At 50.3% G+C, this 141044-nt stretch overlaps 4 protein-coding genes and 2 long non-coding RNA genes across 9 annotated transcripts; 3 read left to right on the top strand and 3 right to left on the bottom strand.

Moving 5' to 3' along the window:
* Window positions 1-21078: 21078 nt before the first annotated feature.
* On the bottom strand, window positions 21079-30900 carry LOC119718312 (uncharacterized). Its single transcript, XR_005269274.2, has 3 exons — window positions 30694-30900; window positions 29487-29600; window positions 21079-22930 (listed from the first exon to the last, which is right to left on the bottom strand). It is a non-coding gene; the product is annotated as an uncharacterized lncRNA (long non-coding RNA).
* Window positions 30901-40841: 9941 nt separating this feature from the next.
* On the top strand, window positions 40842-68289 carry LMCD1 (LIM and cysteine rich domains 1). Of its 2 annotated transcripts, none has more exons than XM_027467415.3 (6): window positions 40842-41103; window positions 54698-54786; window positions 55525-55780; window positions 59697-60032; window positions 65656-65871; window positions 66091-68289. In XM_027467415.3, the coding sequence occupies exons 1-6, from the start codon at window positions 40846-40848 to the stop codon at window positions 66247-66249; spliced, it is 1314 nt and encodes a 437-aa protein (XP_027323216.3). In that variant the 5' UTR covers window positions 40842-40845; the 3' UTR covers window positions 66250-68289. The 2 variants fall into 2 exon arrangements, with proteins under 2 accessions (XP_027323216.3, XP_071900585.1); XM_072044484.1 differs by lacking the exon at window positions 40842-41103 and adding an exon at window positions 41116-41222.
* Window positions 41229-53486, top strand: LOC119718295 (uncharacterized). The gene is made up of 2 exons (XR_011812589.1): window positions 41229-43506; window positions 44953-53486. It is a non-coding gene; the product is annotated as an uncharacterized lncRNA (long non-coding RNA).
* A 16915-nt stretch (window positions 68290-85204) lies between the features above and the next one.
* Window positions 85205-114372, bottom strand: SSUH2 (ssu-2 homolog). 3 transcript variants are annotated; one of them, XM_038186163.2, is made up of 12 exons: window positions 113895-114369; window positions 113746-113806; window positions 94605-94686; window positions 93477-93657; window positions 92597-92657; window positions 92234-92358; window positions 91601-91663; window positions 90691-90776; window positions 89404-89496; window positions 88606-88711; window positions 87813-87920; window positions 85205-86110 (listed from the first exon to the last, which is right to left on the bottom strand). In XM_038186163.2, the coding sequence occupies exons 1-12, from the start codon at window positions 113997-113999 to the stop codon at window positions 85964-85966; spliced, it is 1218 nt and encodes a 405-aa protein (XP_038042091.2). In that variant the 5' UTR covers window positions 114000-114369; the 3' UTR covers window positions 85205-85963. The 3 variants fall into 3 exon arrangements, with proteins under 3 accessions (XP_038042091.2, XP_038042092.2, XP_038042093.2); XM_038186164.2 differs by lacking the exon at window positions 89404-89496 and having other exon boundaries at window positions 113895-114372; XM_038186165.2 differs by lacking the exons at window positions 113746-113806; window positions 113895-114369 and adding an exon at window positions 97649-98179.
* Window positions 114373-114596: 224 nt separating this feature from the next.
* CAV3 (caveolin 3) lies at window positions 114597-118705 on the top strand. Its single transcript, NM_001310829.1, is given in 2 exon segments — window positions 114597-114751; window positions 117812-118705. Coding segments are annotated over 2 exon segments (456 nt in total). The 5' UTR covers window positions 114597-114637; the 3' UTR covers window positions 118154-118705.
* Window positions 118697-126498, bottom strand: OXTR (oxytocin receptor). Its single transcript, XM_005012067.5, has 2 exons — window positions 125243-126498; window positions 118697-121851 (listed from the first exon to the last, which is right to left on the bottom strand). Exons 1-2 carry the CDS (start codon window positions 126171-126173, stop codon window positions 121604-121606), a joined length of 1179 nt encoding a protein of 392 aa, XP_005012124.3. The 5' UTR covers window positions 126174-126498; the 3' UTR covers window positions 118697-121603.
* Between the last annotated feature and the right edge of the window lie 14546 nt (window positions 126499-141044).

Raw genomic sequence — 141044 nt, 5'->3', positions numbered from 1 at the left:
CATTTTGCTTCTAATTTAGGCCTTCTGTAGTGGGAATATCTTTTGAATGCTAGAGAGCTACAGTGACCAAAAGCTATTAATCTGCAGAGCATGCATCACCCTTACCACATTACTACTTTCCTGGAGAGGAAAAAAGAAAAATTATTTCTGGCATGCTCTTTGAAATGCTTGAACAAATAACTGAAGGCCAAGAGAGAGCAGAAAGGCCACAGAAGTACCAGGAAACATCTCTCTCTGACCTCTTCGTAAGGCACTTTTTCTATGAACCTCATCGGTTGAACAGCTTTTTGAGATCAAATGAAAGCATAAGTCAGTCATGTAAATCTGAGACGGAAAGCAACTACCATTTGAAGCAGCAGGGCTCAAAGCCAACAAATCAGCAGAATGGACTTCATGATTTCAGCCTTACTTCCAGTCTGCTTCTCAGCTTCTTTCTCCTTCTAGAACTCTCACCACCCCCAAAGGAAAGAAGAATGAACCAAAAACGCCACGCAGGATTTCACCACTGACAGGGAGCTTTTGTGGAAGGATCTCAGGTGCCAGAGTGATGGGAGAGGGGATGTGGCAGGCACAGGAGCTTTCTGAACCCATCTGCCATGAGCAAAGCCCCTCGGCTGCAGCCACTGCTCTGCCCCCAGCTCTGGGGGAAGCAGGGCTGCAGACCTCCTGCAGCTTCCACCACATACGTGCCATGGGCAAAGCCTCTTTGTACTTCTATAAGGGATAAGCAATTTGAGGGATTTGCATACATAGCTTTACAAATAAAAGTATGCAGTGTATTTATTTTGTTCTTCTTATATTACCATAAAATAATAATCTGCATTTTAACAGATGGGGAAATTGACACAATATGAATTAGGCAATTTTCTTACTATCAGCGAGTAATAGAATAAGGAATGACCTAACTTCTCCGCATGCACTAACTGCTCCATCACGTTGCTTTCCAGCACACTAGATTTCTTTCCGCCCACTGCATCAGCGCTCCACAACGCGGCTTGTTTGCCCAGCACAGAGAGTATGCAAAATCCAATCTGCACAATGCAGTCATAATAACTGATTATTCTGGAAGACAAAAATCCCAACAGACAAAAAAGCGTTTTCTAATACTTTCACTGAAAAATTATAGCTCGGATATAAAGCATGTTTCCCCAAAGCTGCCGTGTAACGTCCCAGGTGGGCAGCGGCTGCAGGGCACTCCCATGTCCCCAGCTCGGGCTCCTTCCATGGCCCCACTGAGGCTGGACTTCACGAAGCTCGCAGAAACACCATTACCGCAGCGGGGTGTGCACTGAAGTCACCCATCATCCCATGTTGCCCACAGTGAGCAGATACCTGACCCCTCAGTGCTGGCTCAGGACAGGGACAGTACCTGGACGAGGAAGGCCGGGCCGATGCAATGGGACCCCCAGGCCTCCTCACGGCCACCCTCCAGCAGTGGGGCACCCCAGGGGCACAGCCAGATTTACCAGCCATCTGCGGGCCGGCAGTGATCGTCTGCTTTGGTCCAGTTCTTTGGGTGCTTTGTCGTGTCCTCCCCAGGAGAGGCCATGCAGGGCTGGGACAGTGGCCGGGCTCCCCACACCGCCAGCCCTGCCACAGGGCAGCGGGGATGCTGCAGCAGCACGAGGGATAGCAGGCCACGGGGCAGAGTGCCCCCATTTGCAGGCATGCAGCACCTGGCCACACCAGGGATGGCTTCAGGGCTCTGTCAGGGCAGCTGGTCCCCAGCACGGCGGGCAGTGGAGGGCTCCCTGCCCCACTGCTACCTGCATGGCAGGTCGCCAGTGCTGTCCGTGGCGCCAGAGGTAATAATTTGGCCTTGAACGATGTGCAAACACCTGCCAGGGACCGGGGAGGATGACTACAAGGCATTAATTTAATTCCTTTCCCAGGTTGAGGCATTGCCTGAACTGTATTCGGTTCGTCAAGGTAGCAGACATCATCTGAAAGTGCGTCACTTAAAATAGCGGGGATAAAACCCTGCCTCGACACGGGGCTGAGCGTTAAGGAAAGCGGTTCAGACAGGCGCAGGTGTCCCTGACAAGCATCTGAAATGTATTTAACTTTTGTGGAAATGACCCTTTCCATGACAGGCATATTTTGCTGCATAATACAATAGCTCACATTTGAGCTATTTTTCTGAGACACAGCTAGATTTTCTCTTTCTTAAATGTAGAACGGGACTTTGTGCCGTTACACAATCTCATTTTACCATCAAACATTTCATAAAAGTACTTTTGATTCTTTAGAAACATGAGGTGCCGACAGACAAAGCTAAAAAAAAAAAAAGTGCCTTTTTACAGGGTTGACTCTATAGAATCACTGCTCATGATTATACTTGAAAACCCAACGCTGTCTGGAGAGGAGGAGTGCACTGCTGCTCTGTTCCTGTCTCACATCTGAGCAGTGTTTGGAGAGCAAAGGGATAAAATGGTTCAGTGAATTAATTGAAGTAAGTGTTGTAAGCCATAAATTTAATAAATAAATAAATAAAAGCCATTGTTGCAAATATTGAAGGTTTTTAAAAACAATGTTGCAGGAAATCTGATTTGCTACTAGATAATGCTTAATTCCTTTGGTCTTGATTTGCAAAGGGTAAGTTGAAGCTAAATTATCAAGGAATACAGTAAGTAAGCAAGTTGATATGTTTTAATCTTCTAATGTGATAGCAGCCATTGCATGACATGTTTTTCCCATGATGTGAGGTACAGTAATTTATGACTGCATGGGAGAACTTGAGGCTCTGTTTTAGATCATCAGTTCTTCCTAGGTGGTTGATTCAAGCAAAAGGCCTATACTTCAGACATTTCCAATTTACATGAAATATCAAAGAATTTGGGTTGTAATCTGGTGAGTTAGAGCTAAAATTTCCAAAGTATTGCTGCCAAAGCTTCCCTAGCAGGATGGGAAGTTTCTTTCTGCTGCATGCTTCCATGCACAGGATGATTTGTCATCATGGAGGCTCATTAAGCCTAAGGTAAACACAGATCTTCATATGTATGTATTATCAAACAGTCTTACAGGCTATACCACTAAATCACCAAGACAATTATACTTCAGTATGCAAATGCACCACTGTGTTGATACAAGGAATCTCCAAACTGAGATAGTCTTGGCTAATGTTCTAATTTTGAGTAAGCCGGTATGTTCACAGTACTCCTTTTGAGAATAATCTATGGTTGTACAAAAAGAAAAGAATATGGTTTAAAAGTTCATGTACCCTTTAGTGTCAACACATACTGCAGATACAAATTACCCCAGATTTTCCCTGAGTTGTATATCTACGTTATATTTCATGCATATATGTTTGAATGTTAGTGAACTGAAAGGAAATGAATAGATGTAGTAAGCCAGAGCAAGCATTCTCAAAGAGTTCTTTGAGATGTAAGCCTGGGTTTCCCACATGTGAAGGACAGAGTACAGAGAATTTAGAGTTCAAGCACCTTCTTTTAAAAGACAACATTCCTTCCCCCATTCCCCTGAAGGGCTAGCTTGTGGCATGCTTCATGCTAGTTAAACTTTGAGTTGATAAATACAGGGACTGTATTTTGACTGAATGCAAAGTCTGATTCTTCAATTAATAAAATTTCATATTTAGGATATAAGTAGAGGAGAGAAATATCTCCAAAATATGTTGGTCCTGATACATTGGGAATTCAGAGGAGAAGAATGTTAAAAAGAAGAAGCTGAAATATTTGATGTTTTCCATTTAGTGACAGCTACCCAGGCAGATTTTTGTTACGGCTCTGGGTTCAAAAGTGATACAGAGAGGCATTGAAGCATCCTCATTTCCGTTCTTGCTGAAATGGTTAGGCACCTGTCAGGCACAAAAATCTGTGAAGGGACAAAAATATGAAATAGACATAAGAAGAGCTATTGTACAGCACACAGCAAGTGATTAAGCAGCATTTCACAGGCCCTGAACAACTCAGAACAACAGAATACCTTTTTTTTCAGGATTTCATCTGTTTCATACTGAATATGCCAGTATGCAATACCTTACATGTATGTGGAGTAGTAGTCAAACTGCAGTATATCTTGAACGTGGTACAAGCAGCTCAACACACCAGTGATCACCAGTCTAAGAAAACCAAAATTATTCCAGAAACTGTTCTGGATTGTGGGTCTCTCTCTCTCTCGTTTAAAAGTAAAAAGGTATTATGGCACTGAGAAATCTGAAATCTAGGAACTCTGAATTAGTAGGAAAGTCGTGAAAATATTTGTAGAAGAGTAGAATCATCATACTTCCTAGGGAAGAAGCATTCACTCTTCAATTCATGCATAGTATAACCTTGAGGGCAGTGCTGTCAGTATGACTCGGGTCTTACCCAAAGGAACTGAATCACACAGGTGAAGAAGCACTTCGTTTTCTATGCCAATCCATTCTTTACCTTCCACTGTGAGACTGCCAGTGAGAGTTAATTGGTGGCAACTGTGATAGTAACTGCTGTAGTGTAGAAAATGTATTCTGGGGACTCCACAAACACCATCTAGTCATTGTTTTATACGTATAGGCTGCCCAGGAGAAGATGGCTGACAGTGCTCTGTGAGTACTGATGTAGATCAGATTGTGGACAGTGCCCTGCACGTGAAGTGTTATGTATTTTATCACCTAACGACTCAAATAAAAAATATGTTATAGAGAAAGAATATCATTTCCAATATTTATGTCAAATACCTATTCATCTCCCTTTGGAAAAAAAAAAAAATAGGTGATTATTGCAAGCAGGACAGTTGTAAAGTAAATAAATAAATAAATCCTAAGTTATCTGCAGCAAATAAAGCAATTTCATTGTATTTTACAGCCTGGTAACAGCGAACCTGCCAGAATGTGCTGCCAACACACTCTATTTGTGCTGAGGAACTGCCCAGTTACAAGGCTCCAGAGTTCTCTTGAAGTAACAGATTTGCATGCAAAAAGCCTGTTTTTATCGAAAACTGATTCTGCCCTTGCACAGTATCTGCCACCAGTTGTAATAAGCATTGAATTGAATGTGAGCTGGTTATTTTCCATCTGGTTCTAAATTACAAAGAGCAGATACTATGAATAACATAACTGAATAATTTATTGAGGTAACTAAAATTAAAATTAATTTAATAAAGTTTATTTTTCTTTCATAGTCTGGCCTCATCAGAAAAGCACACCATATGCACCATAAGAGAAGAACATTCCTATTTTCTTCTAAACACACAACCTGACAATTAGAGAATTTAAATGGCGTTAGTAGAAGGCTTTTCCAGATGGCTGTGATGAAGTATGAGATGTATTTATTCATATCTTTACCATGTAAAAGTGAAACAGATAAGCCACTGTAGTTGAAAACTACAGAACATCCATGAATTACATAAAGAGACATGAATAATGCTGAATAATACAAATGACAGGAGAACTTGGATAAAACAGTTCCCTGTTGCCAGTAGGTTATGATGTAAAGTGCTGGAGTATTAAAAATATGTGGTTTGTTTAGAATTTCTAGCTATAATTCCTGAACTCTGTTGTATGGGTTTGGGTTTTTTTTGCTTGTAAGATAGAGGGATGAAGGTTTGTCTTCTAAGACTTACTAATTTTGTTTAGTTTTGTATAATTCAAACCACTGGAAAAGATAGTATTCCCAATTCCTACATATACATTTAGAAATCCTTTCTGTCGTTAGAGAAGTCTTTCTGCTAACAGCGTCCATAAATACGTCTAGTCACAGAAAGCATTCTCCAAATCTGGAAAGCAGATGTGTTTGGAGTTTTTATCACGAGAGAATTCTTTGAGCAGAAATGAATGGAGAGAGAACCAAAGCTCTTTTCTCTGGATTCATTTTAACTTGCAGTTTTGGAACATAAAATAGCACTCTTGGTATTTGACAGAATCTAGTGATCAGTACTGCAGAAAATGTTCCAGATCATGTTATCTTTTGGACAAAATTCCAGATCAGCTGTCCTCAACAAGAAGGCAAGGTGTTTCATGGGTTTCAGCTAAGCTAGAAACTCACTTGGTACCTAATGAATTGTGACATCCCGCGTTGGTTTGGTTCTTCCAGTCATGTGGAAACTATCTGTGAAAGGCATTGGCCATTAATAAAACAGAAAATGACACAAGCAGCACAGACAGCATTGTCTGATGATTCATTGAACTGAGAATCAGAACACGCAGGCTCTGTGACTGCAGATAATAGCAGCAGTGTGAAGGGAAGTTGCATGCTTTTCCAGGTGCTGTCACACCACTGGCAAGAAAATACAGCACAGGGCTGCCAGAACAGGGTCACTGCTGAACTACAAAACCTATACTGTAATAACAAAGACTACCCTGTGCTAAGCACCTCGCTCTAGCTATGAATGTAGCTTTTATTAAATAGTTATGCCTTTTCACAGTTAAAACCAGTAAAAATAAAGACTTTTTGCTGATGAGAAGAAAATGTCCACTAGATTAAGGAACCAGTTATGTTCTTCACCTTTCAGGGGAAGAAAGAAAATTCCTTTAGTGAAATCCACCAGGCTTGCAGTAGTGATATTGTTAGAAAAAACAGATTCCTGGATATCAGTTAGACAAATTTATTCTAATAGGATATCCTAACGTATTGTCCCTGTGCGTTTTTTTGTGGTTTTTTTTTGTTCTGTTTTAATAGCAAGATAAAAGAACCGTAGATTTTTAAAATTGAGTTTACAATTCAATGTTGGTTTTGAAGTAATTAGGAAGTCTTATGGGAAGGGATAATGGCTTCATGCTTTTGCTCAAAACATCTGCATGCATGATGCATAAAGGCCATTGCTCTACTTAGGTCTCTTGGAGACTTATTTCTCCAGAACAAGCTTTTGGATTTTTTTCCTCTGGACATACATGTACTTCCCAACTGTCAAGGTCACAGTCTCTACTTATAAATTCCTAAACAGAAAAAAAAGTAAGTCCTTCAAGAAGGGAAGTTATGTAACTGAGTATCTATAATTAAACCAAGCAATGACACCCATAATCATACTTCATGAAACAAGAGCTGAAACTATAAACTTGGCTAGAAAAGTGTGGCTCAGGGGACAGGGTAGAAATCAGAACTTCTTCCCTCTCTGTGTCTCAGTCAGAAACAGCTAAAAGTTATTTTTGTTTCTGGCTTATTTGATAAATCTTTGCAAGTAATCACTTTGTCCAAATCTCACTGAGATCAGAGAGAGCCTTTCCATTTACTTCATGGGTCTTTGAATGAAAGCACTCACGGGTAGTAGGATTCACGTGCAGCTATTTATACCCCATACCCATTATCTTTCTTCCTGACTGTATGAGCTGAAAGGTTACAAAGGCTGCCCCTCGCACGTACAGAATTACTCATACAGCTGTAGTTCACTTGTTAAGGTACATTGAAACTTAGCACATGAACCATTTGTACGCTTGTTTCATGAATAAATGCTTCAGACTACAGTCTAAATAAAGCTGCAGCCCATTCTTGTGTTCATCAAACACCTGCTTCGTATTTGTGAGCTCTGCACTTTGCAGAGTTGGAGTCTAAACAGGTGGGTGCTCTAGTAATAAAGGAAACCCCTTCCTATATGGGAATCCCAACAGTTGTATGAATCACAGCTGCACCTCTGAGATTTGGAGATCTCTTTGAAATCCTAATCTTTAATTAAACTTGTAAAGGAAAACCAGTATAGCAGAAGACAAAATAACGGTGGTATTTGGAAAGAGGTAAGTGAGGCAGGATGTGAGTACATGATTTCCTCCATTTTAGATGCACCTGCTGTAAAGGCATTTGCAAGGGAAGAGGTGTTAGGAGCTGGTTAGGAGCTCACGATGCCAGTGAGGTTATTGCAGCAGTAGTGAATTACAGAGGTGCAGGATCAGTGTGACTTCTGCTCCTCCTCTGCAGCAACAGCTGCTTCTAGGTGAAAGCATGGGATAAGCAAAATTTCTTCTGTGCAACAGACTAAACCTGACTTATTTCTGGGTCCAAACATCAAAGGGTCAAATTGCTAAAATCCTCCCCCAGCACTGAGAGCTGTGTCCACTAATTGCTTCTGTGGAGCCACACCAAATTTCTTCTGTCTTCACCACCCTCAGCTACAGGATTGCTGCTCAACCAGCTGCAAATACCTGACAGGCAGACGGCACCTCAGGGACGGAAGGCTTTAAAGCAAAGTACAGCCATGTGTCACTGACATGTTCATGTGAAAATTCACAATGTGCTGACAATCCAGCTCTCCTAGTAGCATCACGTAGTCCAGATAAAGTAAAAGCCCCAAATAAAAGGTGCCCCTGGGATATGTAAAAGTTGCTTTGGAGCAAGAGATGAAAATATTGCTGGTACAAACTTCACGGAGTCCAGCAAACAGACCAAGTTCAGAAACAGGCAGTAACAGACGTGCCACACAACCTCATCCACCCAACAGGGTTTATTATCCATGAGGTCAAATGCAGCAGGTATATTTTAAATAGAAAAGTAGATGAAAGGTAAAAGCAAGTTCAAACTGTCTGAATTCAAACAGAAGCATCCAACAGCTACTGAATTTCAATGGGATTTATGTGGCTGCTGCCTTCAGACTCCTTTGAAAGCTTTATGAATAACTACCACCCCAAAACGTGCTCATATACAAGTAATTTTCTTAACTAATTATCTTTAAATCATGTCCGTTCAGCACTGTTAAGCCAGCTATGACCACATATCTGGTGGCAGAAAATTTCAGAACACAACTCAAGTATGCAGCTACAGATATGTCTTAACTAGAAGCAGTATAACACATCATACGGATGTTTTCTTTAACTACTTCCAGAAAGTTTCTCAACAATATTTCCCATAGCTATAGCAGCTCCGGGGCTGGCGTGCTTATTTTAAATGCTTGTTCATATAAGGCTGGTAGAGATTTGGCAAGTGAGAGATTAAAACAGATTAAGAATTGTAGAACAAAACCAAACATGTTGCATGATTCTCTGTCCTTTGAATCTGAAAGCACTGTTAATGTTTTGATCTAAAAGGATCTTTGGGAGAAGTTCTCTGGTCCTGCACTCTCAGCTGTACCCTACCTGTGGTTAAACAGCAGATATCAGCCACCTGCAAGGAAGCTGCTGGAACCCATCCACGGGCTGCCCCTGCAGGCACATCTCCTTACACAGCAAAAGTTCCCAGTGCTAATTGTGCATAAGGATACACAAGTATTTTAACATAAACAGCTTCCAGAAGAAATGCTGCTACCAATGAAATAACAGAAGAACTGAGCCCTGCCATTTGCAGCAGGGCTCCTCCCGTGCCTTTAGCACCTCTCCGTACCTGCGTGTTCCTGTATGTTATTGCTGCAATGCAATCCTCTATTGTATTCCCTGATCTTCACGTAACAGCTTTCTGAAAAGCGTTCTGTCTATAGACATTTCATCTAAATCTCAAAACGTGTTTGATAGAAATTCATAGGAAGACGTTTTAGACCATTTGAAGATACTGGCGTTTGTTAATTTATTCCTACAAATATTATGCTAAAATTTTCTTCCCTTCCCGAATCCACAAATTTGTAAGGAGTTAAACCTGACGTCTGATACAGGCATGATTTGAATGGCCCTGCCAAGGAACCTGTTGTATATGCTTTATATAAGATTAGAAGCAATTTTAAATATGATTTCATGATAGTCACTTAATAACTACTAAGATTTTAACATAATTAAGGGAAGTTTGATCCTTTATGTGCTATTACTTGGGATTTGAATGAGTTAGTATTTTGCCATTGCAGTGGTCCTCCCTCTGACTTGCCTTGCACACTGGGGCTGTTGCTGGAGTGGTTTGCAGGAACAAGAGTAGGAATATCTCCCTCGAGAGTCACCTAGCAAAATCCCCTGAAGCAGAGTGAGGCGGCTCATCATTGACAACAGAAAGGCAAAGAATACACTGCTCTCCAAATCATCACTCTGTGGAGATTCACAATCTAGAAGATGTAAAAGGACACGAGGAAGATGACTTTTGTATTGCTTTAAAATCATTGATAGCAAAGGCAATGCAATTGAAGCAGCACTTGCCCTCAGCAAATTCTTAAATGGCCTTTAGTATTTTAAGAACAGGGCAGCAAAGGAAAATGTCCAGAAAAGCAAAATTCATTCAATATACTGTCTGTAGGGATGTAGCATCACTGCTTGAGGTATTAACGGCAATCTCAAAAATCCTGAAGTACGATACAGATGGTATCATTGAAAGTCACGCACTGTCTGCCCCAGTTAGCTGCCTTGTCCATTTGCATGACTGGAAACAGCTTTGGAAGGCATAAGAGGTCACACTCATTTCCGTGGGACAGATTTCCAGTTCCAGCAGTCAGGTTCCACTAGATTTGTGCGTTGTGGTTCATAAGTGACCGACACAGAGAGGACTGAAGGACTTTGGGTGCATTTCAGCTTTCACTTCTGTGAATCACCAGGAATAAAAGTAAATTTAAACAAGTACTTTACAGCTGTAACAAAGTTTGCTAGCTTATTCCTTTGTTCATTATTTTCATTTTCTGCCGCTTGAGTAAATAATTCATGTTCCATCTTGCTTTTCACAGTCAAGCTTCCTTTCTTCCTATTCCCATTCCTTCCTACACAACTCTTTCCCTTATCCTCCATTCTCCCATATAAAATGACTTGCAGCACAAAGCAGTAGGTAAGTTTTCCTCAAAGACTTCAGATTTCTGTGTCTCCAAAGTTATTTTCTACCTTTGTACTATCAAAAAAAAAAAAAAAAAAAAAAAAAGCTGTTGCCATATTTTGATTCTAGGAAAAATAGGAAGGCTTTCTTGACACTTCTTAAGAAAACACCTAAGTGTTGTTAAATAAAGTAAATAAGCCTTAAGTATCTTGTGGTGATGAGGCAAAAATATATATCAACATTCCTGTGTGAGTCCAGTGTGACTGCCAAGGTCCCAGTTCCTCACTCAGCACATCAAAATAAGCTGCCTGAAAGCAGAACTATCCTTGCCGGAATTTGCACCACCGTATTGAACAGGAGGACAAAAGCAGGAGTGATGTAAGAATATCTATCCATCCGTCCATCTTCCTGCTGACAAATGCTTCGGGCTGGACGTCTGAGAGGATGACACAGACACAGCGTAAGAAAACTTTCCTTGGCAGGACTCCAGCCAGCTGATATTTCTGATTTTGAGAAACCGCACCAAAGGTAACAGAGCAACCTTTCCATTTCAATTTTTCATGCTCCCATGCGTGCATTTTTTTCATCTTGTTGAAGTCTCACCCACCCAGCCCAGCCATAACGCCGGCTGTAAGCCTGGAACAAAGCATTCTCATCGGCTTCTCCTGCTGGAACAGAGTGAGAAGCGGTGGAAATGTGAAGCAGGCATCGGTCACAGGCACGGCACCTCTCGACAGCCCCAGCTGGCCCTGCTGACCCTCCATCAGCCAGCCTCAGACAGTTCCCCACCCCGCTGCTATCAAAATCAGCTTTGCCAGGGTGCTGCTCATGGCCAGCTGCTGGGGAGCTCTCAGCACCACCCCGGTGCTCCCAGCCAGCTGCGATGGCACCCAGCCCCTCTCAGGCTCCAGCTCCTGCAGAAACAAGCGCAGGACACAACAAAGCACACAAGATCCAGTGCTCAAAAAACTTCTGGGTTAAAAGCAGCCTGATAAATCACATTCCTTCTATGCACACATTTATTCCCAGCACTCCTTCTCTGGTGGTGCCCTTTGTGGTTGAGGCAGTACTGACAAATTCTGGGTTTTTAGTTCACTAACCTGATAAAGTTTGTGAGACTGAAATGATTTTGTGGTTATACAGTGAACAGGCAGTTTGGGGCAGTTGTTTTCTCTTGTCCCTGACAGAGCTACAGCATAAGGTTACTAAATACCTTTAGGGTTCTTTTTTTTGCTCAAGTCTCTGTCAAGGTTATGAAGCCTTGTAACACTTATCTGGAATTTCCAGATGTCCCTCTGTACCCTGAAACGCTCTTTCAGATCAGGTTTTATGTCATCTGGAAATCCCAACCACATTCACTGCAGGTGCCAGCAAGCTATCTGAGAGGGGCACCCGCAATTAAAACTTGGTCTCTAGGAGGTGCTGAACAAAACCACCGTAATTCATTTCTCTTAGCTTCAAGGACCAAATGAAAACAAAGGGCTTAATTCAACTCTGGAAGGCAAAATAGTCCATTGACTTCAGGGGGAAGCAGAGTTGAAATTAAAATGGGATTTTTAAACTGCTATGGACCAGATGTTTTGTATTATGGCTACAATAGCTTCTGCAGGATATTATCCGCAAAGTCCTTTTGGGATCTTGTGCAGTGAGAGATACTATATAAACACTGATATTAATTATCCTGCTATTGTGAATGCTTATCAGTGTTCTGAAATTTCAGATGTCTCATGTTAACATTATGGCTTTTAAAATGTGGTTTACATTAAAAACAAGTGGTTTTGCTTTCAGTCCCAGGAAGTACAGAACAATGATCTAAGTAAAAAGGGGACCTACTTCGACTGGAGCATCGGTTCAAGGAAACAAAGCAGCTTGGGGTAACCTTTGCACCAAGCCTCACAAACCACCCCTTCCCTTGGGGCTGTGAACATGAAAGGCTTACATAGCTCTACCTGTACATAATTCCTGGCAATGCTGTGAGTTCACATCCCAAGACTTAAAAATAATAATAATAATAGTATTTTATTCATACATACTCTAGTCAGCTACAGATTTTCTTCATTACTTCTAATTCTTCAGCTATATCAAACAGATGCCAGTTAGCACTAAATGCACTTTGAGCTGTAGTAACCAGCAAATTCTCTAAAATATCATTTACAACACTCAGTTCCGTTAGAGATCAATACTTTTCCCATAAATCCCACCTATTTTCTTAACTCTGTAGATCCCTTAAAATTCGGCAGTTGTGCAGCCGCTTGGTGAGCAGTTCAACAGCTGCCTCACATTAAGTGTTTTACCAGAGTGCCACCTGGTGGGGCTCTGGAAGCGAAATCTTTCCTCGGTGGTTGGTTGGGCATTAACAGGCATTTTGGAGAAAGCAGTAATGCGAGCCCTGCCTTCCAGACAAGAAGAAAATGGAGAAATAGGATTTTTGTTCTTGAGCATTGCCTACAGTCTCAGCACATGGGAAGAGTAAGCGTTGTTTCCACGCAGTGCAGTGGCAGCACTGGGCGTACTGGAAAACCATTGGGCTGCAATCATGGCAGGGTAGAGATGCACAAGATACATACAAATATTTGCAAGTGTTACTGCCTAACATGTTAACGCTATTCAAGATGTGCTTACACAGTGTGCTAACAAACAGAAGCCAAGCTTGCAGGTTTATTACTGCTTGTGGTGCTCTGCACTCACCTCCAGGTTTTGGTGGTGGGGCAGTCCCGAGGTACCCTGCCTGTGGCACTGCAAGCTGGGGAGCAGCTTGGCCATTCCTGGTTCAGAACTAGAGCCTAGAAGCACTACTGCAATCTGAACAGTGATGGGAGTCAAGTCTTCTATTCGTCTTGGTGTTTGGGTGCTAAACCTGCAGAGGGGCTGATTAGTTCAACTTTCAGCCCTTCAGTGGTTCTTTCTAACCACTGTTTTAAGCACGCTTGTGTCTGCATTTTCTTCAAATCAGATCACTTCAGAAATGAATCTCCTTGTCATTTTCACTTAATCCTTTTAAATTCATGTTGCAGAGCTGTTTTTGAAGGGCTGTGTCAATTACTTTCAGGTAAAACCAAACCAGATGCATCCAGCAGCATCCTTTGTGCACTCCAGCTGCTGCTGTGAGTCCACAGTCAAAGACGAAAAGTCTTTCCTGAGCACCAGCTGCTTCAATCTGCAGTTCCACCCTTTCTGCATTTCACAGAATTTTTACTTCATACAGTAGAAAAAATCTAGATAACATTTCCTTATTATTATAATATTGGTGGTAGGTAGACTGTTGGACGAGATGGTCTTGGAGGTCTTTTCCAACCTTGATTCTATGATTTCTCCTTTCATACTTCTGAAAGTTCTGAACTCCAGCATTGCAGTTGCTCATTTTGATGCATCATTTGTTCTCATAAATCACAAAAGATAGTTCATTACACCTATATTTGAATCATGGCAGTGCCACTGCCTACATTTTCTAAGCTATAAGTTCAAGGGAAAAAAAATAGTGATTTTATCACATACTCAGTAATGGAATCTCTACGCATCTGTCCCACCTCACTCAACATTATTGTTCCTCTCATCATTGCTATGAAAAATCATCTATCCAACAGACACATTCAAGTCTTTTGTGTAGCACTGGGCCACAAAAACAACAAAAGTCAGTTCATAGAGGGGTTTGTCCCAGTTACTATTATTCCTTTCTGTAGGCAATTCTTCTCAGCACAACTTCTAACAATGAGAGCGTCAGCCTAGTATTGAGAATATCGTGTTTCACTGTACAACCACTGCAGATGTCTTGCACAACCTTCCCCAAATATGTCAGCATCTGACTCAAATCAGTATGCATGGGGTAGCAACACTACTTCCAAACCTCACAAAAATTAATTTATTTGTGACTGGAACATTAGAAGCTGTAGCTAACCTGGGAGATCAGTGGCATCCTTCCAAAGACCTTTCCAGTAAAAGGAAAAAGGCAAGTTCATGCATTAAACTGGAGTGCTTCTTGGTTTTGTGGATTGGTACGATTTTTGTTTCGGTGGAGCTCAAGACTTACCCGAAAGTGCATCTAAGCACTGGAGTGGTGCATTTACCTGATTTCCTCTACTACACAGAAAACCTCATCTTAAATACAGATTCAGAGATTAATGTAGATTAACTGAATTAACTGAACCTATATTCAAGTGGTTCAGTAGGAGCCACTCTCACCACAGCTCCATCCTAGGAGCTGCCTACAGAAGCATGTTTCAGTGCTAAAAAGGCCTGTACACCATCTAATTTTGTGGGAACAACTCCTTGAACTTAAATGCCAGCTCATTTTTCAGTACCATTCTTTACTGTCAAAGAGAGAAGCCAGGATCAGCTGTCCTGTTACCTGTGACAGCATTAACACTTGTGGTCAAGACAGCAGTCATTCTGGACTTAAATTGCTGCAGTCTAACAAATATCATCCCACAGCTGATTACTTATCTGAATAGGGCAAAGCAAAGGCCATTAAAGGCATATTGAATTTGGCATGACCAGATCCACATATCACAATACAGTAATAAAAGTTTGAACACACAAATGCTCAGATTTTAACTAAATTGCACCAGTACAATCTATTTGTGAAATATACAAGCAAGCAATAACTATAAAAGAGAATAGCCTAATTGTATAAATATTGATTTTAAAAAAAAAAAAAATCATGCTGTATCTCCATCAGGCACTCATCTAAGGAGAAAGGAGGCATTCTGAGTACCACTCTAATAGGTGAAATCTCAGCCTTCAGGCTATAAATCAACTTCTAATTGTTGCAGACTAAGGAGGGAGTTTATGTAGAGATTACTTTATGCTCAATTCTCTGAGTTTTCTATTGATTTAAAAGGAAGGTCAAGCTCTAGCTGCCTGCTCCAGGGTTTCCTCTATGAAACATCTGTGTTTGATCATTGCTAGGTAAAGAACAGAGAATTAAGAGAATGCCTAAGAGAAGGCATTGAATCAGGAGCAAGAAATAGGAACCAATAAAGTCTGTCCTTAAGATACCTGTTGTCATGATTTAACATGTAGTGAGAATAAGTAAATACAAAATATAATATCATACATGCAAGTCTTTCCTATAAAGGGATTCAGTCTAATTAAGAGCAGCAATTAGTAAAATGCTGTATGGCAGGGCCAGGCTGAAATCCCAATGAAGTCAGCTTGTTCGCTACCAACAGCACAAGCAGGACTGCAGTTCCTTCCCTGTAGGATGTGAATCTGCCCCATAGCGTGCTGCAGGGGTTCGTCTGTCCCCTGCACTCCTTTTCAAGTTACAGTCCTGATGTAAAAATGGCAGTTATAAAGGATGGAAGGCAGGAGCTCCCTGAAGTAGCTCATCTCAGGGCTGCCCTGGAGATCATACTGCAGTTTAGCGGTGCCCTGAAGGTAAGACAAGACCAAGCAACACCAAGCCTTTGATCTGAATGCTCATCCTGGGCTTCTGCAGTCTCCTTTTGGAACATGCAAATTGTGACTCCTGGCTAAGCCCAGGATCAGTGTGGCATTTCCAGAATGGCTGGTATAGGGATGAGTGGCACCTTCCTAGTGACTTTTGCTGTCAAAACCTATACCCCAACATCTTACTGCATACCAGCAAGATTTATTGATACCAAAACACTCCTCTGCCAATACATTAGCCTTTAATTGGTCAACACTGCTCAAATAGGGACACCCTTTGCTAGCCTTTAGTTATAATGGGTTACAGGATAAAGAGCTGAAGTACTTTGGTGTCCCAGGCCTCATTTTATGGACTTGCCATACCCTAGGGTGAAAAATGGCTCCACATAATTCAGTTACTTTATATTGCACTACTTAAAATCAAGCCCAAAATACTACAGTTACAAATCCTTAAGAAATGGGTGAAAAAAAAGACATTCTACTCACAATGTTGTTGCAGCAGAGATCACTTCTTTATCCTGTTGACATCCTAGCTCACTCCCGATGTGGTACCAGTGAGGGTCTGACTTCATGCACCCTGCCTTTCCAGGTCTATCCCCACAGAGCAGCACACAGCAGCTTTCACACTGAGCTGCCCTTGGAGCCTGCGGGAGGTGATGCCCAGACCCCTGACCAAGCACAGGCAGTAGTGACAAGGCCATGCTGACTGCACATAAAAGTAGCAGATGGAGCAAAGAGCAATTGCTGTAGGTACAGATGTCTGCCTAATGTTGGAACAGGCATAGATAAATTCAGAAGGAAGCAGACACTCACCTCAGATCCATTAGATTAGCACAGTGCTGGATTGCCCAGCATCGATACCCAGCAGCACCACAAAGAGCACAACTCATCACCACGTGTATAAAAGTGCTTATGCCAGTGATACAGACCTTTTGTCCATAAAGCAGACTAATGTCTGACTGGTATGAAAAATGAAGCACTCAAACCCATTGCAGAAAACAAGTAATCTGTCATATATGCTCAGGGCCCAGGACTAAATACTTCTCTGCTAGAAAAGAGATTTGCTGAATCTAGAATATATACATTATGCCTGTCTTTTACAGCCCTGTGACAGAGCGATTGCTGTTGTAGTAGAGATGAACCTCAGACTTGTTCTGCTCCCTCTTGAAGTTAGGGACTACCTGAAAACCTCCATAATTCCCTGAGGAATTATAGTTCATTATACTATGAGCCTTCTGCAACTCTTCACATCAATTAAGTGTAGAGTTCTGCTCCCTAGCTTTAGTGGCTAGTTGGCATTCTTCAGAAAGAAATGTAGCTTTCCCAAGAGTTTACATCCTGCCTGTATCCATTAAAACTGTGTGCAATGCATGCATCTAAATGGCTCCGCTGTATATAGGTTGCTGTTGCCTGTCAACCAAGATTGGATGGGATTAGTATTTAATCAGCATAGTTAAATGGCCCTCTTCTTAGGCATCCAGCAGCAGTACATGCACACAACATACAACAGGATTGGAATGGAAATGCTTGCACTATGACAGCTGAATTCCCCAAATTCAGGCCTGGTTACAGCGTGTAAGAACAGATGCAGCACCAGAGCACTGAGCACTCACAGCCTGGCAGGAGCTGGCTCCGATCTCCCTATTCACACCCCTTAATGAGTATCACATTAACCAGAACCTACTCATGCAGAAAGATGTCTCTCATCAAGAGTTAATTATTAATAGATAAATTCAATAGAGAGATTTAAAAAAAAGATAGGATTAATTTAACAAAAGGTAAGATCAACCCAATTCATGCATTTCAAACGCAGATCCTCACATTAGTCTGTCTGGCTCCTTAAGCATTTCTTTCATGTCTACTGCTACACATCTGAGTACTCCATCATAACTTGGATGCTGCATTCCTCCTCCTATTATCTGGACGTTAACTTCTTTAGGAAGTCTTAGCTTTGGGGCACACTAACACTTTGCTATATTGCTGGTTTTAAAACTGTAAGCTCCTCCGAGGAGCAAGAAATAGCAAGTTGCAGCATCAGGATGCAGCCCGTGTGCCTGGTATGGGAGATTTATACCAGCAGAACTTACACTGCTGATCCAGAGGAATAAAGCCAGATCCCCAGGAAGGCAAGCAGGGCAGACCAGGGATGGGACCAGCTCCGACCAGGAGCGGATGGTATCAGTCAGGGAATCAAGTCAAAAGCCAAGCCATGAAGTCCACCCAAAGGTCAGGGTCAGGATGGGGTCCGGCAATCTCCAGGCAGGTTCACACCGGTGATACAGGCACGGGGTCCAGGGGGGAAGGTAAATGCACAGGGTCTGCCTGTGGCCAGGCACTGTAGGGCCAAACCCAACACACCCCAGGACAGCCCAGGAAGGGGCTGAGCCCCCTCACTGGGCATAAATGGGCTCTGGGCCACCAGGTGCAGGGAGCAGGTGAGGCTGCTCAGGGCTGTTAAGGCTTATTAATGCCCTCAGGGCCCTAGCATGTGGGATGCATAAATAAATGGAAAGGTTGCTCCTGTCCTAAAGAGCCTGTGTAGCTGGGGGAGGGCTTAAGGACAGGGTAAGGTATTGGGTTTGGTTTTTTTTTGAGAGCTAAATGTTGATCCAGTTGCATGTGATTGCAGACACTTCCCAGTTTCAATCATTTAACCATTGCTTGTTCCTGTAACAACTTTTCCAGAGCAAATCAGTAGAAGATGCTAGTCAAAGCAAAATGTTATAAATTATCAGGAAGATTTAACTCTACTTTTTTTCTGTAGATGCTGCAGAGCGATGTTAGCCTTTCCATTTCTGTATGGAGAAGTTAAGTTTGTTTGCTGAGAACATAATTGGCTGCTTCTCCTCCTGACTGGCAACATCGTATTTCAAGAATCCATAAATAAATGCTACTAATAAAAATAAAGAGACACAAAGAAGCCATCTCATTAATTTGCAGTGAAAGGCCAAAGAAACCACAAATTGTAGGATGGCTGGTGCCATTTCACTTTTACAGGTGACATATAAAAAGCCTAAAATAAATGTGCTTTCTTTTCAAAGAAATATAAAAAAATGATTCCAGTGTCAGTATCTTCCCTGTTTCTGTCTTTCCTTCCTTCCTTTAAATGTTTCAAGCTCTAAATTTGTTCAGCAACTAGGAAAATACTTGTAAAGCCCATTTAATATTTACAGATATTTAGTGGCAGGAATAGCAACTTCCTTTTACATTTCCCAGCGGACGCTTCATGCTTCATATTTCAGCGAGCCTGTCACAGCGCATTACATCACTCTGGGAAGCCGAAATAAAGATGAATCATTTGTGAGGCTCCTGTATCTCCTCCTGGTCAGCTTTTCCAATCGCATCAGAGTAAACTGATAAAGAAGCAGACGGCTCCCCTCATGATGAACAGATAAGGTTTCAGATGTACTGCTGATGGGCCATTTTTCAGAGAAAAGGGGCTGGCAAGGGAGATGCATCCAGAAACTGTTCCAGCTTTGAGCTCTTTCCCCATCCCCTCCACTTTCCCCATTGCTGCAGCAGTGCTTAGGTGTCCTGCCCACACAAGCACCCCCAGGAGCTGACCACTGCTCACGCTGGGCACCAGAGAGGAGCACCACGTGGCATGTTGGAACGTGGCATGTGGCACATGGCATGGCTAGCCCCAGCCGGGCAGGGCTGCAGGAGGTTTGGATCCCTCCAGCCCCCATGCCCATGGCCCATCGCCGTGCTCCCAGCCAGCTGCCATCCCACTGCCGCCTCTCTCCTGGCAGCAGCCTGTGACGCGCCGTGCTCTGCAGCGTAAGGAGATACTCAGCTTCTCGCCCATGGTGCTGTGGATTTAGATATTGACTTTGGGGATCAAAAGATGGTTTTAGCTGATAATATCAGAGGGCCAGCTGAATAGAAATAAGGAAGAGGGTTAATCCTGAAGGCGAGGCGCAGCAGAAGCAGCTGGGAATACCCGTTTTTCGGACACAGAGAGAACAAAACATTTTGGTGGCACACCACTGGCCACCCTTCTGCCTCCTCACTCCCATGTGTGTCAGCCCCAGCCCTGGTGTGCCCCCAGCACAGAGCTGCCCCTCCAGGGCTGGCTGTGCTGAGAAGCCGGGCTGCTGTGGGAGGTCCACATCTGCTTCTGAGCTGCCACAGATATTCGCAAGATCTGGGGTCCTTAGGTACTTTGGCCCCCTTTAACCAAATTTTTAAATTTGGGTGAGTGTTTCTGGTGGGATGGGAAGCAAATTATCTGTAGTGACTGTGAATATCAATATGAGTTTTGAAAGGAGGAGAACAGAGACATGAAAGTATTACTAGAGGAATTATATGGACAGCAATTTTATATCAGTACAAAGGATCTTGTATAATTATAATTTTGGAGTTGGACTCAATGATCCTTGTGGGTCTCTTCCAGCTTGGGATATTCTCTGATTCTATAATTTTCCTTTACAGATAATTTAGTTTTCACTACAAAATCAAAAGTTCTTTTAATTGCAGAGAAGGGTCTTCTTTAAAAAACTATATAAAGTTCTCTGAATCGGTATTAAAAATGCACTCAGTTTAAAAAAAAAAAAATGCTGTTACATTTTTGTTCTCTGTAACACAAACACAAACAGCTTTTGTATGTGTGTGTGTGTTTTTTGTTTTGTTTTTTGCTTTAAAAGTAGCATGTAATTAATCATGGATAAGCATATGTTGCTGACTTCTATCAAGGCACTTGATTTATTTTTTTGCTTCCTTAAAGGCAAACACTGTTTATGCCAAATTATAGCAAAAGTTTATGTTATAAAGCATGCAAAGTAACTAGATAAATCTGCAAAATTAATAACATATCTGCCCATGTTTTGACATTGCCAACTTACAGCTTGAGCTAATTTCTGCTGAGGTTAGTGGACACTTCACCCACTGAAAACAACAGAAGAATTACTGCTGCCTCCTCTGGAACAAACAAAACCCCAGTCCCAGCATATGTGGTAGCTGCTGTATATCAGGAATATCACAAATCAGCGTGAAATTGAAGCAGTTACACTGAAACTGTAATTTCTTATCCATGGTTTTCCTCGTATATTTGAGTTGCGTGTCAGGGCAGGCGGAATCCTGCTCGCAGCAGCAAAGGAGCAGTGCCGGCTGTGTGTGATGACAAACTGACGACCTCAGCTGAACCATATAGAGGAAAACATCAGTTGTGCAGCCCTGTAGAGACCACGAGTGGGCAGATAAACCCCTTTCACCCACACCTGTGCCTCGGGGACATCCTGGAGTTAAAGTACATGGACTGCTGGCATCGACAATGCACGCAGTCTAAAACAAAGTAGAAATATGCATGTAAAAGTTCAATATATAATGTGAACTTCTGATTTCTTAACATTTTCGTTCTTGAGGTCTCGGCACAGCTCTGCTGGGTACCCGCGGGAGCTCTGCAGAGCGCCATGCCCCAGCAGCCCGAGGGGACACGCAGCTCGGGCCGTTTCCCCTCCGACACGTGGGGCATAAATCAGGAGGGGGACGTCTGCGTCCAGCTGGAACGCCGCTGCGAGAACATTTCTCCTCTCTTCTATTTTTAAGGGACAGAGATTGTTCTCTAAGGAGTGAACAAGAAATATGTAAAGAATCATCCAGGCTCACTTACGGAATATTTTTTCATTACTATCTAAGGCGAGGTCTCTGTATGATGTTGTCAGATAGTCAGATTTTCCATCTTCTGAGCCAGACCTTTCACTACTTTCTCAATCAAAATTCCAATCGATCTGTCATTGCTCATTTTAAGTAAATACAATCAGATTAAGGCCAGGTTTCAAATATGAGTGAAAGCTCTTTGGAGGATGGGTTACCATGTGCAATGCTTGCCCGTGTTTTGCTGGAGAAATGCTCCTGCTGATGGCAAGTCCTGGTTCTGCTTTCAGAACATGACTGCTGCAAAGAAGCACTGAGGGAACATCTCTGGGGCACGCAGTGTGCCAGCCCTGGGGACCCCCCCGTTCACCCCACAGTGTGGCACCCTGTGGAGGGGGCTTGTCACAGCCTTGGCAGTTTACTCGTCTTCTCTGCGTTCTTCAGTTCTTTCAAAAATGAGGGCAATACAAGCTCACACAAGTTCTCCAGACAATGCAATCTGTTTTGACACGCATGGCATGACAGGGTGGTATAAAGCCTTTCCCTTACTGCAGAGCTGTCAGTTCTCTTCTGCAACCTGTGATTATTTTTACGGAGTATATTTTAATATACATGTTATGCACCCCAAATGCTTAGAGATCACCTGCATGCCACTCTGCCGCAGGCATTTCCAGGCTGTGGCACCCAAGCCCCCTGTACCTGGTCACCTGTGATCCTGGTGTGCCCCTACATCTGCCCGGAGGTTTGCGTAACTGGAATTAAAAATGTACGAGGAGCAGCCCTGGCATGAATGTTAATCACCAGTGGTTCATCCTGAGAAACATGCTGCAAATCCCTTTGAGCCCTGCCTGTTTCAAAGAATAAGAGAGGATTAGGGAGAGACTTGCTCAGCTCAGTTTGTTTTTACTGGAGCAAAGTTCCCCACTGGCTGCCGGCAGCCGAGGAAGCGAGCATCACATTTACATACACAGCCTTCCACAGGGAAAAAAAAAAAAAACTGATATCGCAGCACGAAGTCGTAACACGCCAGATGGCATTTGCTGCTGGCTGCACAGCCTGTGCTGCTCGCTGGGGGCTGCCAGTGGTTGGGGCTGAGCCGTGGAGCCCCCAGGCCAGCAGCACAGGTACCAGTGTGGGCAGCTGCCTGGCCCCCAGCTGCTGCAACGGGGGGTGTCGGGTGCCAAAGCCACCGCAGAAACATTCCCACTGAGAAGGAGTAAAGGGCTCGGGTGTTTTCACCTGAAGGATGACTTCTGGTGGCTTTTGAAGAGGTGCAGATGCAACCAGCAGCCCTCATCCCCCAGAAGAAGCACATTGGGTCAGATCTCAATGAGAGTTTTGCTTTTGTCTTCAGGGACATGGGACTTCACCTGCAGGAGATGGTGTGAAAAAGAAAGAAAAAAAAGAAAAAAAAAATGTATTTTAAATACGGCCTTTATTTTCAGACAAGCCCAAGGGTCAGAGAATTTTGCTGAAGGCTCTGACAGAAAGAATCTCACTTTTGTTTTTGGCATCCACACAGAGGACTCCACGTCTCTGACAGAATGGCTTAAAAATCAATGTAGGAAGATTTTTTACAAGAAATTGTAGCCCAGAGCCCCCCAACATCAGGACCATGAGCAACGAGTGCAGGTGCACAGAGACCTTGGTCACCCAACACTCCTCCAAGCTCCCACTCGTGGGGCCAGGTGGTGAGGAAGAAGCCAGAAGAAAGACCCAGACCCAGCTGGTCCCTTCCGTAGCCTACACACCTCTCTTTCCTCCAGAGAACAAAAGAATTAATATTTCTTTTCTTCCTGGTCCACGAGGCTTATAGGCAGCCTGCTTTCTGCTTATGACACCACTGAATTGAAACCAATAATAGAGCAAAGGCCACACGAGGTGAACCAGCGTGATGTGGTCTTGAGCCCTTACGTGCCTGATCCAGTGAACTGCGGCCCTGTTGTAATTGAGATGGAGGAATTTTAACGCCAGCTGTGGAAAGACCTAAAAAATTACAGATACCGGGCTAGATTTAGCTGGGATGCTGACACAGCACCATGGGGTCCTCCTGGGCAGGACAACTGATGGGTGGGCATAGGGTCCCACCAGCTTCCCTCGCCTCCCAGACAGAAATGGCTCCCCAAAATACTTGGCTATGTGATTTCATGTTTGCTCAGAGGTATTTTGTACACACTTCTCATGAATATTTAGCAATTTACTTGGACTTTTTTGTAAATCAATTTTAACCAAGTGGGGAATATTTTCATAAAACTAATTTTGAACTTGCAAATCCAAACGTTCATGCTGGAAGCCTCATTAGAAGAATTACAAGTAATATGCCATTAATGTGTCCAACAAAAAGAAATTAATTCTGCAGATGAACTACAAATGAACTTCAGATCAAGAATTGTCTGCAGAAATCACACTGTGATGAATAGAAGAATTGTGAATACTGGCAACGCAGGGCGAGAAAATGAGGTAGAATTTATTGAATAAATTACTTCTGTTTTTGCTGGAGTTGCGATCAAGAGATTGTTGGGCTGAGTCTGCCATTAGAACTTGTTCTATTACCGTAGGAATAAACAGGTTTTGTTTTCATTTCTTGACCTAGCATTTTCAGCTATGATTAGTTTATTTTTCAAGATAGTAAGGATGGGACAGGGATAGATGGGACTGAGAGCAACATCAGGCTAAAACCAGCTAGCAAAAATTAAGATTATTAAGAAAAAAAAAAAAAAAATGAGATCCAGCAGTGTGTTTTTGATATCCTGATTTGTGCCTCGCTCTGGTGCAGCGGGACAGCCCCTGCCCTTCCACAACTGCCTCCCTGTGGCCCCCCACCCATGGGTTGTGGCTGGTGCCCTTTCTTCACTCAGAGACTTCAAGTGATAGAGCATCTCCTTCATTGCTTCACTCAGAGAGGAGGTGAGGAGTTTCTTGTTGAAATGCTGAAAAGCTGAGACGTGTGTGCGCTGCCCACCAGAGAAGGGAGCCCTCACCAACAGCCAGCCCCAGTGGGTTCCAGCACACAGCTGTGATTTGCCTCAGACACCACCAGGAACGTGGGAGCACAGACCTCTGCACAGGGACTCGCCACAGCACTTCTGTTCCTGTCAGTGGCAAAAGAACAACGTTTGGCTCAGGAGCCCGCTCTGTGCCCCATTGGGGTGTGTTTTCGGTGGGAGGTCGGCACATCCCTTCCTTGGTGGCAGGGCTGCAGCCAGAGCCAGGCAGCCTCACTGCGGGTGCAGGAGCACCAGACAGCTCAAAGTGGGCACAAACCCTCTGCAATCAAGAGGAAGATGTTGTCTACAATTTTAATTGCTATCACGTGTTTCCCTGCATTTCTTGCACAACTCTCTAGATGGCGGGTGCTACCTTGCCTAATGGAGTTATTGCAGAGTATTTCCTTATTACTTGGGTGTGTGCCCCTTGGTTCTAATTTACACCTAAAGGATGAGCATCAACAGATAGATGTTGTCATTTGATCCATACAGAGGAGTACATCGCCATCCATATCTCTTCCTCCTTTGGCCAGACACCCTGAGGAAGGGGTGCTCCCCACCAGCAGCGTGCAGGTGGCGAAGCCAGCCCCGTGTGCAGTGAGCAGCCCGCGGGCTCACGGGGACGCAGCTGAACGGCCCGGCTTTGGGGTTTGTTCGCCTCTTTCTCTTCAGCTGCTGAGGGAGTTCCTGACCATAGTGTTATTCCGCATCGCTGCAAACTTGACTCTTGTGTATCTGGTGATCACCCAACAAATAAGTAACCAGATGTTGTCCTTTCAATTATGCAGTTAAGAAAGAAAAAAAAAAGAAAAAAAAAAAAAAAAGAAGAAAAAAAAAAAACACTGGTGTTCGATAAAGAGACGGGTGAAAAATAGCTCCAGTTGAAGTTAGTGATGATCCTGCTTTGCTCAGAAGACTTTGCTAGCCTACAAACGCTTTCATAGATTCCAGTAAGATGCAATTTGCATACGAACATTAGTCCAATTTCTGATTTCTCAAGATTTATAGAAAACCAGTACTTCTGAAATACAGAAACAAACCTGATAAATGGTTCTTAGCAGACTGGCAAACAAATCACAAATGACATTATCACAGTTCGTATTAAATACCTGCTTGTTTGACCACCTCAGCAGAATTATTCAGGGGTGAAGGAACTGTATGCCCATGACTGGACTCACAGATTTATGGTCAATGTCTTCAAGTGATGAAGGAGATCAGGGGTGTGTGTAGCAGTGCTGATACTTTTCTGAATCCACTGGAATCAGCTGCCTTTTGTTTATTACTGAAGACTACGTCCTTGTATTTCTGCTCTGTACAAAGCGTGTACATACACACAGACGTATCTGTGACCTTCACAGACGTCACATCAACAAAGAGCAAGGTTCAGTGAAAAACAAAAAAAATGAAGATAGTCATTTCAGATCTGGAGTAGATCAGTGTAGGGGCCGCCTGTGTTCCCAAGGGGGGTGAATCCCCTTGTCCTGTCCAGCAAGCATCACTGTGGGGGGTTATGGGCTAGGAGCTCTGTGTGCTTGCACTCATTAAAAAGCAAGGGAAATAATTAGTAATTAAAGAACAGGGAACTCTGAAATGGTCAAGAACATGTTTTTCGATCTTCCCACTTTTCAAAAAAAATAAAAATAAATAAATAAATAAATCACTGCCTGTCCCTTTTTGACTTTGCAAATATAAACTGAGATTCATGGATGAGGAGATTTCAAGCAAAACTTAGTTCACTTGTGAACATTTCACACTGTTCTGACCACAACCTGTGCTTTTGCTCTCTTTGAGGGTTCCAGATATAGTTTGGGAGTGGCTGCAGTTCTTCTTTTAACCTAGAAAATACTTGAAAAATGACAATTTAATACATGGTTTAAGATTTTGGACTGTCTTCATATTTCTCATCTCTGAGTTTACTTAGCACTTAGGCTACCAAAATAAAATCATCCATTATGTTTGAGATTTTTATTACCTCTTAATCTAATGTCCAAGAGCTGTTAAAAGAAACAGTGGATTACTGCAGGCAGCAGGATCTGAGCGCATGCCGAGCAGCACTGGGGTGAGGCTCAGCACGCTGTAAGTCACCAAGAACTCGTGGGGGCATCTCCTGAATACGGCCAGCAGCTCTTAGATTTTGAAATAAAGCAGACAGGTGATACCTTGAAATTAATGTGAAACCTTTACAGCCCAAGAGTCCCTTTCCATATCGCTGTGCAGGGCCTCTTCAGCACAGCAGCGCTGAGATGCCAAAGTCTTTTGCTAAAACTCTCCATTAGTGTGTATTTACTTCCAGAGAGCAAAATACCTCATTATCACATAAGAAAATAAATCCCCATGCCCCAAGTGGTGGAGGGTTGCACAGGTAACAAACTTCCTTTGACAAAATCACCTTCCAGATGCCTGAAAGGCACCTGGGCCATGTTTTATGCCATGCATCATTTCAACTTTAACCTATTAAATCCCCACCAGAAATGATGAAATATCAGATGTATGAATGCATTAGTATGCATTAGTTGCTCTGAAACAGAGCTGGGATGCTTTATAACATACATTTACTGCTGTTATAATCTGTGTCATTCTCAGGGGACAGAGGACTTAAAAACATCAGCCAGTACAATACATGTGATCTTGAGGATAAATGTTAGAGATCACAGCCAGTGTGGCACTTGTCTTTTTCTTTTTGTAGGCCGGTGTTCAGTTCAAATCAGAACTAAACACCAAGGATGCCACTGGAGTAGGAAGGAGTTAGCAGCAGGTGGTGTTGGCAGGTAACTTGCACTCACCATCCAGCGTGTTACCAACCTTCTGGTTTCCTTTCTTTTAATTGTGTAACCAACTTGTTTCCCTTCTCTTGATCATGACTTTTAAACCTCAGCTTCGCAAGTGTGTTTTATAATTTAGGTAATTAGGTAGTGTGTATGTGCATCTCCATATACACGCATGGTTTTATGCTTAGTTTGACTTTAAAAATAAAGACAGAGTTTCCAATGCTGCAAAATTCTACATGCATTTTAACATAGGTAATTAATGCCATGGAGATCACTGGAGGAAAACAAAATGCTTTCCTGAAGAAGACGGGGACAATCCATCTACGTTACCAAGTCAAGATTAGGCAGAGATCTTTGTCATGTAAGTGGTCAGTTGAGAAACTTCCAAGTAAGTCAAAATTACTGTTTTTTCCAGTGTCCACTTTGTTTTCAGTACAGGTTTGTTTATGGGATTTTTCAGAGCCCTTCTGGAATACTCAGAGGTAGGGTGTAGATTAAATGGAGTAAGATAAACACAGGTTCCTTCAGTTCTTGTGTCAAAAACCTTTTTGTGTGGAACTCGGTGAATCTGGAAAGCCTGAGCAAACACACGCGCCAAGGGCCTCTGAGCAGCTGCCTTAGCCTTGCAGTGCTTGTTGCCTGCATTAATACTGCAATGATTTATCTCCTGGAGAAGTTAGGTTCTCGATGGATTGCAGAATGCATCTGGACCGGTCTAATGAGCACATTCTTCACCATCAGAGAGGCTGTGGAGGGCTTACAAATATTTTAGACATGATTCACACAGCCAAAAGGTCTTGTTTACTGATATGCTATTTATACCTAGCTCAATTAAACCTCTTCGGAAAAAAAAATAAAATCAAAGATTCCAACACTGGCAGTGCTGTTGAAAGTGAGTATCACCTCATTTAAAAGGTTAGAAAAACACCATTAATAATTCTGATAGTTTCTCTTGGGCATATTTATGTCCTAGTCTTTGTCTAACTGCACCAGGCATCCCATACGGTGTGGTTCTGACGGCAGACAAGATCAATTAGAGTGTAACCGTGTCCCGGTGGTGCCCAGTCGGCCCAGCCTTCATCCCCGCTCCTGTGGGCTGTATCCAGCACGGAGGGGGGATGTCCATGGTGCGTGGTGAGAGGTGGCCAGCACGCAGACCACGCTGTGCTTGGGGCGGCCACATGAGGCTTACAGATGGACCTCGGCCATCTCCTGCAGGCAGCAGCTGGCAGCAGGGGTCCCGCATCAGGGTACTCCCAGGGCAGGGACCTTTCTGGTGCTGAAAGACAGAAGAGATGGAGGATGCCCACCAGAACATTTGGACCACACTCTTGCCGAGGCAGCATCCTTCCTGGCACCTGCAGCTCCACCGCCACGCTTCTGTTTCCCACCTTGACCAGTACCAAGAAACGATGAAGGGAAAAGCCTCGTGGGGAAATGTTTGGGGCAGTTCGAGTCGTGCCATGTTTTGCCAGCATTCCCTTCGACTTCCTTAATACATCGCATAGATTTGAAATACTGCACGAAGGCTGAGATAGAAATGTTAATCTTAATGATGAATGGGGCAAACGTCAAACTTTTTATTGTCTCACACATGAGACACTCGGGGTGAGCGCACCCGCAGACAACCAGGCGCCTGAAGGCACCGCGGCGCCTGCTGCCCAGGGCTGCCGGGGCTCCTTCGGTGCTCTTGGATTTGGTGCAGTGTAAGTAAGGTTTCTTCCCCATTTCACATTGGTGTATATAGCCTCTTTCTGTAGCATAAACCAAGGTGTCTCCTTGCACGGTGAAGCCATACCTTGTTCAGCCCCGCAATGAAGAGAAAGAAGCCTGTGATATAAGCAGGAACGTTCATGTGGCACGTGCAGCGAGCACTAGCAGTGTTGGCATAAAATATTCAGGAATAAATTAGTGGTGGAAAGTAAGGACACAGCCTTTATGTAACATTTTTAAATGATGCGCCCATTAAATAATAAAGGTTTTGATCCCTTAATACACTATTAATAAATTTCAAACAAACATATCTATAAGAAAATATAATTCAGTCAAGTGGAAAGCAGACTAATGTGGATTTAGAAAGAGTGCAACAAATTATAAATTCTTGCTACTTTATCAGCATTACAGAGTAGTATTAATTTTAAAAATAGCTTTTAAAAACATACATGGCATACCATAATGGAGATGGCTGTGTTTCAATTCATCATCCTGATGACTCTTTCCACAGCAATGAGTTATGCAGACGCGCCAAGCTCTGTTTTGCAAATATGGCATGCACCATACTGCAGCTGAAAGTTAAAAAAAGCAGTTTTGTCTTTTGATTCAGGATTGTGCTCTGCTGGGACTTTAGAATATGAATGGTTACGGACACGCTCTGTATGTGCATCAAAGACCAGGATGCTCCCTCCTGCTGTGTCTCTCCCAAGGAAGCAGCATCCCAGCAAAATTTCCATTGTTCATCATACCCGTAGCAAGTCGGAATCAGACCATTTAATACACATTTTGAGTGATTAAAAATAAAGAGGTTAATGGAAAATGCTAATGTAACAGAGTAGCTCCTTTAAAATACTTTGCCTATAAAAGTTTTCAGTGCTAATTGGCATGAGCGTCCTTAGAACGGTGCATTATGTCTGTCTCAGTGATGAAGGAGGCAGTTGCCATAGCAAGGAGTGTTTTTATTGACTGCTTAAAGGAAAGAAACGCATAAAACCATAGCCGAGGCCAGAAAATGAATTAGAAAAATCCCTGGGTAGCTCTAACTTACACTCGAGCTTTCTTTCATTCTTTTATTATTATTTGACTGCACAGTTCTCTACTTCTCATAAAATGGCAATTATAAATACACCAGAACCCAGTGACCCTCAGAGGCACAGGCCGAGCTCTGCCATCCCCCCGGCTGGGGGGTGCTGGGTCCATGCACCCCCTCAGTCCTCGCCTTGCCCAGGTCAGGGCAGCCCCCAGCCCCGTCCCAGCAGCGTGGAAACAAGCAGGGGGCTTAGGGCTGGCCAGCACGGGCAGCAAACCTGTCCGTGTGTGAGTGTGGGACCGTGCTGTCTCTGCCTGTCCCTTCCTCCTCCCTCCTCCCAGCAACAACTTGTTAATCTGTCTGCCAGTTGCTGCCTTAATGTGTTCCCTGGTCACATTTTATGTTATTTAATAATATAAGAATACCCCTAAATGTAATCACCATTTACTGGGTACCTAATTCAACCAAAAAGACCAGAACTCACTAGAAGGCAGATGTTTTTCTCTATAAATATTAGAATAATGCTCAGACAGTAGATCAAAGTATAATGATAAGGTTAGCAAAACCATTTATTTTATTACCTTATCATTGTAAAAATGAAATTTGTCCAGCTAGAAATGGCAAACTCCATTTACCTGCATACTGGCCTCTTCAGCATCCTTCCTCCAGACTTCTGCTCTTGCCTTCCTTTCTGCCTTCCTACCGGTGTATTATATAGAGCTAATCAGTTGTTGTCACCTGTTGGGAACTACAGCAATTTAATCTGTCTTTATGTTCTTTTATGCCAATATCCATTTACGTGGATTGCACACTGCATTTTCATACTCTTAGTCAAATGAGCATCAGTTGCAAAATCATCTTTCTTCATAATGCTTATGTAGCACTCTGTTTCCTCTGTTGTTTAGGTGATTAATGGATAAATTCTCCTGGAACTGCGCTGTATAAAATCTATATAATGACAAGTTTGGGGAATCTCCTTTGCCCAGATTTATTTCCACATGCTGTTATGCAACTGGGAGCCGTAAATCCGGCTTCCCGTGTGACTGGTAGCCACATTTTGAAATCACACTTTCAACGTGTATGCATGGCAGGTTGTGATTGCTGCACACACCATGGTCACAATCAACCATCACAAGCAATTCATTTTCTTTCATTCTTTATTAAATTTTCCCAGTACTTCATATGCAAGTTCAATATCACTTGCATATCACTCCTCCATATTGCAACTCAGCCATCATTTGATAGTTCCGTAAAAGGATCTTTAGAATTCCTAATCCCTGATAAAGATGCCATGGGCACATGGTGCACCCACTGATTATAAATGCATTCTGCAGGTCCAATTCCATGCCACACCAGCTCTATAACAGCTCAGATATTGTCTGTTATCTCACACCCAGTAGAAAAGCCTGATTCAACATCAATATCATCTTGTGCACGCTGGCTAATACAACAGGAGTTTAACTGTGCATTCACCCTTGCTCTATATCAAATCTATATGCTGGGTCCTGTGACAGGACACAGACTCTGTATTAATGGTCGTGGAGCCGCTGCCTGAGAGCACATTAAGTCTGTTTGCATAGCATCTGATATGCTTCAAGCTGTAACATCGTTCTCTCATTTTTCCTATTATATTATGATCAACTGCTATTATTTGAGAGTATTTCAACTCCATTCATGATGCATACACAGAAAAATGTTCTGCACAATCATTCTGAGGGTAAGCTATCTAGCTTAAATGAAACAAGATCATTGCTGCTTCAAGCAAATGAGAAGAGACTTTCTATTTTGCACATCACTGAGCTCTACATTTTGGCATTGTTTATTTTGCTGAGCCTCCTTTACAGAATTAAAATATTAATATACTGGTGCTATTTAGGTAGTAACCAGAGTATGTCTCTCATTTATATTAATTTCCCAGGAGGGAGATATTTCAAAGACCCAATCAGAGAACAAAAGTAACTTTATCTTTTAAACTCTTGAAACATCCTCTCCCACCCAGACTTATCCACAACTACAGACTTCAGTGCTGTGTTCCTCAGAAGGCACCAACGCTGTGCTCAGCATGCAACCTGCCCACAAAGAAACCACCAGGGAGGTCACTTTGAGATGCCCAAGATGCAGGGAATGGTGTCCCCGTGAGAGAAGTGGGTCAACAGCTCAGCAGAATCCCACACCCGGCCTGGACACTGCTCTGCAGCTGCAAAACCTCAGCGTTAATGTCACCTCCTGCAGCCTTCTGTGCTTTTGTCACCACTGCTGTGGGACCAGGGAAAGAGTCTGTGCCCCTGTTGCCAGCGTGTCACCACAGCAGCTGGCCAAACCTGGCTGAAAATGTGAGGGCTCTCGCTGGGACGTGTCATTTCGGATGTGCTTCTCTTGTCCAGACTCACTTTGGACAGAGATGTGTTTTAACAACCCGTCCATCCTGATGCCGATGCCGACCATGAGCTCCTTACAGCAGCCCTGAGCCAAAAGAAGGCAGATTTTGCAGTGACAGCTCTAAAGAGTTACAGCGCCTTAAATCAAATTAGCAGACAGCATCTGAGTGGGAGCCTCTACAAGACGAATGAGCCGGCATTTTTTAAAGAGTAACAACGAGGCAATAAACAAGATTAACACAGAACTAATGGATGAATGGAGACAAATTCGCAGAATGTCCATGTAATGTCAGAGGGGGTTGCATGCCAGACTTTTGGCGAAGTGTTTGAGACAGGAGTAGGTGGCTCGTACCTACTAAATCACAGGCATAAATCCTACGCTGCGTTAGCGGAACATGAATGATCTACTCCAAAATGAACGGGGAAAAGGAAGGGAATTCACTGTTAGGGATAAAAAGGGCTGCTAACCTAAGCTGCCTTTTTATTTCAGCCAGGTTGTGAAAGGCATTTATCTGCCTAATGAAGCATTTAGGTCCGTGCATGGCGCTCAGTCCCCCAGCTTCATAAAGATGCCCCCCAAAGGTGTCCGTACACTGCAGTTGCCACAACAAGGGCTGACATAGCTGGCTTTGGAAACAAAGGAAGTTCATACCAGCAAGTTGATTCCAAATTTCATACCAAAACCAAGTCAAGGGGAAAAAGGCTTGCTCCTTTCCTTCCACTCAGAGCAGATCTCTGCCTATGCCAGCCTATAAACGATCGTAGCAGGTTTAAGAGGAGTTTCCAGTGTGTCAGATCTCCAGTTATTGCCATGGGCAGTTCTTTGTCATTTTTGGCTAAACATTAGTTAAACAAAAGAAGTTATTGATTAACAGGTAGAATTAGTGCTACCAGAAGTCCAAAAGCCTTTCTGATGGGAAATACTGCTTTGTCGCTATGGCGTGAGACCCAGCCTTTGCAGCCCTGATGCAGAATTTCCCGGTTACTGTAAGCAGGACTTGCTCAGTTCCTTGCCCTTTGAATTAATTTGGACAAAACCTGATACACGTGGAAAAATCAGAGAAACTTTTGAACTCGGAGACTTCAGAGATCATAGCTGAATCAGCCCGGCGTGCTCCAGTTGTGCCACTGGCTCTGGAGGAAGACAAAACCTCTCTGCAAAGCTGGCTGCATGCTGCCCTCAGCTGTCAGATTGCAACCCGAGTATCTGCCTGCTCCTCCGGAGTCACTGAATGTGCCAGTGGAAACATCTGGTTACAGTCCTGCTCTTACAAATAAGTTTCTACTAGCTTCCACACCTGAAGAACGATAAATGAAGAGCCATGAACAGCAAGCGAGGCTCACTTTTTAGACCTGTAACCTCATACTTGAATTGAAATCCTTCTGGGCTGTTTGGTGCTCTTACAGCCATTTGAGTAAATAATGGAAACTCTTACATTTGTGACTTTTTCTGCCATTGCTTGGAAACAACCCATATGGTACAGCGATGCCTTTCATTTTTAAGTGGTGCGTGGAATCAACTTGTAAGTGCATTTGAAAAACTAGCTGGAAATACTTGAAAAACTATATGGAAATAAATGCTTTCTTTTAAATCCGTACTGTTTTTTGAACTTGTAGAATACCAGTTAAGCTAGATGGATTTAGAAAGGCCCTACAGTGTTTTTCTATTGAAATACCAAATGATAAACACCATTTTTCTTGTGTCCCTGCAGAAACAAGACAGCCTAGGGTAACATAAAATTTTCTTTTACTTCTTTCCAACAATGGTATACTTCTTGTTTTAGAGGCTGATTAATATTTATTACTATAGTAAATGGCAACTTAAATATATGCTAGCAGTTGTGCAGCATATCATTAATTTAAGAAAACAGGACACCTACTATCAAACTACAATGGGTCCTTCTGCAATGAATAATGGGGGTGATAAGGGTGGCCTTTTAAAAGGAATTACTGGAACGCTGTGGGACGGATTTAAGTGGCAGCACGTTATCCCGCAGAAGGAAACTTTTCCAAACGGTGCCTGTGATTACACACGTATTCGGTAAGTGAGGCGCCTTGGGTTACACGCTGTGAGGGGCAACCAAAAAAAAAGAAAGTGGGAAAACAGTCATAACTCAGCCATCAAAACCAGCATTCTCCTCACAAATGATACCGAGAGAAGTGCTTCGTCCTTTGCTTGTCTTAGGGTGCAGGGATGCATTCAGCGGGGCTGGCAGGCACTGGTGCATGTTTTGTTAAAAGCCAACCTTAAATCCTTTCAAAAGAGGGTTTGAAGTTGGAGCTGGAAGAGAGACCTGTGGGTTTGTTTTTTGATTGGGAAGGTACCTTGTAGAGGAGAAATCTTTGCTTTGAGGTTTCTTTTTGTTTGTTTGTTTGTTTTCTTTTTGAGATTCCTGAGTTGTCCCATCCTCAGATGTGACTTTTAGAAAGTCAAAATGAAAAAGTATTTATTCCATAAAACTCAATGTCAGCCTGTAAAGACAAGCATCAGATAAGGTTAGTTCTAGTTTTCCAGTGTTTGTATCTTAACTACAGCATTCTTCAAAATTACTTTTGTTAGTTTAATATCCTTGCACTAGTAAGATTTCTCACTCTGATAGCAAAGGCCTACATGACATAACATTTTGGTCTTTAAATAAAAACAGCTCCACAGTCTGATACAGACACTTACACGGAGGATGACATTTGGCACAGGGCTGAAGGAGCAGACCGCTGCTTTATTTACATGGACTCACTGTGCACAACAAGACACCAGGGCTGCTGGATCAGGAGGTCTCTGCCGTTTGAGGGCTAGAAGATTTACAGCCCTGGACCAAACCTCTCCTGCTCCAGGAGGGCCTTGACATGGCTCAGGCACCACCCATGGTCATTTTCGCTAACAACTGGCCTTGTTCTTGCCACCCTCATCCTCTCCAGGCATTTCCCACCACATGAGCAGCCAATGCCCCCTGCGTCCATCCGCTGACCCTCTACAGCCACATGCGTCACTTGAAAACAACTCTTCACCCTGGACTATCTTTTCTAGGACATTTCCTAGCTTCTTTGTGTACGCCCACGGCTTTCTCAAGAGGTTGTGTCCCCTCCAGGCTCATTTTCCTCCTTCCCAGGACTTGTCTTCACACCAGGTGGGATAAAGGCATCCCTTCCCTGGCGGCACAGCCAGCCGGACAAAGGTTGCAGCCACCAGCACCCCGGGCTCAGCCACAGCACTGGCAGGGCAATGGGGATGCAGCGTGGCAGCCCTGTAACGCCTTCAGCCAGAGCTCTGCCCCAGGGATCCCATCCATGGGCACAGCACAGAGCTCGGCCCCAGCAGGCGCAGGAGTCCCTTGGCAAAGACAAAGTCAAAAAAAGTCCTAGAGGATTCAAAGTAAAAAGGCAAAAAGGGTGATTCATTTTCTTTGTAAATGCTACATGTCATTTTCTTATGGATTTTAGTATCGCTGAATTCAGAGACTTTGATACATGATTTTAGGAGCTTTACTCACTACAAATAATCTTTTGATGATGAAACTGACTGCGTAAATCTTTGGAAGAAAAACCTTGCATGAATATAGCCAAATTAGGAAACCCATATCACAACAGCTGTGTCCGTAACCACATGCATTGCCATTTTATTTTTTAATCTGCATTACTGGATCTATTTTTGACTATAAACTAGATGACTCATTTGATCACAACCAGTGAAAAAAACATACTATGTTGCCACAAAATATTTCTTCAAGCTGAAAATGAAGGGTTTTTATTTGCTCTCTGCTGCAATCATGCATCTCTTTACAAATAACCACGGGTAAAATCAATACATACAGGAACAACAGAAAAAGAGCTGCCTGGCTTTAATTGTCATTTGTCTGCCTTCTTGATTAGTCTCTTCCAGTTATTTTTCTGTCTTTCTCCTTTGATCAATTTGTTCCGATTGAGCGTCCAGGAAATGAAAATTTCTTCAAAAATATTTCAACCAGATCTGTATTTTTACTACTATGTTCATGGAAGAGGGGCAAAAACTTAACCAAAACCAGCTGTAGAACAATACTTTCTACCTCATTTATCCCTTTATGTTTGTACAAAAGAGAAAAATTGAAAATTAGCCAAGAATGTAATACCACAAATTCTCTCACTAGAAAACATAGCATAGTTTGAAGTAATCCCTTTAACCATAGCACTGGCTTCTTGGTTTGCAGCACACAAACTGTTCTCTAAGAGGCAAAAGACTCGAGCAGCTCGTGCAGTGCCACGGAAGCTCCAACACCAGCCCATCCCAGTGCGTTCTCTAACTGGAACTAGTTCGTGGCATCCCAAGTATTTATGGTCGTTGTCCATTTCTGTTGTCTCTGGGCCAAATTTTCACTTGCATCAGTCAAGGAGTAAGTCAAGCAGCAACTTTATATTAGCAGTATCACCGTGAATCTGCCCGTGGGACAGCAGCAGTGTTGGCTGCTCTCTGAGGATCGTTTGTCAGGGTCGTCTGGCAGCGCAGTGGCACCAACCTTCTGGTTAACATACAAAAATCCAGCTTCAGCAGCTGCAAGGCTTCTTTCCTCTTTCTGCAGCAACATTTTTTATTTCTTCACCACAAAACAGGTCAGCATAAATTCCGGGCAGAAATTTGGCCCTTTCCTCCATGTGGGATTCCTGAAGAAATTGAGAAATCCTTAAGAAAGGTTTTTCTGCTCCCCCACCACCGCTGTTCTCCTGCAGCCTTTACAGTCTGCTCCGTACGGGTCTGGTCTCTGAAGTCCCCCGCTCCCCTCATGCCAGGGCTGGATCCTACCAAGGTCTGTGCCCATGCTCCCGATGTGCCACAGCGGTGGGTGGCGAGGGAGGGGACACGGGGCAGGCTCCGGGCCATCCCCCGCCTGCAGCAGCCATGGGGACATGCGTCCTGTCCGGGCAGCTCACGGCCACACTTCAGCACCCGATGGGCTCTCTGCTTTTTTCATTCTCCCCACCTCCGGGCAGGTCTCGGCTCCAGGAGACGACGGCTCTCCGAGGTGCCCGTCAGGGTGTGGGAAGGGGCGCTGAGGACCTGGCCTTAATTATCCAGATGCAAAAGTCAGAGGGCAGGAGAGCTGCTGCCTGCTTCAAAGTCACGGCTGAGGCAATATGAGCGGCAGGCACATCAGTGAGGGATAAAAACACACAGTTGGACCTGGCAAAATCCATCTTAGAAAGCACTGATCTGCCCTGAGAGATGTGTACTGCTGAGACATTTTAAATCACGGAGTGAGGCACTAGGAACGACAGCTCTCCGCAGATGGCCCAATACATCTTTCCTCCCCTGTCCTCAGTGATCCCAATAAACTCCTGACCCTACAGACAAATAACGATGAACTCAAAGGAGACAGGAAGTCTGGTTTCATCTGCAGCATCATGTCAAAAGAAGAGAGGAGCTCTGCTTGGTTAAGAAATGATTACTAATTCCTAAATTTTACTGACATTATTTCAGCCAGCAGCTATTTTTGTCGAAGCCATGCTCCAGTGACACCTCTTTGGGGATCGTTTTGTCCTGATACACACTGCTGGTGAGTCAACAGGAAGCCCAAAATCTCTCTTTCTCATAGTTGAGCATCTTTCCCTTTTGTCAATTTGTCGTCAATTTATGGGCCATGACTACCGCAGAGATTTAGCTGTGTTTAGTCATGGGATGATTTTGTCTCTTCCTAGCAAAGAGCTAAGTATAGCACAGACTCATTATTCAGAGGCCGTCAGTGATAACTGGCGTTGGCGTCTGGCCCGGCTCAGTTTGAGCGTTCGGGTCCTCCTCGGTGCTGACTTTAACTTTCCTTTGCCTCTCCCCCTCCGCCCTCATCTCTGCTCCGCAACCTGCCGTGACGCGGAGGCAGCTGGCATCCTGCAAGGCAGCAGTCACGCCTGTGCCTTCCCGATGACAGCCAGCATCATTCAGAAAACTGGAGACTGAAATATGCAAAATCCGGCTCGGTCCAGCTTCCCGTCCCTGAGAGCAGCCACTGCCAGGTGCTTCACCCGGTGTTTCTGAGCACCAGAAATAATCTGCCCTTGATGTTGTATCATGGGCTGCCTAGGATTAGCTGCAGCTTATCGTGTTATTTCTCTGTGTTATCATCAATTACAACAATCCCAGATGTATTTTGTTGTAGATATAAGCATTTTGGGTGTTTCTGAAACCCGTTCAGATCTTAGTTTGATCCTCTTCCAACAGTAAGCCTAATTACACAGGGTGCCAACCCCTGCTCCCACGCTGACGGACAGCCTCCGTTGTGTGGGGGCAGCTCAGCCACCTGGGCACCTGGCACCCTGCAGCTCTTGTGGAAAACCACACCAGGAAGCAAAACTTGTGCTTTTTCACAGAATGCATCCCCACCGCCCGGGTTTGCTGCCCACGAGCAGGCTGCCCCCCTCCACGCGTGCAGGAGGCGCAAACCTCGCCGCGGGGGAGCGGGGACCGGCGGCAGCGTCCCCGAGCGGGGGGGCCTGGCCCGTGACCCCGTGCCTTGCGGGGCTGAGAAATCCCTCTGTAAGTTCTTTCCTACTCCCCAGGTTGCCATGTGCATGTGTGGATTGGGAAAGTGAGTTAATGTCATCCCATTGCCATTTCAAGTGTTTTCTGTGGCTGCCAAGCCCTTGGTGACACGGGCCTGAAAAACAATATCCCCGCGCTGCTCCCGCTGCCGCTCTCCACATGCCTCTGTAAGGTCAGGCTCACGCTGTCCCCGGCAGGACTGCGTCTCTCCACAATTTCTCTTCTGCATTTGCTTCTTAGCCCAGATTGTTCTGAGGATGTTTAAATATCTCCTCCAAAACATGTAAAATCGCTCTGCTATCAGGGCACGTTCCCTCCCCAGGAGGCTTCCCAGCCCCGGTGCCCACGGCCTCTCTGCTGGAGCAGGCTGCTACCACCTCCGTGGCTGCCGCGGGTTTTTCTCAGAGCAGGGAACCCCTCCGCAGGGCGAGGAGCTGCTGGGGGGCGAGCACACGGCCTCAGCAGGGCTGCAGGGACCAGCCCAACGATCACAGCCATTGCGCAAGTGGGACCCCAGCTCCTGGGGCACCGCTTGCAGCCCCCAGTGGCAGCCACACCTGGGTGGAAGCTGCAGGGCGCCCTCCTCTCATACGATCTGTAGAGCCACGTCAGGACCACGCAGAGCACGGCCAGAGCATGGGACAGGAGCATGGACCCCACGCTGCCTTCCCGTCCCCTCGTGGGCACCTTTGCTGCCCTTCGTGCGTTTTCACACGGCCGCTGCAATTTGCAGTCCCTCGTTTTGGGGAGGCGTATCCAGGCACTGGGGACAACAAGCAACGTGAGCTCCGATGGCTCCTGCCGGGGTCACGTGCAGAAGCAGGTGAGCAAAAGGCACTTTGTGCCCTCAGAAACTGAATCCTGGTGAAAATGACCCCCACGCTTCCCTTCTTTGCGTGAATATCTGAAAGGGATCTCAGAAAATGTAACAGCAGGTGAGATACTGAATCAGTATAAGGTCATTTAGATCCTTTTTTATTTTAATTACACCAGTAAAGAAACAGTCCAGCCTGGAGCTGTGCCGGGTGCTGCTGGCAGCTGTGCTTTGCTTGCAGGACGTCAGGAGGCGGTCGGGTGCAGGTTCCTGGTATTTCAGCACGGTCCCGCCGGCGCCAGCAGGAGGAGGGCACAGCGGGGGGACAGGGGACAGGGCCAGCCGCCAGCCCGCGCGTGTGGGCCCTCGCCCTCAGCGGGACAAGGGGGCTTTGTGCTGGGCCTCCCTGCTAAAGCCAGAGCGGGCAGGAATGTCTGTGGGAAACTGCACAGGAGACCCTGCCCTTTTGTGCAAAAAAAAAAAAAAAGAGGAAAACAGAAAAACAACACCCAAAGGCTATAGGTCAGCACTTAGCATACGCTGAATTAGGAAGAGGAACATGGTTCCAGACACTTTCTTCTGCTCAGAACACAACAGAGTGGCTGCTGCAACGAAGTGCCCCAGCCTACTCCTGCTGGTCCCTGCGCTCCGGGTGGGAGCTGTGGTGGCTGGGGGGGATGGCGCAGAGTGGTCAGAGGGGATGGGATGGGGATGGGGATGGGGACGGGGATGGGGATGGGGATGGGATGGGGACGGGGATGGGGACGGGGATGAGGATGGGGATGGGATGGGGACGGGGATGGGATTGGGATTGGGATTGGGATTGGGATTGGGATGGGGACGGGGATGGGGACGGGGATGGGGACGGGGATGGGGACGGGGATGGCATTGGGATGGGGATGGGGACGGGGACGGGGATGGGGACGGGGACGGGGATGGGATTGGGATGGGGACGGGGACGGGGATGGGGACGGGGACGGGGATGGGATTGGGATTGGGATTGGGATTGGGATGGGGACGGGGATGGGGACGGGGACGGGGATGGGATTGGGATTGGGATTGGGATTGGGATGGGGACGGGGATGGGGACGGGATGGGGATGGGTTGCACCCAGCAGCGTTGCGCTGCGCCCCGCACCCTGCGCGCCTCTCCGGCGCACACGTGCGCGCAGCACCCAGCGCGCCCCGCCCGGCCCAGCCCCGCCGCGCGCCCATTGGCCAGGAAAGTTCGTTCCGGCGGCCGATTGGCCGGGGGCCGCCGGGGGCCGCCAATGAAAGGCGCCGGGCGGGAGGCGCGCAGCAGGCGGGCAGCGGGCGCTGCGCGGGACGGAGCCGGGCACGGAGCGCGCAAGGTGCGGGGCGGGGATGCGGGACGGGGATGCGGGACGGGGACGCGGACGCGGACGCGGACGCGGACGCGGAGCGGGACACGGGACGGGACGGGACGCGGCTGGGGGAGCGGGACCGTGCGGTGCGCAGCGGTGCGCGGCTGGGGGAGCGGAGCGGGACGGTGCGCGGTGCGGTGCGGTGCGCGGCTGGGGGTGCGGGCTGCGGGGCGGGATGCTGCGGTTCAGCCCCGCCGGGACGGTGCCGGTGCCGCCCCGGAGCCGGGCGCGGTTCCCCGGTGCTGCCCGTGCCGGGAGGCGCCGCTCGGTTCCGCGCCCTGCGGCTGGGGGCGGCTGAGCCGCGCAGTGCCCGGGGAGCGCCGCTGCCGGCCGGGACGGCTCCGCAGGGCTCCCGGCTCCGCTCCTGGCTGCGGTGACCCGCGGGGGATGGAGCCGCACCGGGATGGAGCCCCCGGGGTGTCCCGGCCCCGCTCCTGCCGCTGCGCCCCGAGCCCCCGTCGGTGCGGCTCTTGGGGAAGCCGCTCGGGGCCGTCGGGGCCAGCTCGTGTCGGGCCGAGTTTGTGCGCTGGGGGGTTCGTCCCAGGCTTTGTAGGGGCTGGGAAGTCCTCGTGCCCCTTGGTCGGGGTGCCAAAGGCTCGCTTTTACCTGGAAAATCCAGGTCTCTGCCACAGATGAGCAAACGAACCAGAATAACTGAAGCCCTCCCTTGGCACGGTGAGGGCTGAGTGGAAGGGGCTTTAATCGCTAAATAAAAACGTGTGGAACGGGTCGGCAGGGAGCAGCTGCTCTTACGGCCTTACTCGATGTACCTTTGTCACCGCATAGTTAGGGGATGAGTTAAATGCCTAATGTCAGCACTTCGAGGCTTCCACTCTGTTGTAATCTCATCTCCCGCTGCCAGATGGCTGTGGTGGGGCAGTGCCAGCACAGGGGCACCGCGGGACCTCCCCAGCCAAGGGATGGCAGCTTCCTGAGCTTTGTGCCAGTGCTGGCCTCGGAAACCCCTCCTGGGACAGGTCAGCCTCGGTCCCAGTGCCTCTGAGCAGTGCTGCTGCTCGAGCTGTTTGCTGGGTTTTGCAGAAGCTGGCTGCTTGGTGCAGGTTGCCCTGGGTGGTGTTGGTGCTCAGCAGCAAGGTGGGATGACCAAGGTGTTTGCTGTTCAGTGACACCTTTGCATGGGCAGGTGCAGCTGAGGATTGTGCTGCTGCTCGTGGAGCTGTGGTCTGTTGGTTTTCCTCAGGCATCACGGTGCTTCCTGCCTTGGCCAGGGCTTTGCTTGCAGGGCTGGAGATGCCCCGGGAGCAGCAGGGTAAGATGTGGGCAGCAAGGAGGGCTGGGCAGACCGCACTGTGGTAAAGCTGCCTCTGCACTGGACCCATTGCCCAGGAGCTTCTGATTGTCATCCCCAAAGGGGCTGGAGCCTGAGGCTGTGCAGCGGTAGGTCAAAGGGCTTAAAACCCTCTGTAAGGTTTCTCTGTGCAGAAACCTGGCAACCTGATGCTTGTCTCCCTTTGGTGGAAGGGTAAGGGACCGTAAAGATCCACCATCACAGAGATGACATCTTTAGCTGCAATTTCACTTAAATCTGTAGAAGGAACAGCAGAAAGTGCCTGCAGTGGAAGGGTGCGCTCCTGCAGGATGTGTTTTCTTGTGGTCACTCGTGACCAGGCAGTGTGGAGCTTAACATCTCCTGCGTGGAGTGAGGGAGGCGAATACCCCATCTCTGTGTACCTCTTCTGACAGGCTGGCTGTCCCAGTTCACCTCAGCTGGCACTGGGCACAACAGCATACAAAGAAAAGTCCCAGCTATTCTGCCCTTTGAAAGGGAAACAAAACGGCATAACAAGAACAAGAAAAATACTGAACCTGGATCAGTCTGGATAATACACGTCCAAAGACAAATGGGCGTCTTTGCGGTAGACGGCTGTTTAATTTCCTGAATCATGAGAAGGGCACTTTTTCTGGGCAGAGGGTGAAATACTGTCAAACTTTAATTTGGCTTGGCAGCGTCGCGCAACCAGTTTGAGCAAGTCGGGGAAGGCGAGTCTGGAACTCATTAGGGCTTGCTGCAAGGCCCTGAAAATTTGATTTTCAATCACTGTTGGGTTTAATTATTGTTGATGTCTTGCCTAGCGTATTATGGGATTCTTTCTGAGGAAATTAAAACAGCATGAGCAGGACGGCATTCTGTTTGGCAAATGGGTTGTTTAGATTAAATTCTAAATGGAGAGTTAAAGCTCGAAACCAAGATAAAGCATGATGGCTGGCATTTTGTGCTTTCCTGGAGCTATTTCAACTGGACTGCGAAGGCAGAAGGCATCAGGATTTGTGTACTGTTCTCACTAAATTCAGTCTTTTTTCAGGAGAAGAAAATAACCCTCTAAGCTAAAAGTGCTGTTAAAAGCCAAGGTAAAGTTTACTCAGTTAATACAACTTTTGGTTCCGTAACTTTTTATTTCTTCAGTTCTCCAGTGTGGATTTTTTGCAAGCATCCAAAGCAGACAAATGGTAGGACAGGAAGAAAGCGCTGCTGTTGCTGTGGTGAGACCTGCAAGGTGCAGAGGTCTGGATGTTGCTGACCCTGGGGAGAGGCAAAACCTCTTTGCCATCAGCAACGTGTCTGAACACCTGAATATTCTGCGCACATATCTGCAGATGTGTGTGGGAATGCTATTAAGGCTTGGGATCTTGCCCCTTAAGTCCAAAATGTAGGGCATTTAAAAGCTAGAGTGTATTGGAGCCTCAGCTTTTTCATTCATTTCTTCATAAACTGCGTCCCTGGATGAAGACAGGATTTTTGGGCTAAGTCCACAACTGTGCTTTCCCTTCAGAACGTCTGCTCTGCAGAGCTTGGGCAGATGGCTGCCTTTGTGGTTAGACACTGAGCTCTCAAACAGTGAAGGTTACGCCTAAAAGTAGTCTTCCACAGAACACATCTGTGAAATCTATAGTCTGTCCAAAGCCACTCCGAAGCAATCTGAGTGTGCAGCAATAAAGATAGTAAACATGAGCTGCAGGGATCATGCATGCGAGGCAATCACATCAGTCACTTAAATGCGTGAGTGCTCTCTTGTGTAAACACTGTCAGGGACTGTACAAGCAACTTCATCCTTGCTGTTGGAAGTTGGACCTCATAATTTTTAACAATTAGACCATAGAAAGTTATTTATCTGTTGGAGACTTCTTGTGCCCGTAGTTCCCAGTCCTGCTCTGTTAATAGAAGTGCAGTGTTTCCCTGTGAAGGGCTGGTCCCTTCTCCGTAAAGCTGCCTTGTCCTGGCGAGGTGTTTTGCCCCAGTGTAGGTACAAGAGGTTACACACGGCCTGGGGAGATGACCATTGCCCTGCATACCCTCTGAAAGGTGGTGTGCTGCTGTGTCTAAATCCCTGCTCAGAGCTGCCAGCGGCATTGTGTTGGAGCCAAAGGGAGGAAATGCTGCTGCAGCTGTCATGGAGAAACAGATGTTGATCTTAATGCAGAAACCTGCTTGGCTCTGTGAACAAGTATTTATAGATATGAAATCATAAAGCACACATGGGTTAAAGAGCTTATTTTGGGACTTGGACTCAGGACTAAACCTAGCCCCATAAAACACAATTTACAAGTTACAAAATCCTTCTCATCCTGCAGGGAGGGAGTGTCTGGAGTGTTTGTTTAGGCTGAGACTTTTCTTTTTTTAAATATATATTAAAAAAATGTGTATTTCAGCCATTCAGGAAAAGCAGTATTTAGCTGTCCTAGCTTGAAGCTATTGCTTCATTTAAAGATGAGGCTGAAAGAAAGGGAAAGGTTTTGGGGAAGCTATTTCCACTCTTGGAAGACAACCTGGAAAGAAAACATCTACTGTCCTCTTAGCAGGAGTGTGTGACTGCAAACCTACCCAAAAGCACGGTGCCCAGGTGCTCAGGCTCTGCCAGTGGGAGGTGGCACAGCTCCTCAGCTTCTGCAGCAGGGCTCTGGGCAGCCCCAGGATGAGCTCTGACTTGCCTTGCTGCCTCTGGACACCTGGAGAAGTTCTGCTGTACTTCATGTGCTCTGCCACAGTTCCTTCGGGCATGCCTTCAGCTTTATGTCTCAATCTCAGCAGCTGTAAAATATGAATGGTCAAGCTGAGAAGGGATTTAGGAGGACTAAATCAAGGATGTTGTACAAAAAACCTGATGGGAGTAGCTCCTGCAATGCAAAATGTCAATGCAGTGATGGAAAGCGCAGCTCCTGATGATGGCTCCGCACCGTTTCCACTGCTGGAAGTGGGAAGGACAAAGCTGGCTTGTGGGAAGGGAATTGATGGCTAAAATGAGACACTTACCTGAGCACTTTGGAACTTATTACAGCTGCTGTTTAATTAAATTTGGGTGGGTTCTTCCCATTCCATACACCTACTCGCAGCTTGTTTTGTTCTTATAGTTGAGACCAAGTGTCTGAAGCACTGTCTTGTTTGTGGAAAAATCTATTCATCGTATTTTTTTAATTTGCCCTTCTCTTATCATTAATTCACACATTGTTAGTGGAGAAAGGAATCCTGCCAACAATGTGCTGTTGGAAGAGCAAGATATTTGCAGAGGCTCTGGTTCTGTTATCTCTGTCATCCTGTAGGTTGAGATCTGGCAGCTCTATTGAAATAGTTTCCTCAGATATCAGTGCCTTTCCCTGGTCTTTATGCTGCTAAAATAAAAGGCAATAAACTTCTTACTTCACAAAGTGTAATATCAATTAGAGCCTCCAGTATTCTAGATAGTACTAACTCATTCACTGACTGACTTCAAATTCTCATTAGGTTTTAAGACAATCTTCATGAATGTCACTTTTTTTTTTCTGTGAGCCTGGTAATTTGGATAGCTGCTCAGAATCTGGTAGGGAAACAAATAGCTTTTAAGTTAAGGCTACAATAGATGTTTTTCATCTATGAAAAGAAAACAAATCAAAGCTATCCTTTGCTGTTCCAAGTCAAAATTATTATAGATAGGAGCATGTGCAGAACTGATGAATGTACTTTGAAGAGCAGTTGCTCGCACTTGCACAAGTTTATTCCATTTGCAGCCACTGTCAAGCAACCCCTTCAAAAATAAATCTTGTCCTGAGCTGCCCATTCCAGAGGCTGTCCCTGCTACCTGGCTCTGGCTGCTCAGAGGTCTGCTTTGGGTGTTTTCTGCTCGGCTCTGATGCTCGTGCCTGCTGTGCCAAGTGGCATTGCTCTGCTTCCCTGGGCTCTGCCTGTGCTCACCAGGGAGCAGTTGGGTGCCCTGCAGGTCCTGCTCAGCGCTGGCTCCTGGAGAACAACTCCACAAGAGCTACTTGCAGTCTTTTTGGGGCACTTTCCCCCAGTTTGAGAGGCAGGCTTAATGAGAAACAGGTGATCCCCTTCCTAAAGGAATTTATTAATAAGGTTTAGACTGGAAAACTATCTAGGAAAATGCTGAGTGAGATGGATTGCCCATCCAAATTACGAATTAAGATGCTTGAGGTCGAGCTTTTGAAAGGGGGCTTCTGCTACCCAAGGGAGGGCTGATTGGGATTCACCTACAATGATGAAAGGATCTTAACTCACTATTTTAGGAGGCAAATTAAATACTTTCAAAATATCTGTGGTTTTGTGGTTATTTTTTCCCCCTTCCGGAGGTATCCAGCCTTCCCTTTTGGGGGCCTTTAAGCCAAGTTTTCAATGCCTCTGTGGTTACCTGAAATTCTGGATCATCGTTTAGGTAACACCAAAAAGTGTTTTTTTGACATTCATTTAAATTCCACTTTGAGCTATCTGCTAAGCAGCATTCACAGCCTTTGGGACTGTCCTGCTGTACTGCTTTGTTGAAAGGCAAACTGCTCAGTACCCTGAGCAGTGGTAACTGCCCTTGCACTTAAATATATGTATACAAAAGCTAATCGAGTGATGCAACTGAAAGGCCCTTATTTAAACAAGCACACACAAGTTCAGATTTGTTAGATTAATGTGATCCTTTTGCCAGCAGTAGGAACCACTGAAGGGAAAAACCTCTCCTGGTAATTGGACCAGGTTACTGACAACCTCATTTATCTGAGTGCTGCTGCTTTTCAGCTTGAATTAAGAAATGAGAATAGAAGTAAGAATATTTGACGTGGGTTTCTTGCTGGCTCGGAGTGCCTATTACCCAGGCTACCTTTACTCTGTACAGCTGTTTGAAGCAGGGATACCTTGAGGACTCCTGGTAGTGTGCAGCAAAGTCTGTGCTCAGCGTTGGAGCAGTGCTGGCTGCTGTACCAGTTGCAGGGAGCAGCAGAGGAGCTGTTTCAGTGGGAGTGCAGCAGTGTCCTGCTTTGCCTCAGATTTAGGGCAGTCTCCCCCTCTGCATGCCCTGGGGTTGGTCTCTGTTGGCTCCATCCCAGCTGCCAGCGTGCTGTGGGTTTGCAGCAGTGCCTGGCTGTGGCTGGGATGTACTTGCAGGGAGCCTGGGGTCTCGGGGGGGCTGCCATGGGCAGCTCACTGCACGTCCCTGGGCATGCCAAGAAGCTTTTCCTAGCCACCACCTGGTGCTGCCGCTTTGGCAGAGGTTGGAGCCTCCAGGCCCGGCCCAGCAGGAGGATTCGGAGCTCACTCTTTTCGGGAGAGGCGGTTACATGTGTGCTGGGGCTGAGGCTGGAGAGGGGACGGTGAGGTGCCTCTTACACCTGGATATAATAGCAATAATAGAACAATCGCTGCAAATCTGCCCTGCTGGACCTGCAGATGGAGGGAAAGTGCAACCGAAGAGGCTTTCTCTATGTACTGAGTCTTAGTTCTTGCCTTTAGCTAAAACCCAGCCCCTTGGACGTGGTAATATTTTGCTGTTGGCTGATTTTCCTCCCCTGGCCCATGCAGGACCTCGTAGCTCTGATTTGGGGTGTTGTACTTTTGCAGAACTTGCAGCATTCCCCTCATTGCCATAGAGCCACCTCTTCTGCTGTGTGTAAATGTTTACACCCTCCAGTTACTGGACTTCCTTTGAGGAAGCTTGACTTAGCTCCCATTATGTGAGCTTAGCTCTGTTATAGTCAAATAATGACACCAAATTAATTGCTACCCATCTGTATCCTTGAGACTCCACAATTGCACTGAGCAAACCAGTCCCACCCATGTGAATACGATCTGCCGTTTCCTTTTCTCTTTGTTCGGGGCTTTCTCAAAGCTACAATTGTTAATCTCTGAAATTTGTTGCAGCTGGAGGAACCCCACCCGGGGGGTTCATGTGGTGCCTGGACTGGGACTTTGGGGGCAGGGTGTCCAATGCCAAGGCTGCGAGGGTCTTTGAGGCTGCACCAGAAGCTTGCCTTGTGTCCTCAGCTCTGCCACAGGGAGAGGTGAAACCAGGACCTCGGCTCTCAGTGCTGTTGTCAACGTGTAGTAACTTTTTGGAAGCCAGCTTTTCCTCCTCTCTCCCTAAAAAGGAGGAGGAAGCATACTTGAGGTAGTTACGTGTCTCCATTGCCGTTTTTAGCCTCCAAATAAGGTGTTGTGTAACGAGTGCTTGCGGGATCCAGAAGGCTCGCTGCAGATGCAGGAGGGCCCCGCTCAGCCAGGCCCTTCTGGAGCTGCCGCAGCCAGCCCCAAAAGCCCTGCCAGAGGCCGGAGGGTGCAGGATGGCTTGTGCAGCAGTGCCAGGGAGTTGTCACGGTGCCAGGGAGCAGTCAGGGTGCCAGGGAGCGGTGCCATGGGTGTCACCCAACAGCCCGTCCCCGTGTCCTCCGCTGGCGTGGAGCTCAGCGAGCTGCCTCCTGTCCGACCGCTGCATGCAACACCCGCTCAGGAAGGCATATGTTCTTGGAAGCTTTCAGGGCCTTTGATTAATAACCATATTAGCCAAATTTGCCATTTGGCTGGAGCTGTCTGGGGCATGGGGCTGGCACTCGCAGCGAGGCCCTGCTGCCCCACGGAGCCTCCTCCTTCCAGGGCGTTTCCCACCTGCTGCAGTTCAGCTTTGTGGTTAGACCGAGGCCCCGTGGGTACACAGGAGGAAAGATGATTAAAGGTCTCCCAGGGGAGCGTGACCTAAGCATCCCTGAGCAGATAAGGATCTCCTCACTTCAGCAATTGTCCTTTTGTTGTGGTGACTGACTTTGCAGCTGGAGCTGGCTCTGCCCTCCCGTTTCCACCTTCCTTGTGGAGTCACTGAGCCAAGTCCCCGTCTGCTGCAGCCCCGTGCAGTAGCACGCTTCTGCTGGAGGAGAAACGAATTTGTCTTGACCCTGTGCTTGTGCATGGCCAAAGAGAGACAGTGCAGCCCAATCTGCACCTGCTCAGCTGGGTTAGACGTCGGTCTGCTCTTACTGTGCTCAGTTCCCTCGTGGCTCAATCTCACAGTCCTTAAAGGAAAGCAAAATACTGCTGTGGGCTTCTCCTGGCGCTTGGTTAATCTGTGTATTAGACATTAAGTGGAGCTTCCTGATCCTGCGGTGACATGAGATAAATCAACCTCTGCAAAAGCAGCTATTAGCTGAGGATGGCAGGGTGTTAGCTTTCCCGTACCGCCCTTCTTGTGAGCGCTGTTTAAAGTTTGTATTAATATTAAATTTCATCCACCCATTAGTCCATAAAGCAGTTGGCTCTCAAGGAATGAGTTTCCTGGGAGCAGTGTGCTAGAGCTGCCCCGTGCTTCTGAGGCTAAACAAAGCGGAGGTGTTAAGTACAGCCCAAGGCATTTTTTCCGCCCTGCAGCCTGTATCAGCCTGTTGGTCACTGTCCGCAGGACCTCGGCAGCCACCCCGACTGCTGATGTTTGTGGTGCTGAGCTGTTTATCACTATGGTGTCAGACTGGATGTGTGCAGACCACAAACCCGTGACAGCTAAAGGGGCTTCGTGTCCGTATGGAGCCAATTACGCCTAAGGATGGAAAGTACTTGTGTTCCCGGGGATGCAGCTAGCAGGGAGGGCTCGTTTCTGAGGGACCATGCTCGCTGTAGCTGCTCTGTCCGCTCGGCCCCTTTGTGGTCCCAAAGTTTGGCTGGTTTCCCTGTGGCAATAGCCCAGGCATGGCAGGGTTTTTACTTGAGGACCATTTGCCGGAAAACTCTTACCCAAGCTTAGTCTGAAGTCTCCTCTTCTTGGATGTACTAAATCTGTGGCACTTAAAGCCAGTGTTGTGAGGAGAGTGGAAAGAAGCTTATTTAAAAGGGCTTTCAAGTCAAGGGGATGTGGAAGCAGTGTTTTTTCCGTGTGTCATTGGGGACGGTCCCCTTGCAACAAGCTCTGTTGTCAAGCTAACTTCAGCAGACCAAATGGCTGATGGCCAAGGTGTGCTGGACCGGTCAGGGGGCGGTGATGCACCCAAACCTTCTGGAATCGCAGCTGAGCCGTGAGCAGAGCAAGCTGGTGGGGCTGGACCTCGACCGGCTCCTAACTTCTAGCCAGGGGTCCATCCTGCCGGGTGGACCTGCTCTGGGAGCTCAGTGCTCCTTTGTCCTCAAGTCTAAATCAAGCAGGAATGAAGTTTTGTTTTGTTCTGTTTTTCCCGAGGCACTTGGCATTGTAGGTTCCCTATTTTCAAAAAACTGAGCAAACTTACCAGTGTCTAGGATGGCCCTGCCTTTGGCCAGTGTAACGAACCACAGCATTACACTGACCAAGAAGCTGGCATATTCCTGAGATTGTTCAGAGATGTTTTTGTGGGTAGAATGGCCTCAGTTTCCTATCATTTCACTGCCTAAGAATTTCCTCTGCCCCGACTTGCTTTCTCTCTCTTAGTAGCAAGAATGCTATCAGACTAAAAGCCAAAACAGAAATCTTAAAGTGCGTTGTATATCTAGTCATGGTGAGCAGAATTTGCTTTTCTTCCAAGCAGTTTGTTGACACAGACATTTTTGTAAAGGCGTTACAAATGTCTTCACTCTTCACGTCTTAAACTCTCGCATCTCTTTTAAAATTGCTGTATCCAGATGGGCTTGGGCATAGGCGGAGTCCAGGACAGTGTTTCACAGTCTTTCTGGGTTTGGTGGTCTTTGCCATCTTATGTCTCTTTTTTCTTTTTTTTTTTTTCCTTTTTCTTTTCTTTTTTTTTTTAATGAGAAATCTCCTTTTATGCATATTTGAGGAGCTAGAGCTGAGCCGCGAGGAGAGGCTCCATATCTGGGCAGGGAGCCCTGCTGACCAGGCAGCCCGAGCAGCCGGCACGGCTCCTGTTGTGGCTGGCCCCTGTGCTGCGATGGGAAAAAGGAGCCCAGAGCTCCCTGCGCTGCTGGGGGAGAGAGAAGCTGTCCCCCAGCTACAGAGACATTGCCGTGCTCCACGTCCTCGCGAGGGCAGAGGCTGCCTGGAGAAGTCAGAGCTCCAGGAGGAAATGTGAGAGGTGGTGGCTGAGTGCCCTGACCCGTGTGGAGGGGGCTCAGGAGCATTTGGCAGGATTTGCCCCCGCCATGGGGATGTCCCCCAGGTTCACAGGGCCACTCACGCTGCCCTGCAGGCAGTGGTGGGGATGAGCTGCTGTCCCAGCCCCTTCCCCTACAGCTGCAGACCTGCACCTCAAAGGGCAGAGGAACCCGAGCCATCCCAGGAGCTGCACGTTGCTTTGAAGAGCTGCTGGATTTTCATATTTTTTCCATACATTTCCTATAGCTCTAGAGTTGCGGCTGCCATGCGTGGTGAGGAGCAGTGAGTCGTGCTATGGACACCTGCAAAAACTTCTGTTTCCACAGAGAACTGAAGCTCCTGATGGTGAAGGCATCGGGGCTTGGCGAGAGCAATTGCACAAATGGGAAGGATGGTGGCTGGGTCTTCTCTGCAGGTCTGAATTTGTGTGTGGTGGAAAATAATGGCTGGGACTTCAGCTCCATCTTAAGGAAACAGATCCCCAACCTTCAGTACCTAGCTCAGAGGTGGGGATTTCCCCTTAATGCCCAGAGCTTTGTTCTGCGGGTGAAACAGTGGCAGTTCCAGATGAGAGCTGAGAGTAAAGTGTATCAAATCCGATCCATTTTGCTGTATGCGTTTCAGCTGAGTAAATGTGTAACCAGTGAGACCGTAGTGAAGGTTCAAAAGCACTTCCCCAGGGTGGTGTTTGCAGAGGAACTGTGCCAAGGTGGCAGGTGGGGAGGTGCAACCTGCATTTCAGCCGGTCTGGTAAGCTTCACCAAGCCAATATCTGCTACAGGGTGGCATCTCAAAGGCCCTCACTCGTGTTCATGTCAGCAGAAGAAGCCGATAGCTGAACAGAAATTTTTAGCCCCTTTTTGTATGAGGTCCTCCAGACTCGTCCTTCCATGGCCGAGCTGGCGGCGGTTCCATACACAGCAGCGTGGGCACCTCGCTCCCCAGCTGGGCTGTTCACAAGGCTTCAGGATGCACTGGGCAGCATTTGGAGCTGAAAGCTTTTGTAACAGGGGCCCATGAACCCTCAGGCAGTAAAAAAATACCAGGTTTGCATACCAGCGTGAAGGCTGCAGGCAGGTGGCCACCCCCTGGACGGCCGAGCTCCCACGCTGTTACCTGGGACGCCAAGGCTTCGGGTTGTCTTGTGGGGTGGCTCCATGTGCTCTTGCTGCTGACAGTGCTTTTCTCTTTGCTCCCCATCTGCATGGGCTATATAATGAGGCTTTTCCAAATTAGTTTATTTAATCCAGATGTTTGCATTTTGAATAAACAAACATTCATAGTCCCTCATCTGTATCACAGTCCCTTGTCTGTACTCAGCTTCTGTCTGGTTCATTAAGATTAGAGTCATTTAAAAAAAAAAAAAAAGATAGATATGTAGCACACGGTTCCAGAACTGAGATTTACAGAGGTCTGTGTGTCGGAAATGTAAATGTGTGTCTGTTCTGGAGAGCTGGGTCAGAGCTGAAGAATCAAAAGCATCCTATTTTCTGCATGCGAGAGGCAGGGGGAATGTGTGTGCATGCACTCAAGTGCATGTTAAGGCTGTTTAGAGATGTATTTTTATGAATTCCCAGGATGAGAGGTCTGGCCTTTCAATGGCTTCAAAATGCCTGGAAAGACTGAAGGTGAAATCTGAAATGAAAAAGAAGGTGAAATCAGAGGCACAACTGAGATAGCAGTCCCTTGGACAAAGGGAGCTGGAATGGGACCGTTTTATACAGATGGGGCTGGGTTTCTCAAGGAAAAAGAAATGGGAAGAGAAAAAAAAAAACAAAGGGGAGCTGGGGCAGGAGGAGCACAGGTCGTGTGGCGGGATGAGCACAGCTCGGAAACACACGTGGGCTGAATTAAGATTGTGCAGGCAGCACCACCCTGCTCAAGCACTGGGAGCCTCTGCAGCCTTCGCTGTGTTGGGAAGGGCTCCGAATGCGCGCACACCAGTGCCTGGCCGATGCCTGGAACGAGCTGCTACGTCTAGAAGAATAAGTGTACATGGACTGCGTGCATGGGAGCAAACAAAATGGGCAGGGTAGTGCAAGATTTGTACGCATTAAGTGTCAAAGGAAAATGAGCTTCAAAGTGGTCAGGAAATTGCAGGAGGCTGGCATTTCACAATGCCTCCCAAGGACTGGGAGTACGGGGTGTGCTGGTGTGGGTGGCAGAGCAGAGAGCTGGCTGCAGCTTTGCTTGCAGACAGTAACCCTCTGGGGCTGCTGGAATTGTTTTCCCTAAGCCCATTTTTACAGGGAACAAAGGTGTCTTTCAGACAGGAGTCTGTAAAAACAGCCAGGCCGACGAGCCCAGCGCCCGCCGCGTCCCTCCCCGATGCTTCCTGCAGCCCTCGCGTCTTGGCTCCCACTGTACCCTCCTGCATTCCTCACATTCACACAGCCATGTTCAATAAGTCTGCGGCACAGACACTCAAATAAGTTTATTCTCGGCGTTATTGGCTCCTGCTGTGACTCCTTGCACTTGCCTGCCTGCTGCTGGGAGGCTGTCAGGGCTGTCTGTGCGGCAGCGAGCACCCATGTATGTAACTGCTGCGAGCACAGCAGTTTTCCCCTCCCGCTGCCTTTCCTCCCGGAGCCCTTCCCTGCTGCATTTCCTCTTCACCATGGAAAGCACCCATAAAGCGCAGCACCCGGGATGAGGGGATGTGTTACGCCCCAGATACATGTGAGTGCCCGCAGGACAGACCGAGGAGGTGCAGGCTGTGCTGCAGCTGGCAGCATCAGATCGCGGCAGCATCAGGTCGCCCCAACCTTGCTGCACAGCGGTGCTCCTCGGCCGGGGCTCTGCTGCTGTGCCATGGGGTGGGCATTCTGGGGCATCACGTCCTCTGGTAGCTTGCACCCAGGTATCTGCTTCTGGCTTTAACAGCGTGCCGTGAAGTCTCTCTGGCTTGCACAGATGCATATGTGCTGTGTGAGTTGACTGCAAATAATATTGTAGTAAGCCCACAAGGGGGGCTGCCCAGCACCATGTGTGTGCTGGATGTGCCAGCTCGAAGCCACCTTCCTCACAGTGTCCCAGGCCAGTTATGACTCTGGCATGTGGCCTTCTCTCAATTTATGGTAAAAAACTTCAACCCAGGCATCCCTGTGGAATCCCATAGCCAGCCTACGTGCACAGGGATCAGACAGCATCTGGGAGCTTTAGGGCATCACGGCGTGTAAGGCATGGCCAAAGAATTCAGCATCTGAAGGACTGAGAGTGGGGCTAGCACTCAAGCCTTGGATGGTCTTTGAGAAGTGAACCTTTCCAACTGTTCTGCTCTTTTCCAGATGTCGGTGGGCCAGCAGCAGTCGGGAAGAGGTGTGCCATGCTTACGCTGCAGAGGGTCGTGCACAGGCTTCGAGCCACATTCTTGGAGGTAATGTCTCTGCTGGGACGGGCCCTACCTCTGAGGCTGTCCTTTCGGGTCCTGTTGGTGTTATATTGGTGGCTTTGAGGGCAAAGAAAAGCTGCAGAGTGCTTGGGCACTGCTGCGATGGTGCAGGAGGTTTGTGCTCCCTGTTCTCCGTCCCCCTTCCTTCTCTGAAACTGTTATTTTATTTTAATTTGGTTCATGACTACTTCTTTAATTGATGCAATTAGAGAATGGTTTGACTCATACTTGTTCCAAGACCCTGCTGAAATACTTCAGGTTGCATCAGAGTTAGTCTGTCCTTTTAAAACTCGATGGAAAAGTTGTCCAGCAGAGAATGGTCTTACAGAGCCAGCTTTGGTTTACAGCCATTGTGATTAGAATACCCTGAGCTGGGAGCGGGATCCCCAAGGATCACCAAGTCCATCACCTTAAAATGCTGGTTGTGTGGCTGTCAGTTCCCCTGCCAGTGGTCACCTATTTAAAGGTGCGTAAAGCCTTGTAGCAGGGGAGGCTGGTGAGGCTGGGGGGGTCTGGTGGTGCCTTCGTGGGACAGTGCCAAGGCTGACAGCTCTGCTCCAGCCCCACGGCTCGTGCCAGGGAAGCCTGCTGGCCTATGTCACCAGCCCAGTTTGCATTTACCCTTTTAGCGTGGCTGGATCTCGGTGGCAGAGCCTTTGAAAAAGCGCGTGCCTCCTGCCACCACGGTCGTATCAAAAGGACGATCTCGCTTGTCGCTCGCAGGAAAATATGCAAGTCATGCAAATGCAGCCAGGAGGATCACAGCCTGAGCTCCGACTTGGAGGATGACCGGAAAATTGGCCGCCTGCTGACGGATTCCAAGTACGCCACGCTCACTGCCCGGGTGAAAGGAGGGGATGGCGTCCGCATTTACAAAAGGAACCGCATGATCATCACCAACCCCATTGTGTCGCGGAAGGACCCCACCTTCGACACCATCACGTATGAGTGGGCTCCACCAGGGCTCACCCAGAAGCTGGTAAGGGAACACGGCTCGGCTTTGGAATAAAGTTACCATGAAAAATAGCAAAGCAGGTGGTTTGCCTCCCAGAGCAAAACTGAACATGACGTTTAGTATTTTGGAAAGCCATGTTAATAACCAAAGCAGGTAGAAGAGAGGGATGGGTTGCCTTTGGGTTCATATAGGCTCGCTTACATTTCTAGGAGAAGCTGGTGCATGTTTTACAAGAAGGCTCACTCCTTTGGTAGCATTCACGTCCAATGAAACACTGCTGAGGAGAGATCCCATCTGGGCTGTCCCGTGGGGAAAAGAAAGAAAGCCTCCAGCCCCGTCCCAGCTTCCTGTGCCTGGTTTGCCTAGGTCAGCAATAACGCTGCTGTGGGAACGCATGGAAGTGGTTTCAGGCGTGTGGAAATCAGTTGCCCAGGAGGGGACTGCTGGAGGGAAAGCACTTAACTGCACTTCAGCTGTGCTGTGGTACTGAAAACATTACACATCACACCGTCATTAGTGGACAGCTTTTGCTCTTCAAATTAAACAAATAGTTTAAAGCTGCTTAAAATTGCAACCAGATTTTTTTAGAAGACGAATTGGGAAACAAATGTGGAAATTGCAGCTGCAGACCCGAGTGACAGACCTGTTCTTTACTCTTAAGCTCAGTAGTCCTCGCCCTGTTGGGAAGGCTGGACGGGAGCTGCCACGAGGTCCGCACTGGAAACGCAGATGGGCACGCAGCTCTAGAACCAGCTTGTGCTGATGGGAGCAGACCCCTGGGCTTCAGCAAGGGACCAAGACTCCCACTTACTTGACTGTCTGGCTGCTTAATCATAGTGCTACTGCTTGTAGTTTCCTTTCCTTTACTTTTTTTTTTTTTCTTTTGGTAGGAGCTAGCAAAGCAGGAATGTTTGTTTAACCAGTGTTTGCCTTCCACGGGTCCCAGGGGGAATTAGGGAACTTGTTGAGGGATGGGGAGAACAATGATGGCACTTCTCCAACGTAGCATGATTTATTAAGCAGCTGCCCAGCCCGGGATTTATCAGAAATTCAATTTTCACTGCTAAAAGCTGGCTGCAGAGAGGTGCTGCTGGCAGCTGGCACCTCGGGACAGGGTCAGCTCCGTACAGCGAAGGAAGCCCAAAGCCTGCTGTTGCCGTGCTGCTTCCTTCTGTGACCCTGAGCCCAGACATGCCTCTTGCAGGCATGCGTCTGTGATTGCAGCACGCAGCACTGAGCAGGAGGGCACAGCAGGGCCGGGTCCTTGCCAGCTCCATGACCCAGAGCATCGCATTCAGTCCCTGCAGAGCCAGCAAGGGGGGAGGCTCAAACTCAGGCATTTCGTGGAGCTTTGGAACTTCTTGCCTTTCGGAGTTGAAGTAGTGCCTGAACAGATTGGAAGTTATCGTAGTTTGAGTAAACAGTGCTCAGGAACTTTAAAGACAACCTTGATAAATTTTGGCTTAATGATCAACTTGACAAACTCAGGAAGAATATTGGATGTCAACAATTCTTGATTAGTTCAAAACGGACTTTGGCCAAAAAGCTTTTAGTGCAGAACTGACTCGCTCCAGTGATTTCCTTCTGAAGGCAAAGTGGAAGCTGGGGATTTTTTTTTTCCCACATTGTCCTGAAGTGGCTGGTCCAATAACAGGGGAAGCTCAGAGTACGTTTTCATTAAGCCATGTCTGGATAAGTTATGAAGTAGATATTCAGGGTCTTTGGGGAAAGTAGAAAGAGCAGGTCTTAAAATATCTCTTTAAAAAAAAAAAAAAGTAGTTAACAGTGCTGAAAACTTAAAATGGTCTTCCTCAAAATGATCTGTGCTAAGGCACCATAATAAAGCATTTGACAACAGTAATACATAATAGTAGCAATAGAAGCAGCTTTTTATTATCGTTTATTTCAGTTTTTGTTGTCAGGCTGAATTATTTTTCCTGGTCTATTCTCCGGACACATTTTAAGACACGTGCAGTTATAACCTTAAGCATTCCCTTGAGCCGGGGAGTGAAGTCACACTGAATGTCTGCACAAATGCTAAGTGCCACTGGCCAGTACGGCTGTCCTTGTAAGAAGGGCTGGAGGCATTGCTCAAAGCCTGGCACTGGAGAAAAACACAATGCTTCAGATGCATGTGCTGGCACTTTGCTGCTCTCGTAGCTCTGGTAAGTGTGCGTTGGTGCTGGCCCATTTGTATTGCATTCCTTCTTCCACTGAGGTTACACCAAGCTACTGCCCGCTAGTGCTCCTGCTGCAGCTGAACCAAGCCAGCAGGCTGCTTTGTGTACTCTGTCTTAAAGTTCATCACCATACAGCAGCGAGATATCTAGTTTGCTTTTCTTTCCAGCTGCCGAGTATTGATGGCAGTATCTTTATTTTTTGAGGCACGCTGTGTGAGGCCTGGGATGAGCTTTAAGTAAATTTTTGTCTTTTGCTTCTGTGGTTCTGCTTTTGTCTTTTGCTTCCTATTAGGCCTCTTGGCTTCTGTAAAAACCATCTTTGTAGCAAATGATTTTTACTGCAACCTCTGGCTTTGTAGCCCATTTTTCCCAAGCAGCACCTTCTCCCGTGAGGCTACCACCGTGCCTCTGCAAACTTCTAGATACCAATCCTACCAGTGCACAGAGGCACAATAGACTGAATTTTGATGTCCAATGCAATGTGCAGCAACATTAGCATATGCTCCAAGACATGGGGAGGGAGGCCCAACTCCATTGAATCATTTGTTTTTTGCTGTCACAAACCTTCAGGGGGGAATATTGCCCTGAATATTGCTGTTTGGCTGCGAGTAGCTGAAGTGGAAACTGCCTTTGAAATTTACACAAGCATGATGAGCTGTTCAGTGTCACGTTTCTGTATTTAAAAGGCTATATTGAGCTAGACTATGCACAGTGAATAGTTAATCACTTCTCCATTCCCTTAAAATTCAATTTTCAAATGCTGACCAAGTAAGAAACAAATCTAATGCAGCTGGATGCTGGTCTTTAAAACTCAGTGGCAACGAGCCAACTGGCTGCCCGTTCCCTCTTCACACTACAATAGGAAAAATGTCTTGAGTGGGAAACTCCCTTCCCTTTAAGCACCAGGCCAGAAAGAAGTTAGCTGCGCAGCCCCCCCTTCCTGCAGATGTTGATCCAGCCTGGGACAGACCTCTCCAGGATCCGTTTACTCTGCTCTTATGGCAGTGGCTGCGGGCCAGCTGAGTAGGAGACTAAACTTCAGAGACAGTTTCTTGGCATCTGCTTCCCACTTTGCAGGGCATCAGTGGCAAAACACCTTCCCTTTACTGCAAAATCTGTAGTCCAGTAGTGTGGGTCTTGGAGGTGCAGGCTCAACAGACATCTGATTACTTTTTTTATTAGGATTTTACATGAATTGTAAAGGGACTTTTCACTGTGTGCATTTAGTGGGGGGCTGTGGGGTGCTGTTCTCAGTTCCTTGCTGTAAGGAACGTGTTCCTCAGGCTCCCAGTCCCTATGGCAGGGTGACGCTGGCTGGTCTCCAGTTTACAGATGAACTTTGATGAGTTTCTGGTCTTTTCAGCAGCCTTGTTTTCTGTCCTGCTGCTGGCAAGGGAGGGTATGGTGGGATCTGGATGCCAACCAGCAAACCCAGCAGGAGCTGGGGGAGCTGTCAGTAGGTCGTTGTCTTTTGGCACTGCCCGAAGTGCACGACATGAGGAGCTTCATGCAAGCGTAGCCTGCAGTGTCTGATGCTGCAGTGATCTGGTTTGGGTGAACACAGCGAGGTGTGCAGCAGAACAAACCCATTTCTGCCTGTGTTTTCTGAGGATGAAAACTGTCACTGATCAGCGATAGCCTGGCTGCTACCTGCATCCGAGTAAATTTGGCCTTTTATTGCTAAATGGCGGGTTGGAAGTTGAGAGGGGGAGGCGGGCAGGGGGTCGGTGATGCTGACTGTCGCCTCTCGCCCCCTCCAGGCCATGCAGTACATGGAGCTGCTCCCCAAGGACATGCAGCCGGTGGCGGGCACGGACGGGGCCTACCAACGCCGGCGGCAGCTGATGAGGCAGCTCCCGGTGTACGACCACGACCCGGCCCAGTGCCGCGGCCTGGCCGAGGGCGAGGTGAAGCTGATGGAAGACTTCGTGAAGAAGTACAAGGCCGAGGCGCTGGGCGTCGGGGAGGTGGCGCTGCCAGGCCAAGGCGGCAGCAGGAAGGAGGAGGGGAAGGCGCAGGACATGGGCTCGGCCGCCAGCAAGACCCCCGAGACCACCAACGGGGCCCTGGAGGGCGCGCCTGCAGCAGAGCTCTATGTAAGTGCTGTGCTCTGAGGTGGGATGGGCTGACAGCATTGCCCTGCGTCTGGGGTGCTTTGGGGGCAGGTACGGTGTCAGCTGAAAGAAAGCAGTAGACAAACGTGCCAGCAGGAATTTCCTTTCCTTGTTTACAATACTGCTCCTGCTCGGCCAAGCCTGCTGTAATGCCTTTCCAAACCGGACGAGCGGTGCCGGGATGCTTGGTGGCGTCACGGCGTGCTGCAGTGCAGTGGTGGGAGAGGCACCAGTGGGGCCCTCGTGTGCTCCTCCATCCCAGCCGGGCACAAGTACCATCCAAGAGCCTCGAGGAAGGGTTATCTTTCCTCCCCATCCTCATCCCTCCACAGCAGCTGCCTGTTGAACCACTAGGGCATGAAAATGCCTTTTGTTTCCTGCTTGCTGTAAGAACCAATGATTTCAACGTTGGATTCTTGGCAGCTCTGAAAGATTGAGCTTGATATGTTCCCAGGTGATTGTGTAAAAATAAGATCGGAAACTGTGTGTAACTGCAAGTTCAAGTATTTTCAGCTAAGCCTCCAGAGCAGTACGAATAGAGAGAATACAAGTGACTGTAGGTGGTGGCTCAGCCTAATTAATGCAGAGCTATGAACATGGAGATCGTACTGCAGGGGCCCTGATTACTCTGGAGGACTTTGAACAGAGCACGCATGCCTCTGGACATAAAAACACATTTCCACAAGGAAGCAATTGAGATTCCCTAGCACCCTTTTAGATTTATGTTCTCCAAGTGCAGTTGAGTGGCCATGGTGACTGCTGAACAAATGCTTATCATAACATATGTTGAGTGAAAATATTTCATACTGGCCCTTGTGAGGGTAACTTGCAGCAGAGGATTTAAAGCTGAAAAAAATGGTATCTGAATGTTTTTAAGACAAGATTTTTCTAGCAACTACTAAACTGAGATTGTAACATGTTAAGAGCAGTTTTCATTTTCATTCCTTATTGGGTAATGTCTCCCCTCTGCTATGTCCTTTTCTATTAACACATATCTGACTTTCAGAGTCCAGTGATGCAGCAGAAGTTTTTCAGTATAATAAAACATTGATTTGGACAAAGAATTTTAAGCTAAAAGAAGCCAAAAAAGGAAGGTTTCCATTAAATTCATTAATAAAAGTCATCTTAGCAATGAGGGTTTATTTAGACTACAAGTTTGTCCTTCCAAATAAATACATAACTGTGATGTTATTCTTCTTAGACTTTAAAACATTATTTTTCTAGAGGCACAAGCTGGAAAATGGAATTGCTGCAAAATCAGTTGTAGGAGATGCTCTCTGACTAGCATGTGATGCAGCTCAGCTCCCAGCAGACAGCAGAGGACTGTGGTTTCCCACCATACCAAAGACAGACCTCCTATTTCCCACTCCTATTTCACCCTCCTATTTCCCACCAAAACACCCATCATTTAGTGTGATCCCCGGTGCAGGAGTTAGAGCAGCTGAGCTAAAGTGGACGGGCTACGTCCCAAAAAGGTGAAATGCGCTGAACTTCCAGAGGATCTGCTGGTTTTCACAAAACTGCGTGGAGAGGAAAGTTCTGCCATAGAAAAATAAGACAGCAAACTTTTCCATAGTACCTTACGTCTGCATTAAATAGCACCAAGTTGGAAGAGGAGGAGGAAGAGAGGGGCACCTGCCCTGCAGAGTGAGGAAGGATGGCAGCCCACCTCGGTGTGGACTGGGCTGGCCCAGCCGGTGTGTTGGGATGTTTCCCATTTCCTCTGTGTGTTCCAGGCCTGCTTCTGCAGGGCACACTTGCATTGTGCAATACTGTACAGTATGTGAAGTCAGTTGTTTCATAGCTATGTGGTAATAATTTTGAGTCCTTGCAGTTCTTGCTAAAATACCATAATTTCCCTTTCTTCTCTGCTATCATATCCATGCGTGTTTCCTTCATTCTGTTCCTGAGATTTCCCATTTCTTGTGCCCCTCTAACAACCTGATTCTGCGTGCTTTAGTGCAGACTGCACAACAGATTTGTCAGTGCTTGAAGAGACAAGATGCAAATGCTCCTATTATGTAGCACTTTGCAGTATGTGTGAGGCTGAAAGTCAAGATGTGAGCAAAAAAGAGCTCTATAAAGATTCAGAATAGATGTTAAGGGGACTGAGAAATGAGGTGCCCAAAGGCAACAGCACTGGAAGTGTTCACGTCTGTGTTCAGAGCTGAAATGCAGATCTGCACACTCCAGATGTGGAGGTTTAGATGCCTCTAAGCTTGTGTGACCACCTTCTATGCCTCTCCCAAAGCCCAGATGTTAAACACAAACCCTGTCCCCAGGGCTCCTGAGGAAGCTTCCCCAGGCTTCCTTCCACTGTTGCTCTGCAGGACACCAGAGGTGACGCCCACGAGTGCCATCAGGCTGCCTGGAGCCCTTTCAGGGCATGGTGTCCTCGACTGAGAGGTGTTTGTGCTTACCCTCAGGGACCTGCAGGACTGCAGCGATGAAGCAGGCTTTTTGAGAAGACCTGACTGCCTTTGGTTCAGGGGTGCGCCTGGGGCAGTGTGGTGCTCAGCTGCACATTTTGCAGATCCTGATTCTGAAGCGCTTTGTCACAATTCTTCATTGAGTCCATTAAAAGTAGGACACGGATTCTGGTCTGTTTGATACCAACCCTTTTAGCCAGCTCCAGCAGCCTGATTTCACCTCCTTCAGTTCAAGGCGCAGCCTGAGCTATAGATTTACGAAGGCTGGGTGTAAAATATCCTGGCTTTAGAAGAGAATGAGCCAAGAAGGCATCAAGTGCTGCACCAAGAAACAGGCAGCAGTGATTTCCTCGTGTTTGTGTGGTCCCTGTGTGAGGGCAGTCAAACCTCCTGTTGCACGCTCTGGCCAGCTGTGTTGAAATGGTGTGTAAAGGAAAGCACCGGGCCAACGTAAATCACCACGGGCAAGGCATCTGAGCTCAGACAGCTTTCTGAACTCTTCTCACCTGCAGAGAGGGGCCCCATCACTGCAATGTCTGTCCTAATAGCTAAATGTTTTCCACCGAGCACAAAATCTTTAACCTTCCCAGAACTGGAAAATCTTTCAGCCTTGTATTGGAATCAAATCAAATCCTTAAGCAGTTGACCAAAGTTAGCCATTGTCCCAGTATGTTTGAGGCCAGCAGTCTCACACGTACTGGGCAGAAGCCTCATGGCATCCAGGGAGCCCCCTCTGTGGGAGCTGCAGTTGCAAAACAGCAGCAAGGGGAGAGAGCAGCCTGAGAAAGCTTAGGGCAGAGAGGGACACTTTCTTGGCTAGCACCTCTGGTAACTGCACTAATAAAGTCTTCACTCATCTTCTACATGATGGAGATGTAAAGTGAGTGCTAAGCTGTAATCCCATCTCAAATTCGAAGAGCCACGTTTTAATTAGTGTGGTACATGACAGGAGAATATGTTATATGATGCTTAGGAAAAGCCTAGTGAAAATTTGCCACAGAAAGAAACAGCAAAATAAGATTTTATTTATTTTTTTTTTCCTAACAGTTCTTATTGGCAAGAAATTTGAGCTCTGACTTGGAAAGCTGCTCATGTTTCTTCTTGCTGCTAGATCTTGCAAGATAAGCGGGGCTGGGGAGGGTGAGTGGAGGCTGCTGGAAGGGTGGAAGTGTAGGGGCAGCTGTGGGGCCGGGTGCCCTGAGACAGGGAGTTGCTGCTCAAGTCTGGTGCCCTTGGGAGTTGTCGGGGATGTGGGGACAGCGGTCCCCTGGGGTCAGCACGGAATTCATCCTGACCACACTGCCCTTGTCGGCACGCCGTGGTGCACAGCGAGTCACGCTCTGCCGGCCACAGTGCTCTGAGCGCTGCCACTCCATGGAGTTGTTTTGTTCTTCTGTCTCCTACAAGAACAGAAATAGCATGGCTTCTGCAGCACGCTGGAAGTTTATCCCTTCACTTGCGTAGTTCTTAGGAGCACTTAGAAATGCTGCCGGAGCCCGTCAGGGTGGAAGCTGTAAGCAGACATAGCCCCCTCCGGGCTCACGGGAAAGCCAAGCCAGAAAACACTGAGTGGCTTCTCTCACGCAGCCTTCCCCAAAACACCAGACTTGCTGGTAAAACAGGAGGTGTCCCTTGGGGTGGCACCACAAAGGCTGCATGCGGCAGTTCCCAAAAGTCTGGGCTGGACAGAGGAGAAGGCAACAGCAAGATGTGTGGCATGCTGGAAATACTTGCCCTGGTGGTGTGGTCAGGGCGTTGCTCCTCTGGGCCCGCGCTGCAGCATCCACACAGCAGCCCCACCTTCTCCAGCCCCAGGGCAAGTTGCTTAACGCTGCTGTATCTTGTTTGTATAAAAGCTTCAGCCAGACTGCTGCAAGTGGCTGGCAGAAGCCTGGCCTGGCAGCCGAGGCTGTGCTGGAAGGGGCTGCAGCCCTGGAGCATCCCCCTTGAGGGCCAACCAAGCGTCACTTGGCCTGACCTGGATTATTCGGATTTAAATGGGAACTCCAGTGGCTGGCCCTGGGCTGGGAGAGGAGAGTTTCAGAGCTCCCTTTAACTAACCACTGGGTCACCCTGCAGGCACAGACAGTAAGCCCCATCAGTCTCATCTACAATATGCACAGAGGCTAATTAACATTCAGATTAGCCAGGTCCAATTCTCTTTGGCCTGTTGTAAATTGAGAGCACTGTGCTGAAATCTGCAGAGTGACATCTGTCATAGATAGGCATGTGTGTTAAAAATCAGCGACAAAAGACCCAAGTTCCTAATCTCTGTACAAAATATCTGTCTTTGACATGCCACGTTTTTCTGTGCTGTCGGATGTCTTAACTTTTTCTCAGAGAGTGTTTTGATTTTAGTGCAGGTTGGTTTTTATTTAGGGGAATACCCAAGGCCACGTATTCAGCTGATGGGGGCAGTGCCAGCCTTATCCGCCTGAGGACCTGGCTGGAAGAGAGTGAGCACTGCTCCAGACGAGGGCTGCCAGATGCATAGTTATAATGACTTTTAATTACGATTTGGTGCTCCATCCATGCTGAGCACTGGTCCAAATGTTTCCAGAGGATGTGGGGCAGTGGATTTGGAGATGTTGCTCATATTGGCCATGAGTACCCTGTGGTACTGTCAGTGTTTGCTGAGTCCTACTGCAGGATTAAGACATTTGTTCCCAGCACCTCTTGAGCTGCAGCCCTGGCTTTCTCTTCAGCTTACTGTTTGCTTCTCTTCCACCTCGCTGCGCTGTTTCTGTGTCCTCACTGCAGACTGTTTTCTGCTTGCCGTGCCTTCAGGCTGATATAGCTGTGAAATTTGGCTTTGCCGTTCTTAAATTTATCTCCACAGAACAAGAGCTAAAACAAAAACAACCTAAGCCGAGCAGGCCTGGAATTACACGCTTTATTTCCCCTGTCCTTCTTGGCGCTATGGGACACCGAGCAGGAACACAGAGGGTCCCTTCAGACCACTTGGAAGCAGGAAGCATTGAGGACACGCTCGGAGATTACAACTGTTGTTCTGTCTTGCTGAGCTTCTTACCAGCTGCCTAATTAAGAAGGATGCATTGAAAAAATGCCATAAATCAGAGCCCAAAAAAAGTCAGCCAGCATGGGCAGCAAGCCCCGTGTGTTGCCTTGTGCCCCATGCCATGCGGTGGGAGCGTCACACGTGCTCTCTCTTGCAGCACTGCGAGGCCTGCAAGGAGGCGATGCCGGCGGACTGCCCCGTGGTGTACGCGGACCGGGCCGGCTACACGCGGCAGTGGCACCCGGCCTGCTTCGTCTGCTGCCAGTGTGCTGAGCCGCTCGTCGACCTCATCTACTTCTGGAAGAACGGGGCCGCATGGTGCGGGCGTCACTACTGCGAGAGCCTGCGGCCACGCTGTGCTGGCTGTGACGAGGTAGGGACGCAGGGCCTTGCCACGGCCTGCTTGGGGCTCATCGGGCGGCACCACAGCGTGCTGGGCCGAGGCAATGCCAACCGTGGTGGGAAGGGTGGTGGTGGTGGCCACACGCATGTCTCAGTGGTGTACAACCCCGCTCCTGGCGTGCTACAGCTCTTTTCGTGCCACTACGGGGCCGGGGTTGCAGAAACGAGCAGCGGTCTGTTTGTCCCGCAGATCATCTTCTCGGAGGACTACCAGCAGGCAGAAGGGATGGCCTGGCACAAGAAGCACTTCACCTGCCTGGAGTGCGAGACGCAGCTGACCGGCAAAGCCTTCAACCTGGACAAGGGCAGCCTGCGGTGCGCGACCTGCAGCAGGAGCAAGCGCCTCTGAGCGGGGTGTGGCTGCGGCAGGCACTCGAGGCTGAGACGGAGTCGGGGTGATTTGACAAGAACGTGAAAAGTGGACAGTAAAACAAAACAAAAAAATTAGAGCCTGGCTATTCACTCTGCAACTAAGTACCCCCTTGCATCCAACACAGTTCAGAAGGAGATTTCCCAGGGGAGGAAACAAAGGAAAGCTGTATGCCTGTGGGGTGGGAGGTCCCGGTGTGCCTTATAGGAGGGGACTGAAAAGGAGGGTCCTGTGTTGGTGTACAAAGTCTCTCAAAGCTTCTCATGACTAAGATCTTGCGATGTTTTAGAAATAACACATCTCAAAAATAATTTTTGGCACACTAAACCTATGGTCATGGTTAAAAATGAGGGTTGCTTTTATTTTTGAAGTCCATGCTGGAAGTTTTACACTAACAGAATGCTGACAACTGTACTAAATCAATGGTTTTGAGCAATTTGATTAACTCGAGTGATTACTTTCTGAAAGCAAATGATACTGAATTGCAGCAACGCATAGCCGTAGCTTTCTCCAATGTGTACAATAATGTAAAAATAGGTAACGAGGTGGTACACAGTGATCAGTTTAACCTTACTGAGAAGGGAACTGTGCAGACCTCCCCAAGGGCAGGGGGTGCTGGGCAGCCAACTAATTCAACCGGTCTGGGTTTTAGCCATGGAGCTGGAATGCAAACATTCCTGGCAGTTCTCGCCCAAACCCTGTTCCCAGTTTTATCTCGCTTGCCTCCTACTGTCTGTTATTTCAAGCGAGTGTTTGCACAGAGAGGCATTGTGCTCCCACCGTTCACTGGAGGTAGTTAAGCATTTAAAGTATGGAACTTTTTCAGCTGCTTTCTGAGCAGGAGTTTTATGGAAAACAGCTTTCCAGCTTAAGCTATCCTAGTTGTTTTTTTTTTTTGTGCCTGAAATGCTGCAATGTCAGTTTTTTTCCCTTTAGTAAGTCAATGACCCTCTCCAAGAAATAGGGACATGCTGTCTCCTTTGGAAGCCTGCAGCATCCGTGTCCTGCATGGTGGCACAACTGCCCCAGACCCTGGTCCTCGTGGTGCAGTTCTCCAGCCCCGAGTGAGGTCAGCATCGTGTGTCAGGTCCCGTGGGAGGACATTGTCCCAAGATCTGCACTGCATCTCTGCTGATGGTGTTTGTCCCCTCCATCATGCAAGGCTTCTGTTAGTCACAGAAAATGTCAGATAGTCCAGGCTGGCAGATGTCTGTGTGCTCAGTCTTTTTTCTTATACTAAATGGCTCCATTACTTGCCAGAAAGAACTGGAATATTTTTTGCAGAGATAAGCGTATAAGGAGCTCACCATTGCTAGGTTTTCATTCCACTGCAGAAATTGCTGGTTTCTCTCCTTAAAACCAACTCCATGCTGTGGATCTTTGCTTGCTTATGTTTGAGTAACTTGCAAATGAGCTTTGGTGGAAGCCGTCCCTGCTGCTGCGAGTCGCGGACTAGACTCTGCCCCTCTGCCATGTGCAGGGGGACGCCCAGCTCCCCAGGTGCGAGGAGCAGGCAGTGTCGGTCACTGTTTCACTGCAGGTGAGGCAGATGTGGTGTAAGATGCATCTGTATGTTTGCTGGGGGTGGTGTCTAACGCTTTTTCCACCCCTGTGCTTTTGTGTGGTTGATTTTCCTGAAAACACTAGGGTGTTTAAGAAGAGTGCGTAAAACCCTACCTCCAGAGCTGGAGCAGAGCATGGAAATCCCAAGGCGGCAGCATCAGCCGTAACTGGGGTGAGGGATGTGTGCTGCGGGGTTCTGCCATGTGTGTGCTCAGGGGATCCCTGCAGCCACCTTGTCCACCCAACGCATCCCAGGCCCTTTGGTGGGCACACCGAGAGTCTGGGGGATCACTGCTGTCCGCTCAGGAGGGTGCCGCAAGCCAACGGGGGACGTGTAGACGAAAAGTTTTGAAGTTGTGCTAGGAATAATAAAGCTCCCTTGGAACAGCCTTAGATACAGGCACTTTGGTTACAAGCAAAATGGGACTGAAAAATAAAACCCAGTGCTTAGCTTTATTGCCTCTTCTTTCTTTTGTTACAATGGGAATGTTCGATCTTTGTAAATTATTTTTAAAGGCACAGCATAGTTCTGAACCCTATGATGTTAAGGCAGCCAAAAATGCATACAGTCAGTGTAAGCAGTGGGAGAAATAGCGTGAATCACTTAGGAAACGTTTCAGCAAAGACCTTAGCATCCAAACAACATTCCTTGATGGGAAGTCATTGGCTATTTGTGCATGCAGCTGGTTACCTCCAGAGTGATTTGCCTGTGAGGTAGGTGCACGGCATTACCCACATTCAAAAAAACGGGAGTGCAAGAAAAATCAATAAAACTTTGAGTGTTTAAAAGTGAAAGACAGTTAACTGGATAACTGTGGCCAACAGGCTGCTGCCGCCTCTTGCCAGGCATTTTGCTCTGTTTTGCCATGGTTGGCCACACTGACCCTGCCAAGTGCTTGTGCTGAAATGAACAGGGAGGAAGACGAGCCCAAGCAGGGTGTTTCTTCAGTGCCAGTATCTGATTGGGCTCAAAGTCCCCGACCAGAGCTGCCTCACCCCTTGTATTGAAGCTAGGGTTGGTGTTGGGGTGTGCGCCAGGCAGGGTGGCCCAGAAGAAGCTGCAGGCGGTGGTTAGGCTGTGTCCCTTGGTTGGGGATGCTTGTCTGGGCCCCACCTGCATGTGGAAGAAGAAGGGCTTTGAGCATCAGTAGCTCAAACCACATGGACGGGACCCTCTGGCTGTGCCCATGTGCAGCAAGGGGTGGCACTGCTCCCAGCTCCCACGGCAGCACACCTGGGACAGGCAGGGTGTGGGTGCTGTGTCCGTGGGGCAGCACCTGCCCTGAATCCCTCAATGCTAGTGCCTTTGGCATGGGTTTGTCCTACTGGGCTCTGGTCAGTCTGCAGCCGGTAGCACCAACTTTGTATGCGGCCTGTCCGCATTAATGCAGACCTCATCACTAATGACTTTATTTGGCTACGTGGAAAAAAGATACCCCTGTAGCGTGTTCTGGTTTGGGGTTTGATTTTGTAATATATGAATTGTAATTCTTCTCCTCTGAAGCCCCTCTTTCAGCATACATATACTTGCTTCAGGCTTTTTGGACTGCTGGCGTCCACCCGAGCCTTTTAGGTATTCCTATAGCTTGTAAAATACTGTCTGCTGAAAAATGTACTGCAGTTAAACAGCTTAGCAAAATCCTGTGCCTCTCAAGTGTCAGGAGCAAAAGCGTGAAATTAATGCATCTAACAGCTCAAACCATATGTGAGTCTTTAGTTTCGATATTAAAATTGAAATTCGGAGTGAGCACGAGAAGACGTTCACCCCAAGTGGAGACGCTGCCTTGTTCCACTGGGGTTTATCGCCTGGAGCGAAGGAGGCTGCTGCAGCGCCTTCTGTGTGTCACGAGCTCCGGCTACCAAGAAAGTCCAATTTGTGTGGGTTTGCTGCTCTGTCTAACCGGGAGCCACCGGTGAGCAACACAGAGAGGATCTTTCCAAAATTAATAGAAGTGGAGGTGTCTCACGGGGTTACTTGGTGTGACGGGAATCACCTGTGGGCAGGCTGTGCTGTGTGACTGCTGCAATGTATCTTGTAGCACAGCTGTTCCCAGCCCTTTGTTTCAAATAAAAGCTCCTCTATCAAGAACGCTGTGCGGCGTTGGCTGCCTGTGTGGCAGGCAGTAGGCACCAGCTCAAAGTGTCACCGCACGGTGCACAAGCCACCGGGCAGCTAATGTTATTTAACCTTGTTGCCTGCCCGGCCTGCAGCAAGTCTCTGACGGAGGGTGCTGTAAGTGAGCCCCTAACGGGGGCTGACGGAGCTCGGCTGCATCTTGCTGAGGCCTGATGTGCCTGCACCCCGATGGGGTGCTGGGTGCCCCTCAGAGGCCTCAGCTCATGGCATTGCCAGCAGTGCCGCGGCTCTGAACAAACGAGAGTCTCTGCTCATCAGACAGAAAGACAAAATAAGAAGCAAGGAAGAAGCAGGCAGCAGGACCGGGCAGGCCACCTCGGGCACCCCCAGGGTGCTGGGACCATGTCAGCGGGAACAGGCCTGCAGCGGGAGGCCGAGCCATGGTTGTGCCGAGCTGAGCTCAGGAAAAGCATCTGGTCTGGCTGCGGGTGGGCACCTGGGAGCACGAACCACGTAAGGGTCCTTTCTCCGTGCCCAGGATGCTGCCTGGGGGTGACTTTCAGAGTGGTTTTGGTCAGAAAGGCATTCCCAGCCCCTGCGGCTCTGCCTACTGCTTCTGTCCCTATGTTTCTCACCATGAAAACATTTCTAAAACTTTATAAAATAAATTGTTTCTCAGTATGAGAGCCTCTGATGTCCTGCTTCGGATCCCTTCCTGCTCTGGGGGTGGTGATGTTACCCCGGGGGCCTGGGGAGCGTGGTGCCCACTGCCGGGCCGCAGCGGGGTGAGGAAGAGGAGGGTGGGAGGAAGGGCCACGTGCTGCTGCTCTGCGACGTCCTGGCCGGAGCACGCCATGAGGCAGTGGTGAAATGGGGCACAACAGAATGAAGGCAGAGCCTGAAACAGCAGAGAGCCTGGGTCAGGGGGCTGGGGAGAAACACAGGTAATGGAAAATCGCACTTTGGGGCAGAAATGCCCACACACGTGTGGCGGCCAGGAGCTGACTGCCAGAAGAGGAGGGTTTGCTGCGAGCCTTCCTGACAATGTCGTGTACCCGGTGTGATCCTGCTGGTGTCTGAATGTTTCTGTGGGCATGAGGCTCACTCGCTGCCTGGCACCTTACTTGGGGTGCACCCCGTTTTTTTATTTTTTTTTAATATTTGGGAAGGGGATGGGGCCCTGTGCATGACTCAGTGGGGTTTCGCTGGCAGAAGGGTGCAGGCTGCTGGAGGACACCTCCTGCCCAGCTGCCTGTGGTGTCTCTGGGGATGGCACTGAGCAAGTGGGTGGCTCTGCCCTGCACCGGGCATCAGTGTGCCCAAAACCAAGCCTCTGGGTGGGAGCACAGCATTTAACCCTGGCTGTGTCCGCATCAATCAAAAACAGCATTGGTTTCTGTGGTCATTTGGGGAGTCTAAGTGAATAATATATCACTTTTCTATTTTTCCTGTTTTGCTTTTAGCCAAACAAGCTGCCTGCAGCAAGGGCAGAGAAGCTGAGCTAAGGATGGGCTTTTCCATCTTATCTGACAACACGGCTGGTGAGGGTGCCCTTCTCATGGCCGAAGTCCTACAGCAAGCCCCGCTCCCACCACGGCTCTGCACAGGCCCCCTCCGACCAGACACATGGGGCAAGGAGCTCTGGAGCTGTTTAACAATTTCCCCCAGAGCTCTGTGGAAAACACCTGGGCCCTGTGATTTATTTATGGGCCCTGAACCCATGAAGGGGAACCTCTGTCATCAGGAGCAAATGGGTGGTGAAAGGGTGAGCGCTGGGGGCTGCCGGGCAGGGATGAAGCGTGGGCTGGGGGCCAGCTCTGCACCCGCTGTGCTCCAGGGGTCGTGCAGAAATCACGGCTGGTGATCCTTCTCTGCTGGGCATGGTTCAGCACATAACAGGAGCTCTGCTCTGCAGGGCTTTGGTTCTTAACCTGAAAGAGGCTGGTTTGCCCTGGCTCCAGAGGTGACGTTTTTGATGGATGGTGCTAGGGCTGCATTTCATCTCATTCTAGGCGAGAAAAGCTAAATGGCATTCTCTGCAATGTATTCCGGGAAGAACTGCCGTTACTTGGGTCTTTTTTCCAGCGAGTTGACTAGGTCCTGATTTGTTGGAATTGGTGGGGGTCTTGTTATTTACCCTGGTGGTAGCAGACAGCCACAGAAAGCTTGTTGATCTCTGTTATAACTCAATAAAAGTCAGATACTTGGTTGCAAGACAATTGCCTGAAACAGAACCTTTGAGTTTTACTATTGCAATCAATTCTTAGAAGAATGTAATTTCAGATGCCTATATCTAAAAACACTCAAAATTCAGTGGCTTCGGGTGAGAAAAACATAAACCAAAGGCAGGCTGAGGTGGCTATATAAACACTACAATAAAACTTGCTTAAAAGCCCCAGAGAGGAAAAATTTAGAGGTGCAAAAACAAGTATTCATGAAGTGTTCGTGTGTTTCAGTGGAAAAGCTCTTCCAGAGCCTTGCAGCAGCTGCTGCTTTCGTCAAGCTAAATAAAGCTCATATGGATATGTGTTATTCGGTAAAAAGTGAGGTTAATTATGCCTATATAAATCTAATTTGAGCTTTTATTTACTTTTTAACTCAACTTCTTCAGCCAAATCACCAGAAAAGTAAATCTCTCCACAGTCAGGTTGTTATGGGCTGTTCCTTACTTCGAGGGCTGCTGCTCAGGCGCCTGCCGATGCCGTGGCCCCGCTGCTCCCCCCTACCTCATGCCCTGCAGCAGTGCTGGATTTATGGCTTCAGATTGCCACGTGCTGCATTGCACTGCTAGCAAAATAAAGCTGCAGAGAAATGGTTTCTGCCTGCCTGGGAAGCAGCACACCTGAGCAAATCACGACATCCAGCATTCAGGGAACCACTCATACCCGTTCACTGCCCTCCAGGTGGAAGCTGTGCTGCAGACAGGTACCCTGACCGAGCACTGAGGGGTGCTGTGGCAAGTCCACCCCTGCTTTCCGCGTTTTGCTTCCAGCAGGGAGGACAGTGCCACGCTGCCTGTACCCACCTGGCTGCAGGCACACCGCTGTGCCGGTCGGACACATTATTTTCAATCAGATTTTTTAAAGCCGGGCAAAGCGCTGAAATATTTCCCTGGGGGCAGCTATAATTCTCCCATTGCTTTCCTACTGCCTTTGCTAGGAATTTTCCCCACTAAATCACCTCTGTGCTTTGCACCCATGCCTCTCGGCTAGGCCAGGAGCCCGCTGCAGGCTCAGCCCCGTGGCTGCCCTGAGGACGTGGTGCTGGCGGGGGGCTCCAAGCAGGGCGCCTGGCGTTACGTGGGTGCAGGGTGTGCAGGCACAGCGCCTGGATGCGGTGCTGAGGAACTGGGCAGCTCATGGGTGGCTCAGCAGATTCCTCTGGAGCCCTGCACCGAGAGCTGAAGCACCGAGACTGTCAGAGACAGACGTTTTCTTTGTGCATGAACTTAAATAGCCTAACAAAACCTAGGCCAACTTAAAGAGCAGTGAATAAAGGTCTCCTTTGTAACACAAACCTATTAATGCTTTGCCAGGGCCTTCCCTTGAGACTGCCTAAATAAATTTCCTCGGATTGACATTGCTGGAAAAGCAGCCCTTTCAGAGAACCGGGACGGGAAGGCTGCTCTGCGGCGGGGCTCCAGCTGTTGGTGTCGCAGCGCTGACTTCACTCAGACAAGAGCTCATTTTTCACACCCAAGGAAAACCTGTAGCGATTTTTCTTTCCTTTTCTGGTGATGGTGCAGGGACTGAGCAAGTGCCTCCTCCAGGAAGCTCTAAATTCAAGTAGCCTTTAATTAACTAATCTGCTAATAGGTCATAGAAATTAAGAGAGCCGGGTTGTGTGCAGATCCCATAAGGTGTTTGCATGGCCCTAAAGGGGCCTGATCCTGGAGCTGTAGCTTCCTTTTGGGGGAAGGCAAACCAAAGCCCTACACGCACTTCCTGCTGCCCTCGCACATTCAGGGCCACAAACCAAAATGAAACGTTTTGTTCCCCAGCCTTTAATTTGCCTGAATTCCCTCCGCACAGAGGGCTGTTGTGCGAGTGGGCACGGCCAGCACAGCGCCGCGCTGTCCCTGCACTGCTTTTTCCAGGGTGTCTCCACGCCCCACGCTGCCAAACCACATCTCCTGGAGAGTGCCAGGAGCAAAAACCCAGAGAGGGCATTGGGAGCATGGCGAGGCCGGGCACGGTGCCCCTGAGCAGGCAGGCACAGGCCGGGCAGAGCCTGGGATCCAGGCTGCCGGGGAGCCTGGGGTCGGGTGGCAGGGGTGCTCCTCAGCTCTCTCTGCTTTGTTCTAGAAAATGTGCTTTTTCTGAATAACTCCCTGTATTTCCACCTGACACAGTATGAGTAATTCCAGCAAATCTGCTTTGTTTGGGGGACAAAGTTTTCGATCTTTGAAGCAGCCATCAAATTGCAGGTTTGCTTTTCACTCTGGGGAGGAACATCCTGCTTCCAGCAGCACGATCTCTGCAGCACCGCCCTGCGCAATGCCACTTCCCTCCCCAAATAACCCGCAGGTAACAGCCCGCGCGGGGCACCGGCACAGAGAAGCAGCTGCACAAGGTGACAACAGGGAGAGCTGCGGGAGGGCCTGGGGGTGCTGGGGGGCAGAGCCCAGGGAGAACAGAACTGTCCCAGGGCTCTGCCCAAACCAAAAGGGCTCAGCAGGACCCGAGTTTAGCTCCATTTCACCAGACACTTACTGGACTGATATGCCATGACTGCCGCTGGATTTTTTCCATAGCGTACTAATGTGAGAAGTGAAGGCTGAATTGCAGAGGTTAATAGTTTGTGCCCTTCCTTATCCTTAATGCAAACAAGCGGTGCCTCAGGACCAGGAGCACGCCATGAATATTCAGAGCACAGCTCCGAGCAGCCTCAGAAGCATTCTTTCTTTCCAAGAGAGGAATGGGGTGTTTGCAGAGGTGCTCTCTGAATATTTTGGCTGATCGCATTAATTGTTTTTCTCCACAGCCCACAATGGTGCCTTGTTCCTGCGGTTACTACTCAGGCGTGACTCCCACAGACATCCATGTGTGTTTTGTTTGAGCTGAGTGCCCGTGTCCGGCCCCAGCCCGGTGCCGCGTAGGGGCAGGCAGGAATCCAGGCAGAGCCGCGCAGGTTGGCAAGGATCAGAGCACAGGGCAGGAGTCTAAACTAAGAAGTGCTGCTTATATATTAACCCTGTCCAAATATTAACACTGCCCGAAGGATGTGGAGGTGCTACCTTGACATATCAGCATGAAAGATGTCATCCTCTGCATCCAGCTGTTACGTTTGTAAAACACCTCTCTGAGTGCAGGATCTGGCCACGAGCAGCCCGGCAGCAGGAAAAGCCCTGGTGGGGATGGATGCGTTCACAGGACACTTGTCATCCTGCGGTCTCCCATGGAGACTTGGCTGAAACCACTGCAGATTTTAGCCTGGGGCTGCAGGAGCAGCTGTGCACAGAAGTGAAATCCCAGGTATCCTCGTGCTGCCTGCAGAACGGGGCTGTAACGCGCAGCTGGGAGCGCAGTGCCCCAAGGCTGGAGGCAGGAGCTGCTCCTGGGCACACCAGCATGTGCAAGCTCCAGGCAGCAGCCAGCAGAACAGCCCTGCCATTTTTCAGTACAAACAAGATGAAAACGTTACAAATATCCTATGCTTTAAGACTTTTTTTTTTTTTTTTTTTCCAAAAAAGGACAAAAGTTTAGGCAAATCAAATCCCGGTGTTTACTTTTTCTCATCAGGAGGAGTAGGGTGCAGCTTGAATACCCCCGTGGCCCAAATTGTTTTGGTTTGGTTTATTTCTATCAACCTGACCCTTACACCTTTCATACTCTGAGGGTAGTTTGAATGTACCTCATCTATCTGAGGCTGCACCTACTCTTAAACCTTCGAGAGCAAACCTTTCTTTCACTGTACGTTATTCTGTTTGTTTGCTTTCTGTCTGGCTTTAGGCACTTCAGCAAGGCACAGTGTTCAGATTTTGCATCAGATCTGTGCTCATCACAGCTCAGTCCCTCAGGTGACTTACGTCTTTGAACGAGCACGAAAGCATCCTTTGATTGAGATCATTGCTTAGATTCTTCATGGGTGTAGGCATTTGCAGCAGCAGGGAAAAACCTGGACACTGGGCTGGGACTGGAAAGTTCTGGCATCAGGTTTTGGAGACTGAGGGCCTGCCTGAAGAGCCCAGGCTGCCAGAGATGGGGCTGGAGGCAACACCTCCCATGGCACAGCACGGCGGATTCGGGGAAGAGTGTTTACTTACAGCAACAGAAAATTTGCCCCTGGACTTTTCACTAAAAGAAAGCCAGGATTATTCAAAGACTTTCCTACAAATGTTGTTGCCTGGGGTAAAAATGTTTTCATTCCTTTTTCAGGATAAATTTTGAAGTGCCAGAAGCTCCTGCAACACTCAACAGCTACGTTGCAGATGATTTCGGTGACAATGCCGTATTGGGAGAAGTGTGTCCTCCCTCAAGTAGCTGCTCTTTACGGTCTCTTATTCATCAAAAAGGTACGGGAAGGCTGCCATGGAAGTGAGCATTCATCTGCTCATCCCCTGGCAGAGGAGTGAGGAGCAAACCCTGTGTGCTGTGGGCTCAGAGGCAGCGCAGGGACCAGTCCTGCTGTGTGCACGTGTCCATCTGTCCGGCGCCTTGTGCCCGGGTGCACGGTGCAGCCACCGTCCTGGGGCCAGGGCGCTCTGTTGGCAGCTGCTGATCCCTAAAATGCCCCGGCCAGCAGGTTGACATTTAGTGCTTTGGGCTGGGTTTGAACCCCATCAGACTTCCAGCCCCTACCATCTGCTTTCAACTGGGAAACAATAGGCTGGCAGAGCATCAGCCCCTCATGGCAGGGATTGAGGGGATAAATTGGAAAACTCAAACCAGATGCATTTTGTTGTAACAGGAAGCAATTGTATTGCTCTGGGCCTCTGATAAAATACATTTTCAAAGGGCTGAAATTGGCCTGAGGCAGCAAGCCTCTCCGTATTCGATCCTCTTTGTGCACCCCGCAGGACCCCAGCTTGCTCCGAGCCCTCTCCCAGCCAGCAGGAAGCGGGGCTGCAGCGTGCGTGCAGCACCAGCGGCCCTGCAGCGGAGCGTGAGGTTCTCACTGCCTTGTCATTCTGGCTGCTTTCAGCACAAATCCACTCGAGACAGATGCGAATGGCTTTTACTGGGAACTGCAGCTTTTTCCTGAGAGGCAGAGAGCTCCGGCTGTGCCAGGGCTGCCCCAGCCCACTCCACGGCCCCATCCCCTGGGAGGTGGCTTTGCCACCGAGGTTGTCACAGCGGGTGTCACAGGAAGCCACCAGGGCCTCGTCTGCCTTTTGCCCTGTCCCTCATGCAAAATGTCAACTCTGGAAGATCTCACCAGAGGCCTTTCCCTTCTCCAGAGGCCGTGGTTGCTCCTACACCCAGTGCTGCTCTCCGCACCCCATGTTTGCTCCCCAGCACCCTGTGTCCTACACCAGCTTTGTGCAGGTGTTTGTAGCACATGCAGTGCGGCTGCACAGCGCTGAAGACCGCCGATGAGTTTACAGGTACCATCAGCTGGCTCCAGGTTACTCTAGGTTTCATTACATCCGATTATTTCATGCAATTTATCTCCAAGCTGGGCTCAAGCATAGCTGGGTGCAGTCGCTGCTCTTGCACTTTCCAGGACAAACCAACACCATGATCGTGCAGCTGCTAACAGCAGTCCCAGGGCTCAGGCTAACTTTCAGATGGATTTCAGCATTTTCAATTCCAGCTGCAATTTTTAATGTCTGCTGAGCAAATGTCTGTAATAGTGATGAAAGGATTTCTTTTTATGATTTACTACAAAGAACAGACTTTGAAACCCACCGAGTCCCGCCGCAGAGGCCAGCTCCTCGTTTTGCCATGGTTTTATGGGAGTACTTTTGCACCGTGTGCCTCTGAGGATGAAAACAATCCCAATATTTTCTTTGTGCTGTTTGCTTTAACACAGAAAAGAGATTTTCCTTCAAGTGGCTTATAATAAAATATATTTTTTATTTTTATTTCATACGGCTCATAAACCTTTCCTTGCTATTGTGAGCAGGTGTACAAGACACATCTGAAAGCAGAGGTGAAATGTAACTGCAATTGCTCTGGACTTTGTAGGAGCTGCAATGGGAGAGCTGGGGCAGGGGAAACACGAAGGCACTGGGAGAGGCCAGCACAGCCCTGAGCAGCATCGGGGCCGGCCCTGCCCGGGGGTCCTCAGCTGCTCGAAGGCTCGCAGGAGCCAGGTTGCAGAGGGGCTGTGCAGGCGCTCGCACCCAGCATCCCAACGCCACTGCACGATGCTGCAGCCACACTGCTGGTGAATCGCAGCTGCTCCTGCCTGCCCTGGGCATCTGGACCCCGTTACTGGTCAATGAATTCAGAACCAGGAATTTCTCTGTCCAGACAGAAGCGCCTCATCCAGGGTGCGCAGGGTGCAGGAGGGCTGTGCGGGGCATGCAGTCTGTGTGGGGCACACAGAGCTGTGTGGGACTCCCCAGGCACCGCTGACAGCAGCGGCCTCAAAAGTGGGTCTTACTTTGCATTTCTGCACTTCCTTCTGTTTGTTTCCCAGAATGGCTTTGGGGAAAAGCCAGTGGAAAAATGGAAAAGCAGAGAAGGAACAGAAAACTCCGGTAAAAAATAAAAAATAAAAAAAAAATAAAAAGAAAAAAGAAAATGATCTGCATATCTTTGGACAGCATTTAACTGCATTTGAAAGCAAAATTCCATTTAGTTTTGAAGTATCAAATATAATCAATGTGTGTGAGCCCAAATCACAGCTCTGATTCTGAGAAAACAAATTTCAAATAGTTAAGGGGAAAAAAAAAAATGTGGTTGAAACACTTCAGTTAACTCCAGCTATCATATTTTCTCAAATTTGTCCTGGAGCCTCCCTAGATTTTCCTCATTAATCCCCAAATGAAATTCAATTCATTTCATATGTTCCTAGTGCCTGAACCAATTAATGTATCTTCTGGTTCGTAAAAACCCACCCCTGTAGGATAGCAAGCCCTGCAATGACCTCGTGGTAATTCTGAACCCAGGAGCTGCACAGGGAGCTAGGGACATTGGCTTGCCTAGGAGAGCAAGGAGCTCCGTGACAGCCACAAAACCTCTCTCTAGATGTTGCCCTATTACTAGCTACTTTTCTATTGCAAGGGCAGCCCTGAAGGAAGAAAAATAGCAGAGAGCAAACGATAAAATTGCTTCTCTTCTATTCTGTGCTTTGACACTGATAAGGCTGTGCAAGCTCCCAGCTACAGCTCATGTAGCTGGGAGCTCAGCCAATAAACATGTCATCCGTCCGGGGAAGCGGAGGAGCATGGCCAGGAGGAAAGAGAAGAGAAGGGGGGAAAAAATAGAAAAGAAAAGCAAGGGGGCTTAAAATGCTGCACTTCGGTTGGTTACAGAACGTGTCTAATTAGTATTTTCCTTGCAAAATATTTGCTCTTACTGCTGCTCCGTCTCACTTAGCAGGTGCGACGAGGAAAGCTTCGTGGTTCACTGCGGCCCTGGGGGTGCTGCCCGTGTCTGCCCGCAGGCACCAAGCCGCCGATAAGGCAGTCTCCGACAGCAGAGCTCTGCGTCAGCTGCAAGCCTAAAACTAATATTTTGCTACAAGGGCTTGAACTGCAAAGCAAAGCAGTAGGGCTCTAGGTATTTGTTTCATAAATAGCGAGCCGTGTCCGGCGCCCTGATCCAACTGCTCCTAGAGGCACCCGGTGCAGCGGCCAGCTGCCGGGGCGCAACGGGAACGCTGCTGCTGGTGGCGTGTGGCCACTTAGGCACAAGTGGATGCTGAGTGTCTTCAGCACATCCTCCAAACCAACACCCCAAGTGAGCTGCATTGCCCTCCCGTAGCCTCTTTACTCTAGAGCCAGCTCCTTTGTGCAGGCACTGCCCCGACCTGGGTCTTGCGCTGCCTCTCGCAGTGACTCCGGACATGGCATGGGAGCAAGCATGAAGGCGTGTGCCTGCGGGCCGATCACTGGGTGGATCCCTGTATTCACTTCTAAGGGCTTTCTTCCTTCCCTTCTGGGCGCGGGGGAGAGGTATTTCCTTGTTCCCATGCACCAGGGCGAGCACGGCCGGCTGATGTCTTCACCATCTGAGCCGCTCCGTGGTAAAAATAGACACGAGAAGTTGAGGGAACTCTAACCCCCACGGAGCTGCCAAAGGGATTGCCACAATTTTTTGCTGCCGTTTCATGAATATTGCCTCAAATATGGATTCCACGATGTTTTTCCAGTCTCTAGTTTCTCATTATAAACAGAGCAGCTTCCACTGGAAAAATGTGCTCCACCTTCCCTGCTGCTCCCCTGGCTGGGACCCCCAGGCGCTGCCTTCTCCCAGGGGCTGCGGGTTCCTCTCGGCTCTGTGTGCATCCCCTCGCTGGCAGCAGCCCCTCTCCCAAAGCTGGCCCAGGGCCCAGGTTTGTCCCTTTCCACCCGGGACACCTCCCTGGGCCATCACCAGTACAAAATAGGGTTTCCTGGGGTGGGTGTGATGGATCCTCTGTGAGCGATGGGCACCAAGTGCCACCACAGCCCCAACCTGCACAGTTGGCAGTGCACCTCCCGGTCCTCACCCTCTTGGTTGCTGGATATACCAGCAGCATGAGCTGGCAAAGCCACTTCTTGTAACAAAGTGAGTCAGATTCATTCTCCAGTGTTGCAAAATGCATGGGTCTATCTCTTAGAAGTCATTAATATGCGAGTTTCATTTTGTTTGGGTTTATGTAATCGGGAAATACCCCTAACCCAGAAATATCCCTCTTCAGCTGATTTTTCAGAATTATTCTCCTTTTTATTTCCAATTAGCTCTTGGCACAGATTTTTTGTAGTGGGGTTTCAGCCAAAAGGAGATTTATAGAGTCGGGCCATGCACTCCCGGCACGGCTGGGAGCAGGGACCAGAGCCGGAGCAGGGCAAGGGACAGCAGTGGGGAAACCTCGGGGTCACCTTCCAACACGGCTGGAAAAGGCCCCTGTGTCTGAGGGCACAATGGCACAATGAGGGCACAATTAGCTGGGAAATAATGGTTTAAGGGGAGAAGGATTCAGAACAAAAACCTTGTGCAAGCTGTAAAACTGGCTCCTTGTTACTGCACGGGCAGAAGGGGCCCGGCTGCACAGCAGGAGGCAGCTCTCCTGTCCTCCTGTCCTCCCGTCCTCCTGTCCCCCTGTCCTCCTGCCCCGCCACCCGCTTCCTCAGCCTGGGTACCAGGAATGTTTCTGCAGGAAGGCCCGGAGGACCAGGGGGACACCAAGGGGACACCGCTGGGCTGTCACCATCCCGGTCCCTGCCATGGGGACACTGCCTGCAGGCTGGCCCCGCGCCCCCCCCCCCCCCCCCCGCAGCCCGTCTGCGGTGCTGGGCAGTGATGAGCTGGGGCAATATTTATTTGAATCGACTGCTTGGCGGGTGATGTAACCGGAATCGGCAAAAGGAAAAAGCCAAATAAGGCAGCATTTTAGTGAAAATATGTCCTAAAATGGGAGTTGGGCTGATGATTAGGGAGAGCAAAACACAGATATGATATTACCATGTTGAGAGCCCCACACAGCCTCAGGCTGCTGGAAAAAAAAAAAAAAAAAAAAAAAAAAAAAAAAAAAAAAAGCCTCCAGGATCCGGAAAGAAGAGAGGAAAAACAACCTAATTCGGGGCAGTTTTCTCCACAAAAACGAGCTGTGTCAGGAGGTCAGTATGTGAAGAATTTCTGTGCTAAGATAGATGGACAGATCAATGCAGTGGAGATTATATTTTTCTGGGAAAATACTGTTTTTTCGAAGAGTTTCTGCAGTATGCTTTTGGCTTTTCAACTTAAATCAGCGAGCTGCTCTAGCAGATAGAAGGAATGGTGATTTAAAGGTGCTGGAAGCAAAAACTCGAGGAGGAAGCTGACGGATGCCCAAGGAGGGGGGAGCAGCACGCAGCCCCTCACATGAGGGCAGGGGACAGAGGCCGGGCAGCAGCGGTGGCCCCGGAGGGCCTGGGGGTCCTGGGCAGGCGCTGGGGAGCGTGAGGGAGCCGGCAGCCTTCGGTGGGAGACCGCGGCCCTGCTGCCTTTGGCAGCTTTGCACTGCTCTGTCACCACGATCACGAGAGCACGAGTCTAAAGGGCAGCTGCTGTGGCCAAGTCTTTGTATTTGTTGGATGAAATGGCATTTAGGATGATTTACCGGCTGTTTAGTCGAAAGGTTGAGCTTTTTTATAAAACTTCAAAGACTGAGGGGTGGGGACGGCAGTGAGAAACCTTGGCCGGCCTCACCGGGCAGAGTTTGCACCTTGTGGAGATGGGCCCACAGCAGACACGTGCTGCAGCAGGGGAAGCTGAGTGCCTTTAGGGAAATGTGCCGCTCTGCCGGGCCTGTGCCCCTCTCACCGGGGAGGCTGTGGGGGCACGTGGGGCTGGCAGGAGCAGATGGCACAAGTTCATGGGCAGCAAGCCCATTAAGAGGTAACGGGGGCTGGATATGGACCAGTAACACCCCTCATGGTGCTGGGAGCACCTTTAGAGTTAAAAGCCTTTCGGCACACAGCCGTACGGGTGGGTGCTGCCGGTGCCAGCAGGCCAGAGGAGAGCTCGGTGGGCAGCCAGCGCTTCCCCTGCCCTCAGGGTTTGCTCATGGCAGGCCCTGGCAGCCCTGGCTGGGCCAAGGCTCCCCAGGGCCGCCCCTCTCACACAGGCTGCCAGGCCAGAGCCAGGGGTCCGGCCTGCGTGAGGCAGCTGGGGTTGGTTTTTAGTCTTTACGTTCAAGTTGCTTTCCTCATTCTCATGCGGCATTAACAACCAGCATAGTGGTGTGGTTACGAACAGCAGCAATAGCCAGGCCTCTCTGCTAGTGAAGACATCTGAGCACAGGCTGGCAGGCGGGGCGGCAGCACGGAGCGCTGTTTGCCTTAGCTCGGGTAGAGGCGAGCTCTCGCCCCGAGGAATTTTATAGTTTCCTGTGAAAGAAGTTCTGGTAATTCATCAGGCATTAAAACTGTCCTCAAGCCAAGAATTTATTTATTTTTGATCTAAATATAGTTGAAGTTCTATTAAAAAAACGCCAGGAATGGCCAAGTTTTCATGACGGGGGCAGGGGAGGCTCGTGCCCCGAGGCTGTCCGCAGGGACCAGGACAGCCCCGGACAGTGGGGACCGTCCTCCGCCAGCAATCCCGCCTGGGGATGCTCCCTGTGGGATGCTCCCTGTGGGATGCTCCTTATGGGATGCTCCCTGTGGGATGCTCCCTCCAGGGATGTTCCCTCTGGGGACAATCTCAGGGCGCAGGAAGGGCTCGGGGCTGCCCAGTGCTGCTACTCCAAGCCCCTCTCTTGGCCAAATAAGACATCAGTGACCACAGCACTTTCCCTGGGCATAGGATGCAGGCAGGTCGGAGTATCTCACAACCACCAGGTGCTGAAGGCCTGGACTGCTTGGAGTGCCTCTGCCTCTCCTGGCAGGGGAACTGCTGCTGGGGGATGTCGGGGCAGCCGTCCCTCTGCCCGCCGGCCATCATGGTGGGATCAGGGCACGGCTCCTTAAGGGACCATGGTTTGCCCTTTTCCACCCTGGCAGCAGCAAAGAGGATGAAGTTTATCTCGTGCTTCAGGAATGACTGCATGAGGACGAAGTGGGTTTTGTATTTGTTTCTGAACAACCATTAGCAACTGCTCAGTCCAGAAGGAATCCGGCCTGATGATTATTTAGGCTATTTGGATTGCTTCTAAAGTTTATGCAAACTGTCTGGTCCATCTCTGTTTGTGAGTCAGAAGAAAAACACCCTCCTTTCTTTCCCCTTTGCCTTACTGGTGCTGTGTGGTCTCCCCAAAGTGCGGGGTCCCCGTTCTGTGCCCTCAGGGACAGGACTGGCTGTGGGGTGGCTGCAAAATGCATTTCACTGCTGGCCCAGCCACCACCCCCCCAGAGGCTCAAGGCTGGAGCGAGCTGCCCCATCCTGTCCTACCTACACGCTCAGGGTCCCTGCAGCCCAGCGAGCCCCAGCTACCTGACCTGCAGGAGCCGTTCCTGGCTCTTTGTGTGCTCACTGTTGTTTTTCCTAACAATTCACATCATGCCCTTGGCAATGTGCAACGCTGCGGGCACCCTTGTCCTGGGTTTGTTGTAGGTAAGCAGCCAGTCCAGAGTTAACACACAAAAGGACCAAAACCCTATTAAATATGTGGTTTAATAACAAGGCTGTTAGAGCCTGCGTTTGCTTTTGCTGCAGAGCAATCAGCGGCAGCAGAGGAGGCCCCTGCAGAGCAGTACCAGCGCTGCGCAGCCCCTTGGAGGGAGGTGTGCAGATGTGGTGCATCTGCCGTGCTTTCGTGCGGCGTGTTTTACGCGAGCACAAGGTCCCATTTGCAGTTAATGGCAGCCATACACAGAGTGCCATGTGCTCAGTTGTACTGCCAGCATGCTCAAGCCCCCTTTCGAAACCTGCCCGAGACTGCACACGCAGCCTACCAACACTTCCCACCCCAGGGGAGCAAAGCAAAACTGAGGGACTGCGGCAAGGCAGGAGGAGTCAGCCAAAGGTGTGCTTTAAAAGGCAGCGCTGTCCCCACAGCTCCTCCGAGCACACCTGCATTGCGCTGCTGCTTGCAAAATCCCATGGTAAAAGTGGGCCTGCAAGGGGCTGGCACCAGCTCTGGGCTGGCTCCCCCCTGCACACAGCCTGGGGCACGGAGCTGCCTGGGTTAGCTCCAGGGCTGGGGACAGTGTGGGGCAGCATCACACCGCTGGCACGGGGCTGGCACGGCTGCATGGGGGGCCACAGCAGGCGAGTATCTGCATGGCTGCCCACGTCTCTCCCCCCATGGCAAAGCCAGGAAAGCTCTTCTCCCCCTCACGCACTCATTTCCTCTGTTTGCACATTACCAGAAACATTTTTTTTTCTTTTCTTTTCTTTTAGAAGCAGCATTAGAAAACACTTCTTTTACAAAGTAATTTTCAACTCACTTGTTTTAAAATCTGTCAGCTGTTAAATGCCTTTCCCCAGTCTTCCTTGCATTCCTCCCCTCCCTCACAGTCCCCATTCAAGCTGACAGTGTGGATCTTTATCTTTTACAAGATTCCCAGAACTTCAGTGTGTTTTTCCCATGCTGATTTGCTGTGATAAGGTTCTAATTCAACTGTCAGCTCAGTGACAGACAACAAGAGTGCCAGGGTGCAGGCAGCACACCCCCATCTGATGCAGCAATCTGTTAGGGTCTGCCAGTGCCACCCACACAAAAACCCTCCATTAGGCCCCCAAACAGCACGAGAACTATGAAAAAATCACGGAGGAGGAGAGGAGGGTTGCTTGCTTTCTTTTTAACTATAAGTGTTGGTGTCTTCCTGTTTCCTTGCACATTTCTGAACTTTTCAAGGGTCTGTTTGCTTTATCTTCTCCAGCTTTACGCTGCAAACAAGTGCTGGATTTAGCCTTAAACCCAGAGAGATCCGCAGTTCTCCTGCAGGCTTTTGTAAGAGGAACATGGCAAGATGGGTGCTAAAACAGAACAAGAAGGATGAGAAGTGCTGGCAGAACTGCCTCCTGCCAGCACCTGAGGCAATGGCATTGCTGGATGAGGCCCCCCGCGGGTGCTGCCCCCGGCACCGCATGCAGCCCAGGCAGCAAGAGCCCTTTGTCCTCACACAGTAACTTCTGTATCGGCAGAACCGTCCCTCAGGTGATGTTAGTGGGTATTTTAAAGTGAAATCCTTTGAAGTTAGATTTGATAATTGGATAGATACTGAAACATATCATTATGGATTATGTAGTAACTCGGGAAATCTGATAAATAAAACAGGGGAAGAAAGGCGACAGTCAGAAATGGTGTGGCTGGACTGAAAATGTCTGTCAATAGGCATGGCTTTAACAATACAGCACTACAGCAAGGAAGGGAAGCATCCAGCGGGGAAATCTCTACCCAAAGGCCTGATCCTGCACCCAGCGGGAGGTCTGGGGCTGTCAGGGCTGGGAGATGCCGGCAGTTTGGGGGTGGCACGGCCTCACTGCGGCTCGCAGCCCTGTGCTGCATGGCAGGGAAGCACCCGCTGGGCCTTCACAGGATGGTGCAGCCACAGCAGCACCTCTCGGGGTAGTCCAGCGCGTACACTTTGTTTTCAAGCCCGTAGATGTAGTAGAGGTAAGGCTTCCCCAAGTACTGGTAGTGCACTTCTGTGATGGGGATTCGCTCGACGGTTTGACGCTAAGAAAAGAAACAGAGAAGCCTCGGTTAGCCAAGTGGTGTTTGGAGCTGGTGCTGTGTCACACTTTAGGCCGATGTGCCCCAAAACCCCCAGCTTTTGGCCACAAGCCTTTTGGGGCAAAGACAGCAGCTACTTAGTGAAGGGGAACCAAAAAGCCATGGAGATGGAAGAGCCCAACACTGCAGCCATCACGGCTGCTCCCGAAAGCTCCCCTAGCAGTAGCACCATTATGTTTTGGCCCATATTGCACCACTTTTATTGCATTTACAGCTCTTTAAGCTAATTCCTTAAATCCAGTAAGCCCTGGTGTGTTAGTGCATCCTCCTGCCTCGTGTGCTTGAGGGCTGCGTGTGGAGGCAATTCCCCCGTCCTTGCCCAGGGCAGGCAGCAGGCAGGGTGCCACCAGCAGGCACTGGATTTTGTGGTGCAAAGTCCCCTCCTTCCACTGGAGGAGGCAGGGCGGGCAGTCACAGGATGGTCTGGCAGTGAAAACACCCCGGTGAGGGCAATGATGCCACCAGATTCTGGGCAAATTTAAAAAAAAAAACGCAAATAAAGGAGCCCCATGAAACCAAATGATGACAGAAGGCACAAAGCCTGCCTTCCCCTCGCAGCAAGCGGGGCCTGGCATGGTCCCTGCCCACGGGGACATTTTCCCTGTGCTGTGCCCCCGAGCCACTTCACGGCCAGTGTTGGGAAAAAGCAGAACAGCACCAGCCAGGCAGGAGGAGACACCTCCTTCCCTCACTTTTTTCCAAAAGATGCTGATTATTAAGCAGAACTTCAGCCAACAGCAAGTGGAAGGGATGAAACATTAACTGGTGGGGAAGCGCCCCGAACGCAGCCCGGATCAACACAGATGCCACGTGGTGCCGGGGACTTGGCACAGAGGGAGGTTTTCGGCACCTGCCTTCCTGTACAGCTAGAGGAGGCTTTGGGTGTGCAGCAAGCTCTGAACAAACTGCTTTTGATGCTGAGAACTGGAAATTACAGGCTAGAATTAAGTTGGAAGACAGAAATTTGCCAAAGAGATGGCTTTGACAGACCACATGGAAGATCAAGCCATCTCCCCCTAAGTTTATTTTGGTCTTTCAATTTACTTGCATTTTTAACATGAAATCTTGTCTTTCCTGTGGGCGAAAAGACAGTATGTTCTAGCTAAACTTGTGCATTTGCATTTATAATGGGAGCAACAGCGATTGCCACATTCTCGCAAGAATCAGATGAGTGGAATCCTAACGTTTATTCAAAAATAGCTTCTAAATATAAATAGTGATAATAACTAACATTTGCCAGGGCTCCGGGAAGGTAAAAGGGAAAATAATAGCCACAACTGCCTACATCTTTGAATATGCTCTTGTAAAATGATTTCCTGGGTATTTCACTTGGTAATTATGATTTCTTTTTCATTCATTAAAGGTCACCTCTAAATAAATAATGAAATCAGTTACTGCTCTCAACGTCCTGCTGTGTTTGGCCACGCTCACTGGCCGACCATAATTAGTTGAACCACACAATTAGCTGAATTTCCAGGGCCGGCTGGTGGGCACCCTCCTCGTGGTGTGTCCCGTGGGATGGGGGGATGCTGAGGGGATGGCAACCCGGCCCCATGCTGTTACCACTCCTCAGGGGCTGGCACCGCTGGGCACGACCTGTGAGCTCCCCGTGGTGCCAGCCTGGCAGCCCCAGGCCCCCCTTTACCTGCCGCAGGATGCGGGACGAGCTGGCAAACGCCGCGCTGTGCTCGGCGATGGCACGCCGCGAGGCCCGGGAGATGGCAGGCTCGGGGAAGTCGACGATGGGGCACACCTGCAGGAAATAAACCCAACAGCGTGCCAGGGAAGGTGCTGCTCCTGGGCTGACAGCCCTGGCTGGAGGCAGGCACTGGGGGACAGGAAAGATGCCCTAAGAGGCCTCACCATCACCTTTTTCCAGTAGCGCAGCACTGTTAAGTCTGAGAGGGTTTTTTAAGCCTCTCTGTTTACCCCACTATGCGGACAGAAGAAATATTTGGCTTATGGGCAAAAGCAGAATTAGTCGGGAATGCAGCTACTTCTCTCACAGCGTGAGTGATAGCCGTCTGCCTTACAGCCCCACAGACCTCAGCACTCACAGAACTTCGGATCTAAAACACTCACAGAAGAATGAGTCAGATGCTAAAGCATCGTTCAGACCCCGAGGGACTCAGCAGCACCAGATGCAAAGTGTTCACTACAGATGCCTGACACTGAGTAACAGCTCTGGGAGAGAGGCAGTCTGTGCCTGGCTCCAGCTCCTGGTACATGGCTGAAATTTCCACCGGTTCCTGCCAGCCTATAATAAATAACTCCCCCAGGCTTTTCAGGTATATGGGCCTGGCTCGGTCCTCTTTTGTCGGGCAGAAAACCCAGCGAGGCCAGGCCCCAGGAGGGAGCCGAGGATGCCCTGCACTACCTGCGGGCCACCCATCCCCGCAGCACCCAGGGAGGGATTGCCTCCCCGCACTCACACTCACCACCACGTTTTCATCTTGGAATATGTTCTCGCCACTGACTTTGCTGAGCAGCTCCCCTGGGAAGTTTGGGTGATGCTCAGAAACAAATTCAAAAACGTTGTTCCTCCTGCAAGAGCGAGGGAAAACCAGCGAGCGATCAGAGGTTGTGTGCAGGGCACCGACCCATCTCCCAAATCCTGAATGCCTGAGAAATGCTCGAGCACTCCCTGGTTCCTGAGGACAGCAACCATCTCTGCCCAACCTTTGTGCCCTCCGGTGTTAGCTCCTTAATAACACTGTATATGCAACAACCATGGGTGACTCTTGGATAAATAATCCCAAAATCAGGGGAGGGAAGGTCTTCACACAGGGTAACTGGAGGCATTTTGTAAAAAGATGGGAAAGTGGTTAGGACGCACCCAAAGCAGCAGGTAGGGCTTTCAACCAAACCTCTCAAGCTAAGATTTGTTTAGCCCCATCTGCTATCTCTGGCACCAAATGGGAAGTACCAGGGCTGCAACACAGCCATCAGCCTCGTGCCACCGCTAAAACCCCAGGAAAAGGAGCTCAGCCACTGCCCCCATCACCTCTGGCATCCTCAGCTGCCTGAGCTTTGGGTCTGGGCTGTGAGAGTTCGGTACCCATGGAGAGAAATGACCAGCACCATTAAAAGCTAAACCTGACCCTCTCAGCCCCCGTTCCTGCCTGACCAGTGCCAATAAATCTTGTCTTGGCTTCCTCCTACAAAGCAAGCCGAGCTTCAAAGCCTTGCAGGAAAACAAGGAATAAAATTAACAGCCATGAACCCGTGCTGCTTACCAGGTTATCACCAGCTGCCTGAAGTGCCGGAGCTTTTTCTCTCCCTGGCACGTTGTGCACGTCTTGCTGCCCCGGCCGGAGCAGGTGCTGCACCTTGGAGGCAACGACAGGGGCTGCAGGGCTGGGGATGGGGCTGCTGGGCACAGGACGAGCCCTGAGCACCACCGGCCACTGCCTGTGGCTCCCCACTGCTCCCCGGGGCTGTGGCCCAAGGACAGGGAAGGCCATCCACACATCTGTCTGTAAATGGGGAGCTTGTCTAAGGATGTATTTGTAACTCTAATTAAGGATAAGCACGATTTCCCCACGCGGTGCTAAGAAGGGAGTGTCCCTGCGAAGGCGCTGCTGCCTGTGCCTCTGCCAGACACGGGAGGCATCTGCTGCTGCGCCGAGCATTTGGATGGCACCGTGCAACGTGATTAGCAGCACTTAGCGACTGATTCATTAAGGCTCTTCCAGCCATCATTAGCCCCGGTGGATTCGTGCTTTAAAATGACTGCCACGATTATGCGCGATACCATCGCTGTTACTTTAAACTTAATGGAGCCACGTAAACAGAACAGCTCCGGCACAGCACCTTCTCTTGTGTCGCTTAAGGATCATTTTTAAGCCTATTAAGTTTCATGTTTGGAAAAACAATAGGGTGGTAATTCTCCAGCTGTAAAACCTGCCAAACCCGGAATGATGTGCTGCCGAAACGGGACCTAAAGCCCAGCCTGCAAAAATCAGCAAAAAGCCTTCTGCTGGCATCCGTGGGCATCGGAGAGCTCTCCCGAGTGCTGGATCCTGCCCTGTACCCGCACCCCTCACCGCCAGCTGTCCTGAGCCTGCCGGGGCTGCGGGCAGCAGGGACACCCCAGTGTCCTCAGAGCCTTGTTTCTGAGAAACCCTGCTCCCTCTGGAAAAGCCAGAGCTTTTTCCAGCATCCCAGAGAAGCTGGGGAATGAGGCAGCCTTGTAACAGAATGGTAACAAAATTGGGAGAATGGAGAGACAAAAAATTAATATTTTCAAAAAGCCTAAGATGTTACCTCATGAGTTTGGGATACCAGCCAGGCTGCTGAATGCTGAGTGGGACGCACAGAGCAAACAGTAGGTGTTCAAACAAAGTCATTTGGAAGTTAGAGGGGAAAAGGGGCTCTTTCTAACCATTTTTCCTGGAGAATAGAGCTATTGCCGCATTGCCATTTCTTTCAGGTGATCCTCGTGGCAGCAGGACAAACAAAGCACCCAGACATCCCCACGTGCCCAGGCAGTGCCACGAGGCGCCTCCCGCAGCAGCCCCTACCTGCTGCGGCCCGTGCCGGAGCAGAGCTGGCACCTCTTCTGCTGCTTCAGCCTCCGCCGGGACCCCCTGCACGTCACACACCTCGCCTGCGAACACACCGAGGCATTAAACAGGAGCTGGCTGCCAGAACAAAACCGTGGCGGGCGCAGCAACAAAAAGCTTTTAGGTACGTTATTGGAATAATCGCTAATTCGGGCTCACGGAGAAATGCATTAAGCCAAGCACGTACCTTGCAGTGAAGAGAGCGTACGAAACAGCTCATATATTGTGCCTCCGGATTAATTAGGTGTTTCGGTCAAATTAACCAGTGATGTAAATTGGACACACGATCTGGGCTGAAATGCCTCCTTTCTTGCAGACGGAATTTTCCGCTGGTATTTATTCATGTTGTTAGCAATGCGTTTTTATTTACTACTATTTAATCTGATTAATTAAGCAGCAATTTTAGTGCAATAACGATACATCTTTGGGCTGTCTTTGCAAATATCTGTGTAGCAGAACAAGCACAGAGGAGGCCAGGTCTGCAGCTGCCCTTGCACCCTGGGTTCAGCCTTCCCTTCCATTCGGGAGCCCCAAACACGGAGCTGAGCGCATCTGAAGGCAGCAAGCAACGCGCTGTACTTCATGCCTGAGATCTGAGCTCATGTCAGCAGTGCAGAAGCAAAACCACCTCCTCTGGTGGCCGGGCAGGGTTAGGATGGTCCCGCTCACATCTCCACAGGGACCTGGTGACACCGCTGGGACACCGCGGAGCCCCATCCCCAGGGGCAGCAAACAGGAGCGAGGCAGGACTGCCCCTCAGGCTCCCCACCTCAGAATAAGTGTTTGCATGTTGCCGTTTCACAAACAAAACCCAAGCAAAGCAGACAGAAAGGCAGAGCTCCTGGTGGGAGCTGCCACAGCTCCTTACCCGGCCCGCACCGTGGCACGCGCCGCACTGCGATCGGCCACGACCGTGGCATCTGTGACACTCCTGAAATCAGAGAGTTACTCATGCACAAAGCTGCCGAGGTTTCAGACATCTCATATTATGCACACGCACTCCTCCTGCATCAAAATTCAGTGATAACATTCTGGTCTTAATGGGACAGAACCCAATACCATAAAATTGTGCCATAAGAGCACTAAAGGAGCCATAAATAATAATTATTTAACAAAGGCAAATGTCTATGTAATGCTGGCAAAAGGAAGTCATTTTTTTCTTTATTCATAGTTTCACTAAAAAGTAAAATAAATTGACCAGCTATAAGCTTGTCAAGAGCTAAATGGGAACTGTCATGGAAACAAACGTTCTGCTAATGTGGGAAAAAATTAACAAAAGGGGAAAAATCATCCAGTGCTGTTTCTTGAAGAGGCTGAAGCAAAATTTGCCCTCAAACTTCTAGAAGAAGAAAACACGAGGAAGAAGGAATCTCTGACTATTTTCCCAGGCATTTAGTGCAGAAAAATTGGGAAGTGGAAAGCTGAAGCCTGGCGCCCACCAGTGTCAGGCGGAGCTGAGGGTGCCGCGGCAGGGATGTGCTCCCCGAGGAGCAGGACTCACCCTGACCAGCGCCGAGCGGGGCATCCGGCAGCGCCGTGTCTGGCCCTGGAAGAGCGGGGGGACCCCCACCTCCACGTCCCAGAGGTCTGGAGGGATGTCCCCAGGGGGTCTGGATGCTCCGGGCTCTGCAGAGGGGACGGCATCTTACCTGGCTGGCTGGAGGCAGTGCTTGGATGCAGGCCAGCTCCCGGCACTGCTGGGGACCGACCGACATCGTCCCTTGTCCCTGTCCCCACTCCCATCTCCAGCCCCACGGTCCGTGCCATGGGCACCCCGAGGTGCTGAGCGTCCTCCTGCCACCATGGCCAGGGGTCATCATTGCCCATTTGGGGTATTCTCGATGGACAGAGGGCAGGCACTTACTGGTGAAGGGCTCAAACGCCCACTCGCTTAACCGTGATTCACTGAACGTCTCCAGTCGATACTAGAAGAGAAAAAATCACGCAGAGGCCACAGGGACACCTTGTATAAAGTAGGTATTGTAACCACGACTTGCGAGTTTGGGAGAGCATCTGCCCCAAAGTGCCTGTCAGAGGGCACTCCCAATGCCCTGCTTCTCACTGCTCATCCATTACCCACTTCTAACACCCCAAAGAGCCAGCGGGGAGGGGACACAGCACCCACACCCCCCCCCCGAGAGCAGCCCAGGCAACGGCAGCACGGCGCCGTGGCACAGGGACCGAAATGCTGCTGGCTGGGCACTGCCCTGGGGGCAGCGACTCGCCCAAAGCAAGGCTGAGCCAAGGCCAGCTGTTACGGGCAGCAGGCACCAAGTCTGCCAGAAATGTTTCCAGTGAGAGGAGTGACAATAGAGAATGAAATGCCGCATGTTTTCTGTGGAATTAAATACTGCAAAGACACATTCACAGCTGGGGGCACGCAGGGCACTGCAGTTCACTCTGTGCTCGCGTGTGGCCAAAGAAACAAGCTGCAGAGCACGTCCCTCCCGTCTAGCCAAGGGCACTGCTGCCTTTTGCAAAGCTGAGCTGTGGAAGCAGGTCTGCAGGGCTCTGCCAAGGTGATGCTGTACTGTGCAGGGATGTGGACCTTTCAGCTAGGAAGCTCGCAGGCAGTTCCTGGGTAGATTCTCCTTGGAAAGCACGGATGTGACTGCCTTCAAAGCAGAGTGAAAGCACTTTTATGTAATGACCAGACAATTCCTCACAGCCCAAAGTCACCAGGTGGTTGGAAACTGCCCCGTGCTCAGACGAGGCGCCCCAAGAGGCCCCCTGGGTGTCCTCACCCGGTAGGTGACGCGCGGGCGCAGCTCCTGGATGTGCAGCTCCGCCGCCGCTCTGCTCCCGTAGCAGTGCCTGGTGGCCACGAAGCGCAGCAGGGCTGTCCTGGCCGCCGCCTCCGTCAGCGGGGGGACACCGCGAGGAACCAACACCGATGGGTTTCTGCTCTGCACTTGCTCTACAGGCCTGGAAAGAGTCGGGGCATTTAGCTTACTGCAAACGTGACCTAAGGAGAGCACCCACACCCTCTGCACAACCACTGCTGGCACCTTTCTTCTTCCAAAAGAGAAAGATTTCTGCTCCTTAAAATACTTTCATGCAATATCACTAAGGCCATTAGGAAAGAGGGGTCCAAAGCAAACACTGTGAGCACAAACCCTGCCCTTCAGCAGGCTGCACTAAGGAGACTGAGTTCAAAGCAACACCGTGGCTCTGCAAGCCGTGAACCCACAGCTCCCCTGCCAGCAGTCACAGCAGCAGCAGGGTGTCACAGCACTGCCCCACGGGGACCCATCTCATTCTGCCTGAGCAATGTAACACCACCAGCTATCCAGTCCCAACCTCTATGCACAAGGACAGCAGCAGGAGCAGACTCCCACCACCCTACGTTACTTTGGATCAAATGCTGCTTTTCATGGTGTCTCTTTTTGCTCTTTTTCTACGTGCAGAAGAAAAGGGTTGGGTTTTGTTTGAAATTCAAGATGAAAATCAGAAGAGGAAAAGAGATAATAAACAGAACATAAAAGCAGAATAGCCAAGCCCCGAGAGAAAGGCTGACCACTGGTGTTCCAAAGAAAACTCGGGGAGTTTTGCCCTGCCTCCTGGGAGCAGCCCTACTCTGCCACACGGGGCAGGGGAAATGCCACCAGCCCGGCCGTGGGGCTGCAGCCACTCAGCCCTCACCCCTGCCACCAGGCTGCCCCGTGCCCAGGGCAGCACCGTGGATTCTCAGCAGCTCCTACCAGAGCTGAGACCCCTGCCCACCAGCTCCCACCCGCTGCAGGGGCAGGGCTGTGTGATGCTGATGGCTCCGGGGGCTCGGGCACCACCAGCCCAGGGGGCTCGGGCAAAGGGCTCAGCCCCTGCTCTGGGGCTGAAGGAATTGTTTAAAATGTGACCTCCCCAGTGCTTACCTGGGCTGTGGGAAGGGGGGACTGATCCTCTGCTGCCCGAGCTCGCCCGGCAGGCCCAGAGGTGGTGGCACTGGCTTGGCTCCTACGGGAAAGGAATATGGAGAAACTCAAACCCAACTGAAACTGAAGGTAATTACTGAGCTCAGTAACGTGCTAAGATTTAGGTGTGGAAGCCAAAGCTGCTCCCAGGACAGCAGCTCACTGCACACCAAGCCCCCTGCACCACTGCCAGGAGCTGTGGCCAGCCCAGTTCATCCCAGTGACATCCTGGCTCATCCCAGTGCTGCCCCAGCCACGCACTGGGATGCTCCGGGTGCCCCCAGCAGGCTGTGCTGGGGGCTGCGCTGGGTCCCAGCCCTGCGCTCAGCAGGGATGGGGGCCTGGGGGCCGGCCCAGCAGACAGCCCCCCACCTCACAGCGGGCAGACTGCTTTCCAAAACCTGCCTGCGGGACAGCAACGAGTCAGGAACAGGCGTCCAGGAGGAGAAAAGCAGCCCGGGGGCCGGAGCTGAGCCCCCCCTGAGGCTGCAGCAGTGCGCACCGGGGGGTCCTGGGGCTGCGCGCACCGATGGCCGCAGAGGAGATGCGGGAGGGATTTCGGCAGGGATTGAGGGAAGGATTTCGGCAGGAATTTCAGCAGGGATTTGCCGTCGTGCCCCCGCGCTGAGGTGGAGCAATGCTGACACCCCGCGGGTGGCTGAGGGCCGGGAGCCGCACGTAGCATCCCTGCCTTCCCCTCGAGCAGTGTCTGCTCCTCCAGCCGCTGCCTTCTCTAAAAGTTTCCAGCTCGCTTCAGTTCTGTTTGCGGGGTTTGTTTCCCTGAGTACCACTCTAAAAATAGCCGCTGCTAACAATCGGTGCTCCTGGTTCCTGATACAGAAACAATTCTTTTTATTGAGCCTTTTTTTCCAGCGGCCCTTCCTATCACAGCAGCTGGTGGTGAAAGTCAGGCTGGGTGAGCAGGGAGCGTGTGGAAGGGCCAGGAAATGCCAGGGCAGCAACAACCAGCGATGGGAGCTGCACAAAGCGGGGCTGAGGGGAGCCTTCCATCAACTTGATTTACTGGGCTCCTCTGAGAGCATTCCCCTTCCTTCCAGGAGGCTAAATTAATCTCCCCATTATTTCTCCTGACAAAAATAAGAAACTACACGCTCCACTTGAAACGCCACGCTGCTCGTGCAGAAGACAAGGCTGCCCCTCAGCTGCAGGAGCACAGGTTTCAGAGATAAGCACTGCAGAGAGGCGCCTTGAAAAAAATCAATCAGTAAGGTGCCTTCAGTGTGACTGTCTTGGCCATGTCTAGATCAAACACAAACATCTTCCTAAGGCATGGATAAAGCATCTCCCAGTGCTGTGGACTCCCCGGCCACCCAACTCACAGCCTGTGCTTCGCAGCAAGCCAAAGCTCCGGCTGTGCTTTGTCCTCCATGCCCCAGGGTGGGAGCGTTCCCAGCAGAGGCACCTCGCCTGACCCTCTGCTCTGGTGCTGCGTTGGTGGTGGCTTGGTACAGCTGCACAGAGTTGTACTCACAAGGAAAAGGAAACGCAAATATTACTGAAAGTCTTGTGAATTTCTCATTCAGAAAATGCAGCTTTTACACACCTTTTTCTCCTGGGCTCATTCAGATGGGCACAGCCCTGCTGTGGGTGAGTGCCGTGCTCAGCGTGCCTGGTGCAGGAGGCACAAGGAAGATGTGTGCTTCCTGGTGTGTTGCAGAGAAACATCCCAGAAGGGTGAACTCCCAGGTTCTTATTTGAACTATCAGAGCAAATCCTTTCTGATAGTTCCAAGATGTACTGGATTTCTATGCACGTTCTGAAGAGAACCTGAACACTTATTTTTAATGCAAAAAGGTTAAATTAAAACCTGTTTATAACAAAAGATGGAGATAAGCACCAAATTCCAGCCCAATGGGAATGGTTTAAATGACCTGGTTAAAAATATCCCAAATCTGGAGCAAATAAGTCAACAGCAGGGTTGTTGCTACGGTGATGATGTTGGAAATCACAATAGTGTATAAACATGAACACATCGCTCCACTTCGAAACAACAATAAGTCTGAGACGGATTTTGACCAAAGCCAGGAGATTCAGCGCTTCGGCTGCTACTCATCAGATACTCCCGGTTTTGCTCTGCATCACGGCGATCCAGCCCTAATGCACCAAACAGCCGGCAGAACGCCTGCAGAAAGGCACAGCACAAGGCCACGCTGCTCTTCCCAGCCTCCAGGCAGCCACAGGGACTGCAAACGCTGCAGCTGGCCAGCAGTGACTGACCCTGAGCCCACTGACATCAGCAGAAAGACTCCCATTTTTGGTGGATTTTGGATAGAACCCACAGCCAAAAAGTCTGGGAGAGTTCAGTCTTTGTCAAAACCTGTCGGTTACCCTGCAGTTTTCGTCGCCATAAATCACTTCACTCGCTTCTGACTAGTTGGCTGTTGGAGCGGGAAGTCAGCCTTGCGTGCAGCACCCCCAGGACCACAGTGAATAATTTTTTTTTCCATCTGATTAAACAGAAACTTCCTGCAGCATTATTATTTCTAAAGCTAATCAAAGCTTTTCTCATTCATAAATTAAGGAGCCTCAGAACTCAATTACTTTTCAGCAGCAACAGTGACAGTGATATTTCACTGGGGCACCACATAATTAGAGTTTCTTCAGGAACCGTATTAACATCTAATGAAGAAGATATAGTCAAGGGCATAAGATCAAAGCACCATCACGAGAGATATTTTGATTAAGCAGCATTCTGTTAAAAGATAACAAGCCTCAGCTTAGGCTTTTCATTGGACTTAAGTGAGCAGCAACACCTGTAGCTCACAGACATGGCACAAGAGATGCGCTGACCCTCTCCACAAGCACTGCCCGGGAGAGCGCACACTGACATTTGGTGGAAGAGGAGTTCCCTTCTCAAAACAGTTAATTTTTAACATATTGCTTGAAAACACATTTTAGGAATATGGTAAGAAGTACAACTGAATACAATTAATAGAGGAACTCATTGGCATGGCATGCAATCTATTTCTTTTAGCTTTACTTACTGTCTGCTTTCACGTCTTGTTCCATTTTCAAAGGTTAGGAACCAAGATGGTCCTGTCCTCTCAATCTCCCCTGCAATACACCGTTTTCTGTGAATTCTGTGCTGGCAGCAACGAAACCCAGCCCCCCTGAGCCACTCCCCTCTAACAAACAACACAGATGTTGGGAAATAATGAATTAATGTCGAAGCTGGACAAAGCAAAATCTTGCCTGGAAGGAAAGTGCCAAGCAGCCCACACAGACCGTGCTGGCTTCCCGAAGTGAAGACCCACTGGAGAGGAAGATGCTGGAAATTGTGGAGACCGCATGTCCTGCAGCCCCTAGAAGCCCAGTGGTGCAAGGCATGGTACCTTCTCCAGAGGAGGAGGCACAACACCGACTGTGGGCTCGAGGCACTGCTTGGCTGCGGAGGGGGAGCTGCCTGCGCACCCACACGGCACCGCCTGAAGCTCCACGTGCCCACAGCTCTTGGTGTTAAATTTCTTCTGGTGTAATTATTAGGTACTTGCTAACCTGAGAGCAGATTCTGGAGACACAAGCAGTGTTTCATGGGTACATCTGTGTCAGCCACATGCACCTGGAAAGCAAGCAGCAGCTCAGAACTGAAGGCCACGTGCAAAGCAATGGACACGCTTGTTACTGCTGCTGCAAGCATGCAGGCTTTCAGTAAATAAAAGTCGGCAGCAGCAGGTGGTACAAAGGGACACCGACACAGCAGCATCTGTCCAAAACCTCTCTGGACACCCTAGTGACATTTCTGGCTTTTTTTTTCTTCTGTGTTTCCTAAAGTTCTTCACTTCCTTGTGCGGTCATGTGAAACACTTACTGCATGAGCAGGTTTTCAATTTCAGATGTTAGTACTTTTGATCCAATTTAGTATAAATTGGATCTTGTTTTCCTCCTGTCAGATGGGGCCTGATGTAGTTCCAGCTGACAGAAAGCTGCCCAGAGGTTTGTAGGCTTTGAAGCAGCCCCGTAATCCTCAATTCTTACCCCATCACACAACTGATGTCTCCTCCCTCACACCTCCCTCTGCTGCCTGAGCAACGCTGCAAGGTGTCACGGATGCTCTCTGCCCCCAGAGCAGAGGGGACGCGCTCCCTCCCTGCCAGGCTCCCAGCACTGCTCGCCCCCCCCAGTGCCACCGCTCACCAGCAGCCACCTCCGTGCCCCTCGCACCCGACAGGAGCCCAGGGATTGTCCCACCGGGAAGGGTCACTGCTGCCCCTGGCTCTGCCCCAAGACCTGCCCCACACAACAGGAGCAGCCGGCCAGGCGCCGTGCCCCAGTGAGCTGCGGTCACCCAAAACCTGTCCGAGATAAGCTTTTCTGCCCCGTCCCATTTTATCCCAGGAGTAAAAATAGCTGGGCTTTGTTCCTTTGGGTGGGTACAAATCCTTTCCAGTGGCAACTTGCCCACTCCAAACGCACACTCCAGACTATTTCAAGCAGTAAAAGCAGGTCTTTGCCAAGCCCAAGTGCTAATCCTTTATCTGCAGCTATTAAAATACTATCATTATTTAAAGCAGAAAAACAATGCTTCTTGCCAGAACCAGAGTTATCTTTTCTTATCATTAAGCCATGAAGGAAAGAAGTAATAAATATAACAGTGCACCAAAAAATGGTTGTTCTAACAAGTAAAAATAACTCTGTCAGAATAGGTACACAGAGCAGATACTTATCCAAAAATACAGACCTGAAGATAACAATTTGGTGGTTTTGAAATGAAGGCGTGCTCTGGTGCGTGCCACCACAACACCAGGATGCTGCAGGGGGCAGCAGGCACAAAGCACCAGTCAAGATTCATCAGCAATTTTCATGCTTCGTTTAAAGTTGTCCATGTGGAGATTTCTTTTATAGGCTAAACCAGTGATTTCCCCTGTGGGCAGAGCCCCCATTTCAGAAAAGATCTGGCTATAGGTTTGCCACTGAGCAGCCACGACTGGGTGCACTGGAAGTCACGTTTGCTTCCATTGCTGCCCTCTGCATGCTCAGGGCTAACCTCTCCACTGGTTTTGAGGAGCAAACAAGCACTGCTGGGAGAAGTCCTGCTGCTCCTCTTGCACAGGGGCCAGTCCCGGATCTCTGCTCCTCTGCCTGAAAAGTTGCAGAGGGTGGCAGGGATGGTGCGGGAAGGAGAGAGGACAGCGGATCACATCTCCGCCTGCCCCACTGGCAGCACTGCTGCTGGGCACCCTGTGTGCTCACCTCAACCTCCCAAAATAGCTCCCCGAGTGGTACACGCTGCATCTAACACAGCACCTAACACTCCCAATAACCGGATCTTTCCCAATGCTTTTGGGGTGGTGACAGCACCGTGGGGTAAGCGTGCTGCCCAGCGCGCCCTGAGCGCACGGGCAGCGAGGGGGTGGGTGTGCAAGCTGCAGCTGCCCCCCCGCAGGCTGCTGGGCCTTGGGAGCTTTGCGTTTGGCCAAAACCCACCCGCAGCCGGATCTGGGAGGGCATGCAGGCAGCAGCGGTGCGGAGGGGCCGCGCTAGGTGGTGCTGCGGGGCCGCGCTCCGGGCCCGCACCGCGCCGGCTGCCGGCACCCGGCCCCCGGGGGCTGCGCTCCGCGCCCTGCGGCATGCACCAAGTACCCGGGGGCGGTACAGAGAGCCGAAATCCCCCGTGTTAGAACAGCCCCAACGCTGCCCGGGAGCGCAGCCAGGCTGTGCCGGAGCTGGGGGGGACGTGGAGGGGCTGCGCGACCCGGGACCAGCGGCGGCAGCAGCCGGGGTGCGAAGCCCCTCGGACCCGCGGGGCTTTCAGTCTCCACGCCCGTTTCGAAACACCCGATGGAAGATAAAAGTTTGGTTTGTCTAAACCAAAACAAGCCCACTCGATACAGAACAAACTTCAGTCAAATATTGAGGCTGTTCGCTTTCCGTGTCTTAGGTGGAAAATCCCTTAGGGAAAGTCACTTCCAAATCAAAGGCTGAGAGATTTTGATAGAATCGAAATTTCCTATGCCCAGATCCTCTCTCCCATACTTCATTGAACCAAAACAAAATTCTAGTTAAATCAATCCAATTTGACAAAATATCTATGGCTAGCAAATCTGTTATCCAACTTTTTTTTTTTTAATCCAAACACCTAGATGTACCTGTTCACCAGTCACCTTCATGAAAGCTTCTCCTTCACTTCCTTTGAAGAGTCTATATAAAAACTTTAAAATAACTATTTTATAGGAATACTACCTAAGCAATGCTTAGACCCATCTTTACAGATTCTCAGCCTATCAAACTTCTCCAGTAGTACTGCAGATTTGAATTCAATACATGAACAGAAGTTTTGAAGTCCCAGCACCACAATTTCAATTCCAACTAAGTACTAAGGGGAACCTTCCCAAAGGTCCCCTAATATTTCATTAGTGACATTTTTAAAGACAGAATAGCCATATCTGTTTAATGGTCACAAGGGAAGGTGAAACATCCCAAAAGCACTGAACACCGCAGCAGCATCAGAACAGGCACAATCACATTTTAAAGCTGGGCCAAAGGATCCCTGAAATCAACAGTGTCCTGCTGACTGCAGTGCATTTCTCTACCAGGACTCGGCTTACTTTGCCCTCTTCCATTTATTCCTTTAGCTTAATCATCAAGATTGATTTTTTTTTTAAACAAGACTTGAACACTACTTGCCACAATTACCAATGGCTGTGTCAGCAAGTCAAACACTGCTCTCCACACTCTGTTTGCAGAGCGGCAGCTACAAACCTGCCTATAATCAATTTTGAAAGATGAAGGCAAGACCTGGTGCACGGTGTCACTTCAGTATTCAGACCTGCAGGGTACAGAGCTGTGAAGGAAGCAAAAGAAAATTTGCAGTCATCTTTATTGGAGCGTGGCCACCTCCTAAGTGGGACCGCATTTGACCCACTGCAAATACCTTAAATCCAAAGCTTTCATTTGCACTGATTCAACCATTTTAGAGACAGCTCAGTCCTGGTACAAGGCCAGGCCAATTCTGGCTCATAAGGTCACATATTTCTTGCACAAGTATTGCTATGGAAGGACAATTTTAGGACCTGTCTCCCCATCTTCCTTCACTCAAATGCTGAAGAAATTGACTCCCGTTAATAAAAGCATTCTGTTACCGGGTACCACCAGTGCTGGGGCTGCCCGAGGTCTCACCGGGATGCAGCAGGGATGCAGCCCAGCCCTGCAAGGTGCAACCCATCCTCACTTCTCCTGACTTTGGTCCAGATTTGATAGCTCAGCAGCTCTGGAAGTCATGCCAACAATGTAGATTGACAAAAAATAAAAGCATTTGGCCCTGAGTCCCTCCAATATTTGTTTTTACTATAAAAGGAGATTGGACTGTAGATGACACATGGGCTAGCTGATTTAGTTACACAAGTAACGGGGAAAACAGTGTTATGTTTTCAAAAGTCCTTTTATGCTTTTGACAGCTCAAATTTTTAAACTTCACCTCAGGCTACTCAGGTTGCCCTGTATCCAGACCTGAAATCACACTATTTAAATGCTAATGAGCAGTCTCACTGCGAGCACTGCTCATCACAGAGGAACTCCATCCCATGGCCACCTTCAAGATCGTGTCAGGAAACCCACTTCTGCGGCCTTCCACACACCCCAAAGCAGTGTTCTTCCTAAAGGACCAGTGGCATTTTGGACAGGGCGATGCAGCAGGTTGGGGCTGGGGATTTCCACGCAGCTCTCACCCACCCCTGTGGCTGCCTCCATCCCATCCCATCCCTCCTGCCTACCCCAGCGAGCCCGGAGCTACTGCCACAGCTGCAGTGCTGCTTCCAGCGGGTGCAGGGCTCGGATCCTCAGCAGGCTGCTGCTGTGTTCATTTTACAGACATTTCACAAAGACTAGCAAAGGATTAAAAAGCAAAGCATCAGAAGCAATAGCATCAAAAGAAGGATGGCTGGGGGTCTAATCCAGAGCAACACGGAGCAATCCGGGAGCTTGGCCTCAGCCCCTGCTACCTTCTGAGCTGGAGACTGAAGCCAAACTGTCACATTTCAAAACCAGGAACCTGGAGCTGCAGGGGGCTTCTGAAACACAAATCATCCTCTTGCCTTTGTACCTGCAGCCCGACAGCAGCACCGGTGGAGCAGACATCACTCCTCATCCCAGACAGGAATTGTCCCTATTGTTGGAGAACAAGGTCTGAGCACACAGTGAGGATGCCCCAGAAGCGCGGTTTCCCCACACGCATTACAGACCTGTTTCACCTCACTCAGCACCACAAGATCAGGTTCAGCTGTACGGAACGAGATGCAGCTCTGGTTGGGCATTACAAACAGCCGTGAGTCTAACAAGAAATCAGCAGCACTGTGTGTGTGTGTAAGGTGTCCCCACTCCCCCAGATGCCCACCCGTGCATTTCACTGCAGTGTGGCAGTGTCACCAAACCAGGAGGCAGAGGCTCACCAAGGACATGGCCATGCCTCCCAAAACACCGTGAAGTCACCACATGGCCATGGCCTGAGGGGCAGCCCAAGCCCCACCATCACCCCGAAGCAGAAGAGGCTCCCCAGGGTGGGGAGGGCAGCCCCCACTCAGTCCTCACCGTGGCACACGGCCCTCCCGACACCCAGCGCCTCCCCAGGGCGTTTAGGCTCATGTTCTGCCCTGCTCCCAACAGACACACAAGCTGACAAAGCCTTCTTGTGCATCGGCCCTCAAAGTACCCATAGAATAGCATTGGAAAAAATCCAGCTGAAAATGTCAAAATGGCATTTTTGATTGCTCTGCCTAGGTGGAGGAGGGGCATTTGCAGCCAACAACATGACAAAACAGGCATGAGCACACAAAATATTCACATGTGTATTTATACTTGCCTGGGAAAGAACCCTTGGAAAATGTTACCCTTCTGCTTATAACCACTGTGTCCTGAAGATGCATAATTTTGGCTTTTTCCAAAAAAGGGCTCCAAACCAACAGTAACAGCAGGGCTTCAGGCTGCTTTTTATCACCAAGGGACGTGGTTTAGCTCGCCATGGACTCCTGCTGGTAGGTCAGGAAGGGCAGCTCATCCCCTGGACTTCTCAGCTCTCCACCCCTGCTGTGAGGACCAGTGACTAAATCTCAATACCTGCTGAGATCGATGCTCACGGTGCTGGCCTTGGCCAGAACAAGGACCCACCTGCCCCTTGGGACCCATGACACTGCACCGGGTCCCACAGCCCAGCCCAGGAGATGTATTTTGGCTCCCCCCTGCCCTGCACATTGCCCCCAGGCTCTCCCTTCCCTTCCCAGGAGAGGACGCACAAACAGATGAGAGGAGACCATGCACAGCAGCTGTCAGACTCGCTCCTTCCCCTGCAAGGACACAGCTGGAGCCAGGCCCTTCCTCTCTGCAAGGACGCACAGCAGCATCTCCCTCTGGCACAGGTAACCTGGCCACAACACCGATCTGTTACCTGTGGCATTACCTTGCCCATCGGTCCAAAGCCCAACCGGCCTCCGCAGGCTCCCTGGGGCTGCTGCACAGCACTGCGGGGGCTCTGGCACGCTTTGCTCACTCGTTTTCTTCAGGGATGTGCAACTTTTCCCTTTCTTCTCCATATCTAAGTAGTAAGGCTTAAATGATGGAAGATGTCAATCTTCGTGGTGATAAAGCTTTCTCACAAAATTTTTTCTTATTATAAAAACAAGGGAAAGAATAACATTTATCCAATCGCACGGCTATTAGAGTATCTATTTTTCTGGTATTCTGGCACTGCTTTCCCTGAAGACTGAGTTTTCTTCATGAAATACCAGCGAGTCTTGGGCATGACTTTAGAGAGCACCAGAAATAGTGTGTGGAAGAAGAAAAGCAGCATCGCTTTCTTCCACATATGGATACTGGTTCCAATGAGGGATTGACACGCACAGACAATCGCTTTTGATTCTCAACACAGCTGGGAGCTTGTTAGACCCTCTTCCACTTTTTCTCCCATCCAGACTGTTGGGGATTCTTCTGTTCTCTTTTTGCCCATCTTTTCACTCAGCTTCAGCGTGGCTCGCTCAGCATTTTTCCTTCAGCACCTGCAAGCACTCCCCTCTCTCCTTGGGCTCAGACAAGGCCACCGGGGCACCACGTCTCCCTGAGGAGCAGACGTCTCCTCATCCTCATCACCCCAACACATCCAGGTGCCCCAGCTGCTCTGGGACCCTGGTGGGCTGGCTGCAGGGTTAGCATGTGCTTGAACACTTTTCTATGGGAAACAGCACAAATGTCCGTATTAGTGTCCTTCAGGCCTAAATGGATTCAGCAAAGCCTCTGTGACAGCTGGAAGGCTGCTCAGGTCCAGGACTGGGGCTGATAGCCCCAAGTCTCCTGTCCATTGACACAGCCCCATAGCCCAGCTGCCCTGTAGCTGTTGGGTCACCCCAGCTACCAGCACGTTCACTGAGGGCTTACGTGGCTGCAGGAGCTTCTGCCCTGCACCAGCACCCAGCCCAGCTTTTCCTACATCATCCTGTGACCACCAGACTTGCTCCTGCACTGCTGAAGGCTATGGCACAGCTCCCATTTGTCCCAGGACTCTGTCAAGAAAGGTTAAATTTGTGCACAAATATCATCCAGCTAAGTCCAAGCAACAGCCATGCCGTGGTTTGAACAAGGGCACACTGTCACAACCATTCACGATTTATATCGTATAGTCAGGGGAAAGTCTATGAATATTAATTCAGTCCTGCTGTCATAAATAGCCCTGGACAGCCACCACCCATAAAAATGCAAATAGCCCTGTGTTAACCCCTGGAAAGCTCCAGCATTAAGCACACTCACGGGTTGGTGGCACCGCCAGTCCCTGCTGGAGCTGCTGACAGCCAGTAGCCTTAGCCGTGGCAGATACAGGGTGCAGCACGTCATGGGATTTGGCTCTCGGATACTTAAAGACAAGAAAAAATCTGACAGCTCTTCCAGCCTTCACCATCTTGTCTTGCAGCTAAAATGTTCCTTTTAATAGAGCACAGCTTGGTTTGTAGAGCAGCTATCCATCACGGAGGCCTAGAAGAGAGTCGTGGGCTTTGAAGCAAAAATTAAAACTCAGACAGAAAAATAAGTCATAGAAGAAGCAACTGCTCCAGTAGCTACGAGCCAGTCAGGTCCCCAGCCACCTCCAGCACCCGCAGTTCAGACCACGAGGACTCCTGCACCAGACCTGGCCCCACCAGGCACCACATGCCCCATCCCAGCTGAGCCCCTCACCACAGCAGGGGGCAACTTGAAAGAATCTGAAATAGGGTAGGTTTAGATTAGATATTCGGAAGAAATTCTTCGCTATAAGGTGAGGCCCTGGCACAGGTTGCCCAGAGAAGCTGTGGGTGCCCCATCCCTGGAGGTGTTCAAGGCCAGGCTTTGGGAAACCTGGTCTGGTGGGAAGGGTCCCTGCCCGTGGCAGGGGTTGGAACTGGGTGGGCTTTAAGGTCCCTTCCAACCCAAACCATCCTATGATTCTCCACTTGAGGATCTGATACACATCTTTCACTGTGCAGCTCTTCTTAAACAGGCACTGGCAAAATCACCTGGTTTCTGTAAGTTCCGAAGGGCCTCGTGTGTCCTGTTTACACTAAAACAATACAAATTAGGTACTAGGTACTGGCTATGCTCCAGTGGACATGAGAGCATCTGCATTCCTACAGAGTTACAGTGCTTCCTCCAAAGACTGAATTTATACCCACATCCAAACTAAATAAATCATGTACCACAGTCCCTAAAACAACTCACTTATCACGCTTAGTGTGAATAATGAAATGTCATAATATTTGTTCAAGACATGTGGATTATTTTGTTTTCAATAACTGAGATTTTGCTGAAAATACAGAGGTAATGCTTCCTCTGTGTGGTTTGGTACCTCCCAGAGGAAACGTGCTTTGTATTGACAGGGGCTGCAGAGGAGGGAGGTGCCTGGTACCCAGCCTGGCCCCACAACCTACCCTCTACTCAGCAGACCGAGATGCAGAGCAGGTCTCCAGGCAATTCTGTGAAATTAAAGCAGAGCTGGAGGAGGCAGCACCAGCAGCATCCCCGCTCTCCCTACAGAAAGCCCCCACAGCGAGGTGCTCACCCCCACAGGCTTTGCCCACTGCCCCACAACCCCAGCAGCACCCACAGGACCACGAGCTCCTGCCTGTCCCCACGCAGCTCCCCTCAGTCTCCAGGCAGGCTGGCACAGCAATGCTGCAAAAGGGTAATTCAACAAATAGCCCATCAGTATTTTTGGCACAGAACCCTCTCCGAGTGCCCACGCTGCACGGCTCCCACGCCAGCCTGTACTGAGGTGTGTGGAGACGAGGAGCTGTCGGCATGGTCAGGGCAGCCACAAGCAGGGCTCGGCTGCTCCCCTGGGATGGGGAGCTCAGCACGGCCAGAGCAGCACCCGCCTCCACCAAACCACCTCTGCCCTCCTCCGGAGCTCCCACCAGGCACCCACCTCCGCTCGCACGGCCCCGAGCACGCCGGCGTTATTGCTTCGACTGCAAGACCACGGGCAGGTTGCAAGGGCACACATCATATGTGGGCTGATGGATGAAACGACAGGCTGGGAAGAAAATACTTACAGTGCTACCATTTATCAAGGGCAGAAATTAGAACATAACTGACATCAGGCTCTAGCAATAACCACCAAGTTTTCATTTCCACTCCAAAACCCATCTTCCCAAGCAGTAAATCAAACTGAGAATCATGAACTATATTGGAACTCTGCGATGTGTCTGCCTTGCACTGGGATGAGGCGTACGCCTGGATCTCTCCTGCTGCAGTCCTGACCATCACCGCATGGCAGAAGATGCTGAGTTTCACAGCGCAAGTGGCAACAACTTAAACCTCACAGGCAGGAGCATGCAGCCATCAGCAACCAGTGCCAAACAGCCAGGGGGGCTCAGGGCCAGACCAGCCCCTGGTCCTCTGCTGCTCAGGAGTCCTCACTTTTTGTTGTGAGCACTGTTCATCCCACCTGCAGTGCCCACCCCAGTCCTGCCATCCACCTACTGCTGCCACAGGAACCCCACTCGTACATGGACCTTGGCCCTAAAATTGCTGTTTTGTGGGAGGATAGGTTAGATGGGAGCCCGCATCCACCCCAGCACTGAGACAGGCACTGCCTGGGGAAGCAGCGACAATGCTGAAATGCTGTGAGGACAAGAACAGAACAGGGAAGAGCAGCTGAAGCCTTTCACGTGCAAAGCTCCCAGTGCTAGAAATAGGCTTCTATATTCTGCACTGTTATTAAGAGACTAACCCCCCTTCCAGGGCTTGAGAGGATGGTTTTATTTGTAGGCATTAAGAGCCTCTCGGACATGCCACAGCCAAGCAATATCGATCAACACCGCCAGCATCGCCCTGCACATCTCTGCACTGACATCATCCAGAGAGCAGCGTCTCTTATTTATGAGAGGTAACGTGCCCTGCTTTTCAGGTTGGCATTTCAGTTTTGGCTGCCTTGTGCACTGCAATTCGTGTAGTGTTTTATTCATACAGAGCCCAACTTAGCCCAGGCTCTGTCAAAGGACTGGGCTTCTGAGCCCTGGTCTTTGGACCACGCTGCCCCTCCATAGCACCCATGTGCACACAAGAGAGCACCATAAAACCTCACGGATTGGGAAGAGGAGATTTCAGCTGTTCCTACTGGAGAAGCAAAGGGTTTTCCAGACACTACAGGCACCAGCATGGCTAGAGCAACACGCCTGGATGACCAGGCCAGACACCCTGCAGCCTGCTCACCTCATCATACTGCTGGAAATTGCCCCAATCTCGCTTGGACAAGGAGGACAAAATGCTTGGTCTCCTCCCTCTCAAATCTGTTCTTTGCTGCCAAAAAATGTCAGCCTGGGAGGAAACTGGAGTCCTAGAATCATCTATGAAACCTTCCTTTGCGAGCAGCAGGTTTGCTACGCCCAGAGGAGGCCACAAGAAGCACTCCAGGTCTGTTCTCCCAGCCTCCCCTCACACCCAAGGGGGTCACTGCGGTCCTCCAGCTATTTAGGGGCTCATACCCATGAAGGAGCAGAGCCTGAGGTGCATTTAGGGTCTGTCCTTCCAGCACAACAGGGCTCTCTGTGCCAAAGAGAATACAGGGCTGCGGAATGAGGAAGGAGCCTGGGGCCACCCCAAACAGGAGCCGGCCACCACCATCACATTGAGCCTGATGAGCCGAGTGGTACCAGCCCCAGCTCCCCGCTGCTCATGGAGGGCTCTTCCCACTCGAACTGGCAGAGCTGGGAACCTGAATTTGACTTGGCCTTGCTGGGGGAAGCGGCCCCTGAGCGCTGCTTCGCGCCAGCTGTCAGCGAGCTCCTGCAGGAACGGCTGCCCCAGTCTGTCAGGGAAGCGTTTGCTTGTTTTAACAATTGCAGCTTTGGTTGAGCTTCACATCGTTTTGGCAATAGGTGCTGCACACAAAGCTAAATGATACAGGAGATCCAGACAGCAAAGTTACCCAGCCCTAAAAATTCAGGGAAAAAGTAGCAGGGCACTGCACGCCGTTGGTGCTGCCCATCTCACCCAGCTGGCCCCCCAGCCCACACTGCATCCCAGCACGTTCACAAATGCTGCAGGTGCCCATGCATTGCCACGGGGGTGTGTGTCCCCACGGAACAGGCTTTGGAGCTCAGACCGAGCCCAAGTGAGCCCCAGTGTGATGGCTCAGCCCAGGCACGCTCGCTTTATTCTCACCTTAAAGCTGTGTTGCAGAGCCCCTGTTTCGGGTCATGTTCTTGGCAGCCAGCTTTAACTGCCCAGTTTCCTGTTGCTTTCATCGCAGCTTGATGCAGAACAGCCGCCTCATCAGTGACTGCAAGCTTCTGCACACCAACACTGTCCTCCCTCATTACCTGACCCCTGAGCTTACAGATTGCAGCAATGCATCTCTTTGCTGGAAGGGCAAGCATTTTTCTACAGCTAACTGCTTTTTGATTAAAGAAAAAAGGAAACAATAAAACCTCATACAGCAGGATAAGTAATAGCCAAAGGCAATTGTGGACCCTAGTTCTAATCGGCAGCACACAAACTGGTTAAATCCGATCATAAGACTACCCAACTGGGTATGTCACAAGTGATAAATCAAGACAAGACTTGCTTGATAAGGCAAAGCCAAGCCAAGCTATTTTAAAATGAAAATCCAAAGGAATTTAGAGTGCTGGTGTGAGAGAGAAAAGAGCTGAGACTAGGACAAGCTGTAAACACAGCCTGGTGGGGCTGCTCCCAGACAGCCCCCGGGCCCGCAGTGGAGAAGGGGGGCACCGTGGGATCTCAAGTTCAGGAGGGAAGGAAGAATCGCTGATAGCAGATCATATTTCTACAGTGCTTTCCCTTCTCTAGCCCCCCATCGCACAGAAATAGGATAGGTGATGGCTTCATTTGAAGCCAAGTGCTCAGGAGTGAAAGGGTTTTGGCAGTCAGGGCACTGGCCCACCTGGCACCCCGGTTCCTGAGGCAGAGCTCCCCCACCAAGGCTGAGCTCTGGACAGGACACACGGGGTCAGGCAGCTCCTTCTCACTTCACAGAGAAGGAACAACACTGTGTGTGTGCCACAGCCGAGCCTTCCTCCCCACCCTGGGCTCCACTATGGGTGACACTGCTCCTCCACCAGGACAGCCCACCCCCACCGCTGTGCCGCCGAGAAGTTTGGTCTGCTGCACGAGCATTTGCAGCACAGACAAGAATGCAGAAAGACTAGGTGTTTGTGTACCCACGAGGGCACGAATTTGATATTCATAGGCTTTTCTCTCTCTTCTAAAGGGCAATCTGCTTTGAATTGAAACAAACTAAGATGACTTGAATGATAAATGAATGTTGCTCTGTACTTCCACCTCAGTGAAATGTAATTGTAATTGATATTAGACGTGACAGAGCTCCTGCTCAAACTTTTGTTTACAAGCTACTTAACTTCAGCTGTCTCTGAAATAATAATACCATCAAGTCCCTACCCAAAGCATCTCACCAGCGTGCTGAGGAGCAGGCAGCAGCCCAACCCACCAGGCCCCCAGCCAGGAGCTGGGCTCCAGAGCAGCCCCAGGTCTCTCACCAGAGGGCTCTGACACCAGCAGCTCCAGCAAGGCTGGATTCCTGCTCCGTGCTAACAGGAGAGGAGATGCAGGCAAGAAGGGACAAGGTGCTGCTTACGATGAAGGGGCGCTGTGCCTCACAGCCCCCCGAAGGGAGACCCAGCAACAGAAGGGAAAGCAAGGCGGACTGAGGTCTGTCCCTATCGTTTTCTCACTTGGAAGGACACACAACTCCCTAAAGTGCTCTCAAGTTGACCACAAAATATGCATTAAATTGTTTCTTACCTGAAGCTTGTGTTCCTCCTGTGCATTTTGATCCAATTTGTTGGCTTCAGTAATAAATTTCTGCACACCAAACAAGGTGCAGCAATCCTCACACGGCAAGGTCATCTCCCACACTTCATTCCGGTGCTCTTCCAAGCCAAGGAAGGAGGATGAAGAGAGGAGCAGGTGTTGGCAGATCCATGGGCCAGGTGTGCAGGCTTTTTGCACCCAAGCAAGAGAAAGGCATCCCCAGTGCAACCCAGACTGCGCTCACGTTCATCTGCCACCGGAGGAAACCCAGCCTCTTGTTTCTGAGTTAAAGCAGCACAGTGGCAACATACAAGAGAAACCAGAGAGGCTCACACATCACTACCACTCTCAGGCTCATGTTTTCAGGGAGAAGCACCACTAAGGAACGAATCACTAAACCTGAGCTTTCAGCTGCAGCAGAGAGGGGCTAAAGGATGCATGTGGGAAGGAGACATGAAAGGTAGTTTTTGTTTTGGTCATTAAAAAAAGATGAAAGGAGAACTCTGCTCCAAGCACTGAAAGCAGGAGCAAGCCCTTATGCTCAGTCCCATCTGGCAATGCTTCCCACTTGCTCAGAACAGATCCATCCATTGGCTTCCCTGCTACACACACAAGGCTGAGCTGAAGGATGAAAAGCCCTAAGGTGAAGACTGATTCACTGAATCTTCCCTCCTGCTTTAACCAAAGGGCTAATTTACCAGCACCACTTTGTATCTGGCTTTCCTCTCTCCTACAACATACCGCATGCTCTCCGAGGACTTGACAGCAAAAGCTCCCAATTTCTTCTTTCACTGCTCACTGAAATTCATCTATTTATTTTCATATGAGCTTTGATTTCATACAAGCCAGCTTTATTTCTGCTTTATTCTTCTCCACTCTAGAGAAATACATTTTACTTGCTGGCTCTAAGCAGCAGATTATTTTTCTGACCTCTAGAAGGCTTCTAAATTCACAGCACCAGTCCCACCAGCCCACAAACCAGCTTAGGCTTTGATAATTTGTTTAGAAAAAGACATACTCTCCTTCAGACCAAGTGCAGGGCTAATCTGGGGGACAATGGTCACTGTTTCTGCAGAGAGAAACCTGTCACAAGGCTTTCTAACAAACATTCCCAAAAGGAAAGGTTTGAATTTCAGTGCGGCTGGGCTGCAGCTCTCCATCAGGTGCCTGCAGACACCCAGCTATAGCACCAGAGGTGCATAGAAAAGCAAAGGGAACCATACCCCAAAGACTCGGAGGTAAACACAGCATTTCACAGCACCCGTGCTGGAGAAGGTTTGTCAAGCAGGGACCAAGAACCAACCCCATAGGTAAGCCCTATTATTCAACTAAGCTCCAACAGTGGAGTCTCACATCCAGACTGATCCCAGGCCACTGTGCTGGGGGCAGCTGTGCCCAGAGCATCCACGAGCACCCAGGCGCAGCAGCACAGACCTTGGCAGGAGCCCGAAGCCCTCCCAGAGCCAGTCAGACGTCCTGCAAGCACTGTGCCCTCAGCTTGCCTGGAGCCTGGGCAGGCTGGTGCAGGAAAACCTTCAAGTTCTTTCAGCACATCTCGTCTACATCCATCCACTAGGGATCAAATATTTGCTAAAACTTACATTGCTTTACTGCCTACACTCAGCAATTAAGTTTGTGGTTCCTGCTAATTAGCAACAAACTGACATTACTGTTAGCCCACTGCAGACTTTGGGCACCAGAAGCTTTTACGTGGTGACCCACTCCCGAAGTACTCAGATTTATTTATAACCTGTGTGGTGAGACGGAGTACTCTCCCATTGCCACCTGAGACAGCTTCCTAGCTGTACACTAACACCGCCCGGGTTCATATGTTCCTCCTCCCACGCCCGAGACACCAGAGCCGCGTGCCTGCGTGCAGGCAGCCGAGGAGCGGCCGGGCCCCAGCCAAAATCAGCCCGTGACTCACGCCGTCGGGCACCCGGGGCACAGGGCAGGACACGGGGCTCAGGGCAGGAGCTGCACCCCACCGCCGGCCCCAGCCCATCCTCGGCGGTGCAGAGCCCCCGGGTGTGCAGGGTAAAGCCCCTCCACCCGCAGCAGCTGCACCTCCTAAATTCGGCACTGGGTCCCGGCCAAGGCAGCATTGCTGTGCCGGGAGATGGCTGCTGCTCAGCTCATCGCCTCCGCACACCCCGGCAGCGTGTTCCTTCAGCCCAGAGAAAGGGGAAAGCAGCTTGTTTTGGGAAAATACCCTCACCGTCTGTCCTGAAGTTCGGCTTTGGTAAAAGCTCAGCCACAGCAGCAGAGGTGGCACAAAACCTCGTCAGAGAGGAATTCAGCTGTGACAGAGCAGTTCTGGCCTAAAAGCCAGTGCCCAAGAGCCTGCTGTGCTCAGGACACTGGAGGTGCCCCCACGCGAGGTTACATCAGGCTGCCTGCACCCAGCACCTTGCTGAGCCGTGAAACAGAAGGTAAAGAAACAGGACTCAATAAAACAGCTCCGAGACTCGCATCTCACAAACATTTAAATCTGTTTTTCAACACAGGAGCAGCTGACATCCAGCCCAAGCTCCGATGAACCTTTACATACCTGCAGCTGCCCTCAGCATCCAGGCCCAGGGCTGTGTTTGGGGGCACCGAGCAGCCCAGGGAGCCCCAGCACAGAGGTGTGCGAGCCCCAGGTCCTGCTGCAGCAGCTTCTCCCATCACATCCTACAGCACACCGCCGTGGTCTGCACAGCGAGATACCCACAGCCCTCCCCAGGCACCGGCCCTGTCCTTGCAGCCCTGCTTCGATCCCAGAGCTGCCAGCACCCTCCCAATGCCCCATGCTCTGCCAGCAGGTCGCCCCCCAGCTTCTCCCCATGGGTGCACCCACCTGCACGGCCACCCGCCACAGCAAAGGGAGCCAAACTCATGGCAGAGGAGCTCGGTGTTCCCTGGAATTAAGGAGTTTACAAACAACTGATTTTGCAGAAGCCGTGTGGGTGTTTTTTTCACAAAGCCGTTAGTTTAAAACAAACCTACAGTCATCAAAGCAGAGCACTGAAGAGATTGATGAGGATTATCAGAATGGCATGAGATAAAAGAAACTTCTTCAGCACGCTGAGTGGCACAGTGCCCGGTGCCCATGCAGATCCCCGACCATTAGAGGTCTGTGGGTCAGCCCGCTGGCTTCCTCAGGTCCCTCTGCATGGACGGGCCACACCAGAAGGAATTCAGGGGTTACCACAAGGCTTCTCCTGGGCTCCCACAGGGACCTGAGCCTCTTCAGGTGGTATTTATAGGCAGCATTCCTGTCTCCCAAAGTCCCTTCAGTTACAGATTACCACAACACCCGTTTCCTCATAAACAAGTGCTTCTCTCAGGCTCCCAAGGCCTTTTGCTCCCACGTGAGCATTATTTCTCCCAAGCAAGGAGAAAATCCCACCTGCAAGGCCAGGCTAAGGCACCCACCCCCAGGGCCATCCTTACAGCATTGAGGGTCACCACAGGAGCAACTGGGGGGCCCCCAGCCCCCAGCATGTGTGACCCCCCCCCCCCCCAAGACCAGTGACACTGCTGGGGCTCTCCCCAGCAAAGCCCCTTTAAGGGCTGCTCGGGGCGGCACGACATTAATTTTAGCCTGGAGCACAGCCAGGGGCACGCGGGGGCTGCAGGGCAGCTGCCGCAGCGCCTCCGCACCCTGCCCTCCCCAGGGCCCTCCCCCTGCAGAGCCCCAATTTCGCTGCTTTTCACCCGACGGGTGCCAGCCTGGCGGCGGAGGAGCTATGGCAGAGGAGCAGAGCGAGCTGGACGAGAGGATCATCATCAAGGACCAACACACCAAGGAGATCGACCTGGTGAACAGAGACCCGAAGCGGATAAATGAAGACGTTGTGAAGGTACGGCTTTAAGCGCTATTTTTGAGAAGCATCTCCCTTATTGCAACAAGTATATGGGTGTCTTCATCCTGCATCTGGCCTGACTTCAGCTCTGGCTTTAAGTCACTGGTGCACGTGCCTCAAGAGGAGGCAGCACCTTGGGTGGCAGCGAGGTTACCTGCTGCAGGACCCCCACCCTGCACTGCCAGGGCCATTTGGATGCTGGCTGGACACTCCTGTGGGGTGCACGGCTCCAATTAATGCAATATCCCTGATCCTTTGTATATGCTGTGCAACTCCATGGGCTGCAGCTTGAAAATTATGGAGACACCCTCATTTGTGACAGCAAGTGGAAAGCCAAAAATAAAACAGGCTCAGCCTATATCACTGATTTAAAGTGAACCCTGGAAAAAAAGCTACTTATGATCAAGAGTTGACAACCTGAGTACCAGAGCACTTAGACACGTATTGTCCTCTTTGGAAGATTGTTTCTCCCGGGTGGCAGCGTGAGGGTGCAGCGAGCCTCCTCGCCTGTTTTTGATCAAAAGGAGTAGCACATCTCTGAAAAGGGAATGGCTTTCCTTAATGCTGACCACTGAAACTTGACTGCTCTGTCAGTCATGTAATAAGATTTGTTAGAATTATGCCAAAGATAAGTTTGGCCCAAAGGAGGTCGGGTGGAGAGGGAAGGGTTTTGTTAAAACTGTTTGAGAGATCAAAGTGAATGACACCGGGAGTGACAAGACTCCGAGCCTGCTCACAAAGGCTTTGAGCAAGTCGTGACCTTGATCGCACTGCTGAAATGCAAGCCTGCATTTGTGCATTAAAATGCTTTCTATTACAGCTAAAACCGTGGGTATGGCTAAATTAAAGTGTCCCAGATGAGCTGGGGCAGTGCCAGCCATAGATGGGCACCTTCCGGCAGGGCGAGACGTGCCCGTGACAGCTGCTGGCAGCTCGGTCCCCACGGCCCCGCACGGTGTGGGCCCACATCTGTGCCGCCCCCGGCACTGCCTCTGCTCACACCGGGCCGTGGGCAGGCCCCACAGCAGAGCTGGGCCACAGGACCACGGCTTTGGGAAAGGGCACCCCAGGAGCAGAGCCTGGAGAAGAGGGCCCAGGGCAGGGCCTTGTCACAGCGAGCCGGGGGGATGGCACCAGGCCGGGGGCAGCTGCCCCACCATCAGCCACGCTGCCCATGCCACAGGGATGGGCTCCAGCACGGCTCGTTGCCAAGTGCCAAGCAATGCCCCATCAGACCTACCTGCTCACTGCTTGCAATGCCACCAGCTGTCCCAAACAGGACGTGTCAGGGCACGGCAGGCCCTCCCTAACCCCCTCACGCCATTCCCCCACCCCTTCCCCTGCCTTTTTCTGCCACAGCTCCAAAACCCCCAAGAGGATTTTGAAGCTCACCAGCTTACGAGACCACAATACTTCCTCAGCTTTGGAAGCTTTCAGAGCGCTCAGTCCAGCTACCTCGCATTCTTCCAACCTTAAAAATAGCACCAAAGATAAGGCTGGGCAGGGAGAGGCAGAACCACCAGGCCCTTACCCCCGGGCACTGCCACTCGCCTGCCTCCCTCTGCAGCGAGCAGCAGCAAACTGGAAAATGCCCTGCCCTTAAAGACTTAAGGGCCTTTAAATGCCCTTCCTTAAAGCTTCACAGGTACAGAGGCAGGCCAGGGCAGGAAAGCAGACTCAGAATCATTCATCTAGGTTGGAAGAGACCTCCAAGATCACCCAGTCCAACCTCTGACCAGTCCTCCCCTAAACCATATCACTGAGCTCTAAATCAATGTCTTTTAAAGACCTCCAGGGATGGTGACTCAGCCACTTCCCTGGGCAGCCCATTCCAACACCTAACTTGCAGGCAGCAAGGTTTGCCCTGCCACAGAGCCATATCTGCTCGCTGAGGTGCACCAGCAGCAGCTGGAGACCCCAGCACAGCTACAGCAGGGGCAGCAGCCAAGGGCGCTTGGCAGAGCTCTTAAAGCCCTTCCCTGGACACAGCCATGGAGCACACAGGCAGCACCCACAGGTGCTACCCCCTGAAGGCGCTGGGGCAGAGCCCAGGCTCAGCTCACAGTTCAGCCTCTCTGCCCCATCTCTCCTCAGAGCCCTTCTGGAAGAAAAGAAACAGAAAAGAAGAGACTCCTCCCTTATAACCTGCTGCCCCCTTCATTAATTGATCCCCTGATTAGCTAATCAGGCAGTCAGGCAGCTGAGATCTGTCATTCATTGCCAGCCCAGCCGGGCAGTCGATGCTGCTCACCAGCACCCAGCAGCCTGGCTGTTAATTCCTAATCCATGTCAATATTTGCCCAGCATCTCTTGCCAATCCCAGGAAATTAAAGATGATATGGAATGATTTTACGATCAAAGTGCTTCCAAAACCAGAAGGGATGGTGCAGTTTGACAGACAGGTATAAACAGACACATTAGCCTCACCAATGAAAGGTCACGCTTTTTTTTCAAGACAAATAGCTTGGCTCATGCATTCCCTAAAAATGAGTTACATCGCAACAAGATCTCTGTGCATAGTTCCGAGGCTTTTAAGAATATTTGTAATGCAGGGACACTCCCAACGCACGCATATAACACCATATCCCTGTAAGGACATGGCCAAGCTGATGTCTCTCTCTCTTCAGGCAGAATGCAAACAAGCTGAATTGAGTACCTTGCCTCCGAATATATAAATAAGTAAACCATAAATCAAGAGGACTGTTGGGGTTTTATTAGCGCAAACCACCTTCCTGCCGAGCAGGCAGCCCATGCCTGAATGCTAAAAAAGGGTAGGAACGGGCTCTGGCTTCCTCCAGAGTAAACACATCCACGCACATCACTGCTTTGGAGCACTCGTGGCCGGCCCCAGCACCTGTGAGCGTGGTGCACAGCGTGAGTGCCGCTGGCCCTGCCCCATCTCCCTCAGACCTGGGCACAGCTTCCAGGTGCACCGGGGTCTGTCCCTGCTCCAGGGCTGCGACCCCGCTGCCCCCTCTGGGCTCCCCCCGCGTGGCAGCAGCTCCCTGGTCTCCCGCTGCAGTCTGTGCTCACCCCCTGCCTCTTCTCTGCTCCCAGGTGGATTTTGAAGACGTGATAGCTGAGCCAGTGGGAACGTACAGCTTTGACGGTGTCTGGAAAACCAGCTACACCACCTTCACCGTCAGCAAGTACTGGTGCTACCGCCTGCTTTCTGCCATCCTGGGAATCCCCCTGGCCGTGGTCTGGGGCTTCCTCTTTGCCCTCATCTCCTTCTGCCACATCTGGGCGGTGGTGCCCTGCATCAAGAGCTACCTGATTGAGATCCAGTGCGTCAGCCGCATCTACTCCCTCTGCATCCACACCTTCTGCGACCCGCTCTTCGAGGCGCTCTCCAAGATCTGCAGCAACATCAGAGTTGCTCTGCGGAAGGAAACCTAAAGCTTGAGAGCTGCCCCAGCCATCGCGCTGCTCGTGGTGTGCCCGCCTCGGTCACGCTGCCACCTCACCTGGGGGACCTGCACAGCACGCAGGAGCCTGCGGCACAGCTGGCTCTCGGGACTCTCCCCCAAGAAGGAGGCACACCGAGCTGCCCCTCGATCCATCCTAAAGACAGCAGTGGTGGCAGAACCTGGCATCATGCCCTGCTCCTGCAGGAAGGACCGCAGCATCCCCCAGACCTCAACATCCCCCAGACCTCAGCATCTTCTGGACCTCAGCGTCCCCCAGACCTCAGCACCTCCTGGACTGCCGCATCTCCTGGACCATGGCCCTGGGCCACCACCTGCAGCTGCAGAGCAGGGAGGGAGCAGCAGAGCCGCCAGCATGCCGCCAGCTGCCCCTCACAGCCCTGCCTGCTCCGTCTCCATCCTCCAGCATAACCCTGAGAAAAACACTCGCATATGAATTATTTGCCGCAAATAATTGTTGTTGTGAAAGCTTCTGTATTAAATCAGGCTGCACAAAAGGCTTATGGATAGAATAGTGAAAAAAAAAAAAAAAACAAAAAAACTCTTTTTCCCTGTGTGTTCCCATTTCAGCAGAGCTTCAAAAAGCAGATTGATTAGTGTATGAAATGCTGTGTCTGCCTCCTGAGAGGACGTGAAGGGCTTGGGCTGCCGACAGCTGCACAGCCACCGGTGGCAGTTTGGGGCTCACTGCAGCATTACAGGGCAGTGCTGGGCCTGCGGGCAGGACACCCTGGGGAGCAGCAAGCACAGGGCAGCCGTGTGGGTGCTCCCCGCAGACAGACAGCACCTACGGAGCGGGCAGGGGGCTTGCCACGGGGAGCAGAGGGAGCAGACGGATCCCACAGCCCCCCGAGGACGGGACCTGGCCGTGCGCAGCACCGGGGCTGGATGCTCGTGGAAGGCACAGGTCACAGCAGCCCACGGAAGGGCGTTTGTCACACACTGTGCCCCAGGGCTGCCAGCGCTCCTGGGGGGCATGTGGGGTGCACGGGACCGTGTCCGGCCAGGGCCCAGCCTCCTGGGGGCAACGCGGTGCTCCTGAAGAGGGGGACAGGGGAAAGGTGCAGTTCGGAGCCGTTTCCTCCCCTGGGCTGTCAGTCCGTTTGTTTGGCCCGTGCTCCGCAGAGCTGTGTTTTAACTGTGAGGCGCTTTGTTGGCTCTGTCCTTAAGTGCTTTGCTGAATCAGGGCCCAGGAGGTCTCATTGTTCACTTATTATTCTCAGTTGTATTCATGTGCTTTTTTTCCTTGGCTTCCAACAAGTACTTGAAGCCGAAGTCTCTGCTAGTGCTATGCCAAGGGCTAGGAAGAGCCAGATTTTCTATTGGTGCTCCTCCAGTGGCTTGGGACTGTGGGCCTTCGTTATCCCACAGCGACGTAGCACTGATGCTCAGCAACACCAGGCCTCAAGACGGATAGAGGTACACACAAGAAAAAAGACAGTTAAATGTTTGTAGGGAAAAAAAAAAAAAGTTTCCAATAACACTTTGTCACAAGCATTTTTTAAAGCTTTTTGAAGGAATAAAAGTAATAAAAAGCAATGTTGGAATTACAGTCATTTTAATTTTGTTGTTGCTGTCCTAGCAGTTCACATCCTGACCCAGCCCCCTCCAGGCTCCCCACCACGGTGGTCTCCAGGCTCCCTGCGCAGGGAGCGCACGCTGCCACTGTCAGCACCTCTGTCTCCCTCTGACCCTCTTGAAGCGTGTGTCAGCCCCATGGCTGGTGTCCCTTTCTGTGACAAGCCTCTAGCTTATCCTGACAGAGTGAAGGCAGCCCCGGGGCGAACTGTGCCCTGCGGAGGGCAGGCAGAGCCGAGGCACCCTCCGGGGACATCCCAGGGTGCAGGGGCACAGAACAAAAGAGGAGCGAGTGCGAACGAGCCCCCATGCACTCAAAAGAGCCCCAGCACATCAGGGTCCCCTTCTTGTTCCGTGCAGGAGGTAGTGACTCTCAAAGGGAAAGGGGATGAACATAGGAGGAAAAACTCTGTTTGTTTTCATAACGATTTAAACCAGTCTGTGAAGTGTGCTGGGACTGAATGTGCTGGGACTGAATGTGCTGGGTCATAGTCACTCGAAGCTACTAGAAAAAAAATCAAAGGAATGCCAGAATATGAAAAGTGAAAATGTACCTGTTGGTGACAGTGAAAAAATAAAGCTAATACATAGATAAATGCATTTTTCACACTCATTCCCAACACGTAAGGCCAATTCAGGTTACCTCTGAGTGCACACAGGCCTCACTTCTGCATGCCATCCCTGCGGGTGCCCACAGGAGAAGCAATCCAAGCGAGGGTGGGAGCATCTGTCCTTAGTGCTCCCTCCCAGCCACCCGGACAGAGCCCACCCTGAGCCGCTCCACCCTGCAGGGGCCAGGCCACGGCTAACTCCATGCAACGAACAAAGTGGTGTACACATCTTAAGTGCTTGGTGCAGTGCTCTATAAACAAAAGCATCCTTACGCTGAGTGTACTCAGGTCGTGTGTTTAAAGCGTAGCATCCCGACAGTTCCCTTCGTTTTTTCAGTATTGCCATGCTTCTGCACTTCCCCTCCCTCTTTCCATCAAGACACAGTCAGAAAATTTTATTTACAGGTATTTCTTTGCAATAAAAATCCATGCCAAAAGCATGACCTCGTGCATTACAAAGCAAGATTGCATTGGTGTAAAAGACTAACTGCTATCTACAGTAAACCCAAAGCAAAAGCTCGGCCTCGGGGGACTCTGCGGGAGTTTTTCAATCCCACGGAGCCCAGATGCAATCCCCAGTGCCAGCCCTTTAGAAGCTTTGAGCGCGTTCAGCAAATGTATTATTGCACACATCCCCTGATCCTACAGTCGTGTCTGCTTCCCTCGCTCCCACTGCCCGACGTGCACAGCCCTGCTGGTGGCGTTCCCGGGCACAGCTGTGGGCACAGGGACACCCAGCCCCGGCCCGAGGGTCCCCATGGCACCCCATGGCACCCCATCCCACCCCATGGCACCCTATCCATGGCACCCTATCCCACCCCACAGAACCCTGCAGCCCCACGCTCCCCGCTCCATCCCGGCAGTGCCGCCTGCCCGGTGCAGGGGAGCGGGGAGGGGGCTCCCTGCAGTCGGGGTGAGCCCAGCTCTGGGAATTGCTCGGGACAAAACCTGCCCCTCGTGAGTTTGGAAAACCACCCACCTCAACGGCGAATGGGCTCGGAACCGGGTTCGTGCTGCTCAGCACCACGCACCACCGAAATCCCGAGCACAGAAGTCTTCCACTGGCTCCTGCCCCGGTTAAATAACAAATGCTGTACATGCTCACCCTCGCGCAGACCCTATGTACACCTATTTACACGGAAATCCCCTCGCAGGTCCCAATCACAGCTTTTTACAGGGGCGTGCCGAAGGCGCTCAGCACGGCGGAGAAGCAGGGCCGGGCCAGCGGTGCCTCACGTCGCGGCAGGCTGCGTGAAGCTCCTCTGGCTCGTGCTCTTGCAGCTGAGGACGAAGGAGGAGGAGTTGCTCTTCTTGCTGACGCTCAGGTCGCACGCCGGCCGCGACTTCAGGTAGCGCGTGGAGCAGCAGAGGAAGCGCCGCATCAGGTCGTGGAAGAGGTGCCCCGTGTACAGCATGTAGATCCACGGGTTGCAGCAGCTGTTGAGGCTGGCCAGGAGCATGGCGATGATGAAGGGAGAGGCTGCAAGGCAGAAAGAGCCATCAGGGTGCTGTGGGGCAGGGAGAGCCCCCGGGAGGGCACCGGGGCACCGGGACACACGGCCCTGCTGCAGAAACACCACAGCAACCACACTGGTAAAGACGAGGTGGGATACATGAACAGCAGGCAGCAAGTCCGTGTTTAAGGAATTGCTGCTGAGGGTTTTCCCAGAGGAGCTGTGTTTGCCCTGCTCGGCTCCCAGGCTGCTGGTTCTGGGATGTTAACCCAGCAACACCTCGCAAAGAGGCAGCGCTGCTCCTCCTGCTGCAGTCAGCGCTTGCAGTGCCCTCCTGGGGGGCACAGCAGAGAACAGGGCCCAGAACAAAGAGCCGGTGGGGTCTCTGCCACCCTCCCCAACATCCCCAGGGTGCCCCTGATGGGGCTGCCAGGGGCACCATTCCCAGGTGTCCCCACCACCAGAACGCAGCTGCAGGGACAGAGCCCACCAACCCAGCCACATCCACGCCTCCGCACAGCACTGTCCCAGCCCCTGAGAGCAGAGACATTTTCCTTGCCCCCTTTCCCCAAATTAATTTCCACGTACAAAATGCTCTGCCATGGGAAATGATGGCCGTTTCCATTTCAGTAATGAAATCTGGGAGCCTGGCAACGGCTCCTGGCTGCACACCCGGCTGTCGGGGTGGCGATGGTGGCGGCACGGTGCCAGGCACAGCACCTCCCGCGGCTGTCCCCACCGGCACAGCACAAAGCCCCCGGGTTTCCCACCCACAGCCAAGAGCTCAGACCAGCACCGACCCGCCAGAGCAGGGCTGCTGGCCCCACAGCCTGGTGGCCACGCTGGCCCCAGGTGCTGAGCCCCTTAGGGGTGGTGTGCCCTGCGCCAGCCCCGCGCCCCAGCCCGGCTTCTGCCCTCCTCGTGTGCTGCCAGCAGGCGCGAGCAGTGCGGGCGCTGCTGGGCTCTGGCTGTGCTCGCTGCCTGTCTGCCTCTGCAAAAATCCACTTGCACCTCTGAAACCAGAAGAGAAGCACAAATAGCGAGTGCTGGTTTCCAAATGCACCCTTAACCCACTTGTGCATAATTCCTGCTCAAGTGATGTCTGCTCCAATTGCTTTTAATTTCAAGTATATGCGAAAAGAGAGCCATGGGGAATTGCTTCAAAATCCCAGGTGCGAGACCTGAGACACATCGCAGCAAGTCACTTAAAAAAAAAAAGCAATCGTCCATCTGTTGCTGACTCAGCTGTCCTGTCTCCGAGGCACATAAATTGAGCTTCGTGGGGCTCTCTGTGCGTGGCGAGCATCGCAGGAGCTGCCCCAGGAGTGGCTCAAGAGCTGCTTGCCCCTGCCGAGGTGGGGACGTCTGATTTTGGGGCGCCGTGCTGGCACCCCCAGCCCCTCGGAGCAGGCCCTGGTCCCACACACTGCTCACACCGCAGCAGCAGGCATAAACAACTCCCCTCGCCAGGCATAATCTCTGTGACATCCTATGTGGAGGATTCTAAAAATTTTCTTAGCAAGCCAGAGGTGGCAGAGCCCTGCTGCTGGCCGGTGAGCTCGCTGCCCCTCGCCTTGTCCAGCGCAGCGCCCACACCGCCCGTAGCTCCTGCAGCACAAGGAGCTGAACTCACCTCCTGCTGCTGGCACACCTCTGCACCAGTGCCCTGTGATTCTGCCCAGCCAGGGCAGCCCAAGCTTTGGTGAAAAAAAAGAAAAAAAATCTGGGCTGCAGGGCAAGCTGCTGCTTCTGCAAAGAGCGAGGGCTCTGCAGCCCCCCTCGTGCCCCAGGGGCAGCCCGCAGGAGGACAGAGAGCCTGGGGAGGGCACCCTGGGGTGCTGCAAGCTGCAGCCCTCCTCGCCCAGCAAAGCAAAGCAACAGAAAGGGTGGCACTGCCCGTTCGGCAGTGTAGGCAAGGGCAAGTCTGACCAACAGGCAGGCATGGCCGTGACCCGTAGCAGTGCCGGCTACGAACCCAACCGCCCTGAGCAGCCCCAGTGAGGGAACCGGCAGCGGCAGAGCTTTGGCTTTCTGATGAGACTGCAGGCTGGAAATACAGCCAGAGGGAGAGACACAATTCATCCAGCTGCTGAACATTTGAAGTTTTGACTAGCCTAAATCAGGTAAAAATAAAATAAAATAAAATAAAATTAAAATTAAAATTAAAAACAAACAAACAAACAAACAAAAAAAAAAAAAAAAAAAAAAAAGAGAGCTGCCTGGAGCACCTAGGAGGGTTTAAAAAGCTGTGCTTGTGTCTCCACCTGGAATGGAAGGGACAGAGAGAGGCAAGAAAGGCAAAGCGAGGAGAGCTGGAGCCAGGCAGGAGAGCTGCTCTGGCTGCAGGGAGCACAGATGTGCACGGGCTGCCGGGGACACCAGGTTTTGCACTGACGGTGTGTAACTGACACCAGTTAATGAGTGTGTAACTGACCCCAGCTAACAACACGACACGACAGGATTACGTGGTGCGACCCAGCCGCAAAGCCCCTGCTGTGGCAGGGCTGCGGGGCGGACAGCAGGGAGCTGCGGCTCCCCCTCAGCCTGTGGCATCCCCAGGCTCCGCGCTTCTGATGAGTTTGGGGCACTTTGTCCAAGGAAGAGGTCCCCCAGTGCACTTTTTTTGTTCTTTTTTCCTAGCTCACAAGGCTGTGCGGAGTTTTTCTTGTAAGCTCTCCCCTGAGGTGCGGGGACACCTCCGTGCAGAGGCAGCACAGACTTGCCCAGCTACAAGCACACAAACCCAAGGAGGGTCATATATTTTACTCTGCTTGCAACCTTAGTGACGACAGGAACAGCCAGCACCAAGTATAAAAAATGGCAATTCAGTGACACCGCATCCTTTAGGAAAAGCCTTTGCTCATAAATCAGGGGGTTTCTGGAGGAACCGTGCTCCAGCCAGAGATAAAATAACAGCGGCACAGTCCCTGGGAGGATGGAAGCAGGAGAAGAGGGTGAAAGAAGGGCAAAAGAGTTGAAAGCAAAGAAGTCAGCGAGGACAAAACGATACTGCAAAAGAAAAGAAGTCGGGCAGTGAGACGAGCAGTTTGTGCTGTGGGAGCTGCCGCGTGGAGCAGGAGCGAGCAGCCGGTGTGGGTAACTCAGAGCCCGGAGGCTGAGCTCTCACAGCCACCTCGGGGAGTGGTGACACCTCCCCGGCCACCGCCAGCCACACAGCCTGACCCCGGAGCCACAACCACCCTGGATTTGTGTGGGCTGAGCTAGCCCGCACCCAGGTACAGCCACCACCGCCCCTCCCGTTTCTTCTCCCTGTTCAGAACTTCTCCCCGTCCCCCTCCCAGCCCCCCGAGACCCGACCCAGCTGAGTTTCTGGCTGCCCCCGCAGCCCGCTGCCGGGTATCCCCGCGGTCGCTGGGCTGAGCAGCCCTCGTGCAGGCACGGGGCAGCAGGACGTACCTTCCTGCGGGGCGTTCGTGTCCCACACAGACCACATCTGCACGAAGAAAAACGGTGTCCAGCAGACTATGAAAGCTAGCACTATGATGAAGGTCATTTTGACCGTCCGGATCTTGGCTTTGGAGATGAGCCTCGTGCTGCTCACCCTGGCAAACGCCGTCCCGCTGCGGGCGTTGGAGCTCAGACCCACGTTGGGCCCGTGAGCCGTCTTCAGCTTCACGTTCTGCCAGATTTTGAAGCTGATTAAGCCATAGCAGATGCTCAGCATCAGCACAGGGATGATGTAGACCATGAGGGTTATCCAGGTGACATAGGCTTTGGGTCCCCAAGGCTGGATGAAGTCTGCCCAACAGTCGTAAACTCCATTCCCCACATCCCTCAGAGAAAATATGTGGATCTGAGGGATGCTGACCAGCAGGCACAGCAGCCAGGTGAGGAGGACAGAGACCCGGTCCGCCCTCCTGTGCAGGGACCTCAGCGGCTGACAGATGGCCAAGCAGCGGTCCAGGGACATCAGCAAGAGCATGTAGGTGGAGGCGAACATCCCCACCACCTGCAAGTACTTGATCAGCCGGCAAAGGAAATCCGGTCCGTAAAACCTGAAGGTGATGTCCCAGATGAGCTGGGGCAGCACCTGGAAGATGGCCACGACCAGGTCGGCGATGCTCAGGTGCTTCATGAAGAAGTACATGCGGGAGTGCTTCTGCCGGGTGGTGTGGATGGCCAGCAGCACGCACAGGTTGCCGGTCAGGGCGAGGAAGAGGATGAGGCACAGCACCGTCACCTCCACCTTGGCCATGTCCTCGTTCCTCTTCAGCGGGTCGGCCGTGCCGTTCCTGCCCGCCGTCTGGTTCTCCGCCGGGACGCTGCCGTTCCCCAGCGACCCGTTGGCCGCCCACAGGCTGCTCCCGGCCAGGTACAACTTCTCCATGGCCACCCCGGCCCGAGCCCAGCCCGGCGAGCGCACGGAGCCCCCGCGAGCCGCTCCCGGCCGCAGGCAGGCGCGGCCCCGGCACGGCTCCGCTCCCCGGCGCTCGCCCCCGCGCCGCGCTCCCGCCCGGCCCCCCCCCGAGCCGCGGGGGCAGGAGGGGCTCCGGGCACCCCCCCGCCCCGCCCGGCCCTCGCCGTGCCCGCAGCCCCCTGCCCCCGGCGGCACGGGGCGTTCCGGGGGGGGTCGGGGACCGGGAGCGGGGAGCAGCCGCGCCCCCGTCCCGCTGCCGGCACCCACGCGGGGAGAGGGGGACCCCGGCCGAGGGGGGCGGAGCGGGGGTGGGAGGGTGGGATGGGAGGGATGGAGAGAGGTGGGATGGGATGGGATGGGATGGGTGGGAGCAGCCTGGCCCCCTCAGCATCCCCATCTCATCCCCGTCCCCAGCCCCAGCCCCAGCCCCAGCCCCAGCCCAAGCCCCAGCCCCGTCCCCATCCCCGACCCCGTCCCCATCCCCATCCCATTCTATTCCCATCCCCATCCCCATCCCATCCCCATCCCCATCCCCGACCCCGTCCCCATCCCTATCCCCATCCCCTTTCCCATCCCCATTCCAGTCCCCGTCCCCATCCCCATCGCCATCCCATTCCATTCCCATCCCCATCCCCGTCCCCATCCCCATCCCACCCCACCCGCCGCAGCGACGAGCGCGGAGCGGGTCCGGGGCCGGCTCCGGACCCCGCCGCCTGCTCTGGGAGCGGCGGCCGCGAGGGGGAGCGGCAGCGCCGGGCCCGGCCGGGCCCCCCCGAGGGCTGCGGGGCGCCCCCGGCCGCCGGTGCCTGCGCCCGGCCGGGACCGGAGCCGGGCACGGGGCGCGGGGCTGTCCCCGAGCCCCCCGCGGCTCTTCTGGCCCCGGTGCCAGAATTGGCCCGAGGCTCGGCAGAAATGCCCTTCGGAGCCCCCCCCCCCGCTCCAGGGGCTCTCTGCGCTCCTCTCGCCGCGTCTCCGTTGCTCCGGGCTCGCACTCGCGCTCCTGGGCAGGCAGCGCAGCGCCAGCCACCGAAGGCTTTTTTCTTTCAGAGAGATTGTTTTAGAGTAATACCAAAACAGTTCTGTAACAGAAAAAACCGCGGGTGTGTTTGGTGTCACTGCCACCCGTGCCTCTCTCAGCCTGCACGTCTCAGAGAGGAGAGGAGGCTTTCCCTGGACTCACTTCCCCACGAGGGATGCAGGCACCGGGCACTCCTGGAGAGCCCCCCCCACGCCTCAGCAGCACCTTCCCGAGCCCTGCAGCAGCCCCGGAGCCATTCCCAGGCCTTTTCACCAAAAAGGAGGCTTCAGCACCACATTGCCTGGCACGGCTGCCTCAGCCACCCAGCCCCAAGCGAAAGGAGCGTGCTGCTGCTCGTTCCACTGCGCTGCTTTTCCCTGATAACCACAGCTCAAACTCTACTTAGCCTAGCCTTAGGCCTTGAATAAACATCCCTGAAGTTATTTTTAAAGATTTTTGGGAACCTTTAGCTCTATGCAAGATGTAAAAATGTTAAATACTTTGGCAAGTTCTTCCCTCCAGGGTTCACGTTCTTCCTCCTTCAGGCAATAAAACGGCTGTGGGAATCGCTGAGGATAACAGCTCACCATGTGCAATGCTTTTTTTTTTCATTGTTCTGCCCTTTTCGGGAGAGCTCTGTAGGAGGAAGTGACCTTGGGTGAAATCCTGGCTGCAGTGGAGTCAAGGAGAGGTTTGCCACTGGCTTCACTTTGTCCTGCAGGGCACTCGGAGGTTGTGCATCTGTGCCAGCAGCAGCCTGCGGTCGCCTTGGGAGCCGTCTGGCACTGGTGTGCTGGCACCACGCACCTCAGGTGAGTGCCCTGGGACAGAGCAGCCCCAGCTCCTCTTCACTGCCAGCTGAGGCATCGTTCACAGCCACACAAACCCTGATTGCTTCGTGGAGTCAGGGTTCTGCACCAAACTGCTCTGAATGCAGACCATAGCCTTACACCAGTTGCATTGCTCAGGAGCGTTCGCAGCCTCAAAGAGTGGTGTGTAACTGCAGAATACATTTTATTTCAACAGTGAATCATAACTGCTAATCTGTGGAAGAGCTCTCCTAGGATTCGTTCTGTTTGTCCCCTTGCCAATGCCAAACTGATCCCAGCGCTGCGTTTTTCTAACGCTCTGTCTGGTCTGATTTAGAAGTGCAGGAGCAGCTTATCGAGCTGCTTAGGTGAAGGATCACGCTCCTCGAGGATGAAACTTTGGATTCAAAACGTGAAGGCATGGAAGGTTTTCATTAGTCTCACATGAAGCTTTTGGCTACAGCCTAGGCTCTCTGCCCACGCCCCACTCAGAGGCACAGGATCTGGCCCTGCCTCATGGGTGGTGCTGAGCCAGGGGCTAGGAGCTCAGAGCCAGACCTGTGTCAGGAGCAGCAGAAGGAAACATCCCGCTCCCTGGTGCATGGAGGCTGCAATTCTGCCCCTCCCCATCACAAAGAGGGGATGAATTGTGTGAGCAGTGCAGGTGCTGCTGCCTGCCTCAGGGCGCACAGCACACCACACCACACACCACCACGGCTGCCCTCTCCTGTCCCGACGCACCCCCAGCTCCCCAGCAGCCGCTCTGCTCGGCGCTGTGGCTGGACGAGCTTCACACGGAGCTTTGTCTTCAAGTGGTTTGCCAGCTGCCGAGGAGCCAAAGTGCTCCTGCTCCCTGGCCGAGGAAACCGGGGCTGACAGCATCTCCGTCCGTGAAAAAAGTTTTTCTCCTCTCCTGGGCAGCTCAGAGACAGAAATCATTCACTGGGTTTTGGCACCTACCTCGCCAGTTATACAACGTCTGACTCTCCCGTGTATTTTCTCATCTATTACCCTGTTTTCTGGCTGTTACAATTTGGCAGCTTACATGTTTGTTTTACTCAACTGAAAAGATTTACCAAAGGGCAGAAATGAAATGAAACCTCTTCAGCTGAGGATGAATTCAGTAGCCATAAAGCAGGTCCCTGCCCCGCTGCAGGCTGCCAGCTCCGGGCCGCCACGGGGCTGCTGCTGGCACAGCACGGGGGGCACTGGAGGGCACTGGGGGGTACTGGGGGCACCGTGGCACCCGGCAGCCCCGAGCCAGGCAGCACAGGGAAGGTGCAAACGCTGCCTTCCAGAATTCAGTCGGGTCTGTCCTGGCTGGGGAGGCTGCCGGCACAGCTGTGCGCCGAGATGCTGCCCGAGACGCTGAAGCCTGGGCACGCTGCGGCTGGGACAGGCTCTGCCGTGTTCCCCATGCACAGATCTCCTCCTGGCCATTAGCTTTTAACAGTCCCGGCGCTCACTGTGGGTGCCAGGGAGAAGGCCAGGCTTTCAGGGGAAATTGCTCCTTCGCATGGCCAACAAATGAGCTTTTCAGCAGCTACCCAGACACCAGCTCATGCTCACGGAGAAGCCCAGCCAGCTGCACCCCGCAGGGAAACTGCCCGATTTTGAGCCCTCCCTGCAAGCCCTGTGCAGGTGTTGGGTGCTCGTCCTGACCCTGGAACACCTGTCCCTGTCCCTGTGCCTGTCCCTGTCCCTGTCCCTGTCCCTGTGCCTGTCCCTGTCCCTTCCAGCCCGGCTGGGGCTGTGCTTTCCACCTCCGGGGGGCTCAGCAGCAACAGCTGCCAGAGTGCCCCTCAGCAGCAGCCGCACTTGGGGCACAGGGAACAAAACATGTGACAGGCAGAAAATCACAGGCTTTTTTTTTCCTTTTTCTTTTGAATTTTCCCTGATTAGCATCTTTTTTTTCTTTTTTTTTTTTTCAGTTCCCATTAAAGGAAAATCTCCGACCAGTTCTCAAAACCATTCAGTCCAGTCCAAATAAACTCAGCCTGCAACTGCCAGCTGCCATAACTGTTCATTTTATTGTGCCTATAAACACTAATTTGAGTCAATAAAGATGTCTGTATGAGGTATAAACCAGCACATATAGGTGATTTGCCGACAGGGTCTGTCGGCGCAGCCCAGGACAGCAGCACCAGTACAGAGCACACACCCCAACGGGTACAGAGCAGGAGATGCTCACGGCCCCTCGCGGCTCCCCAGCCCCTACCCAGGCAAAGCTCCCGGCAACTTCAGCCTCCCAGCAAGGAAAAAACAAACAAACACAATTCTGAGGCAAAGAATCTTGAGAGAATCAAAGGGTTTTCTGAGTCACCCCCAGCTCCTTCCAGATTAGAAATTTCTATGATGCCCCAGAGCTGGAAACATTTTTATTTTAAAAATACATGCTTTGGAATAAGCAAAAGCGCAAAAGCTACACAAAGCTAAATTTAATTTCAATTTGGTTTACTGCTGCATCTGAAATAGATGTTTTTCCAATAGCTATCTTGAATCCCAACTTTACAGTCCCCATGACACAAGAGGTCTGGCAAAACTTCAAGTCCAGGCCACCGGTTTGCAGATGGAGTTACTCATGAACTCATGGATGGATGCAGCCCACAGCAGGCAGTGCAAGCTAGAAAGTTGGGATATGTTATCTGGCTGCTCTTGCATGGGAAATTATCTTTATCCTAGAATTTCTTCCCAGTCCTTGCCCTTGCCCCCTGCACTCAGTCTGCAAGAAGGCCAACTTTGGTAAATTCCCTAAAAATACAGAGATGTGCAGTCCCACGCACACACCTCTCTGGAAAAGGCAGATCATGGCTTCAATAAAAAAAATAAAAAATAAAAATAAAAAAAGCTGCTGAATGTCACAGTCTTTAGATAAGGTTGGGAAATATTCTAAGGACAGAGAAAAGAAGAGCGTTTTCCTGTCTTTCATAGATGTGTACATGAATAAATCTTTAAGTGTGATTTAAAATTCCTATGCAGCTCTCCACTTCCTACACCGATTTCAGAGGAATAAATACTGAGAATAAATATTGTAAAATGTACCAGGACTCCTAGGTTAACAAGTCTTTGGAGATGAAACGTGGAAATACAAGTGATGCACAAAATTATTTGGTCCAGAAAACTTTTTGAAAATCCATTATGTTAATGAGTTCTGTAATTAACAGCAACATTGCACAGCGCTACACGTGTGAATATGCAAGTGAAATGCTGACAGCTTGACATACTGCGTCATACCACCAGTGACATCATCTGACTGCCTAAAGCATGCTCTAGGACATGGTATTGCTTTTCATTAGCTGAAGAAGAAAAAAAATAATAATAGTCCCAGATTGATAATAGTAAATAAACTCATGGAAAAATACCGTTGAAGCCCGCTGTCATTTCAAGCATTCCTGCTCCACTACCGCACAAACTGGCTGTTGTTAGGGCTCTGCATTAGAGCTGTTCTGATAGTTGTTATTTTGTTTTGGAAACTATATCATCAAAGCATTGCTTGGAGGAAAAAAAAAAAAAAAAGGCCAGAAAAGCTGGCTTGCACACAGACAAAAGTTGCAGTCTCAAGCTTTAGAAAGCATTCTCAGAAGAAAAAGAGAATTTGTATGAGTTCATGCAGTGTATCAAGAGCGTTTCTCCTTTTCCCTTCCTTTTGTTTATCTAGGAACACTGCGTCTTAACCACTCAGAGAACTCAGTGCTAAGATCCTTTTCCATCATGTCATTGTAAGGTTCATGGGAGCCAAACCATTTCCTTCAAAGAAAGCCTCTCCTCTCCTTTTTGAAGGCTGTCAGCCTTTGCTCCTGTGGCCTGCTGCTTACGGCAGTGCAAATGCCCAAGTAATGTTCGCTCAGCTTTGGTAGACGTCTTGAAAGAGAGCCTGAGTGTTGCTGGCATTACAGCAGTCCCATTGCCAATTAAACCAATAACCATTACTGTTAATGACGCAGCACCGCAAGTAAGAATTGCCAGCAGAGCCCCTGAAGATGCACTCCTCGTTTTTCACTTGATGCCAAAAATGCAGAAGGGTGCCAGCTCCTGCCCTAGGGCCCAAATCCCACAGAGATATGGTATCAGTGCTCCATTCAAATCAGCAAGCTTAAAGCTACTCAAACTAGAGGAGGTTCTGGATCTCTCTGGCCCATGACCCAGAAAGGCTATTTCTTTTACTACATTTCTGTATAACTTCATGCTACTTATTTCAGTTGCCCTGAACTGGCTGGAGCAACTGGTTTTCTTTTATTTTTCCAGTTTGCTATTTGCCATCTGAGCTGTTGTCACAGTGAGGATGTACATATATCACCACAAGAAGATTTAGTTTCCATGTGTGCAGAATAAACATGCTTCAAACAATAATTTTTGTACCAAATCAAGTCCTCTCATCCCAAATTACTGAACAAAAAATTAAATCTGAAAAACATGGCCCAAAATTCAGAAACAATATAAAGCAGAGGAAAAGGACAAAGCATGTCAGGTGCTGATGAACAGCAATCAAATAATAATAATAATAAAATTAAGTAAAAAATGTAGCAACAACAAGTTTTATGGGACCTGCAAAATGAAAGCACAAAACATATTCCTGAGCATCAGCTCCCTGCACTTTGGATATAAACTAAATATTTCCCTACATGTCGGTATGAATCATTGCTGTAACACCAAATACCTGATGTGCAAGCACTGGCCCCGTACTGCAGGCCTGAGTTCCTGCACACGAGCAGCTACAGGAGAATGCTTTTGTCCGTAAAAATGAGGTGCTCGTGTATTTGAGCATAACGTCTTGCCTTGTTGTGGCAAAGCTAGAGGAATCACAACAAAAATGAAATATATATATATGCATACTTAATATATATTCCTGTGTAAGTTATGTAATTAATATACCTGCACACACACACACACACACACACACATACAGGAACCTGAATGAACCTTGCTGCTCATCGCTACTTAACGAAGTCTCTGCTGATTGATAAGAAAGGAACTGCAGTCCTCAAGAAAATTCAGCATACATATGCAGACGTGGGTGTGCACACAAGCATCTAGAAATGTCCCCATGGGTGTACCTGTGTGTGTTTATACACACCCATCACTCACACACTGCCACGCAGCCCCAGCTCTAGGAAGGCAGCACTGGGGTCAGGTAATTACACAGGGCAGCAGGCTCCGCTCTGAAAATGAAGCCCGGCTACATTTATATGAACTTTTCTGCATCCCCAATTATCCCCCATTTGCAGTAATGTGTTTACATCCTCCTCCCTGAAGTTAGTAAATTGCCTTCCTCTTTATTTAATTCCAGGTGCCTGATTTGGAGCCAATTCACCAATTTGTTGGGATCTCTGAATTCCGGTCCTCTCCTGCCGAGTGCTGCTGACAGCTCCTCTGCTCGGCGAGCTGCAGGGCAGAGGCGTGTACCAGTGGGAAAACCACAGCATTACTGACTTGCTTTTGAGCAGAAAATGGCTGGCTTTGGGCTTGCCCAAAGGCCAATGGTGATGATTTACTTTAAATCCCTTTTAACCTGGACAAGGCATTCAAATTCCAGAATCTCTCTTCTCCTATCAAGGAGGGCTTTGCTGTGCCATTCAGTTTGGTAATAAAGCTTATTATTGTGTGAAAGACGAAAATGTTTTCCAAGGCAGATGCTGCCTGCCTGTCTGTCCCCGCTGTCCTGCCTGGCTCCGTGCAGTGGGTGTCCAGGGAAAGCCCATCGCCTCCTGCCGCCATGCACAAAGCCACACCAGTGCTCGTGCTCAGGCAGTGCTCGTGCTCGCTCTGACATTTACACAGTGAGACCTCCAACGAGCTGCGGATGCTGATGGACGGCCCCTGCCACCAGCCTGAGGGCCGGCACCCCCAGCATGGCATCCCTCGGGGGGTCCGACCACAGTGGTCCCTGTAGCAGGGGAAGCTGTGTAATCACGATGTCCTCGCTCTGTTTTGCACGTGGGTTTTTCTTTGTGTAATTCCTGAAGTTGGGTATTATCGGCATGGCCATTACTTTAAAAGTCAACACGATGGAGTGCAAGACGGCAGAATTTTCCTAAAAAACCCTAAACAGAGGTCCTTGTATATGTACAGAAATTTTCAGCTATGCAAACTGAAAGGAAATGAAGTAAAATCTTTTATACCGACTATTCCTTATGCCCCTCGACATATCAGGCCTTTACATCGGTCCCTTTCACCAGCAGCAGCGGTAGGGTTGTCCTCAGCTGAATCTGGCCCCTTTCTCCCCAAAGGAACCAGCAGCCAAAGGTTTCTCAGTAGGCATGAATGAAAACTAAGCAAACACAAGTAGGAATTAATGAGCAATCAGAAAACCAAGCTGTGATTTGTCACCCATAATCAAGGCTAATTAATTGTCACTTAAGTGCAAACTGCAGCACAACGCATTGCAGTTTCCTGCCAAAGGCTTTCCAGAGCACGAGCGAGGAGGCACGGCCAATAAACCACGAACCACAGGGAACCGGGAGCTTGAATGGCAACAGGAAAACCCGGGGGAGAGCCGCATGGCAGTCCCCAGTGCGTCTGATGGAAACCTTTGAGTTCTTTTCACGGCACAGGTACGTTACTACCGCTCTCTGTGTGACTTCACCAGCAGCCCCCACAGGTATCATCACAGAGCTGCCCATGGGGGTGGCAGGGCCGCCAAGACCCAATGGAAGCCCCAGTTGGATCCTCCCAAACTTCAGAAGGGCTGGGGTTAGCACGCTGGAAGACATGGCAGTGCTGCACGCCGTCCTTGCTGCCTTGCCTCGCTCACCTGTGCTCACCTGCAGCGGCACAACCAGCGGCACGGTGCCAGCCCCTGCCCAGCTGAGCCCCACGGGCAGCACGGGGCTGCCAGCAGGCACGGGGCCGGTGGCTGCAAGGGCTGCTCGGGGCCCCCGGTGGGGACAGCAAACCAGTGCACAGAGCGTCCCCAGGAGACGCTCGCTTTTCTGGGAAACGAGCAAAATATGTTCCCTTCTGCTCCGCATGACGAGGATTGTTAACCCAAGCAGGCGCTGGGTTTGGGTTGGAAGTTGCAATCACAGTAACACAACCAGCGGGCTATAAAAAGAGACGTGACTCAGATGTCAACCTAAAAACAAGGTTCCTGCTAACCACATGCAGATACAACTCGCTCGTTGAGCCCACAATGTGACCAGGATATTTTCAGACCCCCCCCGGGTGATGGAAGGAGAGGGGGCTGGCGCATCAGCCTGCCCTGGACGGCAGAGCCCCATCTTGTAAGGGTCCTGTGCACCCTTGGGCCCTACCAGCCCCTAGCACAGCACAGCTGAATTCCCTCCCTTCCTCATGCTGGCCGTGGCACGCCGTTGTCTGTACTTGTCCATCAGGACCCACTAGGATCACAGTCAGTTTTGGGGGGCCAGGACCCGTGCACTCTTTGCTGCCAACATCCTCAAAGCATCTCTGCCTCCGCTGCCCAGCAGAGATGTGCCCATGACCTGTCTGCTCCAAAGCTGGTGAAGAGTCAAAAAAGAGGTTTTTTTGGCTGTCATTTTTGGTGCAAAAGGACTTACAAAGATTTTTAATTGAGATTTCATCAAGCTACTTCGTATGCATGAAATTAACTGTCCAATACATACAGCCAAAGGCAAGCATCCCATAACAATGAGACGAACCAGGCACACAAAGACCATGGGTGGTTAAATCCCAAATGCAGAGCCTCCAAACCGCTCAGCTACTGCCTTTTTCTCCAGTTCCCCTTCCTGCTTAGGGACGGAAAGTTTTTGCTCCAAAGCCTTCCTGCACGTACAGCTTCACCTGCCCCATTACTCCATTTTCTAGCCATGAATCAAATACTGCAGACCAGGTGAGGCCACAGCCAGAAATCAGGTGCCAATTTTAAAAGGTTAAGCTAAATGTGATTAGAAGCCTCTCTGAATTTCAGGGCAGATTGCATGATTAGGATTAATTTTGCAACCTGACCACGGAAGAGCTGCAGGTGCAGCACTGGGTGCCCCCCGGTGAGGCAGGCAGCAGCCAGGGGAGGCGAGTTTCATCTGCCAGAGACGCGCTGAATTCCAGGCGCTGAGCGGGGACGTCGCCTTTGCTGCCAGCATCTAAAATTTCCCTTTTAGCTCAACCAGCTTCCTACACATGATATTGCTCTGAGCACAAAGCCTCTGCTGCATGACTGATGTGCTGCCCACCCTGCCAGAGGACACAGCCCAGGAGGGGAGAGCAGGAACAAAGCAAGCACCTGCACCCATCGCAGGGCAGAGCACACCGCGGGCTGCAGCGAGGGAGCTTTCCTCTTGAATGATTATGAGTTGTTGCAGGACTTGGTGCATGACCTACTGGTGAGGAAAGCACAGTATCACCTGCTACTAATCGCTGTCTTCTGGAGGATGGCAGCTCATGTGCTGCCCCTCCAGCCCTCAGCCCAGGGGCTCAGAGGCACGGCAGCTGCCGGCACCGTGCCCCAGGCTGCCCGATGCGGGGGCAGCAGGGCCAGCCCAGAGCTTCGCCTCGCTGATTTAACACCTGGGGAAAAATCTGTCCGCAGCCAGAGACTGCAACCCCTCCAGACAAGACTGCAAGAGCACACTCACCAACCCTGCCGGAGAGGTTTTTAAACAGAAAAATGAAAATAAAAGCAATCTAAAAGAAGCAGCAGCAGCATTTTCCAAACTGTAATGAGTTCAACCAAATGTTTGAGAAACATATTTGCTGCCTCAGGTTGTAATTATGAAAATGCAGCCAGAGAGAGCGATGCGCTAGAGAAACCGAGGGGAAGGAGCTGAAGCACCCTACGGAGCCACACGTAACCCCGGGGGTCACACTGCACCCTCCTTCCTCGGTCTGCCCGAGAGGGAACCCACAGGAGCCGGGGCTGTGCTCAGAGCCCGGAGCCGCAGCTCTGCCAGCCCGGAGCAGGAAGGTGCCTCGCTTTGACCTAAATCGCAGTGCGACAAACTGGAGGGGTGATTTGCTTCCTTGAAAGGCCCATTACAACGTTGGCGAGCAAATACGCTTCTGCCAGAGAGGATATTACCTTTTTGTCTTAAAAAATGAGAACCACCAAAATGTAAAAAATTCAACCAGACATTAGAGCTGAAAAGTCATTAAAAAAAAAAAAAAAGTCAGCATTAGCTGATGAAAGCAAATACTTACTGTAAAAGTTTTCATTAACTGGAAAAGGGAGTTTTTCCAGTGATAAAAGTTGAGATGGAAAATTTTCAAATCACCTGATCCTATACCAATTTTCAGAAAATTACACAATTTGTCATCTTGTTCAGACTCCAAAGCATCTACAAAGCGCAGCTGCTATTATATTATTTCTGACATAGAACATCAAAACAAAGACAGGAAAAATCTGCCTGTCAGGGCGGTTCTGTCTCAAACTCAGACCCTTTGGAAGGCAACGCGATTTCGGCACATCCGCTGCATTGCGAGCATATGGTCCGCTCTGGAAAAAAGAGCCAGCCGTGGTGAAACAGAAGCAAATTCCTTATTCTTGCCTCCAAATCTCTGACACCGCTGGAGGCCAAAAGCAATATTGGAATAACCTCCGTTAAGCACTGAAGTGGATCGGCTGCGGCATTTCCCCGGGCCCTGGCACTCGGAGGCGCCTGACAGAACAGCGATGGGTGTGCTCGCTGGGGACATTCCTCGTGTCTCCAAAAACCCCCTGCCTACAGAAAAACTGTCTGATAGGAACTCCCCATCATCTGCAGCACAAACAAACTAATTAGCCTTCACCCCCTAATGCTGTTTAATAACCATGTGGGAACTGTGTTTCAGAGAGTGACATTCAGTGGGAACGAGCAGGCCCCTGTGCCCCGTCAGACACAACTTCTGCTTCGTTCCTGGGAAGGTCTGGCTTTTTGCACAGCTCCCAGTTACAGCCCGGAGAAAGGGGCACATTTTGTTGTGTCTGCGATTCCTTGGCTTTGGCTTGTGCCCCCAGCAGCTGCAGGGAGCCCCTGCCTGCTGGGGAAGCTGCAGCTGGGGCCTGGGGAGGGTCTGCAGCAGCACGGGGACACTGCAGCCACCAGCACCAGGGAGGTGTCGGGGTGGCCATAAAACATGAGCAACGCTGTGAAAAACCAACACCATGGAAAAACGTCAGAGAGACGAGAAAGAATTAACCTATCTATCTGATGATTACTCACTTCAGAAGCATGATTGTGTTTGCTCTGCCTTTACCATCCCCTTCGGGCTAAGTGCAAGCCAAAGGCGCAGCTCAGGCGGTGCTGCTCGGGCTCCAGCCCACGTGCCGGTTTTGCTGAGCACAACTTCTAGCAGTTGCCTTTGCTCCTCTTTGCTGTGACTCCTGTCCCACACCCCGTGGTTTGCAAGTCCCTCCTTGTCCCCCAGATGCCCTGGACATGGCTCTGGGGGTCTGCAGCTGCCCAGGGGAGCAGCGTGCTGAGCACACGGCGTCTCCTTCAGGCTTGTTGGTTTTTCCCTTATGTTATCCAATTCCTATGAAATTAGGGCTGGTGAGAGAAGAGCAGCAGGCAGCCAGGAGCGGTTCCTGGCCCCAGGGGCCAGCAGATGCCAGCCACGAGGGCTGTGCCTGTGGCTGGGGATGGCACCACAGCCACACCAGCCACACGAGCCATGGGCCCCAACAGTGGCACCCTGCTCCTCCCAGGTTGGAACAAGAGACAGCACACAACAGAGCCACATTTTCCCCAAGCCTCCGTGATTTCAGGGCTATCTGCTCCCCGCAGCCTCCACCTGCACCCCCAGCGCTGCTTCACATTTGCAAACACCACAGTCAGGTTTTTCGCATGTGCAAACAAAACCACCTGCCTTTGGTGCTGACTCACAACTCCTAAAGGGGAGGAAAAAAAGCCTGCTTCAGGACGCACGCCAATTTTCCACTTATCTCCACATGTCCTGCTCACTTGTCACACAGCTCAGTGGGTCTCTGCAACGTGCCTGTCCCCGTGCCACGTGCCGCACGCCTCCAGCAGGCACCGACCCCTCGGTGGCTGCCCACGGTCCCACGCAGCGTCTCTCCATCGCCAGCCAGGGCTGAGCACGGGGCAACGTGTGGAACAGGCACACCTCTGTTCCAAAAGGCACCCAGCAGCTGGGCTGAGTAACAACTGCAGAGTCTGGGACCCACGTGCAGCCTGGAGAGATCCCAAAGCAGTTTCTGAAATGCAGAGATCTGTAAGCACGTCAGTGAGCATGCTTACAACAGGTATGTTATAGATAAAACATACATATTCATTGCACAAACCCTCTCCCTTCAGCAAAGATAACTATTTTACACTGTAAATGGTGACTTCAACAATAAGTGATGTAACAAATGAATCTCAATAGACCGTCAGCAAAAGAGTTTGATTTATGTCTGTATTTAATGTGCCATAGCTGTTCTGTCTCTATTCTATTACACCGAGTAATTGCTTCATTATCTTAACACTCCAATTATTGTGGTAGCAGGCCTCTGTAGCTTGTTTTCAATGAAACTGTAATTATCTGCAGCCACACCAGTTCACTGATCAAAGATGTTGTGGGATTGATGACTTCCTCATCCCTGCATACCGATGTCTGCCAAGGTCCACCAGGCAGCAGCAACCTGGCTTGTCTGCCACCGCCTGGAGAAAACCCTGTGCAAAGTTTTTGTTCCCCAAGGCAAAAGGTTTAAGAGTTTACCAGCTGATGCATGGCTAGGAATTGATAACATCTCAGTGCAGGTTCACAAATGTGCCAGAACCTGAAGCCTGCAGGCCCAGGTTTCACAAGGAGCCCCGGCAGTACAGGAGAACTTCGTGCAAAGAAAACTGCTTCCATGGGACAGAAAACTGCTTCCATAGGACAGCAGCAACTCCTGCGGCTGCTGACAGCCCAACACGAAGAACCTTGCTCCACTGCGGGGCTGGCGTGGGGCTGTGCACGGGAGGCAGCAGCCGTGCTCTGCAGAGCTGGGTGAATGTCCTGGGGGGTTCTGGCCAGAGGGATGTCTTCTGAATGCTCAGGTTCCCTGACAGGCCACCAAACCCCAAATGAGTCCAGGCACGTGGCCTTGCCCTGCCACGCATCCGATGTGCATCATCCTCTCAGCTAAGTGCCTGACACGGGCACTGAGGGCACATGCAAGGAATGCCCACGGGATCTCACTCAACCGCATGAACTCAACTGGGAGCCTTCGGCTTCTCACTGGCAGCCAGAAGGCCCCAAACCCCAGCCCTGACCAACGTCACTGCCCTGCTGAGTTCTCACACTGTGCATTCCTGGTACCGCTCCTCCCAACTGCAATAGGAGGAACCAGGTCAAGAGGAGACTTCCCAAGGCTGGTCCAGAGTTCATTGTTCAGCTACTTATAAATCCACGCACCAAGAAGGGCAGGGCTTGTTTGGGACAGGACAGGAACTGTGACCTTCAGAAAGACAAAGAACATTTTAATCACACGCTGGTTTGCTGGGAATGCGGTTGGCAGACATGCAGAACGCCAGGCCGATGAACCAACGCCGGTTATCAATAATGACCATCCTGAATGAACGCAGTACTTTCAGTCCAGAATCTGAGTGTGTTATTTTAACAAGTGTCCAGCGTGCCGAGGAAGCGTGCAGGGACCCCTTCCCGTGGCCAGGAGCTGCATCCCGAAGGCCATGCAGGGGACACGTCACCGAGCACGGTGAGAACCTGGCCCCTCTTCCTGCAGGGCCTGAATGAGTGCCAGGCTCTTCCGTGCATGATGTGATGTGTTAGGCATTATACCCGCCCAAGCACACGAGGGGAACCAGCCCACGGGGTTAGCAACAAAGAACAAAAGCACAAAGTGGGGACAGAGCCGCTGCCTGTGCTGACACGGTGCCATGGAAGCAGGATGGGGAGAGCACAGCCCCATCCGGCCCCGGGCACAGAGCAGGCGGTGGGACCACTGTCAGCACCCTGCTCGCTGGGCTTGGGAACAAAAAGGGGAAAAGGGCTGTTTTATTCCACCACGGCACTTGAAAATAGTCTCGAGTTGCTGGGTCTGGAGCACAGTGCCTTAGAAGTTCAAAAGGTACAGGATGCCTGTGCACAAACCCCATCCATTCTGCAGTAATTATC

The sequence above is a fragment of the Anas platyrhynchos genome, chromosome 13, assembly GCF_047663525.1.
Source record: "Anas platyrhynchos isolate ZD024472 breed Pekin duck chromosome 13, IASCAAS_PekinDuck_T2T, whole genome shotgun sequence".
Classification (NCBI taxonomy): domain Eukaryota; kingdom Metazoa; phylum Chordata; class Aves; order Anseriformes; family Anatidae; genus Anas; species Anas platyrhynchos.
The sequence above is the reverse complement of the archived record's forward strand: the minus strand, read 5'-3'. Positions and strand labels throughout refer to the sequence as shown.

Bases quoted from the DNA above. Each gene is read 5' to 3' on its own strand.
- LMCD1 (XM_027467415.3), top strand. From the start codon at position 40,846: ATGGGGATGGGTTGCACCCAGCAGCGTTGCGCTGCGCCCCGCACCCTG. The intron at 55,781-59,696 runs GTAAGGGAACAC...CGCCCCCTCCAG, and splicing joins CAGGGCTCACCCAGAAGCTG to GCCATGCAGTACATGGAGCT. The intron at 60,033-65,655 runs GTAAGTGCTGTG...TCTCTCTTGCAG, and splicing joins CGCCTGCAGCAGAGCTCTAT to CACTGCGAGGCCTGCAAGGA.
- SSUH2 (XM_038186163.2), bottom strand. From the start codon at position 113,999: ATGGGCACCGGGCACTGTGCCACTCAGCGTGCTGAAGAAGTTTCTTTT. The intron at 93,658-94,604 runs GTAAGCACTGGG...GACTCTTTCCAG, and splicing joins CCCCCCTTCCCACAGCCCAG to GCCTGTAGAGCAAGTGCAGA. The intron at 92,658-93,476 runs GTGAGGACACCC...TTTCTCTTCTAG, and splicing joins GCCCGCGCGTCACCTACCGG to TATCGACTGGAGACGTTCAG.
- OXTR (XM_005012067.5), bottom strand. From the start codon at position 126,173: ATGGAGAAGTTGTACCTGGCCGGGAGCAGCCTGTGGGCGGCCAACGGG. The intron at 121,852-125,242 runs GTACGTCCTGCT...TCTGCCTTGCAG, and splicing joins CACGAACGCCCCGCAGGAAG to CCTCTCCCTTCATCATCGCC.